Source organism: Ovis aries, chromosome X (genome assembly GCF_016772045.2).
Source record: "Ovis aries strain OAR_USU_Benz2616 breed Rambouillet chromosome X, ARS-UI_Ramb_v3.0, whole genome shotgun sequence".
Lineage (NCBI taxonomy): Eukaryota > Metazoa > Chordata > Mammalia > Artiodactyla > Bovidae > Ovis > Ovis aries.
The window spans coordinates 129,697,290-129,799,784 of NC_056080.1; the positions used below are offsets into that span (position 1 = coordinate 129,697,290).

General features: G+C 41.9%; 2 protein-coding genes and 2 long non-coding RNA genes across 9 annotated transcripts; 2 read left to right on the forward strand and 2 right to left on the reverse strand.

The window, feature by feature from the left end:
• Window positions 1-33,056: 33,056 nt before the first annotated feature.
• On the reverse strand, window positions 33,057-90,501 carry SLC25A53 (solute carrier family 25 member 53). Of its 6 annotated transcripts, XM_060407600.1 has the most exons (5): window positions 90,177-90,501; window positions 74,418-74,764; window positions 67,552-67,771; window positions 62,798-62,867; window positions 33,057-35,620 (listed from the first exon to the last, which is right to left on the reverse strand). In XM_060407600.1, exons 3-5 carry the CDS (start codon window positions 67,577-67,579, stop codon window positions 34,669-34,671), a joined length of 1,050 nt encoding a protein of 349 aa, XP_060263583.1. In that variant the 5' UTR covers window positions 67,580-67,771; window positions 74,418-74,764; window positions 90,177-90,501; the 3' UTR covers window positions 33,057-34,668. The 6 variants fall into 6 exon arrangements, with proteins under 6 accessions (XP_060263583.1, XP_060263582.1, XP_042098003.1 ...); XM_060407599.1 differs by lacking the exon at window positions 74,418-74,764; XM_042242069.2 differs by lacking the exon at window positions 62,798-62,867.
• On the forward strand, window positions 48,550-51,723 carry ZCCHC18 (zinc finger CCHC-type containing 18). The gene is given in 5 exon segments (XM_042242067.2): window positions 48,550-48,760; window positions 49,102-50,375; window positions 50,378-51,040; window positions 51,043-51,107; window positions 51,109-51,723. Coding segments are annotated over 4 exon segments (1,194 nt in total). The 5' UTR covers window positions 48,550-48,760; window positions 49,102-50,011; the 3' UTR covers window positions 51,211-51,723.
• On the reverse strand, window positions 54,411-62,791 carry LOC132658769 (uncharacterized). The gene is made up of 2 exons (XR_009598779.1): window positions 59,527-62,791; window positions 54,411-55,770 (listed from the first exon to the last, which is right to left on the reverse strand). It is a non-coding gene; the product is annotated as an uncharacterized LOC132658769 (long non-coding RNA).
• A 73-nt stretch (window positions 90,502-90,574) lies between the features above and the next one.
• On the forward strand, window positions 90,575-97,143 carry LOC105605638 (uncharacterized). Its single transcript, XR_009598778.1, has 2 exons — window positions 90,575-90,644; window positions 92,459-97,143. It is a non-coding gene; the product is annotated as an uncharacterized LOC105605638 (long non-coding RNA).
• Window positions 97,144-102,495: the final 5,352 nt, after the last annotated feature.

Sequence of the window (102,495 nt, forward strand, 5' to 3'; positions counted from 1 at the left end):
CGGACACGACTGAACAACTTCACTTTCACTTTCAGCCAATCTCAGTGAAAGTCACCTAATTTGGAAAATGAAATAATCAGTTAAAGCTTCCTGAGAGAGTATGACAGTCCTCCATAGCTCCAGCTCTTTCAGGCATCAGAGTGACTCAGGTCACTTGGTGGACATTTTACTCCAACACAGAATCTTCTCGTGGTTGACCTACAGTGGCATGAGCAGAATGTCCTGGCTTCCTCAGCAGAGTGCTCCTGAAAATCATAGGAATGTAATGAACAGCTATTATCTCCAGTATTTATCTAAACCAATGATCAGTATGAAGAGAATGACAAAATCCCATTCTCCAAATACAGAACACAAACAGAAGTAGGAATCCTTACACATACACACTAAAAATATGTAACATTTTGCAAATTATAAATTGTTTTCTTAAACCTTATTCCTGGCGGCTCAGAGGTTAAAGCGTCTGCCTGCAATGCAGGAGCCCTGGGTTTGATCCCTTGGTCGGGAAGATCCCCTGGAGAAGGAAATGACAACCCACTTCATTATTCTTGCCTGGAGACTCCCATGGAAGGAGCAGCCTGGTGGACTACAGTCCACGTGGTCACAAAGAGTCAGACACGACTGAGCGAATTCACTTCAAACCTTATTTAGGTCCCCCAAATACCACACATACTGGAACTGATTAATGATTTATAGTGGTTATTTCTCAAAAAATGATCACTCTTATTGCTGAAAAGCCACTAGGGTGAGAGAAAATGAATTTAAAAAGAGAGAAATAGAACAGCTAGAAATAAACGTACCTGTTATGCCCAAGTTGCGAAATCTCCCAATGACCACCAGGGAGCCAATATCTGATGCAAAAGCAAGATAGTTTTTATTACCAAGCTCGAGCTGGGGCGCCCACCTTTACCAACACAGCGGCTAAGGAGAGGAGCCCGGAACTCTGGGTTACATTGCTTATATAGGGTATTCTCGTGTGAAAATTTCGAAAAACGGGAGTTTCCGGATTGGGAGACGTCTAATTGGTTACCTTTTGTGGAAGGGTTAGGTGTTGGGTTCTGATTGGTTTCATTTCCCAGGCTGGCCACAGGTTCTGATTAGTTCCCATTTCCCGGGGTTAATTCAAATTTCCTGGGCAGGTCATAAGTCCTGAACATAAAGTCAGGAGATCCTAATTTGGGATCTGATTGGCTTGCAGGTAGTGGGGTGAGGTCAGGGGATTTCCAAAGACTCTTTCCTCAGAACTCTAAAATGGAGTCTTTTTAACAAAATGGGGTGGCTTATGTTCTTCATACCAAAAAAGAAAGTGAAGAGGAACTAAAAAGCCCCTTGATGAAAGTGAAAGAGGAGAGTGAAAAGTTGGCTTAAAGCTCAACATTCAGAAAATGAAGATCATGGCATCCAGTTCCATCACTTCATGGGAAATAGATGGGGAAACAGTGTAAACAGTGTCAGACTTTATTTTGGAGAGGCTCCAAAATCACTGCAGATGGTGACTGCAGCCATGAAATTAAAAGATGTTTACTCCTTGGAAGAAAAGTTATGACCAACCTAGACAGTATATTCAAAAGCAGACATTACTTTGCCGACTAAGGTCCATCTAGTCAAGGCTATGGTTTTTCCAGTAGTCATGCATGGACGTGAGAGTTGGACTGTGAAGAAGGCTGAGAGCCGAAGAATTGATGCTTTTGAACTGTGGTGTTGGAGAAGACTCTTGAGAGTCCCTTGGACTGCAAGGAGATCCAACCAGTCCATTCTGAAGGAGATCAGCCCTGGGATTTCTTTTGGAAGGAATGATGCTAAAGCTGAAACTCCAGTACTTTGGCCACCTCATGAGAAGAGTTAACTCATTGGAAAAGACTCTGATGTTGGGAGGGATTGGGGGCAGGAGGAGAAAGGGACGATGGAGGATGAGATGGCTGGATGGCATCACGGACTCAATGGACGTGAGTCTGAGTGAACTCCTGGAGTTGGTGATAGACAGGGAGGCCTGGCATGCTGCGATTCATGGGATCGCAAAGAGTCGGACATGATTGAGCGACTGAACTGAACTAAACTGAACTAGGTCAGACCCACCTACTGATCTTGGAGTGTCTCTTGGAGAGGTAGGAGAAATCTGGAGCTCACTCTGGGGACATAGATACTGGTGGAAGCAATTTTGGAAAGCTTTTTCTACCACATGGACACTGGTGCTGGCAAGTATCATTTTGACATCTTCCTCCTGGCTTATAATTCTCAGGAGCAAGCCTTGCTCCTGACCACCAGCCTATGGGCACCAGGATTGGATGTCTCACATCAGGTAACTAGCCAGGCCCATCCACCAGCATCCAGTGTGCCTTATGATGCCCTGAGCCCACAGGTGCCACTGGACACAACCCTGTCCACCAGAGTGCCTAGGATCTGCCCTACACATGAGAACACAGGCACTAGACCTGGGACACCCAGGGCCCTGCAGCCAGAGCCCCAGGACCCAGCTCTGCCCACCATGGAGCTGCTAGTAGCCCTAGGACAGCCTGGGACTCAGTCCCACCCATCAGCAAGTCAGCACCAGCTCTGAGATACCTTGGACTCTTCAGCCAGCTGTGCCAGGACTCAGCCCCACTCACCAGTGAACCAGTGTTAGTTTTTGGATACACTAGACCTTGCAGCCAGGTCTATCTGGAATGGGCCCCATCCAACAGAAGGTTGAAACTAGATCTAGGCTGCTCTTGGATACTGTCCAGCAGCTGCTTGAACACCTTTGTCTGTGAGAAAGTCCCAAGTGCTTGTCATTGAACGGATGTTGATGTGCCAAGGACGAGATGCAATCAGTGTTACTGTCTAAACTGGGTTACTAAAATTGTTACCAAACCAAACTTGGATCCACTAGCCAGCACAGAGTAAAGCCAATCTACTGATACCAGGTTGTGGCAAAGGAAAATACACTGCTTATGGCAAGCATCAAGCAAGGAGTATGGGCAGCTAATACTCAAAAGATCTGAACTCTCTAGTGGCCTTCAGGGAAGGGTTTTTTAAAACAAGAGTGAGGGAGAGAGTAACAGGGTGTGTGACCAACTCACATACATTCTTCTGATTGGTTGGTCATGAAGTATAATGGGAGTGAGCATCATCAACCTACTAGTTTGGGGTCTATGGTCCCAATGCTTGTAGTCAGCATAGAGTTAACTTCTTTCACCAGGTGAGGGTTTCAGTATCTGCAAACAGCTCAAAGTATATGGCTCAGAATATTATCTACAGCCCTTCAGAAGAAACTGAAGGTCCTTGATTTCATGTAATGGACAAACTATTATTATTTTGTCTTGCTTGACTGTTTTCCTTTGTCTCTATTTTCTTGCTTCTCTGATTAAGTTTTACTCTTTGGAATTCAGAGAAGATATAGCATGCTAAACTTTTTGTGCAAACAAGAGGCAGGTGGAAGACATATGGGGAGGGAATCGCTCCTCAAATTCTACATAGTGTCCTGCTCAGTTACAGTAATGTGTAATGATACTAATAATGGGCTCATTGGCCCTCAGTGCTGGCTCTCCTTTTCCCAAGGTAAGCACTTGAGGTGTGATGAGCTACCGGACTGCTTCCAAACTGGGCTGGAAATACCAGAACTTTCTGCCCCCTCCTTGCTCAGGCATTGTTCCCTTTATGCCTGTGCTATTCGGTAAAGCTCCCTCTAGTGTCCTGTCCGGGCTCATTCTTTCTCTTTAGCTCACAGACCTCTGCTGAAGGTGAAATCCTGTATGCATTTGGTCTCTACAAAAGGGTTTTATACTTTCTGGATGGGCTCAAGAAAAGTTATATTTTTTGTATATTATTCACTGTTTGTCTCATTGTTTGGCTGAGAGTGATTCCTCACAAGTTTCTACATCCTAATCCAAAGGAGAATTTTCAAACAATTTAAGAATACAAATAGAAAACTTTGATACAGTTAACCAAAAATTGAGTTCTAACAATGAATTTAATAATATATAATACATTTAAATTTCATAATAAATTCCAAAAGTTTAAATTACAGAACATGTTGTTTCTCCATAGAAATGGGAGGCTATAAATCTATTAAAAGTAACGAGAAAATCACCAACTGCCTCTGAGTTAAATAACTTACCAAAACACAGAACGCCAATGGGCCAAGAGGAAAACACAATGGAAATTAGATTATATTAACAATACCATTGATATTAATATTGAAACACTGCAAAGACAGGTCATCTTAGGTTTTTGTTTTGTTTTGTTTTGTTTTGTTTTACTGTTCACCATCTTTCTCTTAACTTAATGCAAAGGTCAAGAGACATGTCCCTCTTCCAGCTGTGGATTCATATCATCAAATAACCATGTTTGAAAACAAACTTCAAGGAAGCACACCCAGGTTTATCCCAGGTCACTTCCCCACACATTTTGGGACAATGCCTGTGGCTCACAGGCTGTAGGACCCTCACTGGCTGTTCCACTGGACACTGGTGCTTGAGCTACTCTCACTGGGCACTCCTGTTATCCTATGATACATAATTGTGGGTCACAAAACTTTTCTTTTAAATGTGGTAAGAAATGGCAGGTAAAAAATTAGAATTGGGTAAGTCTAAACATACTAATAATAGAGTATGGAATAATAACCTCATAATTCAGAGATCTGGAGAAGTAAACTATTATTTTTGTACTATTTTTGGTTTCTCATTTATGTATCTGAAATAATTCTGTATATGGAGTATGTTGAAACAAGTTTAATTGTGGTAATTTTGACTTTTCTTATCAGTTTCTTCACTTTACTTTTTTGTCATTTCCCACATAAAATCTTATGGATTACTGTACCCTATCTCTTAGACAGTTACAGAATAAAAGAGGTAAATAAAATGTTTACAAAACTGATAATGACCCTAGAGATCACCAGAAAGGCTGAAACAGGAATTATTTCTTGAACTTTTAAATTCAGCTATTTCTGCAACATATTTCAGATTATGCTTATGTTTTACAATCAATTCTGTAATACAGACAATGTTGAAAGAAGTTTGAATGGGGTATGCTTGTTGAATTAATACTATTTTCCTAAGGCAGGAATTTGTAGTTTGTTATTTAAGTTGTAAAGTCCTTGCTCTAATTTGTATTTTCAAGCTAACACTGTTAGGTCATGATTACACTTTAGGTGTCTGTTTTCCTCGCAGTCCACCAGGCTCCTCTGTCCATGAGATTTTCCAGGCAAGGATACTGGAGTGGGTTGCCATTTCCTTCTCCAGGGGATCTTCCCAACCCAGGGATTGAACCCAGGTCTCCTGCACTGCAGGCAAATTCTTTACCGACTGAGCTACAAGGGAAGCCCCCAATCACCCTCTAAAAGTGAAAAATTACCTATTCTCATTTCCCCTCAAGGTCTTTAACATCAAACCACATTTTCCCTCCCTCCTTCCTAGATGTCATGTGTGTCTCTCATCCTTGTATTTCTGCTTCATGGCCCATATGGTGCAGTTATAACACTTGCTTATTAATGCCTGTATTTGATTATTGGATTCACTAAATGTAAAATACACCTAACACAGTCAAAATCATCCTAGTTCATTCACAGGAATTCATATATATCTTTCTGACCAGCATGCCAGAAAAGTTCTGAAAAACATTTGTGTATCATATGGCCAGATACTGAGATACTGAAGCAGCAACAAGGAACACAACAGAAATTATGTCATTTTGTAAAACACTAATTTTTAATTAATTTATCTTTATTGAAGGATAAACACTATTTTTCTTATGGGTCCACAGTTCTGTTTTGAATCTGTGATGGTTCTGCAGTGAGCTTTTCACTTCCGAAATATGTATACTATCATGTAAGAATTTAATCACCAGTCTATGTCCGATGCAGGATACAGCATGCTTGGGGCTGGTGCACCGGGATGACCCAGAGGGATGTTGTGGGGAGGGAGGTGGGAGGGGGGTTCATGTTTGGGATTGCATATGCACCCGTGGTGGATTCATGTCAATGTATGGCAAAACCAATACAGTATTGTAAAGTAAAATAAAGTAAAAATTAAAATTAAAACAACAACAACAACAACAAAAAAAAACTGTATCCTGGTTGTATAAGACCATGTCAAGGTACCATCCAGAGAAATTTAATTGCAGGTGATTTGGTGGAAATTTTTCCTGATAATCTTTGGGAACCATATCACTTTTTCTAATTCTTTCTTAAGATTTTTCTAGAGGATTTCCCTGGTTTTCCAGTGGCTGAGACTCTGCACTCCCAAGGAGGGGTCCTGATTTCGATCCTGGGTTGGGGAACTAGATTGTGCATGCCACAACAAAGAACTACTGCAGTGAAATAAATGAATGAAAAAAAATGATTTTCTAATATTCCACAAACATAATGAATAATAACCCTGATAAGGGGACTGATTTAATATAAATCTGTACTCCAATGATCCCAAGGAGATCTGAAGTGTGTAGCTGTAGGCCTAGAAACACTAGATGCAGTATTCACTTGCTGATGGGAGGAGCCTTGGCCTAGGGGTGTCCTGAAGCTTCATGGGTGTCAGCCCATAGGTAGGTCAGGCCAAATTTAGGGCCAATGACTGAGCAGCCCAAAGTATCCCTGGGGTCCTGGGGATGACACCAGCCATGAACTGAGAATTTCCAGGTGTATCATCTGGATTTAGAAAAGGCAGAGGAACCAGAGATCAAATTGCCAACATCCATCCGATAATAGAAAAAGTGAAAGTGTTAGTCGCTCAGTCATGTGCAACTCTTTCTGCCCCCATAGACTGTAGCCACCAGGCTCCTCTATCCATGGGAGTTTCCAGGCAAGAATACTGGAGTAGGTCACCATTTCCTTCTCGAGGGGACCTTCCCAACTGAAGGATCGAACCTGAATCTCCCACACTGCAGACAAATTCTTTACCATCTGAGCCATCAAGAAAATAGAAAAAGCAAGGGAATTTTTTTTAAAAAAGCTTCTATTTCTGCATCATTGACTACACTAAAGCCTCTAAATGTGTGGATCACAATAAAGTGTGGAAAATTCTTAAAGTAATGGGAATACCAGACCACCTTAACTTCCTCCTGAGAAATCTGTGTACAGGTTCAAGAAGCAACAGTTAGAACTGGACATGGAACAATGGACTGGTTCAAAGTTGGAAAAAGAGTAAGTTAAGGCTATATAGTGTCACCTTGATTTTTTAATTTCTATGCAGAATACATCATGTGAAATGTCAGGCTGGATAAATCACAAACTGGAATCAAGATTGCCAGGAAAAATAACAATAAAATCAGATATGCATATGACACTAGTCTAATGGCAGAAAGTGATGAAGAAGTAAAGAGCCTCTTGGTGAAGGTGAAAGAAGAGACTGGAAAAGCTGGATTAAAACTCAACATTCAAAAATCTAAGATCATGGCATCTGGTCCCATCACTGTGGCAAATAGATGGGAAAATGATGAAAACTGTGAGAGACTTTATTTTCTTGGGTTCCGAAATCACTGTGAACAGTGACTGCAGCCATGAAATTAAAAGATGCTTGCTCCTTGGAAGAAAAGCTTTCACAAACCTATACAGCATATTAAATAGCAGAGACGTCACTTTGTCAATAAAGGTCAGTCTTGTCAAAGCTATGCTTTCTCCAGTAGTCATGTACAGATGTTAGATTTGGACCATAAAGAAGGCTGAGCACCAAAGAATTGATACTTTTGAACTGTGCTGCTGGAGAAAACTCTTGAGAGTCCTTTGGACTGTAAGATTAAGCCAGTCATTCCTAAAGGGAATTAACACTGAATGTTCATTGGAAGGACCGGTGCTGAAGTTGAAGATCCAATACTTTGGCCACCTGATCCTAAGAGCCAAGTCATTGGTAAAGACCCTGAGCTGGGAAATAGAGAAGGCAAAAGGAGAAAGAAGTCGCAAAGGATGGAGATGGTTAGTTAGCATCACCAACTCAATGGACATGAATTTGAGCAAAATCTAGGAGATAGTAGGGGACAGAGGAGCTTGCCATGCTGTAGACCGTGGAGTCAAAAAGAATCAGATTTGACTAGCAACTGAACAACAACTCTAGGCCCTGTGATTGTGTCACATCATTGATATTTCAGCAAAAGTTTTGCTTAGGAACATTTATGCTATTGCAGAGACCATAGTTTTTACTTCCTGTAAACCCAGTGATTATTTCAGAATGTCATCTCTTAGAAGGGAGTGGTAAGGTAATACTCAAGGTTGCAAAAAGCAACAGCATAATCCCCTTTAGTCAGAAAATATATGAATATTAATAGACCACAGTCCAGATGCTTAGGTACTTAAATGCTAACATGTCTAATTGATAGGACTGTAGGTGATTGGTTCTTATAAATTTCGAGTGATAAATGTATCATTTTAGGGTAGCCATCTGGACTCATCTATTTATTTGTTTTCTTGATTATATTAGTCAGCTAGGCTTGCCATAATAAAATACTGTAGACTAGGTAGCATAAACAACAGAATTTCATTTTCTCACAGTTCTGGAGGATGGAAATCTGAGAATCAAGATCTAGCAGTGTCAATTTCTGGTGAAAGCTCTCTTTCTGTCTTGCTAGTGGTCATCTTCTTGTTGGGTCCTCACATGTAGAGGAAAGATCTGGTATCTCTTCCTCTTCCGTATAGCCACAGTCCTATCCAATTATGCCCCTGCCCCATCTCAATTAATCACCTAAATACCCTATATTCAGATCCAGTCACACTTGGGGTTAGGGCTTCAACATATTAATTTTTTGGAGGGAAGCCAATTCGGTTCATAGCACATGTGCTCACCACAAACACCAAAAATATTTGGTTCATAAAACAGTGAATTCTGTTCAGGACAAGAACCAGACCAGAGGTTCTGTGCTGCAGCTCATTATCAGGTATTACATATCTGAGCTGATGCCCAATGAAAGAAGTGATGTGCTTAGCAAAGTGGGTGTTAGAAAGAGCCTCTTGCTTCTCCCCATCCAACCCCAGCCTTTCATGTCCCCTGACTTTAGTTGAAAAGCACTTTCCTAAAAGCAAGGAGAGTCCCCCTAAAATTCTAGCCCTTACACACCTTAGAAGATCAAATCAGACCCTTTGTTTTCATTTCTTCATTTCTGAGACAAAGGGGCTAAAACTTTTGCACATGGCCTCTTCGCCCAAGGCTCTCTATCTCTATGATTCCAACTTCCAGGAAAAGCACTTAGTATCCGTGTTGGAGGGCACACATATTGAATAATATCCTGCAAACTGAGAAGGAACTTTGACACCAAAAAAAACAGAGGGAGCAATGCCATAAAGTGCAATTATGAAGTTCACTGTGAGTAACTTACATAAAGGAACAAAGGAGAGAGTGGAGAGATAATCCAGAGACATTCACAGCTGCACTGCACACTGACCTCTAAAAAGGGTACAAGAGAATTTAAAGGGGCCAAAGCTAAAAGTAGAATCTGATTACCAAGACAGAAGTACAAGTGCAGTGACTGGGATCGGGGTTCCTCCCCTCAGGGGTTTCATGGCCATTAACTATCTATGTCAGCAAAATCCATTCTTGCAGGTTTCATATCAGATGAAGGCAAGGGCAAAAGTTGATAGGGTACTCATCTGGCTTGGACTCACTTCTTGTAAATTAGGCTAAAGCTCAATCATGTGAAAAGAGGGGAGGTTAGGACTGTGCGAATTAAGATGAAACTGACAAAACGCATTTGGTGTGGTTCAGCCACACAATCCCCAAGTCAGGACCCACTTGATCTGGACAGAAGGGGCCTTTCCCATGTGCCAAATCTGCTAGAATATCTTTCCTGCACTCATTTTATTTTGCTGAAATGTACCCTTGTGTACTTTCATTCCTTAGAAGACCACCAAAAATGAATCACAGGAGCCTATCATAAACCTATTGGTCATATTTATTATTTTACTGCTTCATTAGAAATGAAAAAAAATTGTGAGAAGATGCAAAACCATGGAACCTAAGGATTATGAAGCATTAGAGGGAATCATTGTAGAAAGTTAAAAGCAGCTTATCCTATGGGAGTTCAAAGACTACACACAAAGATCATCAATTGTGAGATTATTGACAGCATCTGCCTGCTGGAATTTATGCACCAGTGGAACTGTTAAGATGTGGGGACTTTGGCTACACCTGACCTCTTAGCCAGGGGCTATGGGTGAAAAGACATCAAAAGATAGCTAAAATCTCTACAAAGATTCGCCAAAAGTAAAACACTCAAGCAATGTTGAAATTTGCTCTTGTGAGGAGGTCCCCATTTTACATTTCAGCACACTCTTCCTCCTGCTGAATAGCTGGGGAAACACACACACACACACACACACACACACACACACACACACACATTATTATGAGGGTATTTTCCTAAGATTAAGTTCAATTTCTTCCAAAAGAGCTCATTGCCAAATCATTGGAGGCTGCCATAAGAAAGAAAGTGTTAGTCACTCAGCCTTGTTCAACTCTGCAATCCCATGACCTGTAGCTCTCCAGGGTCTTTTGTTCATGGGATTTCCCAGGCAAGAATAGTGGAGTGAATTGCCATTCCCTTCTCCAGGGGATCTTCCCAAACCAAGGATTGAACCTGAGTCTCCCTATTGCAGGCAGATTCTTAACTGTCTGATCCACCAGGGAGGCTGCCATACCGTCTTTAAATTTAGAATGCCAAGGCATTAACCACAAATCCTCAGTGAGGTATGTGTGTGTGCAATGTAATGAACGAAACATTTGTTAGACTCAACTGTAGTTTTTTTCCCCCCCATTTGAGAGGTAGATGTATGCTGTTTTCATTTTTTCCACAGATTGTTCTGAGACTGTGGAGCAACTGAAGCATTTTCTTCAGAATTATCTATCACTATATGATTAGAAAGGTATGCCTTTTCAGGCAATCTTGACTAACTTTGAAACTTTCAGATAAAACTACATGACAAAACGTTTCCCTTAGCTTGGAGTTTCTCCAGCAGGCTGTAAGTGAGGAAGGCCAAATTGATCCCTTGATCCCTGGGAAACTTGAGTATACCCAATATCTAAGCTGATTATCTCACCTCATCCTGTCGTTAGGTAGAGAAGGCCAAAGCCATAGTTTGCATGGCTCGTTAGGGATGAGATAAAAGACCCAAACCACTAGATGCAGAAAAATGACAAATAGCCCAAATTGGACAAAACTCTTACATTTATAATGTTTCTTCCAATATTTTAAGATTGGTTTTAATCTGATTCTTAGTAATGTTCCAACAAAAAGTCAGTTTTTATATTCCCTCATTACTACTAAGGCCTATATTTTAAAATTTATTTATTTATTTTAATTGGAGGTTAATTACTTTACAATATTGTAGTGGTTTTTGCCGTACATTGACATGAATCAGCCATGGGTGTACATGTGTTCCTCATCCTGAACCCCCCCTCCCACCTCCCTCCCCATCTCATCCCAATAGCAGACATTCTAACCAGCCTGAGATGGTACCTCATTGTGGTTTTGATTTGTATTTCTCTGATAATGAGTGATGTTGAGCATCTTTTCATGTGTTTGTTTGCCATCTGTATGTCTTCTTTGGAGAAATGTCTGTTTAGTTCTTTGGTCCATTTTTTGATTGGGTAGTTAATTTTTCTGGTATTGAGCTGCATGGGCTGCTTGTATATATTTCAGATTAATTCTTTGTCAGTTGCTTCATTTGCTATTACCTTCTCCCATTCTGAAGGCTGTCTTTTCATCTTGCTTATAGTTTCCTTCGTTGTGCAAAAGCTTTTAAGTTTAATTAGGTCCCATTTGTTTATATTTCCATTACTCTTGGTGGTACTCATAGAGGATCCTTCTGTGAGTTATGTCAGAGAGTGTTTTGCCTATGTTTTCCTCTAGGAATTTTATAGTTTCTGGTCTTACATTTAGATCTTTAATCCATTTTGAATTTATTATTATTTTCTTTTTCTTAATATAAATTTATTTATTTTAATTGGAGGCTAATTACTTTACAATATTGTATTGGTTTTGCCATACATCAAAATGAATCCACCACACGTGTACACATGTTCCCCATCCTGAACCCCCCCCCCCCCACCTCCCTTCCCATCCCATCCCTCTGGGCCATCCCAGTGCACCAGCCGCGAGCATTCTGTATCATGCATTGAACCCAGACTGGCGATTCGTTTCACATATGATATATACATGTTTCAATGCCATTCTCCCAAATCATCCCACCCTCGCCCTCTCCCACAGAGTCCAAAAGACTGTTCTATACATCTGTGTCTCTTTTGCTGTCTCACATACAGGGTTATTGTTACCATCTTTCTAAATTCCGTATATATGTGTTAGTATTCTGTGTTGGTGTTTTTCTTTCTGGCTTTCTTCACTCTGTATAATAGGCTCCAGTTACATTCATCTCATTAAAACTGATTCATATGTATTCTTTTTAATGGCTATGTAATACTCCATTGTGTATATGTACCACAGCTTTCTTATCCATTTGTCTCCTGATGGACATCTAGGTTGCTTCCATGTCCTGGCTATTATAAACAGTGCTACAATGAACACTGGGGTACATGTGTCTCTTTAAATTCTGGTTTCCTTGGTGTGTATGCCTAGCAGTGGGAGTTTATCTTTTGTATGGTGTTAGAAAGTGTTCTAGTTTCATTCTTTTACAGGTGGTTGACCAGTTTTCACAGCTTTTCTTGTTAAAGAGATTATCTTTTTTCCATTGTATATTCTTGCCTCCTTTGTCAAAGATAACGTGTCCATAGGTGCATGGATTTATCTCTGGGCTTTCTATTTTGTTCCACTGATCTATATTTCTGTCTTTGTGCCAGTAACATACTGTCTTGATTGCCGGGGTCCAGCCCCGGTGGATCCAGGGAATTCAAAGGGTGGACGGCGTTGACGTGGAAAGACTTGTTTATTTATTAATGTAAGATTAGATTAAGAAACTATAGTGTAGTAAGAAGATTAAGTGGAGGAAGAGGGCTGAATAGCTTGGTTTACGTGGAAGACCAATAAAATTCCAGACAAGGAATTTGCACCATCTACGTTGGGCCACCGGCGCCCACTTGAATATCTAAGGGTGCCTCGCCTTAAGCTCCCTTTCGTGTGGGTCTTAACAGCCAGGGCAAGTAAGTAGACCTGGCAAGCCTCTGCGCCCCAGGTGGAGATTCAGCCTGAAGTTAAGGTAAAGAGCAGAGAGAAGGAAAGGGAGAGAAGAAGAAAGAGAGAGAAAGACATGGGGGAGCCAGAGTCCCAAGAAACCAGGCCGAGAGACTAGTTCGAGAAACTGGTCCGAGAAGCTGGCCCCATCCTTTATTGTTCAGAAGGCCTTTTATACTTTTGATAAAACATGGAGATCAATGGGTAACACAAAATTATGTAGCGTTCGCAACCCAGATTCTTTCCGTATATCATTTTGTATACAAAAGGTCTCAGGTGATTTACATTATCTTCTGGCCAAGAGGCTTGTTAACACTTCTTGGCTCTCTTCCTTAATGAATGTTAATTTTGTTTCCCCTGAAGTGTTTTTCTTTAATCTGCATCTCCTTAAAGCATTAAAGTTACATCTCTATAGAACAAAGGTGCAGTGGGATATAACAAAGAAGGTACTTAACTCAAAGATCTAATGTTGCTAATACCAGGTCTACTGCTTGTTTTTCTATATACCAACTATATCTACAAATAAAGGATATGAAAATTTGGCAGCAAGCATTGACTCAACAAATGAAACCTTTAATCAGTCCTATTCTAAAGATTTTGACTCCTTGGAAGCCCCTACATTCCTAGGATGTTTTAAGCTTCCTGTACCTCCTGCGGTCAGGAGGCCTCAAACAATCACACAGCGCAGCTGTACGAGTCCTGCAGGCAGGCTAGAAAGCCATCAGAGGGGTATTTGGATTGAAACACTCTTTCAAATGCACAAGACTAAAGCCCTGAATTGACTTTTTCCAGAAAATGTCAGAAGAGTAGAAAAGCAGAGCACAAAAACTGGCAGATTTTTGTTGGGGTACATGCTTAGGAATTTCCAGAGGGGCCCCTGAAGTCTGAGCACGCCTTGCGTATGTCAGCTTCCTTCCTCATGACCTTGTCATGGGCGGGATTCCTCACACTGGCTCCCAGCACTTGATGACTGTGGCTTTGTAGTAAGTAGAGCCTGAAGTCAGGCAGGTTGATTCCTCCAGTTCCATTCTTCTTTCTCAAGATTGCTTTGGCTATTTGAGGTTTTTTGTATTTCCATACAAATTGTGAAATTATTTCTTCTAGTTCTGTGAAAAATATCATTTTCACAGAAAAATACCATTAATAGAATAATACCATAGAAAATATAAAAATAGAAAAACACCATTTTCTCAAATAGTAACTTGATAGGGTTTGCACTGAATCTATAGATTGCTTTGGGTAGTATACTCATTTTCACTATTCTTCTGATCCATGAACATGGTATATTTCTCCATCTATTTGTGTCCTCTTTGATTTCTTTCATCAGTGTGTTATAGTTTTCTATATATAGGTCTTTCATTTCTTTAGGTAGATTTATTCCTAAGTATTTTATTCTTTTCATTGCAATGGTTAATTGAATTGTTTCTCTAATTTCTCTTTGTTTTCTCATTGTTAGTGTATAGGAATGCAGGCCTTTTTGCAACAACTACTTATATAATCTAAGTAAAAAGACAACTATTTGCTATTTTCTAATGTTACATTAGGTTTCCCTGGTGGATCAAAAGGTATAGAATCTGTCTGCAGCACAGGAGGCATGGGTTCAAATAGAAATGGCAATTCACTCCAGTATTCTTGCCTGGAGAAGTCAATGGGCAGAAAAGCCTCAGGAGCTACAGTTCATGGGGTTACAAAGAGTCAGACATGACTGAATGACAAACACGTTACATTAAATAATTGGTACCCTATTGTTTACTTCATGGCAAAAATTACTAGAAGCATGTATTTACCAAACCTATTAATTTTCACCATTGTTTGTCTCAAATAGAAACTCCCCATGACTGACTTCCCTTTGAGGGAAGAAGGCTTTTTTTTTTTTTTTTTTTTTTTTACTATTAGTTTCCTTCAGTTTGGACCTGTCAGACTTCTCTACTTCAGACAAGTCTGACTTATCACTCATGTTGACCAAAAGATAGAAAGGAAATACTTTAAAAACTGCCCTGTTAGAACTATTATCATACTAAGGAGTAAGAGTCAAAATTGTCATATTTAATGTCAATATGTGTTTTACCTGCTGATTTTCAAAAGGCAAACAGCAACAGATCTTAGAAGAGTCATGTCTTTATTAGAATACATTTTATTCCACATCATTATCCCATTTCTGAAGACAGAAAATGCCATTGCATCAAGTGCACTAGAAACCAAGATGTTCTAGAAGCCTGGAGCCAATATGTCTGACTCTTTTAAAATCACAGCAAAGGTAAAATGGAGGTGATACAAACACATGAGAAGATGAGGATAGAATAAAAATTAAGGGCTGGGTTTCACCAACTAATGAATTTGTAACAGGAGATAGCACTATTTGAGCACCTTCAATTTGTCTTCAATTATTAGAGAGGGGGGCATTTTTCTTGGGGGGTTAGGATGCAGCATACAAATGTAGCATTAATTGGACTAGTTTCTTTCTATTTCATCTGCCTGAAGACAGGAGACTAAGGGGCTACAATAAGAGGAGGGATTCAGTTCAGTTGCTCAGTCATGTCCGACTCTTTGCGACCCCATGAATCGCAGCACGCCAGGCCTCCCTGTCTATCACCAACTCCCAGAGATCCCCCAAACTCATGTCCGTCGAGTCAGTGATGCCATCCAGCCGTCTCATCCTCTGTTGTCCCCTTCTCCTCCTGCCCCAATCCCGCCCAACATCAGAGTCTTTTCCAATGAGTCAACTCTTCGCATGAGGTGGCCAAAGTACTGGAGTTTCAGCTTTAGCATCATTCCTTCCAAAGAAATCCCAGGGTTGATCTCCTTCAGAATGGACTGGTTGGATCTCCTTGCAGTCCAAGGGACTCTCAAGAGTCTTCTCCAACACAACAGTTGAAAAGCATCAATTCTTCGGCGCTCAGCTTTCTTCACAGTCCAACTCTCACACCCATACATGACTACTGGAAAAACCATAGGTTAAATCCAGTCAAAACTAATTACATATCTCACAATAGCTCCTTGTGGGACTGGTTTGTAAATGCTGTATGATGGCACAGCTAATTACGATCAAACCAAGAACTTTAGCAGAATGGGATACCAAACAGAGTCGATTTTTATTTTACCATGTTTTCTCCTCAAGGGAGAGAGGAGGAGATGAAACTAGGAGGTGAGGTGCCCAGTGATCGTTCTGGGTTTGTCCAGAGGTGACAATAGAAAACCTCTGAGCCCAGAAAGCAGAGCTCTCCTGCCCGTGTCTGATCTCATCCCGGTGGAGTAAGACACTTCTAGTGCTTAGACGAGAATGGAGAGGCCCCCAAGCAACCAGACGTCCCAAATATGCCTCCCCTCCGTCGTGGTCACTCTAGGACCCTCCTGGAGAAGCAATCAGCTGCCAATCTCCAGAGGTGGGGAAACAGGGACTTTAAACAAAAAATAACAGCGCCAGGCCCATAAGCCACGTTGTTAGCAGCAATTTGCTTACATTTTAAAATAACTATCATCATTGTTGGGAGCCCAGTCCAACCTAGCAGTCACAGGAGGGGAGGGAGTGAAGCGCCAGTCCCAGAGGGCCCATTCCGAGCCCCAAACTCTCCGTCCCCTCAGCATCAGACCTACAGCCGCAGTGGATGGCCGCTCCTGGGGCTCCCGCCTTGGACCTGCCAGGGACCAACCTAGGAAGGATCCGAATCCCGCTCAGAAGGCTGCTCTGTGAAGACAAAGGCATTGACTTGCCAGGAGGCGCCGCTACAAATCGCCCATCTTAATCTCCGCCCCTCCAATTCCTGCAGGCCTGATTCGTCTGCCCCGCAGCCACCACGCCTTCCTGTCCCCATAGTCCTCTGGCTCCGGCGGGGACACACGTCCTCACTCGAAGACTGGAAGATCAGAGAAAGGTAGAGGGCTTCACTGACACCAGTTAGCACTCTAGAGGAGGTTAGCCTTCCTGCCCAGGACCCCTCTGTTACATGGTGCGTGTCAGGCTCCGCCCCAGTTCTCTTTGATTGGCTAAAGAATCCTAGACCCACCTCCTCGCCCCTCCCACCGCTTTAGCCTTGCTGGCCTGAGTCAGCTATCTCTCCTCTACTCAGAACTTCACCCCTGCAACTGGGTGTTAGCAACCGCAGTCTATAGGGTCGCACAGAGTTGGACACGACTGAAGTGACTTAGCAGCTACCTCATACCAGATTCGCCTCCCAAGACTCCATCCAAACACACTCTGATTCCTCCAGGAATTGACGGCTGGCCTACCTCCCCTGCTTCTCCCACTACTTTCGTCCTGAGGGTCCACTTCCCTTCCTCTCAAGTATACTCACTCCTCCACAATAACAGGGGCCTTTACAACAAGCAGACACATCTTTCCCAGTTAACTGTGAACAACTGAAGCTCTGAGATTCAAGATGAAGGAGCTGTATTCAGGTACTCTCGGCATTTTATATCCAAAGGAGCCAAAGTTTGTGGTGATGACCGGCGATGCTCACTGTTGTCTGTTGTAATCCTTGACCAGCTGGTGGGGGAGAGGTGCTCATGGAAAGGGTGGGTCGTGCAGGGTCTTTCACTCCCACAACTGGGCATGTCTGTGACAGTGGTGCTCTCCTATGTAAAAGTCACATTTTCTAATTTTTTAGCCACTGAACATGGTAGCAGTGCAATCAGAGAAGAATCTGCTGAGATTATTCATCTTTATATCTCTAATCCCAAGCACTTTTGTAGCGTGCAAGCATGCTTAGTCACTTCAGATGTGTCTGACTCTTTGCATCCTTATGGACTGTAGCTCGCCAGGCTCCTATGTCCATGGGATTCTCCAGGCAAGAATACTGGCGTGGGTTGCCATGACGTCCTCCAGGAGATCTTCCCCACCCAGGGATCAAACTTACATCTCTTATGTCTCCTGCATTGGCAGGAGGTTTCTTTACCACAAGTGCCATCTGGGAAGCCTGGCCTACAGTAGTTGCTTAGATGAATCCCGTTCTGCAGATTGAAGTAACAACCCCAGGATAGAGCAGAATTTTTGGACAGCAGCACCACCCAGTGTCTCTGTTGGGGAGAAGAGTGAGGATCTGGTAGTTACTTGGAAGAACTCAGTCTTCCAGTTTCATTTTCTGGATACTCACCCAGAACCTTAGAGTATTAAAGTAAAATGGAGATAGGACTGTCTTCAGCTTACACTCCGTATTTTCGATATGGCTCGTGTATGGTGGTAGAGCTCTACATAGATCACTGATCACTCTCTCCTCAAGCATTTCTCACACCTCCCCCACTTCTCTTCATTTATTTTTCTATGCTCTTGTAGCACAGTGTGCTAACTTGAGAGTTTTGTGTGTATGTAGGAGGAACTTTCAAAACAGAAAAGCATGCTCATTCAAAAAATAGCTTTCACTGTGTGCCTACAATGTCCCAGGCATTAAATGTAATGAACACTGGTGTTTCTACCACTCAGAGTTAGATGTTGTTAATATTTAGGTATATTTACTTTGCTCATTTTAAGGAATATAAATATTATATAAAAATTGAAGTTTCCTTAACTTTCATCCCATTTCCATTCCCCTCTTACTTTCCAAGGGATACTCCTACCCTGAATGTGATATGTAGTTTCTACCCATGTTTTCCATCCTTACAGATTTATGTGATCTGTCTCCAAGAGCAACATGGAACATTCTGTTGTCCAGTGCACCAGAAGTAAGACTGAACTTCCACATCTCTTGGGGTTGAAGGAAGCCCCAGACAGTCACCCCCTACTCCTGTCCCAAACTTCAAAGTCTATCTTGAATTGATCTGCCTCAAATCCATCAGAACCCACCTCATCATAATGTCCATCCCCATTTGTGCCAGTCACCACAAGAATCCCCAAATCCCCATGATACTCCTCAGCATCTACATCCTAAATTCCATAAGGCTGTGACCACATTCTGTCTTTACTTCACTTCTCACACCGCTTTCCTACTCTTAAAATGCAATGCAACCTCAGTAATTCCTTTATACCATAACCCTCTTCTCTGAATGTGCCCTTCATTTTCTTGCCCTAACAGAAACCCGGCTCTTCCTTGAGGATTCTGTGTCCCCTGATTTCCACTCAAGAGAAGCAGATGACTTTTTTCTCCCACGGCCATTGTTCCACAGAGCCTGAAGCTCTGGGAAATGTCTTTCATGTTTCTCATTGCCTCCTTTAGAACATTCCTCTCCCACATCCTCCAAAACCTCCAGCTTTGACAGCTTATGTCACCAACTAGCCTGCATTGTCATCATCAGCCAAACTTCAGGACTCCTCTCCTTTATTTCTGAAAAATTTTAGCTCCTACAGTAGGTCACTCCCAACAGTAGTCCTGTCTTAATTCCTGGTGAACTCAAGAGTGATAATTCTATACCTCCTTTTTTTTCCAGTTCATTTCCTGTGTTACCCAGACCCCACTACCCTTTAACCTCACCAGAATCTCTAGTCCATTGGTCTTACCAGATTTCACCATCTCTCTCTCCCTACTGTTTTCTCTCCCCTCCTTCCTTAGCTCAGATGTCATGCTCAGTCTTTGTGATCACTCACTGACATATACCCTCCACTCTCCTGCTCCTTTCTCACTTTGTTTTGCTTCGCTGGCAAAATCATATCTCTAGCTAAGTCAAGATACACCTCAATGAGCCTGTACTCACACAGCTAAACATGTCCAGAGGAAAAATACACAACCACAAGCTTTTAAACTTTGATGTTTCCCCTGGCCAGCGATATGTGGTAGGATACTCTGTCAACATGCTAGGCAGCGGCATCTGTCAACATGCTAGGCAGCGGCAGAGATCTAGAGCTCCCAGTCAGCTGAGTGATCACAAGGTAAACAACTGATCCTGATATGCTTCCACTCATTCTGTACCTGTTCAAACACCCTGTTTTTCACTTTCAGTACAGTATTCAGTAATTTACATGATATACTGAACATTTTATTATAAAAAAGAGGATTTGTGTTAAATCACTTTGCCCAGATATAAGCTAATAAATGTGAGTGGTTTAGCACCTTTAGGGCAGGTTAATCTAAGCGATGATGTTGGGTAGGTTATGAGTATTTAATGCATTTTCCTTTCTTAAACTTACTTTTAGTTGGAGGAAAATTGCTTTATGATATTATGTTGGTCTGCCATACATCATCATGAATCAGCCATAGATATACATATGGCCCCTCCCTCTTGAACTTCCCTTCCACCTCCCACCCCATCCCATCTGCTATGTTGTCACAGAGCACCGGTTTAAGTTCCCTGAATCATACAGCAAATTCCCAGAAGCTATCTATTTTACATATAGTACTGTATGCTTTCACGCTACTCTCTCAATTCATCCTTCAATCTTCTTCCCCAACTATGTCCACAAATCTGTTCTCTATGTCTGTGTTTCCCCTGCTGTCTTGCAAATAGGTTTATCAGCATCATCTGTCTGGTTTTCAGTTGTCAAGTCATGTCTGACTCTTTGCAACCCCATGGACTGCAGCACATCAGGCCTCCTTGTCCATCATCATTTCCCAGAGTTTGCCCAAGTTCATGGAAGAAAAGTTATGACCAACCTAGATAGCATATTGAAAAGCAGAGACATTACTTTGCCAGCAAAGGCCCGTCTAGTCAAGGCTATGGTTTTTCCAGTGGTCATGTATGGATGTGAGTGTTGGACTGTGAAGAAAGCTGAGCACTGAAGAATTGATGCTTTTGAACTGTGGTGTTGGAGAAGACTCTTGAGAGTCCCTTGGACTGCAAGGAGATCCAACCAGTCCATTCTGAAGGAGATCAACCCTGGGATTTCTTTGGAAGGAATGATGCTAAAGCTGAAACTCCAGTACTTTGGCCACCTCATGAGAAGAGTTGACTCATTGGAAAAGACTCTGATGCTGGGAGGGATTGGGGGCAGGAGGAGAAGGGGACGACAGAGGATGAGATGGCTGGATGGCATCACTGACTCGATGGATGTGAGTCTGAGTGAACTCCGGGAGTTGGTGATGGATAGGGAGGCCTGGCGTGCTGCAATTCATGGGGTCGCAAAGAGTCGGACACGACTGAGTGACTGTACTGAACTGAACTGATGTCCGTTGAATTGGTGATGTTATCCAACCATCTCATCCTCTATTGCCTTATTCTTCTTCTGCCTTCAGCATCAGACTCTTTTCTAGTGATTTGGCTCTTCATGTCAGATGGCCAAGTTATTGGAGCTTCAGCTTCAGCATCAGCCTTTCCAATGAGTATTCAGGGTTTATTTCCTTTGGGATTGACTGCTTTGATGATCTGTATAGATTCTATATATATGCATTAATATACAATATTTGTTTTTCTCTAACTTCACTCTGTATAATAAGCTCTAGGTTTATCCACCTCATTAAATCAACTCAAATGTGTTCCTTTTTATGGCTGAGTAATATTCCATTGTATTAATATATATGTACCACAGCTTCTTTATCCATTCATCTGTTGATGGACATCTAGGTTGGTTCCATGTCCTAACTATTGTAAAGTGTTAGTTATCCAGTTGTGTCCAGTTCTTTGCAACCCCATGGACTGTAGCCTACCAGGCTCCCCTGTCCATGGAATTCTCCAGGTAAGAATACTGAAATGGGTAGATATTTCATTCTTCAAAAGATCTTCCCAACCTAGGGATTGAACCCGGGTCTCCTGCATTGCAGGTGGTTGCTTTACTGTCTGAGCTACCAGGGAAGCTATTGCAAATAGTGCTGCAATGAACATCAGGGTACATGTGACTTTTTCAATTATGGTTTCAGGGCATATGCCCAGTAGTGGGACAATTGGGTCATTTGTAGTTTTATTCCTAGTTTTTTAAGGATTCTCCATACTGTTCTCCATAGTAGCTGTATTAATACACATTTCCACTGATAATGCAAAAGGGTTCCCTTTTTCCACACCCTCTCTGAAATTTATTGTTTGTAGATTTTTAATGATGGCTATTATCACCATTCTGAGGTGATACCTCATTGTAGTTTTGATTTGCATTTCTTTGAGAGTTAGCAATGTTGAGCATCTTTTCATGTTTGTTAACCCTGTGTATGTCTTCTTTTGAAAAATGTCTGTTTAGGTCTTCTGCCCACTTTCTCATTGGGTTGTTTGTTTTTCTGGCACTGAGCTTCATGAGCTGCTTGTATATTTTGGAGATTAATCCTTTGCCCATGCTATTCAATTGTTTACACTCTTTCACCTTCTTTAAGGCTCAAATCCCACCATTTCAATGAAGCCTATATGAACTAGCTTATTTAATACAGCAACCTGCACAGCCCTACTCTATCTGCCTTACTCTGTTCTGCTTTCATCATTCTCTAATACAATATTCAACTTATTTACTTAGTATGCTTATTGCTTTATTTCAGTATTCCTCCATTGAGATGTAAATTCCTCGAGCGCAGAGATCTCTGTTTTGTTCACTGAGTCTAGTACCTAGAATTGGACAAGATACGGGTTTTTTTAAATGAATTGTATCATAATTTTTGTATTACAATGTTATATCGCACTGCATGTAATTGCCCACAACTCGATTTTTTCACCCAACATTATACTCTTAAATTTATCCATGTTCATGCTATGTACATTCATTTTAACTGGTATATAATATTCCATTTTTTGAATAGTTTCCTTATGCATTTCATTCTTGTGGACATTTTTGAGTAGCTACTCTTTTTTCTATTACAAAGAATGCTGCAATGAATACTCTTCTTATAGCCTATTACTCTATAAATATATTTCCTAGAACTGGAATTACTAAATGACAGAGTATGTGCATCTTGAACCTCACTGTGTGTGCATGCTCAGTTGCTTCATTCGTGTCTGACTCTTTGTGACCCCATGGACTGTAGCCTTCCAGGCTCCTCTGTCCATGGGATTCTCCAGGCAAGAATACTGGAATGGGTTGCCGTGCCCTCCTCCAGGGAATCTTCCCAACCCAGGGATCGAACCTCCATCTCTATGGCTCTTGCATCAGCAAGCAGGTTCTTTACCACTAGTGTACCTGGAAAGCCCATTCAACCTCATTCAGTTCAGTTCAGTTGCTCAACCATGTCCAACTCTTTGTGACCCCCATGGACTGCAGCATGCCAGACCTCCCTGTCCATCACCAACTCTCAGAGTTTACCCAAACTCATGTCCATTGAGTCAGAGATGCCATCCAACCATCTCATTCTCTGTCAGCCCCTTCTCCTCCCATCTTCAATCTTTCCCAGCATCAGAGTCTTTTCAAATGAGTCAGTTCTTTGTATTAGGTGGCCAAAGTATTGGAGTTTCAGCTTCAACATCAGTCCTTCCAATGAAGACTCAGGACTGATCTCCTTTAGGATGGACCGGTTGGATCTCCTTGCAATCCAAGGGACTCTCAAGAGTCTTCTCCAACACCACAGTTCAAAAGCATCAATTCTTCGGCACTCACCTTTTTTTACAGTCCAACTCTCACATCCATTCATGACTACTGGAAAAACCATAGCCTTGACTAGACAGACCTTAGTTGGCAAAGAAATGTCTCTGCTTTTTAAAATGCTGTCTAGGTTGGTCATAACATTCCTTCCAAGGAGTAAGCATCTTTTAATTTCATGGCTGCAGTCACCATCTGCAGTGATTTTGGAGCCCTCAAAAATAAAGTCTGCCATTGTTTCCCCATCAATTTGCCATGAAGTGTTGGAACTGGATGCCATGATCTTAGTTTTCTGAATGTTAAAAAACCAACTTTTTCACTCTCCTCTTTCATTTTCATCAAGAGGCTCTTTAGTGCTTCTTCACTTTCTGCCATAAGGGTGGTGTCATCTGCATATCTGAGGTTATTGATATTTCTCCTGGCAATCTTGAGTCCAGCTTGTGCTTCATCCAGCCCAGCATTTCTCATGTATTCTGCATATAAGTTAACTAAGCAGGGTGACAATATACAGCCTTGATGTACACCTTTCCCGATTTGGAACCAGTCTGTTGTTCCATATCCAGTTTTAACTGTTGCTTCCTGACCTCCAGACAGATTTCTCAAGAGGCAAGTCAGGTGGTCTGGTATTCTCATCTCTTTCAAAATTTTCCACAGTTTATTGTGATCCACACAGTTAAAAGTTTTGGCATACATAGTCAATAAAGCAGAAATAGATGTTTTTCTGGAACTCGCTTGCTTTTTCAATGATCCAGCAATTTGTTGGATGTTGGCAATTTGATCTCTGGTTCCTCTGCCTTTTCTAAATACAGCTTGAACATCTGGAAGTTCACAGTTCACGTATTGTTGAAGCATGGCTTGGAGAATTTTGGGAGTTGCTTTACTAGCGTGTAAGATTAGTACAATTGTACAGTAGTTTGAGCATTCTTTGGCATTGCCTTTCTTAGAGATTGGAATGAAAACTGACCTTTTCCAGTCCTGTGGCCACTGCTGAATTTTCCAAATTTGCTGACATATTGAGTGCAGCACTTTCAACCTCACTAGACACTGCCAAATGCTAATTACATCTATTTACACACACATCAGCTGTAGAAGTGTCTCCATTTCCCCCAATTTCCTGCAGGTAAGTATCTTGAAATTTCTTTTTTTTTAACCAGTCTAAGACGTGAAAATGAACATCTCCCTAATGTTGAACCTGCCTTTCCCATATCATTTCTTTGGGTGAGCATCTCTTTGTAGGTTTTTCTGAACAAACATACTTCCTCTTCTTTGAATTATCTTTTGATGTCCTTTACTCATTTTTCTTTTGTCTTCGTTTTAAAAATAATTTTATTGATTTATTTTTGTATTTATTTGGAGGGCTGCACTGGGTTTTAGTTGCTGCATACAGGTTTTTCTCTCACTGTGGCAAGCAGGGCCTACTCTCTAGTTGCAGTGCACAGGCTCCTCATTGCAGTGGGTTCTCTTGGGTAGCACAGGCTCTAGAGCCCATGGGCTTCAGTAATTTCAGTTCCCTGGCTTTAGAGCACAGGCTCAATAGTTGTGGCACATGGGCTTAGTTGCTCTGCAGCATGTAAGGATCTTCCTGGACCAAGCATTGAACATGTGTCTCCTGCATTTTAGGCAGATTCTTTACCACTGAACCACCAGGGAAACCCCTGTTTGTCTTCTTAATATTGCTTCTCATGGGTACTTTACATATTTTATATTCTAATTATTGGCCTGTAACATATTTTGAAAAATTTCTCTGTATTCCAAGAAATTTTTTTCTGCATTCCTATTTTGTTGGTTTTGTTTATAAGCCAGCCTTATTTGGTTTACAATAAGTGTAGCTTAAACAAACTTGTTTGAGTTTCTCTACTCAAACATGCAACTCTACTGGTGAGAAAGTATACTATTAAGCAGGTTTTCAAAGGGTTTTTACTGAAGTATAACACACATACAGAAAATGGACATATCTTAACTGTATATCTTGATGAATATTCACAAAATGAAGACATACATAAAATCAGTCCCCAGATCAAGACCATTCTGTATCAGTCCTTTCTCCACTCTTTTGCAGTGCAACATCCTTCATAAATCAATTTTCTGTATAAAGAAGGTGAAAGTGAAAGTCTCTCAGTTGTGTTCAACTCTTTGTGACCCAATGGACTATAAAGTCCATGGAATTCTCCAGGCCAAAATACTGGAGTGGGTAGCCTTTCCCTTCTCCAGGGTATCTTCCCAACCCAGGAATTGAACCCAGGTCTCCCACATTGCAGGCAGGTTCTTTACCAGCTGAGCCACAGGGGAAGCCCAAGAATACTAGAGTGGGTAGCCTATCCCTTCTCCAGCAGATCTTCCTGAGCCAGGAATAGAACTGGTGTCTCCTGCATTGCAGGTGGATTCTTTACAACTGAGCTGTCAGGGAAACCAAGTTTTCTGTATATGCCTTTTGAATTTTGTAATCAATTTTCAAGTTCCACAAAAAAATGGTCTTGTTAATATTAATATTTTGATTGGAGTGTTACTGGGCTTATGGATTAATCTGAGGTGAATTGCTAACTTTTGGGGGGTTTCCCAAGTCATACTAGTGGTAAAGAACCTGGCTGCCAATGCAGGAGACATAGAGACTTGGGTTTGATCCCTGGGTGGGTTAGATCCCCTGAAGGAAGGCATGGCAATCCAGTCCATTATTCTTGCCTGGAGAATCTCATGGACAGAGGAGCCTGGTGGGTTACATTCCATAGGATCACAAAGAGTCGGACAGGACTGAAGCGACTTAGCACACATGCATGCTAACTTATTGACATGAAGTCCTCCCATGTAAAAATGCAATAGTGTTTGGGAGAAAACAATCCTCCGTGGTCCCTTTGTATCCCTGTATTTTCTTGCTGAGTATGCCAAAATGCAATCCTTGAAGCTTGTTTTTCTGAGCCATTTCTCAGGGTTATGTTTACAATGAGGGATGAGGAAATACCTCCCCATAGAAAAAGAGCAGGCTTGCTTTTACTTTCTATAAAATCAGTGGAACCTCCAAACTCATTGTTCCTCTCCTGTAATGGAATCCAGTATGTGTTCAGCGTCCTTCATATCCTCCTTGTGGGACTTGGTTAGGAAGGTGGCGGGTATTAGGGATAGACACAAATCATCATGAGCTCTGGTTACTGCTTTTATTGTCAATAATAATGTACATCCATGGCGGATTCATGTTGATGTATGGCAAAACCAATACAATAAAGTAATTAGCCTCCAATTAAAATAAATAAATTTATATTAAACAATTATAATAAAGTCCTTTGTCTCTCACCCAAGATTCTCATGCCTTATGCCAGAATCCGTGGAACTAGAGCAGCCTAATATCTTAGATTGTGTATAGGTAAAATCCCATACTCTGTATAGGTCTTACTAAGTTTATTTCTTTACTTTCAGATATTTTTGAAATGTCCTTTAGTACAATTTTATGTTTTTATGTGTAATGGTTCATCTTTGTTAGCTATCTTTTTAGCTGCCTTTTAGATTTGGGGGCTACTGTGAAAGGGTTATTTTCAAACTGAATTTTCTAATTGATTGTTGAATTCTACATCTTTTTTTATACATCACTAGTGTAGCTATGGCACCCCACTCCAGTACTCTTGCCTGGAAAATCCCATGGATGGAGGAGCCTGATGGGCTGCAGTCCATGGGGTCGCTAAGAGTAGGACACAGCTGAGCGACTTCACTTTCACTTTTCACTTTCCTGCACTGGAGAAGGAAATGGCACCCCACTCCACTGTTCTTGCCTGGAGAATCCCAGGGATGGGGGAGCCTGGTGGGCTGCCGTCTATGGGGTCGCACAGAGTCGGACACGACTGAAGTGACTTAGCAGCAGCAGCAGCAGTGTAGCTATTCATATTGCTGCTGTTCAGTCACTAAGTCCTGTCTGACTCTCTATGACCCCATGGACTGCAGCATTCCACGCTTCCCTATCCTTCACTATATCCCAGAGTTTGCTCAAACTTATGTCCATTGAGTTGGTGATGTCCTCCAACCATCTCATCCTCTGTTGCCCCCTTCTCCTCCTGCCCTCAGTTTTTCCTAGCATCAGGGTCTTTTCCAAGAACTCAGATCTTTGCATCAGGTGGCCAAAATATTGGAGCTTCAGCTTCAGCATCAGTCCTTCCAATGATGATATGGGGAGGGTGGTGGGAGGGGGGTTCAGGATTGGGAGCTCATGTATACTCGTGGTGGATTCATGTCAATGTATGGCAAAACCAATACAGTATTGTAAAGTAAAACAAACAAACAAACAAACAAACAAACCTGAAAACAGCTCAAATGCCCACAAAGTAAGGATTGATCTACTAAATCACAGTACACAACAGAATATTACATAGCCATTAAAACTGAGGTTGCTGTGTATTTATTATCTGGCATGGAGAAAATTGTATTTTGGTTTGTACATTGAAATAAGAGTCTAAAGGAACCTAGACCAGCACATTGGTGTAGTAACAGTGTGTTTGGGTCTGGGAGTTTGGATTACAGCAGTTGGTTTCTATGTTGTATATTTCTATATTGGAGTTGCTAGAATGAATCTATATTTCTTTTGCAAGCAGAGAAAACAATAAAAATACTATTTTATAAAAAAAATCAATAATCACTTGATATCATAATGTAAAAATACATGAATAAAACTATTAAAAGAAAAAAAAGAATATTCAGGGTTGGTTTCCTTTAGGATTGACTGGTTTGATCTCCTTGCTATCCAAGGGACTCTCAAAAGTTTTCTCTAGCACCACAGTTCAAAAGCATCAATTCTTTAGTGCTAAGCCTTCTTTATGGTCCAACTCTCACATCTGTACATGATTTTATAGATATATAATAAAGAGGAAATGAGGAAAATATATATACACATTCCCTTATTTTCTGGTAAAATAGGGTGCCTGCTGTCAAAGAATTTATAAAATGTGAAGAAGATAGACACATCCACAGACTGTTCCCATTAAGAAAGTAATGTTATGCATCAAGGCAGAGATGTAGACAAAGTACTATGGAAGCAGGGGCAATTCAATGTGATTTGGAGGATTGTGGAAGTTCTCATATCATATCAGGTATTTATGTTGGGCCTCAGAAGGTAATCAGCATCTAGACTGGTACAGATGGAAATCAGGGAAAGGGAGATGACTTCTCATACCATACCTGGCATTCAAAGACATCCACAATTTAGCCCTAATCTAGCTTTCTAAACCCAGATGCTAAATCCTCCGGGAAATAAGAGCTAGTCTCTCATCTGCTAACCCTCTTCCAAACTCAAAATGTTTTGCGTTCCCACCATATTGCTTTGCATTATAACACACTGATTGAAGCAGAAGATTTAGAGTCAAATGATTCTGCCCCAGGCTCTAACTTACTGACTATGAGATCTTGGGCAAATAAAAACTAGTAATGGTGCTTATCTCATGGGATTGTGTGATAGATTAAATAATTATTGTAAAGCTTTGGTATAGTACCTGGCACAGAGTATACATTCAATTTACATTAATTCTTATGAATGATAACTCTATTTTATCCATCCCTCTGGTATTAGCTATCAGGTTAACCAAAACACACTTATTGTGTATCCACAATGTGTAATAGATTGTATTCGGTATCATGGAGAACACAAAGATGAAAAAGACACTTTCTCTGCCCACAGTGACCTGTCAAGTAAAGGATATAAAATACGTAAAAATAATCATGAGGCAAGGCAATTTAGAAAAAATGGAAACAGTATCAGATTTTATTTTCCTGGGCTCCAAAATCACTGCAGATGGTGACTGCAGCCATGAAGTTAAAAGGTGCTTGTTCCTTGGAAGGAAAACTATGACAAATCTACAGTATGCCAAAATATGACAGCGTATTAAAAAGCAGAGATATCACTTTGCCAACAAAGGTCTGTATAGTCAAAGCGATGGTTTTTCCAGTGGTCATGTACTGATGTGAGAGTTGGCCCATAAAGAAGGCTAAGTGCCAAAGAATTGATGCTTTTGAACTGTGGCGTTGGAAAAGACTCTCGAGTCCCTTGGACTGCAAGGAGATCAAACCAGTCAATCCTAAAGGAAATCAACCCTGAATATTCATTGAAAGTGTTGATACTGAAGCTCCAATGCTTTGGCCACCTGATACGAAGAGTTGTCTCATTTGAAAAGACCCTGATGCTGGGAAAGATTGAGGGCAGGAGGAGAAGGGGACGACAGAGGATAGACGGTTGGATGGCATCATGACTCAATGGACATGAATTTGTGTAAACTCCGTGAGTTGGTGATGGACAGGGAGGCCTTGTGTGCTGCAGTCCATGGGGTAGCAAAGAGTTGGACATGACTGAGCGACTGAACTGAACTGAACTGAACTGAAAAGTAAATTTATTTTAGAAAAATGAAATAACTAGAACTACTTGCAGCAATGTGGATGAATCTCACAAATAATATGAAAGGTGTGCATATATGCTTAGTCTTGTCCAACTCTTTGCAACCCCATGGATTGTAGCTGGCCTGACTGTAGCCATTTGTCCATGGGATTCTCCAGGCAAGAATACTGGAATGAGTTGCCATTTTCCTCTTCCAAGGTATCTTCCCAAATGAGGGATCAAACCCACGTCTTTTGAGTCTCCTGCGTCGGCAGATGGATTCTTTACCACTGTGCCACCTGGGAAGCTAGTCACAATTCCAAGTACATAAAGTTTGAATACCTGTAAAATAAAACTGTATTGTTTGGGGATGCTTATATGGAATGTTAGGGAACCACTGACCGAAACTGCCTGCCCTGGCCAGGCAGGATAACAACCACTTGCATGAGTTATCTCGTATCAGGAGGTCCTGATAAGAAGCCCAGAACTGACAAGCTACCGCCAGCTGGAAGAATTCAGGAGGGGCCAAAAGGAGAGAGGAGACACTAGCCCATAATATGTCCTGCCAACCTCCCAGAAACCTTCTTTCTGGAATCCATCTTGGCCGAGAGATGCACGTGCCACCAGGAAGGATCTTGAATCAGACCAAATATAGGCATGGGCAAGACGGTTGGCCAGAGACAACCAGGAAATTAACTCCATTACCATAAATCCTGAGATTTTGAGCCACGTGGTAGAGCAGTTCTCCCAGGTTCCCTTTCCCTGCTTCTGTCCACGTGGGCACCCCTTGCCAATAAAGCCTTTTGCTTTGTCAGTACATGTGTCTCCTCGGACAATTCCTTTTCGACTGTTAGACAAGAGCCCACTCTTGGGCCCTGGAAGGGGTTCCACTTCCAGTGACAGGAAGATAAATCTATAAAGAAAAGTAAAGAAATGATATCATATTTGTCAGCATAGGAGTTATCTCTAGGATGCGTGGAGGAATGGCATCAGCGAGGGGCTTGGAGTGCAGGAGGAATAGTGGGGTTATCAAGATGTTGAATTTCTTGTCTTGGGCGGTCATTACATGTGCAGTAACTTTATAAATGTTCTTCTAACTGGTAATTCTATTCTGAATGCTTCTCTTTTCCTAGTGAGAGAGAAAGTAAGGTCATGAACTGGGACTGAGGGTGAAGGAGGAAGCATTGAAGATTTGAGGAAAAGAAAGACAAAGAGAAGTTGGAAAGGGAACAGAACAGGGAACTACAGTATTTTCACCTTATTCTTTAGGAAAACTTTTCACTTTTTTCCTGAATTATCATGCTGTTTGTCTCCTACATACCATTATTTAATTAACTTTACTACACTATATGCGGTTATCTCAAACACATAAATTACAATGCTATTAATGTTTAAAAATAAATGTTAAAAGCAAAATTGTCTTAATAAACCATATAATTGTGATAATAGTTGTAATACATTAGTTACTTATTATTTCACTTTGAGCTTTAGGAAACTACAGTAGTTTATATTTAGACCAAAATACGCAGAGTTCATACAGGAATTTTTATCCTTTTACCTTTTTATACCAAGTAGCTTTAGTGTTAAATTTTTTATAAGTTTTAAACAGACATAGGTATTTATTATCTCCTTATTTTATTGATCTTAAATCCAAAAGCAATTTTTAAATGTCAGAAAACAATATTAATACCACAAAACTAAATATTGATATTTAAAACTACTATAAAGCTATTACACTCTCAAGTTTTACTCAGAAGGTTTAAATGGGAAAAGTTGATCAGCCTATGTGTTTTTAATATAATTTTATTTGTTTATTTATTGGATGTGCTGGGTCTTCATTGCTGCAAGGGCTTTTGTCTAGTTTCGGAGAGTGGGGCTAACTCCCTAGTTGCAGTGCACGGGCTTCTCACTGCAGTGGCCTCTCATTGCAGAGCACGGGCTCTAGGGTACACGGGCTCAGTAGTTGTGGCTTCCAGGCTCCAGAGCACTGGCTTAATAGTGGTGGCGCACAGGCTTAGTGGCTCCGTGGTATGTGGGATCTTCCAGGACCAGGGGTTGAACTGGGGTCTCCTGCATTGGCAGGCAGATTCTTTCCCACTGAGCCACCAGGGAAGCCCAGCCTCTGTAATTTTAAAATTTTATATGAACCGATTTGTAAAAATAAATTATTTCAATTATAACATGCTTTAGTTGTAAATTCATGTTTATAATTGCATAACTTCAAGTATTAGCATACATAATGAAAATGTAAAATTTTTAAAAAGACAAACATAGTAAATTTAAATAATTACCACTAATGTAGCTTTAAAATCTGCTGTGAGCTTTCATTTAGTCAATAATAACTGTGCCAGTGTCATAAAGCCCTCAGTCTTTTTAAAAGAATTTGAATGTACAAATATTGAATCTAGAAATATTAAAAATTGCAACTCAGTTCAGCAAAAAATATCATGTGTGTGGAGAGAATGAGTGCTCAAGTAATAAAGCAAATGGTGTAAAATGTTAATAGTAGGTGATTTGGGATAAAGGGTATATGAGTGCTCTTTGAACTCTATTTATGTTGGCAGCTTTTCTAGAAGCTTGAACTTATTTCTAAATAAGTTAAAATGAAGGAACAGACATGGACTGACATAGTGACATAAGTGAAAATGGACAGTGTGCTTAGAAATAAATGTGGGGGAGTACCATATTTTATCTTGACTAAAAAAGTGGGAGAGTACCATAGTTTATCCTCTTCTTTTCAGCTTATAAACTGAAGTCATTATCTAAATAATGGTTTTTTGTATTCTGAGAGCTAGCCTTTAAGTAGAACCAACTGCTCTTCTACTTTTCCTTCCCTGGTGCAGACTCTGTGCTCCCTGTCACTGAATCTACAAGCAGAGTACTGACCCACCACATCCAGGTCTGCAGAGGGATCAGACATGGGAATGCAACTGCAGCAATTCTGGACCAGCCATTTTTTGTTGACCTTGCTGGCAAATGCTTTCTGATCTCATAATGCTTACAGCCATGTCTTTAACTTCTCTGATATTCCATGAGGAATCCCCACAGCCAGGATCTATAGTCGGATCATTATAAATGACAATTTTGGTTTGGTAAGGAAGGAGGTGCATGTAGAGATCATTACATGATATCATCTAGAAGGGAAAAACTGCAATGTATGTCACCTTGGAAATCCTCAAAATTCCAGAGTGAAAAATAAATATTGGGCCATTAGGCAATGTCTCTGTGAATTTCAGATCCAAAGTGTTGCCAATAACAAACATGCCACCAATAACACAAACTCATCAAATGTCCCAGTTGAAAATCACTTTTACTTATTGTTGGTATTATTATCGTCATCAGCATCATTATCATTAGCACAAAACTAAATCCACTAATAAAACAAAAATCACACCCTAAAGGCAGATGTCTTCATGACAATGAATCAATAACATTATCTTCATGTACAAGGGATAGCACCCTGAGGATTAAGACCATATCACAGCTTGATAATCAATTCAATAATTCAGCCAACATTATTGAGCACCTAGGCACAATGGGAGATTTAAAAACATATACAAGAATCCCTGCTTTCAAGGAGTTTTACAGTCTAGTAGGAGGTATTGAAGAACATCAAGAACAGAGGACCACATGAGTTCAGTGACATAATGGAATCAGTGCCACGTATGAAGTGTAATTGGAGAGAGACATCACAAGAGATTAACGTCACATTCACTTAGGGGCAATCACATTCAGTAAGAGCAATCACATTCAGTAGGGGCAATCAGAAGAGGCTCCTTACAGAAGGTGGCATCTGAGCTGGGCTTTGAGGAACTGGAAGGATTTTGGTGGACTGGCATGTAGAGAACAGGTGTTGGAGGCGGAGAAGACAGAGTGGGCCAAAGCATGGCTATGGCATGTCTGAGGAGAGAACAATACTCCCGTTTGGCTAGGGTATGGGATCTGTGTTAGTGGGAATGGTGTGATAATATGCTACAAATTTTATGGGGGCCATATTTTGAATGGCTTTAAATGACAGGCTACAATTTCAGATCTTTAACTTATGTCACAGTAATTATATTTATCCATGGCAATAAAATATGCAATTATTGATGAAGAGATATAGTCATTTCAGTTCCAGATTTCTTAGGGAAACTCAAGTGGTTGCTAGGCAATGTTATTGACTTGCTATCAGAAATGTCCCAGCGTGTAACACCAATCCAATAGTAGAATTTTCTATTCTGCATGTAACTAAACTTCTTCCCTCAAAGTCTATTCTTTGCATCCATCCAGGGACCACACTTCTTCCCATTCCCACCAGCTCTTGTGGCATCTGATCAGTTGAGGCAAGTCTAATTCAGGATTTCCAGCCACAACCAGTACCCTGAAACTAGCACCTACAACTTTGAAAAGGGAGAGTGCTGGTGGCAGGGGTAGTGAACAGTGTCATGAAAACGTAGCCATCTGAAAAGTCTCTGGAATCCCCATACCAAGAGTCAAGCTTAGTTCTCTGAAACTGGAATTCCTGGTCCTCCACTCAGTTTGGCCCAGAAGACAACTGGAGGGGTCCCAGAACTCACAGTGTCTGATTAAGGTCATCTTTTAGAGTTTCCTCTTAACGTCAGCAAATTCCTTAAAGGAATGATATTTCATACAGGTGACATGTTACTTAAAGCCTTCCTGGGTCTGCTTGAAGCTGTGGATAAACAGGGGTGAATTTCTTTTTCTAACCAAGGAACTCTGTTGGGTTTTGTCTTTACACAGTAGGCTGGTAGTTGGAACCTTCTTGAGTGTACTGACAGTTGAAAGATTTTGAAGAATAGTTGTATTAGGTGACCAAGCCAAAGAAGTAAGCTATTTAAGCCACCCCAGGAAGGCTTAGAATAACAAGTTGCCATGGCCACACCACACTGCCTGCAGCCGGTCAGTCTTTCAGCTCTTTCCTGGAATGATACTTCCTCTGCAGGAAGTCATGGATAGCAGTAGTGAGGCCCCAGGTTACACTGGACCTTAGGATGACCAGGGAACCTCCCCGGTAAATCAGAAATACCTTTCGGCCCCGAGTGTCCCACACATCCTGGATAGAGGCCCATAAGCTTGGCATGCTCTGCCAGCCAATGTGGGACTGCATATTGGCAACCAGCACAATCAGAGGATACAGAACCAGGCAGGTGATTGTTCCATTGACACTCCCAGACACCAAGGCAGGAACCCAGTGGGGCAGGCCTTGCTCTGCCAAGCTATTCTGGATGGGATCCTTGAAGGAGAAATACAGAGCACTCCCCAGGCTGTTCCTGAGAAGGACAGGCCAGAAACCGCGATAGTAACCCTGCGACAGCCGGCCCCAAAGCCCATAAGAGTGAAATTCCTTGAGAATGCTGAACGTGCTGGGAAAGCGAGCTTGCTTGCGACCATCCTGGAGCACATTTTGCACCCTCTCAAAGGGGCTAAGTGCCACAGCCTCCACCACACCAGACATAAGCCCTGCAGCCCAGCGGTTCCCCAGGGAGTGTGGCCCATCAGGGGAGAGAAAACACAGCATGCTATCGTAAGTCCCAAACAGCAGAGTCCCTTGCAATGTCTTGGAGAGAAGAGGTGGATAGATTCCCCGGTAGAAGTATTGAGGGCCTTCATGCCAAAGCTGCCGCACAGCCTCTGACACCGCCACAGCATGGATCTGTTGCCGGAACACAACCTTATAGATAGGAAAGGTCAGAAAAGTAGACATAAAGTTGGAAACGGCACCAAGGGCGTAGGCGTGGGAGTGCCAGCTTCTCTTTCCTGCAGGCTCTTTTCGTGTCCAGTGCTGAAGCTCCTTCCCGGCAGAGTGGTTTTGTTCCCCCATGCTGAAGATACCTGGGTGCAGATGGGAGAAACTGGCAAGAGTGGAAAAAAAGAAGTTAGACTGACCAATGAAGTCTTTTGGCAAGCATCTTCATTGCTTAGTTATAAACAGAGGCTCAAGAAACTCTGCTCTAAAGAAACAAGTAATTCTCTGGGCCCTTTTCTGAGAAATATGCACACTCTTAAGAAAGAATTCCTCCACCTTACATTAAAACAAAGGCAATTAGTTTTGCTGAACACAGTCGCCTCTAGGGTGTTTTTCTGACCCAGCAAATTTTCTCATATTCAAAGAAGGTTGAAGAATGAAGAAAATAAAATTAGTGAAGTAGGGCTCCCCATCCTTACTGCATTCACCATATGAAACTTTGCATTTGATAAACTGCTAAAATAATAAGTTGCTCTTCCCATTCCAAAAAGTGGCACTATCTTGTACAGGCAGAAAGGCATTCAAAGGTTGTAGTCCAGTACTTTCTCTAAAAGATGGTAGTAAATTTAGGGAGCAGGGAAGCTCCTTGCTTCTTTTTTTGTAGATTCTTGATGGAGTGCTAGCTGTTTCATGGCAACACCTCGCTCCCCTCTCCCAATTGAGGAACAGAAAGAGTAACTATTCCTGGAAGTTTAGCAAGAAAAGACTCCATACATGACAGTTTCTGAGCTTAACCTTGTAGACCTGTTGCTGTATTAACAGTGCAGGTGTTCTCAATGTACAGGCTATTGACATTTGGGGCCAGATAATTCTTCATCACAGGTGCCCACCCTGTGTGTCGTATGATGTTTAGTGGTATCCTATGGCACAAGTTGTGACCTACCCAGTTATAGCAAGAGGAGGCAACCCACTCCAGTATTCTTGCCTGGAGAATCCCCAGGGACAGAGGAGCCTGGCGAGCTACAGTCCACAGGGTGGCAAAGAGTCGGACATGACTGGGTGACTAAGCACAGCACAGCACAGCTATAACAAACAAAAATACCTAAGGACATTACCTTATGTCCTTGGGGTGACGGAAGAAGATAAAATTGCCCTGCTTTAGAGCCACTATACTAGAGGGAAGAGGCTGTGCAAAGATTCCAAGCTATTGCTCCTACCTGGGAGTAGTCTGGGAGCAGATGGAGTAGTATGAAAGGTAACTGGGAAGCCAGGGCCCATGAAAAAATTTTGGGTGATCTGAGAACCTGAGGGAGTTGTCAGGAAGGAACTAGGGGTGAGAGGACAGGGTGTGCGGCTTGGGAATGGTGTGTGGAGAGGAACAGGAAGTGGTGTGGTGGGGGAGAGGGGGAGAGGGGCACAGGGTGCCATGTCTGGGCATCAGACTCACATTTAGATGGACAGGAAGCCTGGTAGAAACTGCAGACCCAGAGGTTTCACACAGAACCCTGGGCTGTGTAGTCCCTAGAAGCGAGGGCTATTGGAGCTCTAGTTACACTAGCCCATCTGATAGGGACAAAGGGGTCACCAGGCTGAGGAACTGGGGGTGGGCTAGAAGCCAGGCCCGGCAAGAAGCCCACTGCAGCCTTCCCTGGGCTGCCGCACTCAAGAACTTGCCTTGAAATGCATCTCCTTCCAGAATGACCCCCATAAGCTTCTCCCTAGCTTCTTGCTCCTGCTCCATCCACAGTCTACTATCTGACCTTACAACCACACCCCTCTCAAGCCACAGTCTGTCTAAGGGGAGGGAGTAGAGGCTCAGCCTCCTGTACTCTGCCACCAGCCCTCCCCTACCCTCAGCAGTTCGCAGGCCCTTAAGCCTCACCTCCTTAACCCTCATGGCCAAGAGGCTGGGAAGGCTCCTCTGTTTTGGACCCTTTAGCTGAGAACTGGCCAGGAGCACAGGCTCAAGAGGCCCACTCCTTGCTTCCTTCCAGGGCACTCCTGGGCCCATGGTAGCCCCCTCCATGTCTCAGGAGCCAAAGTGGACCCCTCTCCTTGGAGTGGAGCTCCAATCAGGCCCCCAAAGCCACAGGGGAGCCCAAAATTACCCAGCTATCCTACCAAGGATTTCTCTCCAAGTTTTATCTGCATCTGCATAAGGATGGGTGGTAAGGGAAGCGTTTGTCCCCTCTTCTATCTCAGAATGCAGTAATGTTCCACTTCCTCCCCACATTTTCCTGAGTAACCTGTAAACATGTGTTGCTTGACTGTAAGGCAGGCCGATTTAGCAGAAAGAAAACTGGGCTAGAATTTGGCAGACCACAATTCTCAGTGCCAGTTCTCTTTTCAACTTCTTGTGTGACCTTTAGAAATATATTAACATCTTGGAGCCTCAAGCATCTCAATTATGAAATGAGCAGACACTGAGGGGTAGGGTCGGGGGGATGCTCTCTAGGCATCCTCATACTGTGCATGTGGCAGGGGGTTGATGGAGAGGAATTCAGGCCAATATTTGATAGAGGAATTGTGCTTTTCCATCCCTGGTTCCTTCTGTTTTGACCAGTCTTTTTCAGGGATTAAAAGTGAACAATAATTTAGAAACACCTTACCTGAAATATCTGTCATAATTTTATAAATCTAACTCATCCTGTTTTATGGGGGAGAGGGAGTCAATTTTTCTCCCATGTATTTCCCTGTTAAAATGCCAGCCTTTGGGAGCAGACAGTCCTGAGTCTGAATTCTGCCTCCACCATTTGCTTAGCTGTATGACCTTAGGCAAGACACTTCACTCAGTCTCAATTTCTTTGGCTACAGACGAGGGACAAGAGACCTCCCTCAAAAGGTTGTTGTAAAAAATAAAAAATAATAAAAAAAAAGGTTGTTGTAAAGAATAACAAAATGACATAAAGTGGTTGACCATCCATGGCATGGTGGCCTCAGCCAACTGTATTTTTTTTAAAGATGTTTCCCCACCTCACACCTATGCGGATGCTGCACATGCTCCTGCAGCACACTCAGAACCATTTAAAGTGGTATGGTGGGACAAATCCAGTGTTCACATGGGAGGCGAGGAAGACCTTTCTTCTGTGAATGCAAAGGTGTTATAAAAGAGGGAGGAGGGAGGGGGGTTCAGGATGGAGAACATGTGTATACCTGTGGCAGATTCATGTTGATGTATGGCAAAACCAATACAGTATTGTAAAGTAATTAACCTCCAATTAAAATAAATAAATTTATATTTAAAAAAATTAAAAAAGCAATCCTGGACAGCCTGGCCCCTTACACAAGAATTCCAAAGTAGGGGCCTCAGAACAAGCCTGGAGTCAGCCTAGAGCAGTTGCCCCCGGGCCCTGTGATGTATCTCCTATGTTTATAACCTTGTAAGATGGGTGGAAAGGATTCCAGACTCCCCTGGATTGTCTAGCCCAGATGCACAGCCTGCATGATCACGCCAGGATCCAGCCCTATATGTGTCCATTCATTCCAGGCATCCCTCTGCCAGTCCTTTGGTCTGCTCACAAACACATAACAATCACTGTGGGTAAGTCACTGTGAAGTAGGGGTGAACAGGACTTGGTACCAGCCCTGGAGGGCTTGGGAATCTAGTGAGGGAGACAGGTCAACCACGAGCTAAACTATACTGGAAGGCAAAACAACGCTTATGCTAATCAAGGACAGAGCAGAACATAAGAGCAATATATTTCACCTAGCATAGGGAAATATCCAGGGGGTCTTCCCAACCCAGGGATCGAACCCAGGTCTCCAACCCAGGTCTCCCGCATTGCAGGTAGATTCTTTACCAGCTGAGCCACAAGGGAAGTCCAAGAATACTGGAGTGGGTAGCCTATCTCTTCTCCAGAGGATCTTCCTGACCCAGGAATCAAACCAGGGTCTCCTGCATTGCAGGCAGATTCTTTATCAACTGAGCCATCAGGGAAGCCTCTTGATGTAAGTGAAAGAGGAGAGTGAAAAAGCTGGCTTAAAATTCAGCATTCAAAAAATGAAGATCATGACATCTGGTCCCAACACTTCATGGCAAATAGATGGGGAAACAGTGAGAGACTTTATTTTCTTGGGCTCCAAAATCACTACAAATGGTGACTGCAGCCATGAAATTAAAAGATGCTTTCTCCTTGGAATAAAAGCTATGACAAACCTAGATAGCATATTAAAAAGCAGAGACATCACTTTGCTGACAAAGGCCCATATAGTCAAAAGCTATGGCTTTTCCAATAGTCATGTATGGATGTGAGAGTTGAACCATAAAGAAAGCTGAGCACTGAAGAGTTGATGCTTTTGAACTGTGGTGTTGGAGAAGACTCTTGAGAGTCCCTTGGACTGCTAGGAGATCAAAGCAGTCCATCCTAAAGGAAATCAGTCCGGAATAGTCATCAGAAGGACTGATGCTGAAGCTGAAACTCCAATATTTTGGCCACCTGATGTGAAGAACTGACTCACTGGAAAAGATCCTGATGCTGAGAAAGATTGAAGGCAGGAGGAGAAGGGGATGACAGAGGATGAGATGGTTGGATGGCATCACTGACTTGCTGCACATGAGTTTGAGCAAGCTCTGGGAGTTGGTGATGGACAGGGAGGCCTGGCATGCCGCAGACCATGGAGTCACAAAGAGTTGGACATGACTGAGTGACTGAACTGACTGACTGAGCATAGGGAGCAGTCTAAAATTTCTCTGAGAGGGGGCATCTGACTTGATTCTTGACCCACGTGCAGGTTCTAGTTAGAGAAGGAGTAAGGGCAGGAGTTCTAGGCTGAGGAAGCGGCCTAAAGCACAGATGCCTAAAAGCATGAGTCGCACCCGGTTCTGGATGCAGGCTGAGGGAAGGAGAGAGATCTGCGGCTGACAGAGAAAGTCAGTTTATAATGAGGGCCTTATTTGTTTGCCCCACTGCAGTGTATTATAGCATAAAGATACAGGCTGTAGAATCAGATAGCCCTGGGTTTGAATTTCACTGCTCCACTTTATGACCTTGGCCAAGTCTCTTCCACTCTCTGAACCTCAGGTACCCTTACCTGTAAAATGATTGTCATGAAGCTTGCATGAGATGAAGTATACAAAATACTTAGTCAAAATACTTAGTATGGTACCCAGTATACAAGTTGATCTATACATTATATTAGTAGTTGTATTTTAAAAATGAGATCCCAGGAATATAGGTAAGATGACAACATTGCTCTAAAGGCCGAAATCAGTCTAATAAACTGGGTCATCTGCAGAGTGCATTTTAAATTGTTTGTTGGAAATGAACCTATCTATGAAACAGAGAGAATCAAGAATATAGAAAACAGACTGGTAGGTGCCAAGAGGGAAGGAGTTGGGGAAGGGATGGAGTGGGAGGTTGGAGTTAGCACATGTAAGCTTTTATATATAGTATGGATAAACAACAAAGTCCTACTGTATGCTGCTAAGTCACTTCAGTCATGTCTGACTCTGTGCGACCCCATAGACGGCAGCCCACCAGGCTCCCCCGTCCCTGGGATTCTCCAGGCAAGAACACTGCAGTGGGTTGCCATTTCCTTCTCCAATGCATGAAAATGAAAACCGAAAGTGAAGTCACTCAGTCGTGCCGGACTCTCAGTGACCTCATGGACTGCAGCCTATCAGGCTCCTCCGTTCATGGGATTTTCCAGGCAAGAGTACTGGAGTGGGGTGCCATTACCTTCTCTGGTCCTACTGTATACAGCACTGATAACTCTATTCAGTATCCTATGAAAAAATATAATGGAAAATAATATTAAAAGAATGTGCATATATATATATACATATATATATACACACATATACATACATACATATACATACATATATGTGTGTGTGTATATATATATATATATATATGTATATATATATATATGTTTGTGTGTGTATCAGGAGGGCCTAGAGGAGCTATCCCATGTTGAAGGTCAGGAACGGTGGTGGTAAGGCGATACCCCTCCTCCAAGCTAAGGAGTAGCGGCTGTGTTTTGCTGGAGCAGCTGTGAAGAGATGCCCCACGCCCAAGGTAAGAGAAACCCAAGTAAGATGGAAGGTGTTGCAAGAGGGCATCAGAGGGCAGACACACTGAAACCATAATCACAGAAAACTAGTCAATCTAATCACACTAGGACCACAGCCTTGTCTAACTCAATGAAACCAAGCCATGCCCGTGGGTCATGGTGGAGAGGTCTGACAGAATGTGGTCCACTGGAGAAGGAATGGCAAGCCACTTCAGTATTCTTGCCTTGAGAACCCCATGAACAGTATGAAAAGGCAAAATGATAGGATACCAAAGAGGAACTCCCCAGGTCATTAGGTGCCCAATATGCTACTGGAGATCAGTGGAGAAATAACTCCAGAAAGAATGAAGGAATGGAGCCAAAGGAAAAACAATACCCAGTTGTGGATGTGACTGGTGATAGAAGCAAGATCCAATGCTGTAAAGAGCAATATTGCATAGGAACCTGGAATGTCAGGTCTATGAATCAAGGCAAATTGGAAGTGGTCAAACAAGAGACGGCAAGGGTGAACGTCAACATTCTAGGAATCAGCAAACTAAGATGGACTGGAATGGGTGAATTTAACTCAGATGACCATTATATCTACTACGGCGGGCAGGAATGCCTCAGAAGAAATGGAGTAGCCATCATGGTCAACAAAAGAGTCCGAAATGCAGTACTTGGATGCAATCTCAAAAACGACAGAATGATCTCTGTTTGTCTCCAAGGCAAACCATTCAGTATCACAGTTATTCAAGTCTATGCCCCAATCAGTAATGCTGAAGAATCTGAAGTTGAACGGTTTTATGAAGACCTACAAGAGCTTTTAGAACTAACACCCAAAAAAGATGTCCTTTTCATTATAGGGGACTGGAATGCAAAAGTAGGAAGTCAAGAAACACCTGGAGTAACAGGCAAATTTGGCCTTGGAATGCGGAATGAAGCAGGGCAAAGACTAATAGAGTTTTGCCAAGAAAATGCACTGGTCATAGCAAACACCCTCTTCCAACAACACAAGAGAAGACTCTACACATGGACATCACCAGATGGTCAACACCGAAATCAGATTGATTATATTCTATGCAGCCAAAGATGGAGAAGCTCTATACAGTCAACAAAAACAAGACCAGGAGCTGACTGTGGCTCACATCATGAACTCCTTATTACCAAATTCAGACTCAAATTGAAGAAAGTAGGGAAAACCGCTAGACTATTCATGTATGACCTAAATCAAATTCCTTATGATTATACAGTGGAAGTGAGAAATAGATTTAAGGGCCTAGATCTGATAGATAGAATGCCTGATGAACTATGGAATGAGGTTCGTGACATTGTACAGGAGACAGGGATCAAGACGATCCCCATGGAAAAGAAATGCAAAAAAGCAAAATGGCTGTCTGGGGAGGCCTTACAAATAGCTGTGAAAAGAAGAGAGGCGAAGAGCAAAGGAGGAAAGGAAAGATATAAGCATCTGAATGCAGAGTTCCAAAGAATAGCAAGAAGAGATAAGAAAGCCCTCTTCAGCAATCAATGCAAAGAAATAGAGGAAAACAACAGAATGGGAAAGACTAGAGATCTCTTCAAGAAAATTAGAGATACCAAGGGAACATTTCATGCAAAGATGGGCTCGTTAAAGGACAGAAATGGTATGGACCTAACAGAAGCAGAAGATATTAAGAAGAGGTGGCAAGAATACACAGAAGAACTGTACAAAAAAGATCTTCACGACCCAGATAATCATGATGATGTGATCACTAATCTAGAGCCAGACATCTTGGAAAGTGAAGTCAAGTGGGCCTTAGAAATCATCACTACGAACAAAGCTAGTGGAGGTGATGGAATGCCAGTTGAGCTGTTTCAGATCCTGAAAGATGATGCTGTGAAAGTGCTGCACTCAATATGCCAGCAAATTTGGAAAACTCAGCAATGGCCACAGGACTGGAAAAGGTCAGTTTTCATTCCAATTCCAAAGAAAGGCAATGCCAATGAAGGCTCAAACTACTGCACAATTGCACTCATCTCACATGCTAGTAAAGTAATGCTCAAAATTCTCCAAGCCAGGCTTCAGCAATACGTGAACTGTGAACTCCCTGATGTTCAAGCTGGTTTTAGAAAAGGCAGAGGAACCAGAGATCAAATTGCCAACATCCGCTGGATCATGGAAAAAGCAAGAGAGTTCCAGAAAAACATCTATTTCTGCTTTATTGACTATGCCAAAGCCTTTGACTGTGTGGATCACAATAAACTGTGGAAAATTCTGAAAGAGATGAGAATAACAGACCACCTAACCTGCCTCTTGAGAAATCTGTATGCAGGTCAGGAAACAACAGTTAGAACTGGACATGGAACAACAGACTGGTTCCAAATAAGAAAAGGAGTACGTCAAGGCTGTATATTGTCACCCTGCTTATTTAACTTCTATGCAGAGTACATCATGAGAAACGCTGGACTGGAAGAAACACAAGCTGGAATCAAGATTGCAGGGGGAAATATCACTAACCTCAGATATCCAGATGACACCACCCTTATGGCAGAAAGTGAAGAGGAGCTAAACAGCCTCTTGATGAAAGTGAAAGAGGAGAGCGAAAAGTTGGCTTAAAGCTCAGCATTCAGAAAACGAAGATCATGGCATCCAGTCCCATCACTTCATGGGAAATAGATGGGGAAACAGTGGAAACAGTGTCAGACTTTATTTTTTTGGGCTCCAAAATCACTGCAGATGGTGACTGCAGCCATGAAATTAAAAGACGCTTACTCCTTGGAAGAAAAGTTATGACCAACCTAGATAGCATATTCAAAAGCAGAGACATTTTTTGCCAACTAAGGTCCATCTAGTCAAGGCTATGGGTTTTCCTGTGGTCATGTATGGATGTGAGAGTTGGACTGTGAAGAAGGCTGAGCGCCAAAGAATTGATACTTTTTAACTGTGGTGTTGGAGAAGACTCTTGAGAGTCCCCTGGATTGCAAGGAGATCCAACCAGTCCATTCTAAAGGAGATCAATCCTGGGATTTCTTTGGAAGGAATGATGCTAAAGCTGAAACTTCAGTACATTGGCCACCTCATGAGAAGAGTTGACTCATTGGAAAAGACTCTGATGCTGGGAGGGATTGGGGGCATGAGCAGAAGGGGACGACCAAGGATGAGATGGCTGGATGGCATCACAGACTCGATGGACATGAGTGAGTAAACTCTGGGAGTTGGTGATGGATAGGGAGGCCTGGCGTGCTGCGATTCATGGGGTCGCAAAGAGTCGGACACGACTGAGTGACTGAACTGAACTGAACTGATATATATATATACACACACACACACATACATACATACATACATATACATATGTTTGTTCACAGGGTTCTCAAGGCAAGAATACTGAAGTGGTTTGCCATTCCCTTCTCCAGTGGACCACATTTTGTCAGAACTCTCCACCATGACCTGTCCGTCTTGGGTGACCCTACATGGCATGGCTCATAGTTTCATTGAGTTAGACAAGGCTGTGGTCCATAAAAGGAAATCAGTCCTGAATATTCATTGGAAGGACTGATACTGAAAATGAAACTCCAATATTTTGGCCACCTGATGCGAAGAACTGACTCAATGGAAAAGACCCTGATGCTGGGAAAGCCTGAAGGCTTGAGGAGAAGGGGACGGACAGAGGATGAGATGGTTGGATGGCATCACCGACTTGCTGGACATGAGTTTGAGTAAACTCCAGGAGATGGTGATGGACAGGGAAGCCTGGTGTGCTGCAGTCCATGGGGTCACAAAGAGTTGTACCCACCTGAGCGACTGAACTGAACATATGTGCATGCTAACTAGCTTCAGTCACGTCCAACTCTTTGCGACGCTATGGACTGTAGCTCACCAGGCTCCTCTGTCCATGGTAGTCAAGAATACTGGAATGGGTAACCATTTCCTTCAGGGGATCTTCCCAAACTAGGGATGGACCCGTGTCTTCTATGTCTCCTGCATCGGCAGGGGGTTCTTTACTACTAGTGCCACCTGGGAAGCTTTATACATATATGTGTATATATGTGTATATATATATATAGCAATCATTTTGTTGTACAACAGAAATTAACACAAGATGGTAAATAAACTCTATAGCAATTAAAATTGATTTAAAAAATAAAATGAAAGGATTTTTTGTTTAAATTGTTTGTTTGGAAGGCAACACAGAAGAGTTTTCATGGTCTTTGGAGTCTGACACAGCCCCAGACTGGAGTCTCAGTGCCTCTGCTTACAAGGTGTGTTAACCTCCCTGAAACTCGGTTTGCCTATTTACAAAATGGGATAACAATGCCTATCTCAGCATTGCTGAGAAGCTTAAATAAGATAACAAATGGAAAGTCCCTGGCACCAAGAAGGCAGGCAGCCAAGGGCAGCTATTATTGTTTCAACTAATAGCGTTACCTTCATAACTTTCAGTCTTTTAAGGTTTCTTTGTTACAGTTGGAAAATGTGGTGTCATTAGAGCCATGAATTGGGAAGCATTCTCACACACTGATGCCAGAGATCAGGGATACCTTTATCTAACTGGAGCCAGTTCAGCAAATCCTCCTCCCAGCCTTGCACAAAGAGAGCTTCACTTTGTTCTAAGGGCCCAGTCAAGGCACTGGCATACAATCTTTCTCTTTCCACTATTTTTTGTTAGAGCTACAGGATCTATTCTTTGTCCTACTTGATCCCACCCCCACCAACTCCAACTGTAGATCACCTACTTTGGCAGTGAAGCCAATTAAAACACAGAATAAGAGTCTGCAAGAGACCCGGGGTCAGGTGTCATGATATTGGGGAGCAGAGCAAGAGTCTGAAGGAAATCCAAGAGCTGTGCCAGCATCACCCCTGATTATATGAGGTGAGCCTTCACTCTACTTCCTACATCCTCCACCCTCCATCCCCTTGCTACTGTTGCACCCATGAGAAAGTCCACAGTCCTCAGATGGAAAGTACTTAAGCTCCAAATTTGTACTGTTTACTCCAAGGAACTCTATGTATTGAGGTAGCCAATGAGAAGGCAGAAAGGAACAGGTAAAGTTCCTTGGCAGGTTGAACACAACCCAACAGCAATCACAAGACATCAGATTATTCACTTACTTCCAAACATCAGGAATCAAGAACAAGTCCGGAAGGGGGCCTCCTAACCACAATCTACAGAAGGGAAGTAAGACCTGCTCTTCAAGAACCAGAAGTCACGGAAAATGGTGCAGATTTCTCTGTCACGGGCTTCACGGCCCATTCACTCTGGACAGCCCTGCATGCTGTTTCCATGGAGTTGCTCCTTCTCTGCAGCCAGTGATTCCAAATCCAGCAAAGGAGAGGTCCCCTCAAGAGCTCACAGAAGGGCAACCTAGCAACGTGTCCTCAAGCCAGGAAATGAAAGAGCTATATCAGCGGCAGAGAGCTGTATTTAGGGGGTTAGATCAAATTATGCTCCGTTTCTCATACTTCTTCCTCACGTACAAGTTGGAAGAGAAAATGTTAGGAAGAAAGATTGTAGGGGAGTGGTTCTTAACCATTTCTGGGCCACAGACTCATTTGAACATCTACAAAGCTGTGGACTCAGAAGAATATACATAGTTGAAATTCTACTCTTCACAAACAATTTCAGGAAGGACCCTAGGTAGGAACCTCTGCTGTCAAGTTATATTTCACAACAGTTACCATATGGAGAGATACATTGGCCACATCTTCATTTACTTATTGCCATAAGCCTAACGTAGTGTCTCTAGCAATGGTTCACAAACCACTCTACACCTCAGAATTAACTACAGCACTGGTTAAAAATATAAATCACCCTCCCCAGCCCTAGTTCTTAGAAAATCTGAATCCCCCAGAGGCAGACGTTAGGAATCTGTATTTCTAACACACTTTTCAAAATGATTCTGAGGCAGCCAGCTTCATACCCATACTGTGGTTAATAGCATGGATTCTGGTGTCAGAGAGATATGATCCAAGTTCTGGCTTCACCTTTTAATTTCAGGCAAGTCATTTTACCTCTCTGAATCTTGTCTCCTTTCAGGTCATAAGCTGTAAAAATAATGTTTTACTGAAAGAAAAAGCAAGCAGCTTGTTGTAGTGTAAAGCAGAGAAAGAAAAAGGCCTCAGTTTTCTTATTCTGTACAATGGGTACCATACAAGTTTCCTACCTCTTCCCCTATCCCTCTTTGTGTTGCCTCTCCAAGCCCTCCCTCAGCACTACCAGCACACTAAGACTGCAGCTGAGCTGGCTTAAGACCACTTTTGTAAAAAAAAAATGCCCTCTAGGCAGCTCCGATGGGCAAAGAGTTGGTATTTGGAAAACAATAGTAAAACCGGATGCTGATATTTACTTGCTGTGTGATGTGGGCAAGCTGCCTAACCTTGTGCCTGTTTCCTCATCTGACAAATGGAGATAATAGTCGTTGCTCGCTAATTCTATATAGCTCCAAATGGGCCTTCCCATCTCCACTTTGGCTTTGGCTTTTCTCAACTAACCCTCAATCTGAGAGTAGCGAGGAGTAGGGGGCAGCCTTTGAAATCAGACTTGTAGACTTGAGTGTAAGCTCTTACCTCTGCACTTCCTAAGCATAGTGACTGGGTGCTTAAGTCCCCTCTCTGTTAAAAGGGCATACTGCTACCTCCTTCGCAAGGCTGTTGAGAAGAATAAACGAGTTGTCCGTGCAAGCCCATTTGCACGTAGAAAGCGCTCGGTAAATGCTTTTTCCCCCTTCCCTCTGTACAAAGGTGAGGAACTTTCACTGTTCGCTTGATGTCTGATCCACCTCGTGTTGAAGACATCCGGTCTCAAAGCGTGGAGGACAGCAGAGGTGGAAGAGGTGAAAGAGAAAGAAAGCGAGGGGCAAGCAGCAAACTCACGGTAAAATGCCAATCGGCAGGGTCCGAGAGTCCGAGCTGCACTTGACACCGCACCGGCTTCCGCGCCTGTGTGCCGCAGCCCCCGCCGGCCAGCTACTCCTTTTTGCTAGCAATGGCCCTGAGCAGGAGGCTGCGCGGGGAGGCCGCCCCCTCGCCCCGCTGATTGGTCTCGCCAACCGACTCATCATGCTCTTTGTCTCAACCCGCAGAGGTTAAAAGAAGCGGCGGCTGCTGGGAGCGCCCAGCGAGTGGGCGGGGACGGCCGCTGCTGCCTTGGGAACCGAGCTGCCTCGACTCAGCTACCCAAAGCTGGGTAAAGAGGCTCTGTCTGGAGGCTCCGAGTTGGTTAGCGGTTGAGGAGGCGTCATCCTTTTCCCCTGCAAGGCCACGACGACCGGAAGGGGGCATCCACCCCTGTCCACGCCGGAGCATTCGCTATCCACCGGCCGAGAACAGGTAAAGAAAAAGGGCGCGATTGCCTGTCCTGGAGAGAGGAGGGAAGAGCTCCATCACGATTGGGCGGCTCTCTACCGAATCGCGAGGGCTGAAAGGCAGCCAAAGGAGCACTCCAGCGGCCCGGCTGTGCAGAGACGGGAGTGGGTTCCACTGAATGATGCCAAATGGGTAGGATTTGCCTAGATTAACAGGAGGACGTTTTCAGGGGGATAGTTAGGGGGCGGGAAGCAGGGGGGATCACAAGCTGTCTGCCTTGAACCCCCTTTGCATCTCCTGATCCCTTCCTGGTGAGGCATATGTGGGTGTGTGTGTCCAACTCCCATTCCCTCTCTCCGTGGCAGGCCACCCAATTCGAATTCGAACTAGATTTCTGTGCGGCTGATTGCCGGGCTGGTAGGACAACGATTTCCCGGAGTGGGTTCGGGGGTACGTAATAGGGAGTCGCTTTGGCTTGTATTCACAAGGTGGGAGAGGGAATTCTCCGTCTGACTACTGTGGAGGGAGGGGTCGAGGGAGCGAGATGAGGGATGAAACTCCTTCTAACCCTTCCCTCCCTGCTTTGCCCTCCGCCATGGCCTGAAGACGGATCTGCAATCTCTCGTGGACAGAGGTCAACCTACCTAGGAATCCAGCTTTCTAACGGCAAGCTGTTGTTGCAGAAACGGATAGTGAAATAAAGGCGTGCACTTGTTTCCAAGCTCATATAGGAATCTGGAAAATAACGGGGGAAACTTTGAGAAGGGGGTGTGATTGTGACCTGAAACCGTCAGTTGCATGGAGATCTTATTGGCTACCACAAATCTGTGAGACTTAGACCACTGCCTTCTATTTTGAGAGCCCAATATGGGCTCTAAGCACTATTTCACCTAGAATTCTAAGCCGCTGTTGCCTTTCTTCCTGGAGGATTCTCCGGATAGTTGTAGATCAGAAAAGCACCCTGCTAGCACGGGAACGCCCATTAACTCCTGAAGGTTGTAATTGCCAGTTTCCTGCAGGATATTTTCAGGGCAGTAACCCAATGGAAAATGTACCCACAGGGTGTTCAGGAACATAAAGGAAGCGACTGCAAACTGCTTCCATGCAGTCTACTACCTTACTAACCTTTCCCCCTCTCCTTTTCTTTACAGACCCTACTGAGATACAAGGAAGATGGAGCCCAGGAATGTTGCTTTGGGGATTTCTCCTGCAGATTAGGCTTTTCTAGAAAGACTGAGCATTTTGTTACATTCATATAGACGATCATCGTCAGTCATGGCCAGCATCATTGCACGTGTGGGTAACAACTGGCAGCAGAATACAGCCTTGCCACCCTGGGCCCATTCCATGTTGAGGTCCCTGAGGGGGAAGGGGAGTCTTGGTCCTTCAAGGGTCAACATGGCAGAAGGAAAGATGAAATTGTTCTCTGGGAGGGTGGTGCCAGCCCAGGAGGAAGAAACCTTTGAAAACTGGCTGATACAAGTCAACGGGGCCCTGCCAGATTGGAATATGTCTGAATAGGAAAAGCTCAAGTGCTTGATGAAAACCCTGAGGGGCCCCGCACGGGAGGTGATGCGTTTACTGCAGACAGCCAACCCCAACCTCAGTGTGGCAAATTTCTTGCATGCCATGAAGTTGGTGTTGGGGATTCTGAAAGCAGTGTCACTGCCCATAGCAAATTTTTTAACACCTTGCAGGCACAAGGGGAGAAAGCCTCCCTTTATGTGATCCGTTTAGAAGTGCAGCTCCAGAATGCTATTCAGGCGGGGATCATAGCTGAGAAAGATGCAAATCAGACACGCCTGCACCATCTCCTTTTAGGGGCTGAGCTGAATGGGGACCTGTTCTTCAGGCTGAAGAATCTTCTCAGGATGTATGCAAATGAGCAGGAGTGTCTCCCCAGTTGCCTGTAGCTAATCAGGACAATAAGGGAGGAAGAGGATTGGAATGATACTTCTATGAAACGGAAGTGGCCCAAAAGATCTGAGCTAATCATGGAGAGGGCAGTAAGCCCCACGGCATTTCAGGGCCCCCAGTCAAGAGCCATCAGCACTGCTGATTGTGATGTGATAGAAGTAGATGATACCCTTAATGGCTTACATGAGGATGTGATCCTGGTGGAGTCTCAGAACCTTCCACTTACATCCATAGGTGCCCCTCCCCTCAGGGTCAGGGCCAGACTTCAGGATCAAATACTGGTCATTGATTCCCTAAACAATTCTCAAGCTCAATCTCCTTCTACCAGTGGTGGTTCTGCATATAAGAATGATGGTCCTGGGGATATACATAGAGCCAGGAAGAGAAAATATACTGTGGTGAGGAGGGCCACTCAAAGGAAACCAGTGACAGTAAGAGCAACAAGGCCCAGGTGTTTTGAGAATCTGATCATCACCCTGCAAGAGCTGACACATACAGAGGAGGAGACATCAAAAGAGATCCCAGGCAAACACAGTGACCTCTCTGAGCCACAGTAAGGTGCTAGACCCAGCCCTAAGGGAACACTTAACTGTATTCAGAGACTGCTGATGGGGAAAACTAGGGTAGGCTGGGGGAGGCTTCTATGTGCATGAATTAATCCACAAAGTGGCTTTCTTTGGGGAAGAAGAGGTTGTAGATACCAGCAAAATGAAGAAGACAGCCTGACCTCTGTCCCTGCTTCTCCCTCCATCTGCCTAAGGGTCTATGTGTGTGTCTATTTCCTTGATGATTTTGTCCCTTTTGAGAAAGGAGTATAAGTTATTGTTAAACCTTCAAGGACCGAAGGAAACTACAAAAACTGAAGTACAAATTACCTGAAACTCCCCACCCTTGCATAACCATTGTCAGTCCTTGGATGAATGGCCTTCTAGATATCTCCCTATTCCTGTGTACCAAGATAGATAGGCTATACAGATAAAAGTGATCAAATATAACTGTTGTTCTATGCTGTGTATTTTTGCACCAAACAATATATGTTGTGGACTTCTATGTCAATTTATAAGCATCAAGTTTTCTGTCTCTGTGTGAGATTACTTTTAGGAATACAGAAGGAAAATAATAAGAAAACTAAATACAGAAGCTATAAATGGGGGAACTCATACTGTGAAGTGGAGTTTTATCAACCTCATTTACAGATGAGGAAAATGTAAGCTGAAAGGAGCTATCTCCCAAAGAGTCCCCTATCACAACTGACCTATGGCACTGAACTAAATCTGTGTCCATTGGACTTACCTGGTGGGCCAGTGGCTTAGACTCTGTGCTCCCAATGCAGGGGGCCTGGGTTTCAATTCCTGGTCAGGGAACTATATCCCATATGCCACAACGAAGAGTTCACATGCCTCAACTAAAAGATCCTGCGTGCTGCAACTAAGACCTTGCACAGCCAAATAAATAAATAAATAAATAAATATATATATATATTAAAAATTATGCCCCAGTGCTTTCTTAGCTAATACATCTTGAGAAATCTGATAACAGACAGGAGAGGGGGTAATAATAGGAAATGGGTGTTGTATTTCAGGGGCTCCACTCCTGTTCACTTTGGGAAGGGGTGGTGTTCCCTTCCCTGAGCAGATTCCTTTAATTGCTACTACTAATGCTTCTGAACAACACCCTGTGGCAACAAGACTACCCTTTGGGTTGACACTACCCTCTGCCTCCCCCTCAACTGCAGAGAAAGCAGCTGCTCATGAGAGTTCAGTACCAGGAGGCTTGGGACGACTCTGGCTTCACCCTAGCTACATACTAGGGGACGCCAGAAGCCCAAGAACTCCCAGCAAACCTCCCTCTGACCCAAGAAATTGAAATCATTGGGGAAAGATGAAAAACCCATCTGGATGCCAGGGCATGTGAAAATACAGGGGACCCCTCCCCCACCACGGGGCAAGATGTAGCTCCAATCAGGCCCCCAAAGCCATGGGGGAGCCCAACATTCTCAGACTCTTATAGGCTTATAGCCTCCATCCTATCCTCTAAATCTGCCCTTGGAAGGAATCTGCCCTCTATTTATCCAAGATTAAAATATCACTCCTCTTTCTACTCACCTTTTCTCAATTTTACTCCATAATCACTTATTGACTGATTTACACAAATTAAGTTTATGCCGTCATTTCTCTCTGGGACCAGGCAGAGTATAAAGAAAAATAAATAAATGCTACACCAACCAATGCCCTCCTTTACAGTGGAGTTAGCTTGGGGATTCAGTATAGACCACTTCTTTGATAACCTCTAATTCATCCCCCCTTTCTTCCAGCCTCTATCCTCTTCTATGTCATTTAAAGCTGAAATTGTCTTAAATTTTATTTCTACAAAATGATGCAAATCTGTGAGTTTATTTCATTTCACATGACACTGGCTTTTATTTTATGCAAGAAGCATGTATTTTCCCTGTTTGGAATACATGGGAGACAGGGGGATTCAGATCAGACTGAGGGTAATAGCCAAAAGAAAGCTTTTAGATAATTTTTTGTCTGATAGGTTTCATTTAAGATTATGGGTTTTCTTCCTTTCTTTCTCCCTAATCTTATTAGATGCTGCGAGATGAAATGAGTTTTGCCAGGAGATGCTAGCCTTTGAAATACCTTCTTTTGCATTATCTCCCTCCTTCTAGATATGATCTTCTCTGACACCCCAGTCTCATAGTTTCCCCTTCTAAGATCTTTTTGATGCCTCTCAGTCTTCTTTGCTGCAACTTCTTTCTATTCCTGACTGTTCCATAATAATAGTGACAGAAATTAAAATCACCACAACTGTGACTTACTAAAAGCATATTAGGTGTCAGGAACTCCTGTTCTAAGCCCTTTAATGGAATATAGCTCTTTAATCTTCATAGCAATCTCAGAGGGTAGCTATCACTATTTCTAATTTACTATTAATATTAATTACTATTAACTGCCACATATTTCTGGAGAAGGAAATGGCAACCCATTCCTGTATTCCTGCCTAGAGAATCCCATTGACAGAGGAACCTGGCAGATCATGGGGTCACAATGAGTTGGACACAACTGAGCAACTGAGCATGCATGCACACCACATATTTCAGATGAGGAAACAAGCTGGAAAGGTAGGAAATGACCTAGGATCATGCAGCTAGTTCATGATGAACCGCGGATGACGCTCCTGGTTGGCTGACTCCAAAGCTTATTCAGGTTAGCTCTCAGGCACTGTCCTGTGTGATGCAGATGTGGTCACTATCTGTGCATGACACATGAGGAGGCTGAGGTCTACGCACAGGAAGTGATTAGCCAAACGTCATAAGAGTAAGTGGCTTGTGTGTAACACTCAGGGATGGAATCTTTAAGGAACCTTTCTTTGACACAAAAAAAGACTTTTCTATCCTTTTTTTCCCTTTCTCTCCAGGTTGCAACTGCCTAGCAACATCCCCTCCCCCTCCTCAGTTGCAGTCACATACCATTTCTATGTTTTAAGTGCAAACGGTTGTAAATTTAACATATGCAAGAAGTGAAAGCCACAGAAGTCAGTTGGGGAGAGATGAATTGTTCAATTAGTGGTACTGGGGGGACTTAATTACCTGATTGGAAAAAAGATCTGTTTACTTTCTACCATGACATTAAATATGAATTCCAGATAAATTTGAGAAATAAATGCAGATTTTATGCATGTGTGCACTAATTTTTAATAATATATTGTTGTTATGAAGGGAATGAACAGAATCAAATGTTCAAAAGCAACACCATTTAAAACTGTAAGAAAATAAATATTTATTAAATCTCTGGACTGCAGAAGACTTTCTATGGTTAGGAGTGATGAAAGAAATTATACAGTAAAGGCCAATAACAAAAGATAGCATTGGCAGAAATAAAAGACTAACAGCAAGCTGAGAAATATTGAGAACAAATAATAAGACAATAATAATAGCAAACTTTTATTGTAGATAGCTAACACTTACTAAGCTCTTACACAGTACCAGGCATATTCTAAGAGCTCAACATGGTTTCATTTCATTCTCATAATAAACCCTGATATAGATCCTAATATTATCTCCAGGTTCTAAAACATTCTTATTTAAGGGGGAAAAAACAGAAAGCATAAAATGTAAATATACACCTTAATAAATTATTGTACAGCAAACCACCACAAAGATCAAGAAATAAAACATTAGCAGAACTCCTGAAATCCCTGTGAGCCACTATAAAATCGCAACCTGTTGACTTTCCCCTAAAGGAAACCACTCTTATGATAGTTATAGCTATTACTTTTATTATTATTATTTTATGGCTCTTCTTTAGAGCTTTACAACTCAAATATGAATCTCCAACACTGTTTTTTTAACATTATTTAAACAGAACTAATGATACCAAACTCGAGTCTCTGTTGCCCCTCACTCACTCAGCAAGGTCAATCTACCAACACTGGTTGTGAAACAAGTACAGTGTTTATTGCAGGGCACCATGCAAGGAAAACGGGCAGCTCATGCTCAAAGACTGAACTTCCCAGTGGCTTGCAGGGAATGGTTAAAGGCAACACTTGGGGTAAGGTCTACAGCTCAATGACTTGCTTTTGACTAGTTGGTGGTGAAGTAATAGTGTGATGTTTTGGGAATCTTAATCATCAGCTTTCCTCATTTCTTAATGTGCCCCTAAGACTCTTTAACCCTGACCTACTATAGACTTTAACATGTAATATTTAAAGGCCAATTAGCTCTCAGTTCAGTTCAGTCGCTCAGTCGTGTCCGACTCTTTGTGATCCCATGAATCGCAGCACGCCAGGCCTCCCTGTCCATCACCATCTCCCGGAGTTCACTCAGACTCAGGTCCATCGAGTCAGTGATGCCATCCAGCCATCTCATCCTCAGTCGTCCCCTTCTCCTCCTGCCCCCAATCCCTTCCAGCATCAGAGTCTTTTCCAATGAGTCAACTCTTCACATGAGGTGGCCAAAGTACTGGAATTTCAGCTTTAGCATCATTCCTTCCAAAGAACACCCAGGACCGATCTTCTTTAGAATGGACTGGTTGGATCTTGTTGCAGTCCAAGGGACTCTCGAGTCTTCTCCAACACCACAGTTGAAAAGCATCAATTCTTTGGCACTCAGCTTTCTAAGAAATCACAAAATTACCTAAACTTTCAAATAGTTTGGGGAGTTGTATCTAAACTTCTTTAATGAACTTTTCAAATACACACAAAGGTATATCGAATGGTATAATGAACCCCCATCTCCCATCACCCAGCTTCAAGAATTATCAACATTTTTGACTCTTGATTCATCTATAATCCTTCATATTTTTAATGGGTTATTTTTACAGCACTTACTAAATATCATATTAAATGCTATGATTCTTCTGTACTCTATCCATACTTATATTTCCCCTTTTTCCATTCTGAATATTTTTTATTGGGGTTAAATTCATATAACATAAAATCTCCCATTTTAAGTGTACAATCTAGTGGCATTTGGAATACGTTTTTTTTTAAATTTCCTTTATTCTCAGTAGATTTTTCCAAAAGTTTACTAGTCTTTTAGACAAATTTGGTTTAGCTGACTTTTCTATTGTTTGTTTTCCACTTCTTTGATTTCTACTCTTATCTTTACCAGATGTTCCCTTATACCTTAACTAAATTATTATATTGGACATATGCTGCATATATTTTCAGTCTCTTTTGCAGTCTTCATTTAAAATATACACTCTTTAGCTTTAAATTGCTTTCGAGTGTTGTTTGAGGTGTATTCTGCAAGCTTGGCTGAAACTCAGATCTTTCATTATCATTCAGTTCTACATGTTTAACTATCCATTTCCAGCAGTTTCAGGTACTTCTCTGGCTGAAGACCAATGGCAGAATTCAGCCTCAAGACAGTCACAGGTTTCTGTAGACTTCTAGATCCACAAGTTCCAACCATTTTACCATCACCTTAGCTAAATATCACATCTTGAGGTACTCAAATTAAAAAATGGATGATCTCACTTGCATTTTCTGGAATGAGAAATTTCTTTGGCTTTTTTGTTTGGCCATGCTACATCCTCCTTTTGTGAAAATGCAACTACCCTCAATAACATATGGATGAAAAAGAAGATAATCAGAAATTTAGTTTCAAGCAGGACATGTTGCTATACTGTACTGACTAAACCATATTCTTGAATCTAGCTTTTGGGAGTTGGGTAGTGGCTGGGTGATTGAGTACTGTCTGAGCTCTTTGAGTAGTGATACTGTGATTCCAATCTGAATACTGTACTTTGTATAAAAGTGGCCAGTCAGGTTCCCTATGGAGGGGTTGGGCAGTTTGATCAAGAGAGGAGGGACATGATTTGGACAGTCTTGAAACCCTGGCTCTTTTTGTTACAAGTTGTATGAATTTGTGCTCTGTGCTTCACCTTCCTCATTGGTAAACTGGAGTAATAACAGGAAGTCCCTCAAAGGGTTGTGGTAAGAATTAAATGTGTGAGCATTTGCAAAGCTTTAAAGAGTTCCCAGTGCATTTTAAGCACTGTCCCACAGAATACCATTACAACTGCATCAAATGCTTCTCTCCCAACTTTCTGAACAAGCTTGTAGACGGATTACCTAAGCCCTCTCTCTCAGCCTCTTCACAGGAAACTTTATTAAACTCAGTAGCTTTAGGCTCCTTTACCCATGTAGAAGAGGGTGAGAATAAAAATCCTCTAAGAGCTAACCAAATAGTTCCTCTGGGAACAGGAACTGTCTTTGCTTAGGAACACACCTGCAGGGATGCTTGTTTAGCTGGAGAAGGGAGTGAGGATCCAGCTAAGATGGCCTGGATCTAGACGAAGATAGCAGCTTCACTACTTTGCAGAAGGAACTCTGGGAAATGGGAGCTGCTAAGCCAAGGAGACCAGGAGCTCAAGAGCCAGGCAGGAAGCTGAATGGAAGAGAAGTGTGAGTGAAACTGCCCTGAGATTCATTTGTGTAATTTGCTGATTGGCTAATTTATTGGCTGGCCTTTAAATAAATAATTTGTTTTAACATTGTTCAGTGTAGCATATGCTCAATTAAAATGAAACAGCTTTCAAATACAGAAAGGAACAAAGTAAAAGTGAAAGCTAATCTGATTCCCCACAGTCTAGTCCGGTCTATGTTCTTCCAGATCTGCTTTTATACAAAAACAAACATATAAAAATCAGGTCACAGCAGGCACTTGGCTCTGAGATTTTTTTTCATGTTGTCTGCTGTGTTGAGATGAACTTCCTACACTCTCCCAAACCATCAGCAAGATCCTACAACCTGCCTTGTGCTGGCAGGTCTTTGGACTAGATATTTGATTTCTGTCAACAGTTTCTTTCAGTGAAACTATCAGGGAGAAATTACAGTTTTACCTCCCTACATTCATATAATATTAATACAGCCACTGCTCACGGTGCCCTTACTCTGTATCTGGCAGTCCCTTCAGTGTTTTACTTCAATTCTCACATTACTTTCTCACAACAACCCTTTGGAAGTCAGTCCCACTATTATTGCCATGTGGGTTCACAGACAGGATGTGATAGGCCCAAAAGCTAAAAACAGGATCAATAAGAAGGAACATAAACATGTCAGAGGCAGGACTTACATCTGCAATGTCTCTTTAAATCCTCGTCAAGACCTTACGAGGGAGCTGTCACCACAAAGGAGGCGACTAAGGCTGCAGGGTTTACAGATCTTAAGCCACTGATAACCTAGCAGTTTTATAACTATATCCCTTCCTGCCGAATTGATGAAAGCAAGCAAGGAAAAAAGCAAAGATTTAAATGAATGGAGATGAGAGGATAACAGATAGGAAGGCCAGGGGTCTCCAAACAGAGGAAATAAGCTGCAAGTGTCAGACATTTTTTCTCTCTTAAATGGCAGGAGGAAACAAATGAATGTTATATTTTCCCCCTTCTTTATACAAATTAAAAAAGAGGTTTTTCTTAAAATTCTGTGTTGCCATAATGACACCTGGTTCCACCTGAACTTAACTTTTCTCAAACCTTGAGCTAACCAATGCATTTTTCTTACGGAAATGTTTATCTTAAGCTATGTTGATGTACTATGCATTTATCCTAGACTCTGTCTTCAATTTGGTTCCACCTAAAGGCTCAGAACTGACTTGACAAACCAGTATGTTATACTCATACACTGTTTTCCTAATCTATGTTAATGAAACTATATATTTGTTTGGAAATCTGCCTTTCTTCAAGATTTATGTCAATTGTTTCATGGTCCGGGATGACTCACCTGGTGCCAATGTTATCTCAATGCATGTTGTGGGTGAGAGCCCTGGTGACATTCTCTGAGTTTTGAGACATTTCCTTTCTCTAATTAGCAGACTGTTAGTAGCTATATAATATCCAGCTAAGACTAGCAGCAGGGCACTCTTTCTGCCCCCTTCTGATGTCTATGTCAGAAGCTTTCTCTATCTCCTTTATACTTTAATAAAACTTTATTACACAAAAGCTCTGAGTGATCAAGCCTCATCTCTGGCCCCAGATTTAATTCTTCTCCTCCAGAGGCCAAGAATCCTGGTGTCTTTTGTGGTTCAGCAGCAACCTTTCAAAGAGACATGCAGCATTCACTGACTAGAACACTTAATATAGTAAAGACATCAGTTCTCCCCAAAGTGATCTCTAGGTTTAAAGCAATTAGTACAAGTAGCTTGGCGGAAAATCTGCCTGCTAAGGCAGGAAATGCAGGAGATGCGGGTTCCATCCCTGGGTCATGAAGATCCCCTAGAGAAGGAAATGGAAACGCACTGCAGTATTCTTGCCTGGGAAATGCCATGCGCAAAGGAGCCTGGCGGGCTGCAGTCCATGGGGTCACAAAGAATCAGACACGACTTAGGCAATAAACAACAACAGTGCACTCACTAGAAAATTAAATACCTGTAAAGCATTTACAGGGCTTCCCAGTTGGCCAAGTGGTAAAGAATCCGCCTGCCAATGCAGGGGTCTCAGGAGACATGGGTTCAATCCCTGGGTTGGAAAGGTCCCCTGGAGTAGGAAATGACAACCCACTCCAGTATTCTTGCCTGGGAAATCTCATAGACAGAGGAGTTTAGCAGACTACAGTCCATGGGGTCACAAGGAGTTGGACATGACTGAGTACACACATACATACACCCAGGAAGATTTTTCATAGATACAGAGAAGCTTATTCTAAACTTTGTGAGGAAATTCAAAGTAACTATGATAGCTAAAACAATTCTAAAAAGAATAAACTGAGAAGAATCACTCTACCTAATGTTAAGATTTATTATATAGATATAGCAAATTGAGACAGTGTGATATTAGAGGAATGAGAGACACAGGTCAGAGGAAACAAAGAAAGAACCCAGAAGCAGACCAACACAAATATACCCGACTGATTTTTGACAAAGGTATAAAAAATTTCAATAGAAGAATATCTCTTTTAAAATGGTGCTTGAACAATGGAACATCCACAGGCAAAAAAAAAAAAAAAAAAAACCTTCAACCTGAACTTTGCATAAGATACAAAAATTAACTAAAAATAAAACATGGACTTAGGTATACAATATAAAACTATAAAACTTTTATAAAAGACACTTACTCCTTGGAAAAAAAGTTATGACCAACCTAGATAGTATATTCAAAAGCAGAGACACTACTTTGCTGACTAAGGTCCATCTAGTCAAGGCTATGGTTTTTCCTGTGGGCATGTATGGATGTGAGAGTTGGACTGTGAAGAAGGCTGAGCGCCGAAGAATTGATGCTTTTGAACTGTGGTGTTGGAGAAGACTCTTGAGAGTCCCTTGGACTGCAAGGAGATCCAACCAGTGCATTCTGAAGGAGATCAGTCCTGGGATTTCTTTGGAAGGAATGATGCTAAAGCTGAAGCTCCAGTACTTTGGCCACCTCATGCGAAGAATTGACTCATTGGAAAAGACTCTGATGCTGGGAGGGATTGGGGGCAGGAGGAGAAGGGGACGACCGAGGATGAGATGGCTGGATGGCATCACGGGCTCGATGGACGCGAGTCTGAGTGAACTCCAGGTGTTGGTGATGGACAGGGAGGCCTGGCGTGCATGACTGAGCGACTGAACTGAACTGATAAAACTTTTAGTCGGAAAACATGAGGAAAATCTTTGGGACCTCGATCTTGCTGAAAAGATCTAAGAACTAGACACCAAAAACCATAACATACATCACAACAAACTGTGGAAAATTCCTAAAGAGATGGGAATACCAGACCACCTTGCCTGTCTCCTGAGAAACCTGTATGCAGGTCAAGAAGCAACAGTTAGAACTGGACATGGAAAAATGGACTGATTCAAAATTGGGAAATGAGTATATCAAGGCTGTACCCTGTCACCCTGCTTATTTAACTTATATGCAGAGTGTATCATGCAAAATGCCAGGCTGGACAAAGCACAAGCTTGAATCAAGATTGCCAGGAGAAATATCAATAACCTCAGATATGCAGATGACACCACTTTAATGGCAGAGAGCAAAGAGGAACTAAAGAGCCTCTTGATGAAGGTCAAAGAGGAGAGTGAAAAAGCTGGCTTAAAGGTCAACATTCTAAAAACTAAGATCATGGCATCTGGTCCCATCACTTCATGGCAAATAGGGAAAAAATGGAAACAGTGGCAGATTTTATTTTCTTGGGCTCCAAAATCACTGCCAATGGTGACTGCAGCCATGAAATTAAAAGATGTTTGGTCCTCAGAAGAAAAGCTCTGGAAACCTAGACAGTGTTCTAAAAAGCAGAGACATCACTCTGCTGACAAATGTCCAAACAGCAAAGCTATAGTTTTTCCAGTAGTCATGTATGTATGTGAGAGTTGGACCATAAAGAAGGCTGAGCACTGAAGAATTGATGCTTTTGAACTGTGGTGCTGGAGAAGACTCTTCAGAGTTCCCTGGACTACAAGGAGATCAAACCAGTTGATCCTAAAGGAAGTCAACCCTGAATATTCCATTGGAAGGACTGAGGTTAAAGCTGAAGCTCCAACACTTTGGCCACCTGATGCAAAGGGCTGACTCACTGGAAAAGAACCCTGATGCTGGCAAAGACTGAGGACAGGAGGAGAAGGGGAAAACAGAGGATAAGATGGTTGGATGTATCATCGACTCAATGGACATGAGTTTGAGCAAACTCTGGGAGACTGTGAAGTACAGGGAAGCCTGGCATGCTGCAGTCCATGGGGTCGCAAAGAGCTGGGCATGACTTAAGTTATTGAACAACAAAGGAAAAAAAAATATTAATTGGCTTTCACCAAAATTAAGAATTCTTGTGCTGTAATAAAGCCTGTTAAGAGGATGAAAAGATAAGCAACAGATTTGGAGAAAATATCTGCAAACCTCATACCCAACAAATAATTGGTTTCTAGAATATATAACAAATTCTCACAACAGTAAAAAACAAATGATACAGTAAGAAAATGAGCAAAAGACATGAATAGAATCTCACCAAAGAAGACATATGGATGGCAAAGTAGCACATGAAAAGATGTTCAACATCATTACCTAATTAGAGTAATGCAAATAAAAACCACAATAAGCTACAATTAAGGAAATGGCAACCCACTCCAGTGTTCTTGCCTGGAGAATCCCAGGGACGGGGGAGCCTGGTGGGCTGCCATCTATGGGGTCACACAGAGTCGGACACGACTGAAGCGACTTAGCAGCAGTGTACTCATTAGAATGGGTAAGATATAAAATAGTAATACCAAATGTTGGCAAAGCTGTGGAAAATAGAATCTTCTATACAATACTGCTAGGAATGTAAAATAGTAAGGCTCTAGGAATCATCCTAGCAGTTTCTTATAAAACTAAACATGCATTTACCATGACCCCACAAGTAAACTTTTGAGCATCTATCCCAGAGAAATGAGAAGAAGCTGTGGTGCATATACACAATGCAGTATCACTCAGCTATAAAAAAGAACACACTTGAGTCAGTTCTAATGAGGTGGATGAACCTAGAACCTATTATGCAAAGTGAAGTAAGTAAGGAGGAGAAAGACAAATATCATGTATTAACACATATATATGAAATCTAGAAATATGGTACGGATAAACCTATCTACAGGGCAGCAGTGGAGATGCAGACATAGAGAACAGACTTTCGGACACAGTGAGGGAGAGAGAAGGGGGATGATTTGAGAAAGTAGCACTGAAACATATACATTACCATATGTAAAATAGCCAGTGGGATTTTGCTGTATGATGCAGGGAGCTTAAATCAGGTGCTCTGTGACAACCTAGAGGGGTGGGGTGGGGAGGGAGGTGGGAGAGAGGTTAAAGAGGGAGGGGACATATACATAGCTATGGCTGATTCATGTTGATGTATGGCAGAAACCATCATAATATTGTAAAGTAATTACCTTCCAATTAAAATTAAAGATTAAAAATCCTGTATATGAATAATCAGAGCAGCTTTATTCATAATAGCAAAAGCAGGGAACAACCCAAATGTCCTTCAATTAGCAACTGGATAAATAAACTCTGGTATATCCATCCAGTGGAATACTACTCAGCAATAAAAAGGAGCAAACTATTAATATAGGGACTAGGATGGACCTCCAAGGGCATTTCATTCAGTGAAAAAAGTTAATCCTCAAAGGTTACATATTATAGGACTCCACTTATATAAATGCCAAACTATAGAGATTGAGAAGAGATTAATTGTTGCCAGGGTATAAGGATGGAGCTGGGGGCTGAGAATATAAAGGGGTAGCACAAGGGAGCACTTTTGAGATAACTGAAAGTGTTAGTCACTCAGTCCTATTTGACCCTTTGAGACCCCATGAACTGTAGCCTGCCAGGCTCCTCTGCCATGAAATTCTCCAGGCTGAAGTGGGTTGTCATTCCCTTCTCCAGGGTATCTTCCTGATCCAGGGATCTTACCTGGGTCTCCTAGATTGCAGGCAAATTCTTTACCGTCTGAGCCATGAGGGAATAACTGAGATAAATGAACAGTTTTATATATTGACTGTGGAGGTGGTTATACAAATCTATACATGGGGTAAAACTGTATAGAGCTACATGCACGCACAAAAATGGAAGAATGTAAAAAGTGACGACAACTGAATAAGGTCTATAATCTAATTAACAATATTGTACCAATATCAATTTCCTGGACTTGACATTTTACAGTTACATGATTTCCTTGGAAGGAATGATGCTAAAGCTGAAACTCCAGTACTTTGGCCACCTCATGTGAAGAGTTGACTCATTGGAAAAGACTCTGATGCTGGGAGGGATTAGGGGCAGGAGGAGAAGGGGACGACAGAGGATGAGATGGCTGGATGGCATCACAGACTCGATGGACGTGAGTCTGAGTGAACTCCGGGAGTTGGTGATGGACAGGGAGGCCTGGCGTGCTGTGATTCATGGGGTTGCAAAGAGTCAGACATGACTGAGCGACTGAACTGAACTGAACTGAAGATACCATCATTGGGGAAATCTGATGACGAGCACATGGATCTCTAAGCACTGCTTTTACAACTTCCTGTGAGGCCATAATTGTTTAAAAACAAAAATGGTTTTTTAAAAAGTTGTGGGATTTCCAGAGTTGAAAGTAGCCTTGGTGACTTTAATTACTAGAATCATTCCATGCTAGTTCCTTTTCATGCATAGCTGGAGTAGTTTAAGACTTCCTCTTCCTTCTGGCAAGTTTTGCAAACGTGTTCAAAGGAAGTACACTAGTGCTTCTTTTTAAAAATTCTGACAGCTTTTTTTATAATATAGTTTAAAATGTGAACAGAGTAAAAAGAGATCACTACTATTTTCTTGGAGAAGGAAATGGCAATCCACTCCAGGACTATTGCCTGGAAAATCCCATGGACAGAGGAGCCTGGTAGGCTACAGTCCATGGGGTCGCAGAGTCGGACACGACTGAGAGACTTCACTTTCACTTTCACTATTTTCTTGGACTCTAAAGAATTTTACTTATGTAGGTTATAGATCTACTAATATTTACTATATTCAAAATAAAAACTGAAAATATCTAAAAATATTAATTCATTAAAATAACAAATCTACTACATGTTAATATAAACTACATTTTATTAAAATAACTATTTTCCAAAATAAAAAATAATTTAGAAATGTTTTCTGTTTTGAAAAGCTCTGTAATGTTTGCCTTAATATAAGACAGCTAGACTCTTACTTGCTTCATCACTGTGGTATGGTTGTGGTTATTTTGGTTGACATATATGAACAAAATTTAACCTTATGGAGATATGTAGTGGGAAAAAGGCGGAGCTCCTAGGCACTTTGAATGGATTTCAGGTGTCAGGTGTCTCCAGGGTCCTCAGACCACACTTGGAAAATCACTGTGCTGGAGAAACACACTGAAATATTTACAAAGGAAATGTTAGGATGTCTGAGATTTGCATTAAAATACTTCAACACACACACACACACATCAGTTCTCATTATATGGGGTAGTTATATCCAATAGAATTACCTTGAACAGTGAACTAGCAAATACTGAGCCACTGCTCCTAGTACATACAGGGTGACGTTCCTGCAAACCCCTGGTCACATTCTCATCAACCAATCAACATATAATCTTTTTTGCCATTTTATTTATTTAAATGGAAGGATAATTGCTTTACAGAATTTTGTGGTTTACTGTCAATCATGAACAAGAATTAGCCATAGGTACATTTGTATTTCTGTTTAAAGACATCTCATTTTATAGTTCTTAAAATAATGAATTATATATGCACTATTCCTTTATCATACTGAGAAGGGTCTAACATTTTCCTGACCTGAGTAACAAGATCTTAAATATCTTTGGCTCTCAGCCTCAAAACAATGTTGTTTATTATGCTTTGTAAAGTTTGGTTGCCATCTTACAAATCCACAAATTTAGCTAGTTATCCATCTTTTCCATACGTTCATTACACACAACAGATAGTATTTTCGTGATTTCTGGATGGTGTCACATATAGGTCAGCAAATTTCCTCTTCCCTTTTCTTGATTTACCTTATTGTTAAATCAAGAAATTGAACTGACAGCCAACATCACCATAGCTCATGCCTGAAGGAAACTTATCTAATACATGCATTTTTCTCTGTAAACCACATCACAGTCTTCTTATTATGTCAGCTTCTGAACTCTGTTCACTCCCTTACCTTCACTGAGGGATATGGCATCCCAATTAATGTTTTCTTTTCCACTCTCAAGTTTTTCCATTACCTAAAGTAATTTCTCAAGTTCCATGTTTTCACTCATGCAGTACCCTGACCTCTCATTCTCTTGATTTTCTTGTCTGCCTCCAACGACTTTCTTCCATGTTCATACCCTGAGCATTGTGATCACCTAGAATTCTTTATCCTTGAAACAGTTTAGTCTACTTCTGTCTCTTCACCTCATTCTCTCTCTTATTCACACTGTACTAATTCTTCAAGCTTATCAAGACCTCCTTGATCCCTTTATTTTTCTCCCAGTATGGGTTATCATTTCCTTATTTTTTATTTTATATCTTATAATCAATCACTTTAACCTCTCTGACCAATACTCTCACCAAACCTTGACCTAAGACATCAGCTCTGAATCCATGCAAGGATAGTCTTTTCTCATTATGCCATGACTTTAAAATATCAAGCTTCCCAGATGGCTCAGTGATAAAGACTGCCTGCCAACGCAGGGGACACAGGAGATTCAAGTTCAATTCCTGGGTAGGGAAGATTCCTTGGAGGAGGGCATGGCAATCCACTCCAGTATTCTTGCCTGGAGAATCCAATGGACAAAGGTGCCTAGCGGGCTGCAGTGTGTGTATCCTTAAAGAAAATATCATAGGTATAATGATCAGTGCTCTCTCATTTTTGTGGTTTTCAATCCAATAATGCATGGAAATCCACCAGGCACAAAATCCACAAAATTTTAGTCAGTTCCCGCTCTCACTTCTCAAAACAGCTCTTCTAAATCTTCATTACCATCCTCAAGCCCAATACCTATTTCTGCTCACAACATTCTCATTAGACAGAATAAACTCTTAGTTAACAGGGGAAATAGAACTAAGGATGGAAATTCTAGTCATTTCCTGGTCTGGGTTAAGTGAATAAGCCAAAGAAAGTGCCACAGTCATAAAATGCTTGGGAGAGCCATTACTGTCTAACTAACCTTCATATATTCTCTTAATTCCAGTAATAAGAAAGCCTGACATTTTTAAACATCCAGAAGAGGGAAGACATCTCTTATTTTAGAGACTAAAGTGCCCCACTACCCTTATGCCTAACATCAGCTCCTCTACTTGAGTTTTGGATCTCATCTCTGCCCTTCTCAAAATCTCACAGATCAATCATCTCCCCTCTCTTCTGTATCTTCAACTTCCTCAATCTCCTAGCTCCTTCCACCAAAACATGCAAACATTCTCAAATATCTACCACCTTAAAAAAAAAATCTGCCCACAATCTTATGAGACCTTCTAGCTGCCATCTGGTCTTTCCCTTTCCAAGCGTACTGGAAGTATAACATGCATTTACAATCTTTATTATTTCAATGCCCAAATGAAGTGAAGTGAAAGTCGCTCAGTCATGTCTGACTCTTTGAGACAGACATGGAATCTTCTATACAGTCCATGGAATTCTTCAGGCCAGCATACTGGAGTGGGTGGCCATTTCCTTCTCCAGGGAATCTTCCCAACCCAGGGATAGAACCCAGATCTCCCCAACTGCAGGTGGATTTTTTACCAGCTGAGCTACAAGGGAAGCCCAAGAATACTGGAGTGGGTATCCTATCCCTCCTGCAGTGGATCTTCCTGACCCAAGAATCAAACCAGGATCACCTGCATTGCAGGCAGATCCTTTACCAACTGACCTATCAGGGATTCAATGTCCAATGTTCCAGTTATACACTGCTGTTTAATAAACCACCCCAAGCATTCTACTATTGTCATGATTGGGTGGATGAGAAATTTGAGCAAGTCTTACTGGACAATCTTCCGGCTCCACATGGCATCTACTGGAGTCACCTAGTGATGTCCAGCTGGTGGCTAAGTTGGTCTGGTTGAGCCAGGATGGTTTCCTTTATGGCTGATGCCTTGGTAGAGATTTCTGGAATCCTGGGTGCAGCTAGGCTTCATGCTCTGTCCATGTTGTCTCACAATCTTTCCATGTGGTCTCTCTAACAGGGTGATGAAGGCTCATAGCCCTAAAAGACCAAAGTGAAAGTGGCAAAGTTTCTTATGACCTAACCTTGTAAGTCAAGCAGCATCACTTCTTGCATTCCATCAGTTAAACTTATATACAGAGCTCACCAGGCTCAAGACCAGGTGACTAGACAGGGGTATGATTACTGAGAGGAACTGTTAACAGGGAACATAGGATGAAGTCTACCACACACTCACACTCCTCAAACTGCAATGTAGCAATGCCCCATGCTACTGAAACTGCAATCCCTGAGGTGAAGAGACCTCTTAGTTGTTAAATCCAATGCCTGCTTAGTACTTGCTTTGCTTGCTTTTTCTGCTGAACTGGAATCTACTGACCACTAACTCATTCGTGAAATTCTCCTCCCCTGTTTTTCGTATACCACCTCTCCTTGTGTGCCTTGAATTTTTCTGGCTGTTTCTTAGTCTCCTAAAGTGACTCATTTCTTAATGGTTTTCCTTTAACTCCTGGGCCTTTTTATCAATTGTTTTCTTACTCTGTTATCTGGTTATATTATCTACACCCATGGACTCATCTATCACTTAGCCACCAGAGATTCTGCATTATACATCTCCATCCCAGCTCTCTCTCCACTAATCCAGACTTATATGTACTCAGACTGAATGTCCCACAGGTTCCTCAAACTTGGCCATGCACTCACAGGGCAGTTTCCCACCAGTTCAAACTAAAAGAACTAAATAGAAATTTTGGCTGCTACTTACTGCAGGGTTAATTGAGTATAGAATCTGAGCTCTGTCAAGTTAACTACCTGCTAAAACAAAAAAATCAATACTCTTCCGAGGGACACAATGGAATCCAGATTCTGTACAACATGTCCTCCAAGAAATTCAAATGACTGAGCATATTGGAAACAGATAAATGTGACCCATACTGAAGAAAGAAAGATAATCAGTGAAAACCAGCCCCTAGAGATCTAGATGTTAGAATTAAGGCAGAGGAGTTTTTAAGCAGATATTACACATATGTCCAAGGACAAACAGATTCAAGGGATTAGATCTGATAGACAGAGTACCTGAAGAACTATAGATGGAGGTTTGTAACACTGTATAGGAGGTGGTGATCAAAACCATCCCCAAGAAAAAGAAATGCAAAAAGGCTAAATGGTTGTCAGAGGAGGCCTTTCAAATAGCTGAAAAAAGAAGTGAAAGGCAAAGGCAAAAAGAAAAGATATACACATCTGAATGCAGAATTCCAAAGAATAGCAAGGAGAGATGAGAAAGCCTTATTAAATGACAATGCAAAGAAGTAAAGGAAAACAATAGAATGGAAAAGACTAGAGATCTGTTCAAGAAAATTAGAGATACCATTCATGCAAAGATGGGTACAATAAAGGACAGAAACCATATGGACCTGAATGAAGCAGAAAATATTAAGAAGAGGTAGCAAGAATATATAGAAGAACTGTACAAAAACGGTCTTAGTAACCCAGATAACCACGATGGCTTGATCACTCACCTAGAGCCAGACATCCTGGAGTGTGAAGACTTAGGATGCTTTTACTATGAACAGAGCTAGTGGAAGTGATGTAATTCCAGCTGAGCTATTTCAAATCCTAAAAGATGATGCTGTGAAAGTGCTGCACTCAATATGCCAGCAAATTTGGAAAACTCATGAGTGGCCACAGGACTGGAAAAGGTCAGTTTTCATTCCAACCCCAAAGAAGGGCAATGCCAAAGAATACTCAAACTACTGCATAACTGCACTCATTTCACATGCTAGCAAGGTAATGCTCAAAATCCTTCAAGCTACACTTCAGCAGTACATGAACTGAGAACTTCCAGAGTACAAGCTGGATTTAGAAAAGGCAGAAGAACCAGAGATCAAATTGCCAACATCCACTGGATCATATAAAAAGCAAGGGAATTCCATAAAAATATCTACTTCTGTATCATTGGCTATGCTAAAGCCTTTGACTTTGTGGATCACAACATACTATGGAAAATTCTTAAAGAGATGGGAATACAGACCACCTTACCTGCCTCCTGAGAAACCTGTATGGAGGACAAGAAGCAACAGTTAGAACTGGACATGGAACAACAGACTGGTTTAAAATTGGGAAATGAGTATGTCACAGCTGTATACTGTCACCCTGCTTATTTAACTTCTATGCAGAGGGCATCATGCAAAATGCTGGGCTGGATGAAGCACAAGCTGGAATAAAGATTGTCGGGAGAAATATCAATAACCTCAGATATGCACATGACACCACCCTAATGGCAGAAAGTGAAGAGGAACTAAAGAGCCTCTTGATGAAGGTGGAAGAGGAGAGTAAAAAGCTGGCTTAAAGCTCAACATTCAAAAAATGAAGATTATGGCATCTGGTTCCCTCATTTCATGGCAAATGGATGGGGAAAAATCAAAACAGAGACAGACTATTTTCTTCCTGGGCTCCAAAATCACTACAGATGGTGACTACAGCCATGAAATTAAAAGATGCTTGCTCCTTGGAAGAAAAGCTATGAAAAACAGACAGCGTATTAAAAAGTAGATACACGACTTTGCCGACAAGGTCTGTATTGTCAAAGCTATGGTTTTTCCAGTAGTCATGTATGGATGGAGATGGATCATAAAGAAGGCTGAGTGCTGAAGAATTTATCCTTTTGAACTGTGGTTTTAGAGGACTCTTGAGAACCCCTTGGACTGCAAGGGGATCAAACCAGTCAATCCTAAAAGAAAGCAACCCTGGATATTCATTGGAAGGACTGATGCTGAAGCTGAAGCTCCAATACTTTGGCCACCTGATGTGAAGAGCTAACTCACTGGAAAAGACTCTGATGCTGGGAAACATTGAGGGCAGGAGGAGAAGGGAACGAAAGAGGATGAGACAGTTGGATGGCATCACTGATTCAATGGACATGAGTTTGCGCAAACTCTGGGAGATAGTGAAGTACAGGGAAGCCTGGCATGCTGCAGTCCATGGTGTCACAAAGAGTAGGTCACAAGTCAGCAATTGAAGAGCAAAAGACATAGAGGAAAATTTTCTCATAATGAAGAGGAACATGTTACATTCCATTCAGGTCCAGTTCAGTTCAGTCGTGTCTCTTTGCAACCCCATGGACTACATACAGCATGCCAGGCTTCCCTGTCCATCACCAAGCCCCAGAACTTGCTCAAGCTTATGTCCATTGAGTCAGTGATGCCATCCAACCAGTGGTTGGTGACACCATCCATCCAGGTAGAGATGATCAATATGCAGATATGCGCAACTGATTCAAGGTCTAGAAGAGATATGGCAAACCCAGCCAGAAGCTACAGTACCCACTGATATCACCTTAGTTCAGATTCTCATTGTTCCTCGTGTAGACTATTAAAACAGCCTCATAAATTATCTTCCTGCTTCTGGTTGCTATTTACTATGACCACCACCCCCAAATACACACACACACCTTAAGCATATCTACACTGATTCGAGAGTTAACTTTTAGAACACAGCTTTAATCAGGATTTTACTGATTGCAAGTTGACAGAAATGCAGCTTTAGCTTGAGCACAAGAGGGAATTTATCAGAAGTCTCTAAGGGCAAGATTGTAGATGGGTCTCAAGGACAAGACCAGAGACTTGAACACCAATAGGAATGGACAGTTCCTTCTGCACGCTGACTGCATTCTCTCAGACACGCTTCTTCTTTGTAGTTGTAAAAGGGCCACCAAGAGTTTCTGGCCACACATCTACAAGCTGTCCCACAAAGTGGGACACAGCATTTCCCCCCATTTAAGTTGGTGAAAAGAAGGATTCAGATTGTTCTGATTTAGATCTCATGCCTGTATATCAACCCATCAGATCAACTGTGACTAGGGAGATGATAGGGTACTTGGATTGGAAGCCCAAACTAAAACGGGCATTGCTGGACAGGAGAGGAGCAGTACTCCCCTAGAACAGAGGGTTTTGCTTCCAAGGGAGGGGAAAGACCTTGGGCAAACAAAAATATTAAAGGCCTAACAGGTTTCCTGTATTCTCTACCTCCACTGCTGGTAACCCCATCCTCCTTGCAATCACCCATGGCAGAATTCTGGAATGTCTCTTGTAGCAGACTGCTAGTTGTCCCCAGTATCTGTTCTTTCTTTCCCTCCACGTGGCATCTTACTGCTTACAGCATGAACATGCTGGCTGGAGCTCTATCCTGTGCCACGGAGTCAAGTGCCACATTAATGGCCACTGACTGGCCATTAAGCCTTTTAGGTTTTCTTTCTTTAATGAAAGAGAAATGAATTTCTGTCCTGTTTGTTGTTTAGTTGCTCAGTCGTGTCCAACTCTTTGCAACTCCATGAACTGTAGCCCACCAGGCTCCTCTGTCCATGAGATTTCCCAGTCAAGAATATTGGAGTATGTGCTGAAGGAAGAATCTTTCCTTCTCCAGGGGATCTTCCTGACCCAGGGATCAAACTCACGTCTCCTGTTTGGCAGGCAGATTCTTTATCACTGAGCCACCACAGAAACCCTCTACTCTGTTTAATCTGTTCTTATTTTGGATGTCTGAGAGCTCATAGCTGAATCTAATCCTAACCCCCTCACTCCTCACATCTAATCAAGGCAAACAAAAGTCTAGAAGTTAAGAGTGGCATGCAGTGAAACACGTTAGAGTGGATTAGAACCAACCACCGGGACTTGAATCTAGGCTCCTCCTTTACCAGCTCTCTGACCACCTGCAAATTGTTTTCTCTCTCTACCTCAGCTTCCTCAGGCACAAAATAAGGTCAACAACATTATGTAGCCCATAGATGGGTTGTGAGAATGATGTGAGATAATTCATATAACCACTGAGAGTAGTGCCTGGCTCATAATAAGGGCTCAATGAGTGTTAGCTGCCATTTTCAGTGCCTGCCAATTTTACCTGCTAAAGATCCTATCCTATTCCTCCACAACATCCTCTGCAGCATCCTGCCTCAGCCTGATTTTTCTGGAACACTCCAATCTGACCAGGTCACTCTTTTTTGAAACCTCTTGACTCTCCATTATCTACAGAATGAAGGCTTAACTCCATAGGTGGGTGACCAAGGCCCTTTTAGATGAGGGACCACCTGGCCTTTGTATGCCCACCACCTGCCACTGCTTCACGACTGACCACACTCTGGCCACAGCACTGAGCTGTCTTCTGCCACCACCTCTTGACCTACCTCAAGAGTGTCAACCACTCCCACTCCCTCTCTCCTCAACGTTTTCCTCTTTTGGCTTCTGTGGCACCACACACTCTCCTGATTTTCTTCCAATCTCCCTGGCTGGTCCTTTTTCATCCTTCTCATGGGCTTCTCATTCTCCATTCCCTTGGTAAGTGGCAGAGTTCCCTCCGGAGTCCACTCCCTGCAGGTCCCCTTGCCAGTGAGGGCATCCACCATCACGCTTTCAAGCTCTACCTTCATGCTGTGTGCCCCTGATCTTCTCTCCTGACCTCTGACCTGGGCTCTGATCTCCCACATTCTACTGAAGATCACACAGGCACAACTTAGCATCTCCAAAATGGAACTCATCTTCCACCCCAAACTCACTTCTCCTCTTTGCTCTGAATCTATTTGTGGCACCACCATCATCAAAGCCAGAAACACTCATTCTCTACATCTAACAAATTACCAAGTACACCCAAACTCACATCCCCAGTAACTCTCCAGTCTGTCTTCTCTTCTCCATACTTACCACCATTGCTTTAGTCTGGCTCTCCAGCAAAGGTCCCTTCTCTGCCTCCAGTCTCTCATGCCTTCAATCCCAATGATGACATGTGCCACCAACCTACAGTGACAGTCTTAACACGCTGCTTCCCTGCTTGAAACTCTTCACTGGTTCCCCCTGCCCACTCTGATGAAATTATTCCTTTCCCCATAGTTGTTAAACACCTACTAGGTACCAAGGACTATGCTTGGTATTAAGAATACAATGTTGACCACAAACTGGTCCCTGCCTTCTGCCACGTATCTGGTATGAGAGAAAAAACCACACACCAATAAAATACTAAGTCTTGTGACAGATATAGTCACAGAGCATCATAGGAGCATAAGACCAAGTTCCTTGAAGCAGAGACTTGGGTGTTTCTTATCTTTGCATCCCCAACAACTGGTACCAGGTCTGATTCAATAGAGAATTGTTTTTGAATACTCAACAGATTATCTCTTAATCCTCAGTTTGGCTCATAGCTCATATATCAAATGAATTAAATGTATGAACTCTGTTGGAATCCTGATTTGAATTAACCAAATACAGCTTTTAAAATGAGACATCTAGGTAAATTTGAACAGAAGGTATATATTTGATAATATATCAAATATATATATCAAATAATATATCAAATATATCAAAGGGTATTATTTCTTGAGGGTTTTAAAAGCGTTATAATGATACTGTGATGTTTAAAAGCCCTTTTTTAAATAGAAATGTAAGAAAGCATTTTAAAATAAAATTATGCAATGAAAAATCATCTGGGATTTGCCTGAAAATAATTCAGTGGTGTTGGGTGGGGGGTATAGCAGAAATAAGACTGGCAGAGCCTATGTTAAAAACTGCTGAAGCAAGATAACGGACAAAATAAATGACAAAATTAATCTCTCAAGGTTCTGTTGCCAGTCAACAATGTGACTATATAACATTTCTGATATAGTGCCTGATGTTTCAAAAAAGGGTAGCTTTGTTTCTCCCCTTACTTTTAGTTTCATCCAGGGCAGAGCAGGAGAAACAAGGCAATGGTGTGGGAGTCAGAAGTCCAAAATGCAAAGAACTGGAAATATACTCAGCATTGTCTCTCTCTCTTCTCTCGCCTGATAAAGACAGAGTAGCTTAAGCATCAGATGGCTCCCAAGTAGCCTTGGGTTTGGACATGAGTTTGAGCAAGCTCAGGGAGTTGGTGATGGACAGGGAAGCCTGGTGCACTGCAGTCTGTGGGGTTGCAAACAATCGGACACGACTGAGTGACTGAACCGAACTGAGCCTTGGGTAGGAATGGCAGTGCTCCAAAACCAGCAGAAGACGGAAGAAGTCATAGCTTGAGTTTCTGTGGAGAGGAGAGAAAAACTGCGTCAGACAGAAACATGAACTCTTGGCTGGAAAGGGCTCCTCTGTTGGTTGAATGGGAGAAGACAATGGCACCCCACTCCAGTACTCTTGCCTGGAAAATCCCATGGATGGAGGAGCCTGGTGGGCTGCAGTCCATGGGGTCGCGAAGAGTCGGACACGACTGAGCGACTTCATTTTCACTTTTTCACTTTCATGCATTGGAGAAGGCAATGGGAACCCACTCCAGTATTCTTGTCTGGAGAATCCCAGGGACGGGGGAGCCTGGCGGGCTGCCGTCTATGGGGTCGCACAGAGTCGGACAGGACTGAAGCGACTTAGCAGCAGCAGCAGCAGCAGGTTGAATCCCTGTGTAATAGTGCCACCTGGTGGCTGCACAGCATCGCTTTACCTAGTTCGGGATGCAGTTGACTCTCATAGATCTGACTGCACTGAAAATTCTAGAAGGGAACAGCCCTCTCAATCAAATGTTCCCTGAACTGCTCAGAGTTAAGCATAACATACCCTATCCCTCATGTACTGAAAAGTGCCTTGTATTCAATCTCTGTTACAGCACTTCTTGCTGTATTACGTTCAGTTTACCAGCAGGCATTCATTCACCCAACAAATCTGTTTAAGGCATGGGAGACACAAAAGTGAACAAAACTAATTCAGTATTTAAACAGTTAAATGTGTAAACAGAATTTAAAAACTCACCTTCCAGGCTTCCCTGGTAGTCCAGTGGCTAAGACTTCATGCTCCCAAGGCAGGGTTTGAGCCCTAGTCAGGGAACTAGATCCCACATGCCACAACTAAGAGTTCTCATTCCAAAACTAAAGCTCCCACATGATGCAATCGAAAGATCCTTCATGCCACAACAAAGACTGAAGATCTTGAGTACTGCAACTATTAATAAGACCTAGTACAGCCAAATAAATATTTTTAAAAATCTGCCTGCCTTAGGGATATATGTACAACATGATAAATACAATTAATACTGCTGTATGTTACATATCAAAGTTAAGAGAGTAAATCCTAAATTTTCTCATCACAAGGAAAATTGTTTTTTTTTTTAAATTTAGTTCTGTAACTATATGAGATGATGGATGTTCACTAAACATTGTGATAATCACTTCATGATATACATAAATCATATCATACTGTATACCTTAAAATTTATTGTAATTATATCTCAAAACTGTAAGAAAAAATATATTGCTGCCCTTTGCTGAGCAGTAAAGGCACTGTATTTTGCATTATTAATGCATTATCCCATTTAATCTTCTCACCAAACCTGTGAGGCAGGAAGGTATTCCTATGTCACAGATACAGATAATAGGGCCAGAGAGATTAAATTGTCCAGGATCACATAGCTAATAAGCACATAAGCAGAAAGCCTGGGACTTGAACTTAAGCAGTCTAACATCAGTAACTGAATTCCTAACCACTAGGACATACTGCTTCCCTCTTTTTTTTTTTTTTTTTTTTTTTTTTATCATTGCCTAGTCACTGGCTTTCCCCCAGGGGTAAGCCTGAGGTATATTCCTACAGTGGCTCAGTGAGCAGAATTAATTAGATATTTCAGTTGGTTGCATTAAATTTAAACTGCTTTCCTACTCACCACACATTTTTTTCAACTAACCAACATGCACCAATTCTTGCAGGATAAGATCAAACCCATGCCTCCTGCAGGAAGCCTTCCCTGATTTCTCCAGCCCACTACTCATTGATTCATTCAATAAGCATTTGTTTCCCCACCCTCAGGCCCTTCTAACATCATTCTCTCCCAAATTCCTTCTAAAGGAATGGTTCACGTCCAATAAACTTTCTGGAGAATATGGAGAACAGTAAAGAGGAATTAGTGGCCCTTCTCTGGAGAAGTTTGGCTCAAATATACCTCCAGGTTTTCAGGTGCCTATGAGCATAGAATGAAACAACTTAGTTGGAGAAAAGACAACATTAGCTCCTCTGGCTACCCATAGTTTTCACCCACTGGCCTGCTCATGATCACAGCCCAGCCTCAGTCCAGAACAGACTTTTAGAGTTCTCAAGACACAGGAAGAGGCCATCTTCAGCATTGTCATTGTTCATCCAAATCTTGTCTACTGCTAAGAAGTTCTGATGCAAACATCCACATAAGATTGTTATTTTAGATGGAGATAGGGCTTTCCTGGTGACTCAGATGGTAAAGAATATGCCTGCAATGCAAGAGACCCAGGTTCAATCCCTGGGTCAGGAAGATCCCTTGGAGAAAGAAATGCTAACCCACTCCAGAATTCTTGCCTGGGAAATCCCATGGACAGAGGGGCCTGGTGGGCTACAGTCCATGGGGTTGCAAAGAGTTGGACATAACTGAGTGACTAACACTTCCTTAGATGGAGATCCAATTATAACCTAAAGAGAATAAAAATCTATGAGTAGGAGCTTTCAGAATGGCATGGTAGGAACCTCTTGAAATCCACTTTTGCAAAACAGCAATGAGAACGTTTTTGGAACTCTGGAAATGATTCAAAAGTTTGCAGACACCAATCTGAGGAGCATTTGTTCCAGAAAACTACTGAGTCTTGTTAAGAACACTGATATTAGAGGCCTTTTAACTTGCCCTATTTCAATCCCCCTCTCTCTTGACCAGTGGTAGTCTTGAAAATCAGCAGTCTCACACCCATGGTAAAAGGCCATGAAAGCCAGTAGCCTAACAGTCACTGGTGGGGGCAGGGTGAGTGAAGTGAAGTGAAGTCGCTTAGTCATGTCAGACTCTTTGTGACCCCAAGGACTGTAACCTACCAGGCTCCTCCATCCATGGGATTTTCCAGGCAAGAATACTGCAGTGGTTTGCCGTTTCCTTCTCCAGGGGATCTTCCTGACCCAGGGGTCGAACCTAAGTCTCCTGCATTGCAGGCAGATGCTTTACTGTTTCAAAACAGCCTGAAAAACTCCCAACCTCAGAGCACTATCACTATTTGATCTGTCAGCTCCCAATGAAAAAGCCTCCTTCCCATGGCTTGCAGTTATTTAACATGACTCAGCAGGACATGAGATAGTGGGAAAAGCCCCATCTACGGGGGCATTTGCCAAACAGTTTCAGTGAAAATTGTTTAACATCACAGCTGCCTAAACCATGATACCTGTTGAGATAAATGTGCTAAGTCACTTCAGTTGTGTCCGACTCTTTGCAACACTATGGACCATACTCCTCTGTCCAGGGGATTATCCAGGCAAGAACACTGGAGTGGGCTGCCATGCCCTCCTCCAGGGAATCTTCCTGACCCAGGGATTGAACCCACGTCTCTTATGCCTCCTGCATTAGCAGGCGTGTTCTTTTCACTAGCACCACCTGGTGGGAAAATGAGAGACTGATTAAAAAACTTGAGATTTGGGGAATGAGATATCCACAGAGGTCTTTGAAACGCCACAATACATTCCTAAGGATCTAAAAGTCACACATGTCAAGGGCTGTGTACCTGCCAAAGAAAGACATAGAAGGCTCCCATTTCTCACCTCTGGCTAACCTTGAGTCTGTGAAAACACAAAGTGAAAGCTAAGACAGAATTGTGAACTGCTTACCAGAGCACTGGGGGGATTCCCTGGTGGCTCAGATGGTAAAGAATCTGCCTACATAGGAGGATAGTGAAGTCAATCAGTCGTGCCCGACTCTTTGCAACCCCATGGATAGTAGCCTGCACCAAGCTCCTCCGTCCATGGGATTTTCAAGGCAAGAAGTACTGGAGTGTGTTGCCATTTCCTTCTCCAGGGAATCTTCCCAACCCAGGGATCAAACCCAGGTCTCTCACATTGTAGACAGACACTTTACTGTCTCAGCCACCTGTGTTTAAAACCTGGGTTGGGACTATCCCCCGTAGAATGGAATAGCAACCCACTCCAATATTCTTGCCTAGAGAGACCCATGGATAGAGGAGCCTAGTGGACTATAGTCCACAGGGTCCCAAAGAGTCAGACACGACTGAGTAATTAACACTTTCACTTTCACTTTACCAGAGCACTTTACCAGAGCACTTTCAACTTAACAAAAGATGTGCAAGACTTGTCTACGTATGAAAGTATGAAAGGGAAAGTCGCTCAGTCATGCCTGACTCTTTGTGACCCCAAATATAAAGAATCCTGTGACCACTGATCAGAAGACTTAACATTGTTAACATGGCTGCTGCTGCTAAGTCGCTTCAGTCATGTCCGACTCTGTGCAACCCCATAGACGGCAGCCCACCAGGCTACTCCCCCGTCCCTGGGATTCTCAAGGCAAGAACAGTGGAGTGGGTTGCCATTGCCTTCTCCAATGCATGAATGTGAAAAGTGAAAGTGAAGTCGCTCAGTCGTGTCCAACTCTTTGCGACCCCATGGACCACCAGGCTCCTTCATCCATGGGATTTTCCAGGCAAGAATACTGCAATAGTCCATAAATTTTTCTATAGATTCACTGCAATCCCTATCAAAATTCTAGCTGTCTTGCAGAAACGGATGAGATGATCCTAAAATCACATGAAAATTCAAAGGGTCCAGAACAACCAAAGCAATCTTGGAAAAATAAAAAGAAGATGACTCACAGTTCATGATTTCAAAAAATATCCCAAAGCTATAGTAATTAAGACTGGTACTGGGGGAGGTTAAATAGAGAGACCAGAGAAATAGAACTGAGATTCCAGAAATAAACTCAGACTTTTACAGGAATTGATTTTCAACAAGGGTGCCAAGATCACTCAAGAAAGAATAGCCTTTTCAACAGATGGTGCTGGAACAACTAGATATTAACATGTAAAAGAATGAAGTTACGCAGCCATTAAAAAGAATATATTTGAATCACTTCTAATGAGGTGGATGAAACTGGAGCCTATTATACAGAGTGAAGTAAGCCAGAAAGAAAAACACCAATACAGTATACTAATGCATATATATGGAATTTAGAAAGGTGGTAACGATAACCCTGTATGTGAGACAGCAAAAGAGACACAGATGTATAGAATAGTCTTTTGGACTCTGTGGGAGAGGGAGAGGGTGGGATGATTTGGGAGAATGGCATTGAAACATGTATAATATCATATATGAAATGAATAAAAAAAAAGAATGAAGTTGGACTCCCACTTCATGTTGTATGTAAAGAAAGTGAAAGTGAAAGAAAGTGAAGTTGCTCAATCGTGTCCGACTCTTTGCAACCCTGTGGACTGTAGCCTACCAGGCTCCTCCGTCCATGGGATTCTCCAGGCAAGAATACTGGAGTGGGTTGCCATTTCCTTCTCCAGGGGATCTTCCTGACCCAGGGATCAAAGCCAGGTCTCCTGCATTGGAGGCAGACGCTTTAACCTCGGAGCCACCAGGGAAGCCTGTATGTAAAAAGTAACTCCAAGCTGATCAAAGGCCAAATGTAAGAGATTAAATTATAAAACTAGAGAAAAACACAGGTATCAATCTTCCCAATCTTAGATTAGGCAACTGTATCTTGAATAACTCCAAAATTACAAGCAATGGCTTGTAACAGATTTGTTTTTAGTAAAAGATTAATACTCCTGAAAACACCCTTAGATAGAATTTCTTAATTCTTTAGGTCTGTTCAGCAGTTTTGGCTTCTCTAACACCTATCTGCCTGCAATGCAGGAGACCTGGGTTCGAACCCTGAGTGGGGAAGATCCCCTGGAGAAGGAAATGGCAGCACACTCCAGTATTCTTGCCTGGAAAATCCCATGGACAGAGAAGCCTGTGGGCTACAGTCCATGGGATCACAGAGTTGGACATGACTGAGCTACACAACACTTTCAACACTTATTTATTACATGTGGGGTGCCACTTACATCTTCCCTTAAGCTCCTGATGGCACAAAAAGACAAAAGTCTGTTTTAATAACTTTGATAATAATAATAATGACAGATATAACACCTAACATTTAAACAGTACTTACTGTTTAAACATGGATGAATCTATAGATTAACATACTAAGTGAAATACATCAGAAAGAGAAAGACAAATATCATATGACATCACTAATCAGTAGAATCTAAAAAAATGATACAAATGAACTTATTTCAGAACAGAAAGAGGAGAATTCCCTGGTGGTCTAGTGGTGAGGACTCTGTGCTTCCACTGCAGGGGGCACAGGTTTGATCCCGAGTCAGGGAACTAAGGTCCTGCATGCCACGCAGTGTGGCCAAAACAAAACAAACAACTCAAAACAAAACCGAGTCACAGACTTCAAAAACATGGTTACCAGAGGAGAAAGGTTGGGGAGGGATAAATCAGGAGTTCGGCATTAACATATACACACTGCTGTATAAAATATATATAAAATAGATAATCAACAAGGACCTCCTGTATAGCACAGGGAACCCTACTCAATATTCTGTAATAAGCTATATGGAAAAAGAATCTGAAAAAGAGTGGATATATGTATATGTGTAACTGAATCACTTTGCTGTACACCCAAAACCAACACAACATTGCAAATCAACTATACTCTAATATTCAAAAATAACTAGCACTTACTGTTTGCCAGGCACCATCCTAAGCGCTTCACCTATATTAACTCTGCAAATCCCCCTAACACATCTCTATCTCACAGATCAGAGAACTACAGCACAGACAGGTTGAATAACTTGCCCAGAGTCACCAAAGCCTACAGAGCATGGACCCCAAACTGCAAAACAGGCAGTCTTCCCCCAGAGGGTGTGCTGTTCATCTGAGCAAGCACCCTTAACTCCTCATATCGAGGGTTCTTATAAACCATGTCGCTTTGGACTAGACTGAGGCCAAACTGTGTTTCCTAGTCCCACTCCCTCTGCCCCGGATTTCAGTCACTTTAAATTTTTATTTTAATTAATTCATTTATTTGGCTGTGCTGGGTCTTAGCTGTGGCACACAGGATCTTTAGTTGTGGCATATGAACTCTTGGTTGTGGCATGTGCTATCTATTAATAGTTTCCTGACCAGGGATCAAACCCAGGCCCTCTGCATTGGAAGCATGGAGTCTTAGCCACTGGACCACCAGGGAAATACCTGCCTTAGATTTTTAAATCTTAGAAACTATACTTTCAGGTATCACAGAGAAGGAGATGATTTTCCTATATAAATTTGTACAAAATCACTTTCGCCTGGGGGTGAGAATTAAGAAGAAGAAAGATTGGAATAGAGCTAAGGAAAAGATACCTTTTTCAGAACACAATAAGCAAAGACAAGGAGGAAGAAGTCAGATTGGGAGGGGACAGCAGGTGATTTTCTTTAGTGAGATCTGAGGTAGAGTTACCAGGATGATGACCACAGGCCAGCGAGTACAGGGGACTAAAAAGTATGTGGTTTTATCCATCCTCTTTCTTGTCTTTCAGCCACAACTATGGCCTCCATTACCTGGGGTCATCTCTACTGAGAGAGCAGGACCTCTTGGGCAATTCTAGACTCCAACCACATTGTCCCATTGGGATATCCCTAGCAAGGCCAATAAAAGGCAGCCATTAGTAATGAGCTATGCCTTTTTTTTTCTTTTAAAGAAATACTAACTTTCCCAAGAAGGTTTTTACATAAAATGAAGACATTTTGTGTCCAGTACATCATATTTTTCCTTTATCAGAACACTGATGAAAGAGCTCAGTGGGAGCTGACTGACAGTCTTTAGAATTGCTACTAGGGGAAGATAGGTGGTACAAGAGAGCAGTGGGAAAATACCAGTGCAGGAACAGCTGGGTTTTGGGGGCTTTCTGTTTATTCTTTCTTGCATCAGGACAACACATGAGATAAGAACTTGTGATAAGTAAACAATACCTATGCCCCCTAAGGTCATTGTACATCATCCCTGTACCTGAATGCCTATTGACCCCCAATCAGTTATTATTTCAATAAATATTTTTTGAGTGTGCACTATGTGCCAGGCACTGTTCTACGCAGTGGGGTTGCAGCAGTGAATGAAACAGATACAAAGGTTTGTGCTCATGAAGCATACTACTTCGTCCCTCTTTTCCTCTCCCCACTTTTCCTTCTTCATCTAGTAGAGAACATCAAGCTGTAAATTAGGAAACCTGGGTTCTGGCCCTAGCTCTGCTACAAATTAGATGTATGATCTTCATTAGCATGTCCAGGCTCAGGTGTCCTCTCTGCAGTCCCTAAAGATGAACAAAACATCCATCTTGGAGTTGTGGGGAACTCCTAAATGAATCTAATATAGATTCTGTTTTCCAGGGGCTCACAGACTAGTAGGAAGGTCAGACACAGTTCCAGATAACTACAATGCAAAACTGAAGGTGACAGAAAAGTGAAACAGGGAAAGGTGACCAAGAGAACACGAGATCTAGGTTTCCAAACAAGTGGTACTGTCTGACTTGGGCCTTTAGTAATACAAAAGATTGGGGTATGTGTGAACAGATAGGGATAGTTTTCAAGGAAGAATGTACAGAGGGAGTAAGCAGAACAAATAGTAGTAAATGGATGATCAAGGTTCCAGTAAGGGCGTTCAGTGTTGCCGGAACACATTGAAAGAGTCAAACACCAAATTCACATGTATTTTTACAAGGAACCAAGAGATTGAGACATTCTGCTCTTGACCCATAACCATGAGATCAGTTGATGGTTTTACTCAACATTTACAACCAATAATATCATTGAGGGCTCACCAATTACACAATTCCAACAAAATGCTAGGACTTCTAACTTACAGATTAAATGACTTATGCAATAGGTATAACATATACACAAATACGGGAGCTTTAAAAGTGAACCATATTCTGTCAGATTAAAAGGATAAAACATCTATACATGTCATTGGAAATAACACTGTGGTTTCCTTCAGCCCCATGCAGTGATACAGAGGAGATCAGCATCTCTCATCCTCTGGTTACTAAGTGGTGGTGGTTTAGTTGCTCAGTCGTGTCTGACTCTGTGTGACCCCACGGACTGAAGCCCGCCAGGCTCCTCTGTCCATAGGATTTCTCAGGAAATATACTGGAGTGGGTTGCCACTTCTTTCTCGGGGATCTTCCAAACCCATGGATTGAATCCATGTCTTCTGCATTGCAGGCAGATTATTTAGGGACTGAGCCACCAGGGACACCCCATGGTTACAAAGTACTGGTAATCAATGTTACTTGTTTCCTTAGGGGGGAAAAAAAAAAAACTCCACATACTTCTGTTAATTTTAATCAAGATGTTCAATTAAAGAAATAACTAAATAGTTCCAGATCTTATTTTAAAAGAAGATGCTGTTATCTACACAAGTTTCATTTAGAATGAAACTCTTCCATCTTTCTGTCCACTCTGGGGTCTCTGGAATCAAAGAGCCCAGCAGTAGCAGCAGCAACTGCAAAACAAAACGTTTTGTCACTAGCCTGTTTTCCCTCTTACAATTACTTGCCTTCCTTGTTCCTTTCACTCCATTCCTTGGGTGTTAACCAACATTTCTACATGTTTGGGTTATTGTTGCTTTGTGATAAACCAATCCAAAATTCAGTGGTTCAAAATGACCATTTAAATTTGCTCTCAGATTCTGTTTGGGAACTCAGGATATAGCAGGGATGTCTTGCTTCTACTCCATGATGTCTGGAGTCTCAGCTGGGAAGACACAGCAGCTGGGGGACTCTAATCATCTAGAGGTGTCTTCATTCTCTGGTCTTCTATTTGATGTCTGCTATTAGCTGGGACGTCAGCTGAGGCTGTTGACCAGAGGACCTGTAGGTAGCCTCACCATAGGCTTAGGCTTCCTCAAAACAAGGCAGCCTCAGGGAAGTCAGACTTCTTACATGGCAGCTTAGGACTCTAAAGATCAATGTCCCTGAAGATAAGTCACAAGCCATGCTGCCTCTTATGGCCTCAGAAGTCACAGAGTCTCATTTCTTCCTATTCTGTTGATTTAGATAATAGAAGTCTGACCAGACTCAAAGCAGAGGGGACGTTAACCCTACTTTTCAATGGAAGAGTGGCAAGGTCACATTATAGAAGAGAGCATGGGATGAGACATACTATTCTGGCCATCTCTGAAAAAGACAATGTTTTCCCTCCCATCCATTTATCTTGCTGAAGTATACTCCGATGATTTTTCTTTTTTTTAGGAAAAACACCTTAGAAGACTGCTATTTCTCATTGAGGCTCCTAAGTTCTGATAGAGGGTAACTAGATGCTTTCATCTACACCCAGCCTTCAATCTTTCCTATTCAACACATCTAACCATTTCTCTGCTATATACAGCTCCTGGCAGAAAGGGAATTTGGTCTCCTATAGGCTGCTGGACTTGGCACTAATCACTCTGAGAAGAAAAGCAGCCACTCACATATGGGAGCTGTCCTGGCCCTCAGCTACGTCTTGGTGTTCTCCTGATGAGTGTAATATAACCAATTTCATAGACCATAAACATCAAACAAGGCCACTCTGTGACAAAATCAAGACCACTGCATCCATGTCTGAAAAGAGACAGAACGCCAACTTTGATCAAACCACAAAATGGCCAAAACACCCTCCTATCCTGGCTAATAGCTTCTACTTTACCAATTAGCCCCTCTAGTCTATTCTCCTGCTGCTGCTGCTGCTGCTGCTGCTGCTGCTGCTGCTGCTGCTGCTAGATAAGATTAATTAAGATACCCAATCATGGAATTATCCCTATGTATTGTCTGTTGCTTCCCAACAGAATGCAATTCAGAACGAAGCCTCACTTCTTTAAATTCTGCCACAAATCACCTAATACAAGTCCAAATCCTATAATAAGTCCTTTCTAACACCCTCTGAGATACTCCACCAGCTCCCTGTGGTGTGCATTTTGCCTCGACTCAGTAAGTAAGCAACCGACTTGCTCAAACACAGGTATGTTCCTGGTGGTCTTCAGCTGCAGTGCACTGGTGACTCCTCTAAGGACCTTGAAATTAGAAAACACATTTCTGGCAAGGCCATTTCTGATCTTCTGATCTCCAGCTTTCAGTAAGACTTTTACATGCAGTTTTGGAAGACAATTATATGAGTTCTTTGGATCTCTGAAAGCTATTAAAATGCTCCCATAGATACTGTGCGTGCGTGCGTGCGTGCCTGCATGTGTGTGTGTGTGTGTGTATGAGAGGTTATCAGGGTTTCTTCATCATATTACCAAGTACAGAAAAGTCATCATGATACATAGTAGCAATAACTCTCCTGTCTCCAACAGGTCACAGGATCTAAGGGCAACCTGGATGCAGGCACATGGTTGTTCAGGCCTCTACTGTGGGAAAAGCAGTAAGTCATACACCTAGCAACTGGTCCATCAGTTGCAGATTCCAGATTCTAGAATATATTTTTGTCTCCTCTTCCTCCTGTTTTTTTTCTAATCTTATTTTTCAAAGAAACAACATGGCATTAACTATGATAATTACCCTTCTCTCCTCTACTTTATAGTGCTCATTCACTTGATGTAAGAATTCTCATCCTCAGAAAAAACATTCCAAAGAAAACAATGACATCCATAGCCTTGTGGTTAAGGGCTGGATTGAAAACCTCACTCCACTTCAGGTTAGAGATACATACTGATTTAAAGTTGGGGATTTCCTGGCAGTCCAGTGGTTAAGAATCTGCCTTCCAATGTAGGGGACATGGGTTTTATCCTTGGTCGGGGAACTAAGATCCCACATGCCATAAGGCAACTAGGCCTGCATGCTGCAACTAGAGAAGCCCACCTGTTACAACGAAGAACCAATGCACCCAAAAATAAAAAATAAAGTTGCTTAGGGAATCAGCCGTAACAAGCAGGAAGTCCAGATTAGAAGAAATCTTGTCTGAATCTGAATTCAGGGGTGATCATGTGTTTGCTGCTCTGACACACCTGGCCACAAATTCCCTTTAGCGTCCATCGGTCTGCTCTCAGGATCCATAAGCTACTGAGTGTTCGAGTAACAAAATTAAATCATTCCTACTTAGGAATCACTTAGGACACAGTGATGCATAGTTCAAACTAACACAGGTTTCTTTTACTCCTTTTTTTCCCCTCACATTCCATTGAAAGCTATACTGTCTAAAAGACTAAGTGCGAATTAGGCAGAGATGAGGACTGGTGAGGAGGGGAGGAATCAGCGTACAACTCACCAACCATATGTGAAATTTAACTGATATTCAAGAGTCATGTGTGTGATTACTGATGGGGTTCAGAACATGCTACCCCAAAATATGGTGCCATGGCATACTGAATATTTTAAAGCTGAAGGAGTTTGAGTAAATGGCAGAAACAAGGTCACTTGACCCCTTCGCCCCTCTTCTCTCCTGAAACAGGTCATAAAATCCTCATGTGAGAGGTTCCCTCCTTATATTCAGAGAAGAGGATAATTTTTCTCTCCAAATACAAAGGGATGCAGAGAAAATCCTAACAAATAGGACTTGCTAAGTCTCCCCCAGTTTACTACACTTCCCTTATACTCCTTAATTTGTCTTATTTCTCCATGAATTCCCACTCTTTGTCAAACCTAGCATAAAATTTTGTTGTTTGTTTAGCTACTAAGTCATGTCACCTGGGAAGCCAGCATAAAATACTGAATTCAGTTTCTCTGGGTCTTTATTTGCCTGTGACAGCTCCCATGTCATGTAAAACTTACATTAAATACATTTGTATGCTTCTCTCTTGTTAATCTGTCTTTGTCAGTTTAATTTGCAGACATAGCCAGGGACCTTGAGACAGTAGAGGAAAACTTTTTCCTACCCTTACAGTGTCCTGCTGATTCCCTTGTAATGGAAGACCTTCAGACTTCTGAAACATCCAGGTCACTAGTCATCCTAGCATCTTGCTGGTCACTGAAAAAGCTCACAATAGACCTAAACCAGTTTATTTGGACTTTTTTGTGTGCATTTTATGTATGTCTGCATGATTGGTCTTGAGGTTTTGTTTTGCTTCATAAATGGCCTGGGGAGGATTTGGGAGCCGACACTAACGGGTCTAGAATGAGTGACATTTCTGAAAAATGTGTCCTGATCTTTTTCAGGCCCATGGGAGAGTTTGGAGGGTAGGCAGAACTAGGGACTGCCATTCCCTGGTTGACACAGTAGTAAAGCATCTACCTGCCAATGCAGGAGACCTGGGTTTCATCCCCAATGAGGAAGATACCCTGGAGAAGGAAATGCCAACCCACTCCAGCATTCTTACCTGAGGAATCCCATGGACAGAGGAGCCTGATGGGCTACAGTCCACGGGGTCACAAAAGAGTCGGACATGACTTAGTGCCTAACAAAAGCAACCCTCCAGTAGGCTGTTTAGGTCAATCTATAAAAGAAGGTTTCATGTTAATCTCTGGCACAGTAAGGTTTCTGGTTCCCTTTGTGCTCTAGAGTGAATAAACTGATTATTTCTTCTGAAGAGGGAGGGATTTCATTGAGGGTGAAAAAATAAAAAATAAACTACTTATCACACTATCTCAATTCTGGCTCCTTATGCAACTATTTCTGTGTTGATTAGATTGTCCCAACTGTCCTTTCATTTTTTAACTTCAAACATAATTACCAGAAGTTAGAACACTTCATTTTTTTTTTGGTGATGACACAAGTGTGAGTTCTATATATAACTAGCTGTGTGTGTGCCTGTATACTAAGTAGTTTCAGTCAATGTCCGCCTCTTTGTGACTCCATGGACTGTAGCCCACCAGGCTCCTCTGTCCATGGGATTCTCCAGGCAAGAACACTGGAATGGATTGCCATGCCCTCATCCAGAGAATCTTCCCGACCCAGTGTTTGAACCCATATTATGTCTCCTGCATTGGCAGGCAAGTTCTTTATCACTAGAGCCACCTGAAGAGCACAAATAACTACCTATTTGAATATAACTCAGAAAGGAATCTGAAAAGGAAACAACTATTGTGTTTTTTATATGATTTAAGAAACTCTGATCCCCATGAGTGAAAGAAAAAAACCAAAAAACTGATGCAAATCTTACTTTGTTTAGTTCAAGAAGATTCATCTTTGCTCCATCCATTTAAAACATACAAATGAACAACCAAAACACATCTGTTTTATTTCATATCTACCATGGCTTAATTCAGACTTGTTTAACCTTTAGGAATATGCTTACTTTCCCCTAGAGATGTCCTTTCTGGTTACTAATCTCAGTCCTGTTTAGACTAGTACATCTCTAAGTGTGTTCCGAGAACACCCAGAATGAGCAGTATCAGCGTCTCCTGGGAACTTGTAGGAAACGTAAATTTGGGGGCCAATGCCAGACCCACTGAATCAGCAACTCTTTGGTGGAATTCAGCAATCTGAGCTTTAGCAAGTCCTCCAGCTGATTCTGATGCACAGGAAAGTTTGAGAACCACTGACTTGGACTGCCTGCTATACTGCTGATTCTCTGGCAAACAAAGCAGAAGGTATGAAGATTCAAAAGTTTTAAAAGATTGCTTAGAATTTCAAGTAAATCCACAATTCCCAGCTGTGAACTGAGTTTGCTAGAAAACCAAACAGCTGCCACAGAAGCGTTTCAAATGCTTAGACCAGACAGCCCTTGAGTTCTGCCATTTCAGTCCTACCCAGAGCTCAGAGAAGGCAATGGTAACCCACTCCAGTACTCTTGCCTGGAAAATCCCATGGACGGAGGAGCCTGGTAGGCTCCTCCGTCCATGGGGTCGCGAAGAGTAGGACACGACTGAGCGACTTCCGTTTCACTTTTCACTTTCATGCACTGGAGCAGGAAATGGCAACCTACTCCAGTGTTCTTGCCAGGAGAATCCCAGGGACAGGGGAGCCTGGTGGGCTTCCGTCTATGGGATCGCAGAGTCGGACACGACTAAAACGACTTAGCAGCAGCAGCAGCAGAGCTTGCAGGCTATGCATGTAAAGGGAGGTCTTGCTCTCTGGTAAGACTGACTCTCCAGCAGGGGTGCTGGAAGTGCCACTGTGATGGATAAATGCTCTCACCAGGTATAAACGAGTATGGGCCTTAAGTGCTACTCAGTCACACTCCAGATAGCTGAGCTAACCAGGAAGGGAACGTGCTTGGAGAAAACTGCACATAGTTTTGCCCTGTTTATTTTATCTTTAAAATATATGTCAAATCATCACATCAAAGATCATACCAGATGGCACCCTCAGGAGCGTTTTTGGCCCCCGACAGGTTTTCAAAACACTTTATCTCCTTGTATTGTAACTGCCTGTCTCAAAATGCATACTGTAACTGACAGGCTGTAATTGTAGAGGAAAAAGGTTAATTCCTTTCCTCATACAGAGCTTCCAGTGCAGTACCCAAAACAGCGAAAGTGCTTGGTAATTTGTCAAAAGGGAGTCAACTCGTCCAAAGTAGAATCTGAAACCAGGGGCTCAATAAAATCACTCCAATAAAATCATCCTAGATAGGTACAATTCGCATGTGCGGGTGCCCCGCCAACAAAATGTTTTTTCACTCTGCTGATTTTACCTTCCATTCATCTGTTCGCCACCTCCCCTATCCCCAAACACTACAAAGAAGATTCACACACTGATCACCTACACAATATAATTACATACCCTCTTCCGACACCCTTGTCATCACTTCTCGCCGCCGGGTCCGTCAGGCTGTCAGTTCCCCCGACTCCTCACCCCCTTTCACTTCGGTTCCCCTGTTCCAGCGCGACAGGAGGCCAGAACGTGTCTACACCTTCAGCTCAAAACATGTGTTACAAACTTCCGCCTCCTCTGCTCTGCTGGTGCCGGCCGACGGTCGCTGCTTTCCAGCCTCGGAGAGAAGCTGCACCGGCAGTGGCCAGACTCAGTTAGCCGGTGGCCCTTACTTAGGATCGGTCATAATAGAAAAAAGCACTGCATAGTTCCCGGATGCCCTGGGGCGATGTACAAAGGAGCTCCCACAATCCTCTTCGCTTCCGCTTGTTCCACCCCCAAACCCCGGCATTGACCCTTTCACGTCCATGTTTGTTGGACTATCAACGACCACTGGCACGCAGATTGCACCATGGGGAGATCCCTGACACTTACGTGGTAAAAGAAGTGAAGGGTGGGACCTCCAGTGATAGGCTTCCCAGGTGGCACTAGTGGTAGAGAACCTGCCTGCTAATGCAGGAACATAAGAAGCGCAGGTTCGATCCCCAGAAATGGCAACCCACTCCCGTAATCTGGCATGCTCTATTCTATAGGGTTGCACGGAGTCCGACCTGATTTAGCACGCAAGCAGGTCCCTCAATTATAGTTATCTCGTTTTTGCAACTTGCTTGTAAATTGGCTTGTAAGCTTACCTACTCATTTATAAATAAGACCTTAATATACTTGTTTAGTTGACATGAACAGTTCACAATGATGCGTTTAAGTCTCTAAACCAACTGACACTCTAAATTTGCTGTTTTTGACTGTTCACCTTGATCTTGTGCCTTTTCTACCCTCCATTTCCCATCTCTTTTTAGTTCTTGTCTATTTAACTGCATGCCTCAATGGTTAAGGGTACCGATTTTGTAAACCGGGCTTTTTGGGTTTGAATCTCCACTCTACCATTTATCCAACCATAGAATCTTGGTTAAAGGATTTAAGCACGCTGTTCCTTGACTTCCTCATCTGTAAAATGGGTATAATAGACCTACCTCTAGAGTTGTAGTGAGAGTTTTAAAAGTCACATGCAGGCAGCACCCAGAACATTGCCTAGCAAAGAGTTAAGTGGTATATTGGAACAGAAATTACAATTACTGACGTTGATGGATATGTCTTCTCAGTTAAGACCTTCTAGCTGATAAAGTGTAAATGATAATCATGGTTAACATTTGATTATCTGTGAACTAGGTACTATGTTAAGTGCTTTACATCCATTTCTGTTGTTTAATCCTCATGGTCTTTGGTAGTAGTTGTATTATCCTTCTCTCCCCTCCTTTGTTTTTCTAAGCAACTAAGAAAATTCAGAACTGTGAGATTGCAGATAACCCAGAGCTACTAACAAATAGAGCCAAGACTTAAAACTCTGATTTGTCTTGTGTGCGTTAGTTGCTCAGTCGTGTCCGACTCTTTCTGATTCTGTGGACCATGGCCGACAAGGCTCCTCTGTCCATGGAATTCTCCAGGCAAGAATACTGGAGTGGGTCGCCATCCCCTACTCCAGGGGATCTTTCCTACCCAGGGATCGAACCCAGGTCTCCTGCATTGCAGGCAGATTCTTTACCATCTGAGCTACCAGGGAAGGCATTTTAGATACGACTTGACCCTTCTCAAATATCACTGAGAAAACTGCCATAAATTCTTTGTGAGTGCTCTTCTTTTCCATAAGAGTTCCCTCAATATCTGTGCAGGTCAGGAAGGCTAAGTTTTCTTCAAAGGCAGAAGGACAGCAAACAATAAAGCAAGGGTCTCTCCCCTGAAGGCTGACTGCAAAGATGACTAAAATAGCAAGTCATAATGAACTCAATTATTGTGCCCCACTGTGCCACACAGGCCCTATTACTGCCCATACTGCCTAAGACCACTGGAGATAAAAGGTCCAGGATCCCCACCTCACCTCATCATTCTCTAAAGCTTGGATATTATTAAAGATTTTGCTTGTTTTAGGATGGCACCAAGAGACTCTTTAATATACTATTCTGACTCCAGCCAAAGTGGTAGTAATTTCCACATTAGCAGCAGGTAGAATCAGGTATTTCTGCCTCAGCCCAAGAGCACAGCGAAATCTCCTCTTTCCTAGTTGAAAACAAAAAAGGAATCCCCTCTTTTCCCTCAGATCCTACAGTACCAGGGTCTTGTTATTCTCACTCCACACATACCTACTCCCACTTCCCAACTGATGCTCAGGCAGTTCACAGTGTTGTTTTTTTTTCCAGGAGAAAGGCTGCTGATGGTAAAGGGACTGGTAAGGAAAAAGAATGTAAGTCCCCAAGTTTGCTGAAGGTAAACCAAGTACTGCTTTGTCCCTATCCCTGTACCCATTTTGTAGCTCTCTGACCTTCTTTACTCCCTTTTGGCATTTCAGAACTCATTACCCTGCACACCCAAGAACGCCTTTGGACTTGAATTGCCAAAAAATCAACTTGTCTTTTTTTTTTCTTCACAATCCCCAACAATAGCACAGATGGCTAGTCTTGTGTGTGTGTGTGTGTGTGTGTGTGTGTTTAATATGGACCATTTAAAAAAAAAGTTTTTATTAACTCTGTTACAGCATTGCTTCAGGTTTTTTTTTGAAATATGTATTTATTTGGCTGTATTGGGTCTTAGTTTCAGCACATAGAATCTTTAATCTTGGGCATACAGGATTTTTTTTAGCTATGGCATGTAGGATCTAGTTCCCTGACCAGGGATTGAACCCAGGCCCCCTGCATTGGGAGCATGGAGTCTTAGCAACTGGACCACCAGGGAAGTCCCTGCTTCAGTTTTATGTTTTGGTTTTTTTGGTCATGAGGCACGTGGGATCTCAGCTCCCCACTGGGACTCGAACTCGCACCCTCTGCATTGGAAGATAACGTTTTAACCACTGGACTGCCAGGTAAGTCCCTGGGCTTGGTCTTCTACTCAAAATGGCTAAGTTTAGATTCTTCTCCCATATAGGCCATCACACTGACACAACATTGTGGGTCAGGTATGCCAGTATTCTTGCCTGGGAAATCCCATGGACAGAGGAGCCTTGCGGGCTAGAGTTCTTGTGGTTGAAAAGAGCTGGACACAACTAAGCAACTGAGCACACAGCGCATGCTCCTATAAATTGTTTTTTAAAAGTTTGTGTGTGTGTTAGTCATTCATGTGACCCCATGGACTGTAGCCTTTCAGGTTCCTCTGTTCATGGAATTTTCCAGTGGCTAAGTTTAAAAAGATAAAGGAGAGAGAGAGAGGATGAGAAAGCTTTTATCTTAATTTCCCCCATTATTTCTAGTGTCAGGCTATTAGAAAGTGTCAGCATAGGGGTAAAGCTGAGAGAAATCCAGTTCCAGAAGTCAGGAAATCTTCCCTGGTGCAAAGCAAAGTATCGACAGAAGGAAAACAAGCAGACAGGGGTGTCTCTAGGGCCAGTAGAAATCAAGCAGAGAGGTTGGGTGCAGATCTCAGACATAAACAAGAGACCCTACACTTATAGCTCCTTTCATCCTAAACCCCATATTCCCATTCTAGAGATTTCATCTGCCTCAAATTCTTAGCAATTTGGTTCTTTGACTTCTGGGCAACTTGCCCTGATCACAGAAGCCACCACCAGCTGCTATTGCTTTGCAAAAAGAGTAGGTAAGGGGAGAGGATATGCCTTATTCCTAAACCCAATTTTAGAAAGGGAGATGTGTTTCCAGTATCTCATCCCAGATGTTCTCATAACGTAATTTTCGAAACTGTCATATGTAGTTTGTGTTCAAGTTCTGCTGTGCTTTTTGTGGTATTTTTCAGTTATGTGTTTTTAAGGGCTCATCTGGGGTTCTAATACACATATGACAATGTTTCTATACTGTAGGGTACACACACTGCTGGTGACCAGTTCAGGCTCCCTTTACAAGGCAGATGGACCAATTCCCCCAACAGCTGTGGGTGTTAGCAGCTAACTACAGCTGCTTCCTTTTCTGGGTAATTGCACTCTGTAGAATAAAAGCTTCAGTACTGTTACAAGACTCATGCTCCCCACACACCCCTGCAACCTAAAAAATGAAAATGAGGCCCAGCCTATTCCTAGCTTCTCTTGTCTTGCTGATATCAACAGACCACATTCTCTCAAATTAGAAAGGAAATCCATTCATGCTTCATTGTAGTTCTTTTTCACTACAGACTATGGGGGAAAAACTTATAATTGTTAGAAAAAGCTATTTGAGACTTGTTAAAATTTTGGTTAGATTATAATTATTTTGTGATAGATAGTCCTGCTCTAATAGCATGAATTGTAAATTGATCAGTTGTTGGCTATTTCATTTCTGTTGACTGTAAGGTGTTACTGAAGATGGCCAAGAACAAGCCTAAGGTTGTGTATCTGATAAGGATACTCTGATTAATCTAGAAATGTTAAGAAAAACAGACAAGACTACCAATTTGCAAATAATAAAAAATATATCCTAAAATAATTCTGGTATAATTCAGAAGATATATTGGGATCATTATTATAAACCTTGATCATAATATTGTAGAAGTGTGTAGGTATTGGTTGAATAAGGTTTGAATAAATGTTCTGGTTAAAAATGATCAGATTTTTTAATTTACGTTTGCAGACATACAAAATACTAAACTTCTGGCATCACATTCAGTTTCTTCCCCCAACACATAAATCCTATTATAGAGCCTTTGTAAAACCACCATACCAAAACGGCTGGCTAAATCCACTCTTGTGGCTTAAAAGAGCCAAGGTGATTTTTTTCACTGGGATTATACCCTTAATTAACTTCCATCTAAATTAAGACCCAAACATATCTGAAAACTTATTTCTCTGTGTATTTTAATATCTTGCTTTTAGTGTGACCTCTGATCATTAATTCCCTTTCATTTATTATTTACATGTATTTATTTGTATATTTTATGTTGTTGTTTATTATTTTGGGCTTCCCTGTGGCTCAGCTGGTAAAGAATCCACCTGCAATGCAGGAGACCTGGGCTCGATCCCTTTCAATTCCTTTTTACTTGTTACTTTGCTAAATATATTTATTTTATCCTCCCTTGAAAAAAATCAGGTTATGGAAGGTCTTTTAAGTGGTGGTTTTTGATTTAGTAACTGAAATAAACATTTCCTATTTCATAAGAGGAAAATATCATTATTTAAAAATTTATACTGATCTGAAAACTATTGGTTGTTTCTGAAAAGTCCTTTCTACATTGGTCAAATAAATCTCAGTATTTATAGAGCTTGTTCAGTATTTTAGTTCTGTACAAGATTTTCAGTATAGCATAGGAAAGAATGCTCTGTTAACTTGCTTAACGCAGGTATACTGAAGAGAAGAAATGACTTTCCTAACTTATCTGTAATCATTGTTAAGTGAAGTCTTGGAAAGAACAATTAAAGAATGGTGAGTTACTCATTAAAATTTTTGAAGTACTAAAGCATTGGAATGGATAGAATTATACAGGAGAATAATATAACTTATTTTCAGAAATAATAAGAAAATTGTATGAGGGTAGATATGTAAATTTTATTATACCCTCTGTTGGTATTTCTCAAAAATTTTCTGCCTAAACCCTTAAAGGTTTCTAAGATTGTAAATGATTAATTATCACATTATCCATTTCTAATAAAAACATTTTCTAAGTCCTTCATCTGTCTTTCATCATTTACCAGTTTTACCATAGAAATGATATGGAATTTCAGTGTCACTCTTGATACACAATGCCCATCTTTTCCGGCCTAGTTGACAGATACACATATTCTAAAATCCCAAGCCAAATGTCGCTGCCTCTGTGAAGACCTTCCCAGTCTCCTTTTTCCTAGGCAGAATTCATCCTTTTCTTTAATGTGCACTCATAGGTCTTTATACACACCTCTTTTAGACCTTGCATCTCACTGTATTATAATTATATGTTATATAAGTTAACAACTGTTTTTTCATGTCATTAAGAAACCCATTATTTTTCTATTATATAAAAAATCCAAAAGTAGGCAGTTCAATATTGTTACAGCTTCTCCTTTCATCTTTATGCTTTATTTTTCAACCTCAAGCTCTGCCTTCCTAGCTCAGTTTCCTCAATGTAACAATATAGTTGCTGTAGCTCCAGCCATCACACCCATGTCCTAGGCAAGAATGAGTTAAAAGGTAATGCAATATGGCCTCCCAGCTTAACAACTTCATAAGCACCCTCACTCCTCCTCCCCCACCCCAGTGCATGTATGTGCACATACACATACACACGGACAAAATTTTAAACCTTTCTAGGAGGCCCCACCCAAAAACTTCCACCTACATACCATTGACCTATGTTTAGTCGCATGAGCACCCCTATTTGAAAGAAAGGGTGAGAAATTACATTTTTTCCTATTTGGGTACATAGCCACACCCCCACCCAAGAAAATCAGGTTTTATCACTTAGAAATAATGGGGAGAAAGGGATAAACAACTAGCAATCTCTGTCACATTCTTTCACTTAAAAAAAACATACCTGTTTCCTTACCTAGGCTGTAAAATCTTGGACGGTTTGCTGCTGCTACTGCTGCTAAGTTGCTTCAGTCCGACTCTGTGCAACCCCATAGACGGCAGCCCACCAGGCTCCCCCGTCCCTGGGATTCTCCTGGCAAGAACACTGGAGTGGGTTGCCATTTCCTTCTCCAGTGCATGAAAGTGAAAAGCGAAAGTGAAGTCGCTCAGTCGTGTCCAACTCTTTGCAGCCCCATGGACTGCAGCCTACCAGGCTCCTCCATCCATAGGATTTTCCAGGCAAGAGTACTGGAGTGGGGTGCCATCGCCTTCTCCGTTGGACGGTTTAGGTTATGTCATATTTATTTTGTATTTCAAGGGCCTAGCATAGTACATGACACTATTTATTGTTTATTTTCTTCACCTACAATGTGAAGGGTTATTTTATGTAATCTTCCAAATAAAAAAGATTTCATGTTTTACCAGAATAATTTATGTGCTTTGTGTTGACTTTAATCATGTCCTTGATTATTTAAGAAAACAAAGCTTCCTCACTTATGAAGGAGCTAAGGTTCTTGAGAGTCATGTTACCTTCTGTGTTTATTTTTAAATGCTGTATTGTTCCCTTCATATGAATAGCCAAATACTGTTTCTTTTCACCAACTATCCTATTTTAAGTATTCAAATTTCTTGACTCTTGATTTTGTTTTCTTCCTAAGGTTGAATCCTAAATGTAAAATGAAATAAAATAACTTTCAGGATATATTTTGTACCTAAAGGTATATTTGATATTTTCCAAAGGGCCCTTGATCAGTCAAAGATTTGTTCTTTCTTTTACCTTAGAAAAAGTTGCTAGAAACTATTATGTTTATTTAGTGTTACTATTCAGAGAAGGCGATGGCACCCCACTCCAGTACTCTTGCCTGGAAAATCCCATGGATGGAGGAGCCTGGTAGGCTGCAGTCCGTGGGGTCGCTAAAAGTCAGACACGACTGAGTGACCTCACTTTCACTTTTCATTTTCATGTATTGGAGAAGGAAATGGCAACCCACTCCAGTGTTCTTGCCTGGAGAATCCCAGGGACGGGGGAGCCTGGCGGGCTGCCGTCTATGGGGTCATACAGAGTCGGACTGAAGCGACTTAGCAGCAGCAGCAGCAGCAGCAGCAGCAGCAGCAGCAGTGTTACTGTTGATGAGATGCTTAGGGAGAGTTGTCTAATTAGAAGAGATGCTCACTTTCCCCTAGGTTACATTTGTATGGGCAAAATATTACTAACATAAAAATGTCAGAAATTGTATCCTAAATGGAAAGTATCTAGAGATTTCTCAAGGCTCTTGGTCTCCATGATATTTCTATTTATCAGAGTTCCCGTGGTACTTTGCCTGAGAATATTAGGCAAAAGCAGTTTAGCATTATCCTTTATAATTTTAGTTATTAATGTAAACCTTTTCTTGGCCACAACCTTGCTTCTTATTAATTTGAATCTAGGCCTGTGGCTTTTAAGTGAAGATGTGTATCAGACTTAACCTATGGAGTTCCATTAAAATATAGGTTTTGTTGTACCTGCTCCAGATTTACTGAATTTCTTTAGTTGGTATTCTTTTTTTTAATTGGAGGATAATTTCTGTACAATGTTGTGTTGGTCTCTGCCATACAACAATGTGAATCAGTCATATATATGATATATATCCCTTCCCACTTGAGCGCCCTCCCCCCAATTCTACTTTTCTAGGTTGTCACAGAGCACCAGGCCGGGCTCCTTATGTTATGCAGCAGCTTCCTACTACTTGTGTATTTTACACGTGATAGTGTATATATGTTAGTGCTACTTTCTCAATTTGTCCTAACCTCCCTTTCCCCCGCTGTGCCCACAAGTCTGTTATCTACGTCTGCGTCTCCATTTCTTCTCTGTAAATTGTTTCAACAGTACTATTTTTCTGGATTACATATGCATGCGTTAATATATGGTATTTGTTTTTCTCTTTCTGACTTCTTCACTCTGTGTAACAGAATCTAGGTTCATCAACCTTACTCCAACTGACTCAAGTAATATCATTCTCAACAGTGAAAATCTAAAAGCATTTCCTCTAAGATCAGGAACTAGTTACTATTCTTGATATTCTGTAAATGTATGTTCTTCCTGTCTGTTTAGTATAGTCATGGTATAGAATGTATGTCATATCTCTATTATTATTTATCTTTCAGTTTTTTCTGCTATAAAAATTGGTTCTATCTTTTTGTAAATTGGATGTAACATTTACTGTTTTTGATGAAAGTAGACTCAATCGTTATAGATATTTTGTCTAAAACTTAGGCATTATCAGAATTGGCTCTGATAGACATTCTGCCCTATTAGTTTGTCTTCTAGGAAAAAGGATAAACAGATAATTCAAAAAAGAAAAAAAGGAGAGGTCTCCAATTAGAGGACTGAAACCCTAACTGCTTTTTGGGAATTCTGGATTTCTTTTTCTTTTTCTCAGGCCTCTTAATTTCATGCTTTATAAAAGGCACAGAAAGTAGAGCAAACCCTACATGCAGTGGTTCAGAGAATATCAAGCGATTTAGACAATGCCACTGCAGTGGGCTGAATGGTAGACCCTGAAAGATATTTCTACCTTCTAATCTCTGAAATCTGTGAATATTGCAGTATATATTAAGCCAAACATATTCATAAAGATTTTGAGAGGAGAACTTATCCTGGATTATCTGGGTAGGCCCTAAGTCCGAAGAAAAGTGTTCTTAAAAAAGTGAGACAAGGACTTCCCTGGTTGTCCAGCAGCTAAGATTCCAAGCTCCCAATGCAGAGAGCCTGGGTTAGATCTCTAGTCAGGGAACTAGATCCCACGTGCCACAACTAAATATCCTGCATACTGAAACTAAGACCTAGAACAGCCAAATAAATAAATATTTTTTTAAAAAGTGATGCAGAGGAAGATTTGAGAGACACACAAAGGAGGCAGTGTGATGCAGGCAGATGTTGAAGAAATGAGTCTACAAGTCCATGGAATGCAAGGGCAGCTACAAGAAGCTGAAAGAAACAAGGGACCACTTCTCCTCTAGAGTCTCTGGAGTGAGTGTGGTCCTGCCACATTTCAGATTTCTAGGCTTCAGAACTGTGCAAGAATAAAGCCACCAAGTTTGTGGCAATTTGTCATAGCAGCCTTATGAAACTAATACAACCACTTAAAATGATAGAACTTTTTGCCCCAGAAGTTCATGCAGTTGAATGGGTCATGGTTCAGAATTGAACTGCCTTAGATATAGGATTGGCTTCTTGAGGGAGAACATGAGCTAATTTAACAGTAGGATGTTGTGCCTACATCCCTACAGTCCTCTCCAAGATTTATTTATTTATTTATTTATTTATTTATTTATTTTTGGCTGCATTGGGTCTTGATTGCTGCATGTAGGCTTTCTCTAGTTGTGGCTTGCAGGCTCTAGAGTTCAGGGCACATGGACTTAGTTGCACTGTGGCATGAGGAATCTTCCTGGACCAGGGATTGAACCTGTGTCCCCTGCATTGGCAGGTGGATTGGTAACCAATGGACCATGAGGGAAGTCCTCTGAGATCTTTGATACTACTAAAAATCCAGGAAGTAAACCAAGAAATCTAAATTTGGGTAATTTGGAGAACAACCCCATAGCTGGTTTGGCAGGCTCTTCAGATCAGGGATGGGATATATTCCCTTGGTTTAATATAGGCACTCATGGCTCCTGGCTGAGAAGTGGACCACGAATTCTGATCATAATCAAACATATAAACTCTGATCATGATACTTTTTAGTATTGTTTTTCAGTTTCAGACCTATGATCTCTATCACAGCTATTATTATGACAGTCTAGCAAATGGCTATATAGCAGGAAGAGCAGAAAAGCCTGATACAGAGATATAAACAACCACTGTGGGAAACTTGGGGACCAGAACAACTATAGACAGAAACTTGACATGTGATTGTGATACCCCAAACAACAATGAAAATCCAGAATGGTCACAGCTTAGATATTAATAGTGTATTTAAGGAAAAACTGAAAGCCCAAACTGCCTATCCCCACACTCAGCCAGGACTCGGAGAACTAAAACTATGCTTAATGTCTATATTAGTATAACGTTGCTGTCCCTCTGTCTTCATGAGCATCTCTTTATTTTCAGGACTGTCCTGCCCAGGCAAACAGGTTGGTTGCTCATCCCAAGAACTTCGTCAGGAAACAAAGTTAATATTCAAAAGTGTCACTTTCCTATATACTTGCAATGATCAAGTGGCATTTGAAATGAAAAACACAATACTATTTACATTAGCACTCCCAGTGATCTATAGATTCAGTGCAATCCCAATCATAATCCCAACAAATTATTTTGTGGATATCGATGGGCTGATCATAAGTTTATATGGAAAGTCAAAGACCTAGAATAGCCAACACATGTTGAAGAACAAAGTCAGAGAACTGACACTACCCAACTTGAAAACCTACTATAAAAGCTACAGTAGTCAAAACAGTGTGGTATTGGCACAAGAAGAGACAAATAGATCAGTGGAACAACACAGAGTCCAACAAAAAATAATCTTTGACAAAGGAGAAAAGATATCTTTTCAACAAATGGTGCTGGAACAACTGGTCATCCACATGCAAAAAAATTTATGTAGACACAGACCCAATAGGGCTTCTCTGATGGCTCAGTGGTAAAGAATCAATCTGCAATGCAGGAGACATGGGTTCGATCCCTGAGTTGGGAAGACCCCCTTGAGGAGGAAATGGCAACCCACTCCAGTATTCTTGCCTGAAAAATTGCATGGGCAGTGGAGCCTGGTGGGCTACAGTCCAAAGCACCGCAAAAGTTGGACACAACTGAGTGACTGAGCACACATTGAATACCCTTCATAAGAATTTCCCAAAAGACCCACCAACTCTTCAATGGAAAGCATTGAAAAAATTTGCACCCTAAGATTCTCTGAATTTCTTACCTCAATTCTTGCCTTGCTGCTTCCACCACTCTTGGACTGTTGTATCATAAGTCTTATTCAATCCTAGTCAAGTCTCCACACTGAAATCTCTACTTTTAAAACAAACACCCTATTTTAATCAATTCTATCCTTACCCTTTTCCCTCTGAGACACTGCCAAATCTTTATGGAATAGATGGTCTCCCATGCTGTGATAAGTAATATACTCAAGCTTTGTTTTTTAAGTTGTGTTGGTTATACTTGGGGAGCTGATTTTATATATATTATATATATATATATATATAATATATATATATATAATCTAATATATCTGGGGCTTCCCTGGTAGCTCAGCTGATAAAGAATCTACCTGCAATGCAGGAGACCCTGGTTGGATTCCTGGGTCAGGAAGATACCTTGGAGAAGGGATAGGCTGCCCACTTCAGTATTCTTGGGCTTCCCCTGGTGCCTCAGATGGTAAAGAATCCACCTGCAATGTGGGAGACCTGGGTTCAGTCCTTGGGTTGGGAAGATCCCCTGGTGGAGGGCATGGCGACCCACTCTGATATTCTTGCCTGGAGAATTCCCATGGACAGAAGAGCCTGGCGGGTTACAGTCACAAAGACTTGGACATGACTGAGCAACTAAGCACAGCACATCTAATATATCTAGGTATAGACATATATATATATATACACGCTTATAAGTTGCATCCGTCACATGAAAAAATTATAAAGATTAGATCACAGATCATTGTGTCAAATTCAATCTATTTCTATCCAATAGTAACCAAAATGATAAAGATTGTTTGGTAATTCTCGATCATGTCAGCCTCTTCACAGCCCTCTTACAGTCCATCATCTCTCTGGGTACTAAGTTATGTACCTGAGGAAGGTAGATC

What these genes read in the sequence shown, in the direction of transcription:
- SLC25A53 (XM_060407599.1), bottom strand. Translation starts at nt 67,579, where the DNA reads ATGCCATGTGGAGCCGGAAGATTGTCCA. An exon ending in TGGAGCCGGAAGATTGTCCA is followed by an intron (nt 62,868 to 67,551) that starts GTAAGACTTGCT and finishes CCACCCCTCTAG; the next exon opens with GTTGTCACAGAGCACCTGAT. An exon ending in CACTGGCTATTTTACATATG is followed by an intron (nt 35,621 to 62,797) that starts GTAATGTATATG and finishes CACTCTTGCCAG; the next exon opens with TTTCTCCCATCTGCACCCAG.